The sequence below is a fragment of the Hemibagrus wyckioides genome, linkage group LG17, assembly GCF_019097595.1.
Source record: "Hemibagrus wyckioides isolate EC202008001 linkage group LG17, SWU_Hwy_1.0, whole genome shotgun sequence".
Classification (NCBI taxonomy): domain Eukaryota; kingdom Metazoa; phylum Chordata; class Actinopteri; order Siluriformes; family Bagridae; genus Hemibagrus; species Hemibagrus wyckioides.
In genome coordinates this window covers 11227501-11371679 of record NC_080726.1, presented here as the reverse complement: position 1 = coordinate 11371679, position 144179 = coordinate 11227501, and the positions used below count along the sequence as shown (strand labels likewise).

General features: G+C 36.9%; 7 protein-coding genes and 1 long non-coding RNA gene across 11 annotated transcripts in view; 1 reads left to right on the top strand and 7 right to left on the bottom strand.

Moving 5' to 3' along the window:
- The window catches only part of LOC131367572 (uncharacterized), a 44427-nt gene extending 10478 nt beyond the window's left edge, over window positions 1-33949 (bottom strand). Inside the window, exons 1-4 of the long non-coding RNA XR_009206951.1 lie at window positions 33874-33949; window positions 31367-31422; window positions 31103-31170; window positions 30826-30862 (exon numbers count right to left, since the gene is read on the bottom strand). This is a non-coding gene — a long non-coding RNA (uncharacterized LOC131367572). The remainder of the gene's footprint in view (window positions 1-30825; window positions 30863-31102; window positions 31171-31366; window positions 31423-33873) is intronic.
- A 52840-nt stretch (window positions 33950-86789) lies between these two features.
- Window positions 86790-94893, bottom strand: LOC131367653 (protein FAM181B). 3 transcript variants are annotated; one of them, XM_058413084.1, is made up of 2 exons: window positions 93763-94893; window positions 86790-87470 (listed from the first exon to the last, which is right to left on the bottom strand). In XM_058413084.1, the coding sequence occupies exons 1-2, from the start codon at window positions 94709-94711 to the stop codon at window positions 87466-87468; spliced, it is 954 nt and encodes a 317-aa protein (XP_058269067.1). In that variant the 5' UTR covers window positions 94712-94893; the 3' UTR covers window positions 86790-87465. The 3 variants fall into 3 exon arrangements, with proteins under 3 accessions (XP_058269067.1, XP_058269065.1, XP_058269066.1); XM_058413082.1 differs by lacking the exon at window positions 86790-87470 and adding an exon at window positions 89375-89467; XM_058413083.1 differs by lacking the exon at window positions 86790-87470 and having other exon boundaries at window positions 92249-94893.
- A 4017-nt stretch (window positions 94894-98910) lies between these two features.
- prcp (prolylcarboxypeptidase (angiotensinase C)) lies at window positions 98911-107776 on the bottom strand. The gene is made up of 9 exons (XM_058414225.1): window positions 107204-107776; window positions 103805-103945; window positions 103591-103692; window positions 103332-103513; window positions 102870-103027; window positions 102520-102689; window positions 99848-100015; window positions 99560-99747; window positions 98911-99309 (listed from the first exon to the last, which is right to left on the bottom strand). The coding sequence occupies exons 1-9, from the start codon at window positions 107369-107371 to the stop codon at window positions 99105-99107; spliced, it is 1482 nt and encodes a 493-aa protein (XP_058270208.1). The 5' UTR covers window positions 107372-107776; the 3' UTR covers window positions 98911-99104.
- A 346-nt stretch (window positions 107777-108122) lies between these two features.
- rab30 (RAB30, member RAS oncogene family) lies at window positions 108123-116724 on the bottom strand. 2 transcript variants are annotated; one of them, XM_058414512.1, is made up of 5 exons: window positions 116550-116724; window positions 115017-115115; window positions 114595-114678; window positions 113636-113819; window positions 108123-112557 (listed from the first exon to the last, which is right to left on the bottom strand). In XM_058414512.1, exons 2-5 carry the CDS (start codon window positions 115101-115103, stop codon window positions 112307-112309), a joined length of 606 nt encoding a protein of 201 aa, XP_058270495.1. In that variant the 5' UTR covers window positions 115104-115115; window positions 116550-116724; the 3' UTR covers window positions 108123-112306. The 2 variants fall into 2 exon arrangements, with proteins under 2 accessions (XP_058270495.1, XP_058270496.1); XM_058414513.1 differs by lacking the exon at window positions 116550-116724 and adding an exon at window positions 116391-116533.
- Window positions 116725-117887: 1163 nt separating this feature from the next.
- Window positions 117888-122088, top strand: ndufc2 (NADH:ubiquinone oxidoreductase subunit C2). Its single transcript, XM_058413002.1, has 3 exons — window positions 117888-118135; window positions 121661-121804; window positions 121906-122088. Exons 1-3 carry the CDS (start codon window positions 117997-117999, stop codon window positions 121953-121955), a joined length of 333 nt encoding a protein of 110 aa, XP_058268985.1. The 5' UTR covers window positions 117888-117996; the 3' UTR covers window positions 121956-122088.
- A 941-nt stretch (window positions 122089-123029) lies between these two features.
- thrsp (thyroid hormone responsive) lies at window positions 123030-123693 on the bottom strand. Its single transcript, XM_058413926.1, has one exon. It carries the CDS (start codon window positions 123602-123604, stop codon window positions 123188-123190), a length of 417 nt encoding a protein of 138 aa, XP_058269909.1. The 5' UTR covers window positions 123605-123693; the 3' UTR covers window positions 123030-123187.
- A 3432-nt stretch (window positions 123694-127125) lies between these two features.
- On the bottom strand, window positions 127126-129032 carry guca1c (guanylate cyclase activator 1C). The gene is made up of 3 exons (XM_058414034.1): window positions 128772-129032; window positions 128006-128155; window positions 127126-127305 (listed from the first exon to the last, which is right to left on the bottom strand). Exons 1-3 carry the CDS (start codon window positions 128964-128966, stop codon window positions 127126-127128), a joined length of 525 nt encoding a protein of 174 aa, XP_058270017.1. The 5' UTR covers window positions 128967-129032.
- Window positions 129033-132155: 3123 nt separating this feature from the next.
- On the bottom strand, window positions 132156-143563 carry LOC131368080 (TPA-induced transmembrane protein). The gene is made up of 8 exons (XM_058413931.1): window positions 143230-143563; window positions 142507-142590; window positions 139080-139154; window positions 138331-138466; window positions 137287-137414; window positions 136919-136989; window positions 136372-136547; window positions 132156-134098 (listed from the first exon to the last, which is right to left on the bottom strand). Exons 1-8 carry the CDS (start codon window positions 143296-143298, stop codon window positions 134091-134093), a joined length of 747 nt encoding a protein of 248 aa, XP_058269914.1. The 5' UTR covers window positions 143299-143563; the 3' UTR covers window positions 132156-134090.
- Window positions 143564-144179: the final 616 nt, after the last annotated feature.

The window sequence follows — 144179 nt, the reverse complement described above, 5'->3', positions numbered from 1 at the left end:
TATGCCCATAATAACATTTTAACATTTCCCACCTTCATTTTACAGTAAAACTCATTTGTATGTGTGTGTTGTATGTGTATTTCTACATTCAAATAATAATTCTAAAAAGAAATTTAGTTAACTTTTGTCATTATACCAACGCATGTTTTTTTAAAGTTTTAAAACTTAAAGTTTTTTAAAAATATATGTAGGTCAAAATGTTGTTCAATTGACATCAAATCAATGTCATGTTTTAGATGTGAAATTGATGTCATATTGACATCACATTGACATCAATAATTCAGCTGTTTAGCACTTTTTCTTATAAGGCATTTGGCATCTGAAGCTGGTTTTGTAATGTCAAAAGAGTAATGTTAGTTTTGGGGTCATTTTAATTTCGGTTTTTAAGGTTTGGTCTCCTGGGCAGCACGGTGGCTTAGTGGTTAGCACTGTTGCCTCACAGCAGGAAGGTCCTGGGTTTGAATTCTGGGTTTGACATGTGTGTTAGGTTGGTTGGTCATTCTAAATTAGAATACTCACATAGAAGTAAGTGTGTGGTTGTCTGTCTATATGTGTGATCTTGTGATGGACTGGCAGGGTAGGATAAGCTCTAGCAAACCCCTGTGACCCTAGTTAGGAATAAAGCTGGTATAGAAAATGGATTGGACTAAGAAAGTGTCCAAAAGGGTCTGATAAATAAAATATTTCTTACTTTTGTGTCATTATTTTGGTGTTCAAAATAAGACCTCAATATGTTGACATAAATTTGATTTGCTTTTTTGACTTGTTTTTTGACAATTTTTTGGCGTCAATTAGATGTCATATAATAATAAAGGAAAAATCCGTAAAATTACAGTGTTTTTCTGTAAAATATTTAAGAAAAATGTATGTAAAATGATTGTTTTTGCACTTTATTTGAATGAACGTATTTTACTTTAATTTTATGGTTTTTGTTTGGTGATTTGACCGTTTTTTTACGAGATTTTTTTTTACAGTGTATGTTACATACCTACAGTTTGTAAAACAGTGGACACACACTCTCTCTCTCTCTCTCTCTCTCTCTCTCAGCTGAAAGGTATATAAGAGAAATAATTTTAACCCTGCCTTATTAGTTCATCGATTGGCTAGAGCACAAATATTACAGTAAATAGACATTTTGTTGGAGGTCAAAATGAAAACTCCACAGATTCTTCGATACACTGAATCATCATCATGATTCTATCGAAATTATATGTTCTGTATTAAATCTAATGGAAGGCTTTTAACATCACATGAGCACACCTAAACAGTTCGTTAATACTGTATACTTGCAATATCCGTTAAACAATTGACAGAAAAGCATAGAGATAAACTCATTCTTGCTTTAAAACACTTCTTTAATCAGTATTAACTCAGATTCTTACTAAATGTAACAGAGTACTAATAATTTGTAACAGAGAGCTGCAAAAACATACTTGACTCTAATCACAAGCTGTTCTGAGGGACCACAACACTATTGGCTCACTGGCCAAGACTAAATTCAGGTTACTAATTAAAGAAAATAAATAAATAAAAATAAATAAATAAATAAGTTAATTAAATTAAATTAAATTAAATTAAATTAAATTAAATTAAATTAAATTAAATTAAATTAAATTAAATTAAATGACAGTCTTTGTCAACCGGCTCAATAATGAAACATTTACATTTAAATTTACATTTATGGCCTGTGGCAGATGCCCTTATCCATAACACTAAAGTTAAGTTTAAAGTTTTTTTGTTTTTTTTTTAAACACAAATAAGAGTTTGCTGAAATGATAAACGAGCGCCATACAAATATACTTTAAAATACACACTGAATAAATATGTATTTGGCTAACAACATGTTATAGTGTATTTGTCACTTGCTTTATCAAATAATTACACATTGAGTTTATTAAAAATTCTTTCTGTTTTCTAGCACTGTGCTCCTGGATGGTAAATAAATCATATAAACAAAGTACCTTAATTTTTCATGAACGTGCTGTAAGCAAAGACAAAACAATAACTCCCAAGATAAGTTAAAAAGAGCACAATATTCTTCTGAAAACCATTTGTCATCTCACAGGTTTTGAAAGAAGCATTACGTAAATCCTCCAGCGTTCCCACTTTATGCAATATTTATGGCTGTGCTCTTAAGCCCCAGTGTAGGTAGCCTTTAAATAAAGTGCCAGCGCTAATACTGTTTATGCATGTTTGTGTGTATTGTTTTTTTTTTGCCTGCTTGCAGCAATTAGGATGGTTCTAGTTTTGTATAAACCAGCTGGAGTCTAAGACTCTCTTTTATATACGAGCTCAAAATTTCAGAAGCATCTCTCTTATGGTAAAGAAAAAGAAATCTGTTCAATTATTCACTTTAGAGGTTTATACTGCAGTGAGAAAGATCATGTACGTTTTCATGTTTTTCTTTTACATATCATAGTTACTGTTTATTTCTAAATTGAATAAATAGGAAAGTTAGCTAATGTAACTGACTTTTTTTGTGCACAGGTTTAGGACCATGCTGTTTATTTTGTGGCTGCAGGATATAGAAGCAAGAAAAGCAACCAATGTGTGTGGGCATACCATTATGAAGTCAGGTTTTAATTAGGTTAACCATAATGCATCTCATTTAAATTTGCTCGGGTAGGGGGGAAAAAAACCAGGAGATTCCTTATTACAAAAGCACTAAAAAAGGACCCAAGAGGTACACTGTTAATTTAAAGAACATAACACGTACATGATTAAGGCTTATTTCATTAATTGCTGTTTTGCTATACATTGTCATAATTGTTGCTGGCTTTATATTTTAACACACAGCATGTTGCTGTATGCCTACTACTGAAGTATTACTTTATGGGAAAATGTTATGTTTGTCTAAGAAATTGTAGCCAGTAAATTCTTTCATGATGCTTTCGTACTATCACAGATGTTTCCACTGGATGTTCAGAGACACAGGCGGTAAATAATTCATAGACCATCTTAAAATGTAAAGCTGTAGGAATCTAAATTAGAGAGCTGCATGGAAGCGAGCGCAGCAGTAACACCACACGATTCCAGTTCTTTTCACAGCTATAATGGGAAAATAAAATAAAAATCCCAAAACGAAGATAAAAATACATATTAACTCTGTGGTAATAACAGGATTGTGTATGTGTGTGTTTTTTTTTTTTAAATCAATAGAATCAAAATGTAAGAATTAACCCTGTATATCGATGCTATATTTTACTGCAGAGGGGTGAAGCAGAGTTTACAGTAAGCCTACTTTACTCTTACAGCTCTTTATAATGCTTAAGCTAGACATCAGAATGGCTCTTTCATCAGACCTGCAACCATTTTAATACAGAGCTAGTGCATTAAGTATTCCAAATGTTTGCAAAGGATTTATTTTTAATCAAGGACTAGGAAGATACTGTAAAGATCTTTCTGTTTGCAAATGAAATGTTTTCAAAAGGCCAAATGGATAGTTAATAAAATGTGCAATGACATTTACTGTTTAGATATTTGCATTTTTTTTTTTAATATTGTGAAAACATTGCTTTAAATATTGGTTTACTCATAAGAATGAAAAAATAAATAAATACATATTATTATTATTATTATTATTATTATTATTTACAAGGATACAAATGTCAGAGAAGGGAGAAGGGAACAAAATTGTGTCCCTGTTCAGTTCTTTAATCTTGATGCAAGAGGAAATAAATAAATACTCATCAACTGACTTTGCACTAATAAGCCATTTATTACATGTTCAAGCCAATCTATTACATAACATACAGTGAGGGAAAAAATTATTTGATCCCCTGCTGATTTTGTACGTTTGCCCACTGACAAAGAAATGATCGGTCTGTAATTTTAATGGTAGGTTTATCTGAACAGTAAGAGACAGAATAACAACAAAAAAATCCAGAAACACACATTTCAAAAAAGTTATACATTGATTTGCATTTTATTGAGTGAAATAAGTATTTGATCCCTTTGCAAAACATGACTTAGTACTTGGTGGCAAACCCTTGTTGGCAATCACAGACGTCAGACTTTTCTTGTAGGTGGCCACCAGGTTTGCTCACATCTCAAGGAATTTGGGCCCACTCCTCTTTGCAGATCCTCTCCAAGTCATTAAGGTTTTGTGGCTGACCCTTCAGCTCTCTCCACAGATTTTCTGTGGGATTAAGGTCTGTAGACTGGCTAGGCCACTACAGGACCTTAATGTGCTTCTTTTTGAACCACTCCTTTGTTGCCTTGGCCGTGTGTTTTGGGTCATTGTCAGGCTGGAATATCCATCCATCCATTTTCAATGCCCTGGCTGAGGGAAGGAGGTTATCATCTAAGCTTTAATGGTACATGGCCCTGTCCCTCATCCCTTTGATGCAATGCAGTTGTCCTGTCACCTGGGGATGGTGTACTTGGGGTCATAGGCAGCATTCCTCCTCCTCCAAACACGGCGAGTTGAGTTGATGCCAAAGCGCTGGATTTTGGTCTCCTTTGACCACAACACTTTCACCCAGTTCTCCTCTGAATCATTCAGATGTTCACTGGCAAACTTCAGATGAGCCTGTACTTGTGCTTTCTTTAGCAGGGGGACCTTGCGGGCGCTACTGGATTTCAGTCTTTCACAGCATAGTGTGTTACCAATTGTTTTCTTGGTGACTATGGTCCCAGCTGCCGTGAGATCATTGACAAAATCCTCCAGTGTAATTCTGGGCTGATTCCTCGCCATTCTCATGATCATTGAAACTTGCATGGAGCCCCAGACAGAGGAAGATTGACAGTCCTTTTTGTGTTTCTTCCATTTGGGAATAATCGCACCAACTTTTGTCACCTTCTCACCAAGCTGCTTGGCGATGGTCTTGTACCTCATTCCAGCCTTGTGTAGGTCTGCAATCTTGTCCCTGACATCCATGGACAGCTCTTTGGTCTTGGCCATGATGGAGAGTTTGGAATCTGATTGATTGCTTCCTTCTGTGGACAGGTGTCTTTCATACAGTTAACCTCAGCTCCTTACCTGTATAAAAGACACCTGGGAACCAGAAATCTTTCTGATTGATAGGGGATCAAATACTTATTTCACTCATTAAAATGCAAATCAATGTATAACTTTTCTGAAATGTGTGTTTCTGGATTTTTTTGTTGTTATTCTGTCTCTCACTGTTCAGATAAACCTACCATTAAAATTACAGACTGATCATTTCTTTGTCAGTGGGCAAACGTACAAAATCAGCAGGGGATCAAATAATTTTTTCCCTCACTGTATGTAATCATTTAGATTTCTTCTCTGAAAAGCAATTTTAATCTATTTAATCTTTTATTTATAGACCAAGTGAATGGTTAATCCATGCCAGATTTAGATTAGAGTTTTGGGCCCAATGATAGGGAGTGGTAAACTCTCATGTTAACACTGAAGAGATAATTATATATCCATCCATCAAAAGTAACCACCTGTAACATACCAGTTATGTTGAATCTTATTACTGTTTTCTATCTTCATCCAGTACATCAGACCCAATGATGACTCATCTTAATCACCAGCTTTTGTTCTGCCAGGACATCACATCATTCATGGTGGAGTCTCATTGTTATAATTTTGATGTCAAACCAGAATAATGTTACACTTTGGCCAAGTGCTGTTTGGAACCATGTGGCCACATCTGTATCATTCTGCATAGTTGTTTTGTACTGTATGTGGGGAATCTGGAAAAACCTCCAGATGTCTCTACCTCCAGAAATTTTTTTTAATTATCTTTACTTTCAAACCTTATTGTCTAAAGATCCCACAATTATCAGCTCTGGTGCTTAACACACAAAAAAAAAACACCTATGGGAATGTAACACCCATGGTTGAGATGTCTAGAGCAGCAGTGAAAGGTACAAAGCTAAAAACTGTCTCAGACATACCATGTCACAAAAGGTGTATAAAAGTAGAAGAAACAGTGTATGATAAGAGTTGCAATGAACTCTGCGTGAAACATTTTGCAGGCAAAATAGAGAGTGATTTATAACCACATTGTTTACTCATACATCCTGAAGCAGCAAAGTTCACCGTCTGATCTGTTGGATTTATGAAGACAACTCATTATTACCATAAACACAGCTCTGTGTGAGTGTTCACACTTGATCTCTGACAGTGATTGTAAGTCTGTAGCCACTTCACCTTTAAGGGCAACAAATTTAAAATAATACAAAGCATACCATGTCTCCTAGGTGATGTTGAGGGCCAGCATAAGAGCAAAACAATATAAAAGACAAGATAATTTATGATTACTGCAGACATGGGTAATACAGCCCAGCTGGTCAATCTGCTGATGGGATGCTCTGTGTCTCTAATGAAACACTGACATCACTTGATTATTAACATTAAGCGAGACATTTCAACCGGCTTGTTGCTGCATTTCTTAATGACCTCTCCTGGATCAAAATGTCTGGACCTAGACAACTGCTGATATAGTAGTATGACTAATCAAACAAAATAAAGATACCACTAGATAACGCTAGGTAAAAACCTAAATTGTCAAGCCAATAGTCCTATCTACTTATTTTTAATCAGCTCCATAACTAGTGGAGATTAGATTCAGAATGAAATCAAACACTTATTGATGCAGCCCAGGTTTCTTTTTGATTTGTGATGATAGTTATAGTTTCATTTCAGTAATAAAGCTCAGTGTATTCTACAGCAACTGATAAAATATGATGCCTTTCATAAGCCACCCGATAAGAATGAATTGGATTGCAAATTGAATTTACAGAAAATATGAATAGAAGCATCGTGCTCGGGTATTATTTTTTTTTATCTTTTGGGTGTTTTCCTTTTTGTAAAGAATACAGAAGTATCTGGGGCACGAGTCTATCCAATACTGCCTTTTACAAAACTCTCTGGGCTTAGCCTAGATCTGCATTCTGAATATTGTGTTCACACACATGGGTGCACATCTCCATCTGTGTCTGTGTGCTGTCTACCAGTGCACAAGAAAGCCTCCCCATTGACTGGCTGACAGTCTGCCTATGATGAATGGACTTTTTTTTGAGGGATTTAATTATCTGCATTTTTACCTTGCTGGATTATAATCATAACATTAACAGTGGCTACAGAAGATGCATAATTTACGAATGATAGGAATCAAATAATTGAATCAATTATGCCATCAACACGGGTTAAAATATAGACTCAATTAGCAGTAAATAGTGTATAATATAGTCTGTGAGAGTGAGATGAGTGAGACTGACCTCAAACTATAATGTGTAATTAGAATATATGTATATTGACTAGATATAGTTCTTCATGCACGTATATAAACAGAGATGTGTTACTGGGTGCGATGTTTTTCTCAGGACCAGTCAATATTATAAACATGCATATTTCTTGGTCCACATCCACAACTCCCTCAGTTTTGTTTGGGCAAATGTGAACAGCAGTATTTGTTCAACGTGACCGGCTTTCAAATCCTCAACTTGCTGCATGTGGCTTTCCTATCAGGGGTTTGTCATGACTGAGGATTTGGAGGTGAACTGTAGCCTGTAGCTCAATCAGCTTGACTGTGCTGGTGGAAGGGATGCATTATATCTGGCAGACCCTGTGGCTTATCTACAAGGGACATGTGACCATAGAAGTGGCAGAGCTGTGCACAAGAAATCCTCCCTTTCTGGCTATCTGAAGAGAATCTATGGCCACTATTGTAGCATTGCTTGAGACGCATTCCACTACTCTTTAAGATCGAAAATGTAGGGCGGCTTAGATCTCTGTATGGTGTGTAATTTAGTGTTACTTGATCTGCATGTACTCCTTTTATGAGTGCCTTATTCATTTTAGGACATCATGACAAATCTGCCAGTTGTATGGGGAGACTGTACAGCTGTTTTAACACATACGCATAACATAATGTAAATTATATATTGCTACTTTTATTACGTAGTGTTTATTTTTTCTTTTTCACTGGAAGATATATGGCGTCATATTGTAAAAGCAACTAGATTGCTGATTATCTTATCTTATCTTATCTTATCTTATCTTATCTTATCTTATCTTATCTTATCTTATCTTATCTTATCTTATCTTAAATCTTAAATCTCATCTTATCTTATCTTGGTCTGAAATGTAAAAACTTACCAGGGTATCTACAATTCATTAATTGATTATAAATTATAAGCCAGCAATGGCTGAATTTTGACACACAAAGACCTAGACCACAGACCACATCTACTTTAGGATACCATAAAAATATTTCACCAGAATAACATGGAAATATTTTTATTTAGGTTATTATCTAAGCTTCAATTGGTTCATTTACCAAATGTGTTGATAAACATTCTCAATATATCTAAACATGTCTAAAACCTTGCTAGCCAAGTGCGATTTCTACATATACTGAATCTCGTGCTGTGATCAAGTTTGTTGGAGAGCACCGTGTTGTAGGAAAGCCCAAATGTATTCCGGTTTTAGTTAGAGCTGTCAAAATATCTCTGATGCTCCTGCACCATAGTCGGAATGAAAACTTTAAAAAGCAATTTTCTCCCTTTTCACTCTTGATGGTAGCCATGTTTTAAAATGTTGTAACTTTACTTGTTGTTGAAATACACACAAAATCATTCAGTTTAGGTAAATTTGTCTTTTTCAAAATATATAGTAAAAATAAATGTCAAAATGTTATTGAAATGATTTTCCCAGACTGCCATACATATACTCAAGCCTGACAAACAGATGCTTTAAAGCAATATTTCATCCACAAATAGTTGCATAAGAAATGTGGGAAAAGCCATTTAGTGCAACTCAAACAAGATACAGTTGACTGTTTCCACACTAGCTCTCACTGACTGTAAGCTGCATTGGCACTTTATGGCTGAAGTAGTCCTTTAATGAAAGGATTTAACTAGGTGTGCTTTCTGTCCATGTGTGACTTCGGTCTCCTGTGCTGTAGCCTCCAGAAGAACCAGCAGTAATCACTCCTGGATGGAAGTTTGCATGAGAACTACCGTGAACATGCTAGACATGCTGAAGGTATTGATCTTGTTTCCCTGTGCTGTCAACAGTGAATCACTTTCAATCAATCTAACATGGATAAGTGCCATTTTAGGTTCAGGGCCTTCTGTCTCATCCATTCCTGGCCTAGGATTGGACATAGTCACCCTAGATGCAGCTTAGTTTCTGCTTTAATTTGTGCACTAATTTTCCCTCGTGTGTTTCTAACACCTGTCTACATTTTTAAAATCAGAATGCAGTCATTTTTGTGTGAAAGATCTGTTAGATCTGATAGATAACACGTTCAACATGTCACTGTTTTAATCACATTTGACGCACTTTGCCAGAGTGCGTTCTCACAAAGCACCTTTAAAAGGAGACTTGGCAAAGAAACGGTTAACACGGCACATTTATTAATAATCACGGACCTAATCGATTCCATAGGCTCTGAAATAATTCCACAGTCCCTGTGATAATTCTTCTGATTTTAATATGAAAATTAGCCATCCATTGAGGCAAATGTATTACGTTAGTGCAAAGGGCATTTAGCCACTGAGGTGCTACATCAGCAATACCGTAGCCGCAGTGAAAGCTCATAAATTAAGATCTGTTTCATTGAACAAAGAAAAAAAAATACACTGAACAAAAGTGTTCACATTGATCATTTAGATTTTTAACGGAAATCCATTTATATGGTTGATGTTTGATCATCATTGCAAAAGCAGTGGCTTGATTAAAAATGTGTCTCCAGTGTAATAATGCTTCAAGATCACACAGTCCATGTTATAACATTCAGTCATTATTAGGCTGTCAAAATGAATCTCCTTTTACATCATCAGTTGTGAAATTGTTCAATAAAAACTGTACTTCTGTAGCCTGTGACTCTCTGTCTTTCTGATTTTTGGGCGGGAATTGAATACACCGTCCATTATAATTTCTTTCTTGGCTATATTTATTCTATAATTGCATCTATGTGGACAATCACCTGCACAACGCACTCAAGTGGCATGCCGTGTGATTTGATGAGAATCTAACTGCATATTGGAATTGTACTGCAGCTCCTACCTTCTCTCAAATCATACATACATACATACATACATACATACAATGACAGAAAATGGGTGGAGACAGAAACAAAGCAGAATCAAAGACATGGCAATGATGACAAAAGCACATGATGCCTGTAAAGCTAGGAAGTGCTGAGAAGGGGAATTTTGTGGTACATACATTCATACATTCATGCATACATGCATACATAGATATATACATACATATTGTCATGACAGTAAATAAATGGCACTGCCCAAGCTCTGTTTACATACATCGAACAATTATGTTTAATTTTAGCTACACGTTTTTGTTTTTTTTTTGTTAAAACACAGTTATTATTAGAATGTATGACATAAGAATGACAGATTTTTGACAGTTGTGCTAAAGTGTGATCACAAACACCTTGGTTTGTTTTCTCCTTGTTTTCTCCATCATACTGAGCATTTACGCGTTTGGGGAGCATGTCACTATAGCTGCCAAAATGAAACACACAATTTATTTATGCTGCAACGCATGTTAAAAAAAGCTCTGACACTTGCATGAATGACACTATGTACAGTATAATGTACAGTAATATCTCACTATGAAAACACTGTAATCTAGATGTTGCTATTTCTCACACAGATCAGAGATGGCAGACTGTAGATTTTACGTCTAAATCTAATACATCTAATTTCATTCATTTCATTAATTAATTCAATTCAATTCAATTTATTTTGTATAGCGCCTTTTACAATGAACATTGTCTCAAAGCAGCTTTACAAAAGAAGAGAAACAGAGAAAGGGGAGGGAAATAAAAATGAAAATAAAAATATAAAAAAAACTAAATACCTAGAAATAAGAATAAATTATTAAATTAAATTATTAAACTATTTTATTTTATCCCTAATGAGCAAGCCTGTGGCGACGGTGGCAAGGTCCTAATAATTACACTATTAGGAAAAAACCTTTCATTTGACAAAGAATTGATTGTATAAATTTGTACAAGAGAAGATGGTGGATGTCATCCGATTTTATTAAAGAAATACACAGCACTAATTCTAACCTTAACCTTTGTAAGGTTTCGTCAGAACTGTGCAAATTGCTTGAGACTTTGCTTGATTCAAATATCAACTAGAACAACACAGATTTTGTTATATTTTAAATATTACAGTTGAGTTACTGTGTTTAACTTCATGTTTACGTGACAGGAGACACAATGTTGGCATGGTAGTTCTCAGCAAGCCAATATGATTCTGTATATTGAGTAATTAAACTAAAACTGTCCATTTGCTTTGTTCCTGCTCAGGAGGGTTTATAGAGTTTGTTCACTATTACACTGGGGGCACAGGCCCTCCTTAATTTTTACAAATGTACTTCAGAATGTCAAATGGGGTCCAGGGACATCTGAAAAATGAGATTTCCTCATTGTACTAAATACAAGTCATTAACACAGCAATAAGATTTAGCCTTGTAGTTTCCTCTCTTCGGTCCTGAGCTACAATGTCATATTATGAAATTTCATCCTGCTGCAGGTCAAGGTTTGTGACGGGAAGAGGAGCACAGAATGGTGTATGATTGAAGAGAATGTGCATAATACTTTTGCTTGAGCTAGCATTACATTCAGCTTTCATGTTTAAAATCATTCAAATGATATTCACTGATCAGGCATAACATTATGAGCACTGACAGGTGAAGTGAATAACACAGATTATCTCCTCATCATGGCACCTGTTAGTGGGTGGGATATATTAGGCAGCAAGTGAACATTTTGTCCTCAAAGTTGATGTGTTAGAAGCAGGAAAAATGGGCAAGTGTAAGGATTTGAGCAAGTTTGACAAGGACCAAATTGTGATGGCTAGACGATGGCTAGCATCTCCAAAACTACAGCTCTTGTGGGGTGTTCCCGGTCTGCAGTGGTCAGTATCTATCAAAAGTGGTTCAAGGAAGAAAGCGTGGTGTACCGGCGACAGGGTCATGGGTGGCCAAGACACATTGATGCACATGGGGAGCGAAGGCTGGTCCGTGTGATCCGATCCAACAGACAAGTTACTGTTGCTCAGATTGCTGAAGAAGTTAATGCTGGTTCTGATAGAAAGATGTCAAAATACACAGCGCATCGCAGATTGTTGTGTATGGGGCTGCATAGCCGCAGACCACTCAGGGTGCCCATGCTGACCTTTGTGTACCACAGAAAGCACCAACAATGGGCAGGTGAGCATCAGAACTGGACCACGGAGCAATGGAAAAAGGTGGCCTGGTCTGATGAATCACGTTTTCTTTTACATCACGTGGATGACTGGGTGCGTGTGCATCACTTTCCTGGGTAACACATGGCCAGGACAATGCGGCCTCTTTCACCAGGATAATGCACCGGTGCCACAAAGCAAAAACTGGTTCAGGAATGGTTTGATGAACACAACAGTGAGTTTGAGGTGTTGACTTGGCCTCCAAATTTCCCAGATCTTAATCAAGCATCTGTGATATGTGCTGAAAAAACAAGTCCAAGCCATAAAGGCCCCACCTCGCAACTTACAGGATCTGCTGCTAGCGTTTTGGTGCCAGATACCAGAGCACACCTTCAGGGATCTAGTGGATTCCTCGACGGGTCAGGGCTGTTTTGGCAGCAAAAGGGGGACTAACACAATATTAGGCAGGTGGTCATAAGGTTATGCCTGATCGGTGTCAATGATATCATGCATAATGCGCAATGAATAATAAAGCCGATTTTCAGGCATATCTATTGTAATCTACCTCATCAGATTATGATTTACAAAAGCAACATTTTACTGCATTTTGTTGCATTACGGCAGTGTTGTTGAAGCACACTTCAGAGTTAAGAGAAATCAGTGATGGTGTTTTAAAACAGGATTGGAATGTAGGGCAGGCCTGAATCAGCCATGCACCATTTCTACACATCACTCCTCTTTTCATTTCAAGAGGTGATATGGTAGCATCCCTTTAAATAGAGTTGGCCTGCTTCATGTGGAATGTCACAACCAGAAACTAAATCCCTTTGATCATATATTTAATGCTAGATCTTTTAGCAGCATCCCTATCACAACATAAATAAGATTTAAAGTAGACAGAATGCCGCATGCTTCTCAAAACAAACCTGTATATTCAACCACAGATTTACCGCATTACGGCTTCGGCACTGGCAGAACCATTCTAAACTCATTTCAAAGTGACCCAGTGCTTTTCTCTCTCTCTCTCTCTCTCTCTCTCTCTCTCACACACACACACACACACACACTCTGTTCTATAAATATATTTATTACACCAGTAATAAAAAAAATGCTTAAACTATTTGAAATGGAAAGAGAAAATGCAGATGCACACACACATACACACACACACACACATACAAACTGAAGGTGATATTTGGCACACTTGACCAGTCATCTCGTCTTTGTTTTGAGACGTGATCTGACAGATACTAATGACTGTTTTTCAAAGAGTAATTATATTTCAGTGTATCATAGTCGCAAGAACGTGGTGTGTTGTTTACAGGCAGATTCGCTATTAAGCAGAACTGTAGAAAAGGAGTCTATCTCCTAGCTTGACTCTAATAAATTTCAATACAGAGGCAAACCTGACAATTTGGGAGTACACAATAGCTCCAAATTGGATTTTAGGATGTAATCAAACTTAGTCGTCAGAGTGCTTATGAGATGAAATGAAATATGCAGTCAGTATACAAACGCCCAGCTTTTAGTGTCTCACTCTAGAAACACTGCATTGCCATGTTACATTTTTTATTGCCTTTTCGAAGCAAATAAGCCTTTATGGTGATTATATTCTGCATGTCATAGGCTTATGAAATAAATATAAAAATACATATGCTTAATTGTGTTTCGGCGTTCATTTTACATAGAATTCTACTGAATTTTAATGTTTCCAGCTGTAGAGTACTAAAGCAATAAGAGGCTTTGTATGCTAATGTGCTGTGTGCAGTGCTGTCACCCACAGAAAAAAACAGATTGAGCCTAGAGAGCCTAGCCCACGTTGACTCTGTAAGGTAATTTGTTCGTCCTTGACAAAAGTCATTTCCAGAATTTTTGGCACCCTTGATGAAAAGGAGCATGTGTTAATCTATAAAATGAATAACATGCACTTACTAATATTAATCTAACAATATGAGGCGTCATAAGAATTCTGACATTGGGTGTGCATGATGTGATTGTCTCTGGCTGAATCCCAAATCTATATATATTAATTTATTTTTACTAATTCTGAAGCCACAAATTTGGTTGTAAGTCTAGACAAGTGAGTGCCATGATAAAGAATATCAGTATTGTATAGGTCATGCCAACAAGCCACACACACACACACACACACACAGACTCTCAATTGGTAGGCACATTTTATAAGAAACTGAACACCGAGTATAATAAGCAACGCTAACATTAATGGCTCTGTCTACTTGCTGGATGAGTAAAAATGTAACGTATTCTATTCCTTGAAATGAGATCTTGATTTTAGCTAATTTGCTATTCACCATAATTTGCATTAATGCATAAAACGGAGTCCAATTCCCCCTCTAATGCTCGAAATGTTCTCTGTTTCTCTTCAGAGACTCAGTAAGTCAGTTTTATTCTCAATCAGTCCATCTGAATAATAATTCTTTTGTTTCAGTCGGTGATCATAAACTTGCTTTTTTTTCTTTCTTTCTTTTTGTTGTAAAGGTTAGGCACTCGAAATGACACCATGGTTTGACTGTCCTAGACTGGAAATGCATGATCTGGTCAAGTGCAGCAAAAATAGAAAATGAAGCAGATTGAATCACTGAAGCATTGTCAGTGTTATAGGTCACAGGAGCAAAAAAAAAAAAGAAATAGTAGATATAGAAGTTATGATATATTCACATATACTAGGCTTCTTTAAGAGAATATACACGCCTGAACACAAATCTGGAAAGTTAATTAGACAAATGCAGTAAAGTAAGATTAAGAGAGTATTTGTTATTTTTTTCAAAAAATCATGTAGCATTGGAAATGTGAATAATTGGGCCAGTGTAGATGAACGATGATAAAAGAAGAAGCTTCATCTCTTTTTGCCACTGAACAATGACTCTCATTAAATCAGCTATTCCTCATTTGACACGAGCAGTCATCACTTGTTGGAATGAAACGTGATTTTCACTCTCATTAGAGCCTTTTTGTGATTGCTTTTGCCTGTAGCCTGTGAAAAGGTACAACTTTAACACAGAAAAAAAATTAAGGGGGAAAAAAGTTTCATCATTTTGTTTAAGCCAATAAGGCCGTCTTTTTACACATATATTACAAGCAGATTCATTATCTTGAACCAACAGCCATATCAATGTGCTACCACTGATTAAGCAGCATTCATATCTATCTATCTATCTGTCTATCTATCTATCTATCTATCTATCTATCTCTCTCTCTCTCTCTCTCTCTCTCTCTCTCTCTCTCTATATATATATATATATATATATATATATATGTATATATAAATATATATCTATATATATATATATATATATATATATATATATATATATATATATATATATATATATATATATATATATAGAGAGAGAGAGAGAGAGAGAGAGAGATAGATAGATAGATAGATAGATAGATAGATAGATAGATAGATAGATAGATAGATAGATAGATAGATAGATAGATTTTTTTTTCTTTTTAAAAAAAAAACAACACAAATGGAAAGAATAATGCCCCCAGTGTCAAAAGTGTAATTGAATAATTGTGAAGTGTTCATAAAAGAAAGGCGTGTGTAGTACTTCATAAGGTATTGAAGTTCTTATGTAAGGGAGCTTTAGATTAAGAGCTACCATTTTCTGTTAAGAGCCCAAAGCAAACACAGGGCTCAGCAAAATCAGTGCGAGGCAATAGACAGGTGAAAGTCGAACTGAACCATGCAAGCAATCTCTTATCTTCCTACACATGGCTCACTCATCACTCTCTCCCTCTTACAGAGGATTTTCCAGGGGAAATTTGATGGCTGTATTGTGCCAAGGCTGCTTTTAGGAAAGAGAAGGTGACAACAATCTCGATAAATACTGTAAAACCTTTTTATCTGAGATTAGATCATATCTCAGTGCATTTGGGTGACATCACTCTTTTCATGTGATTTCAAGAGGTTGATGGTCGCTTTTGCCTTGCTGCACTGCTGCCGGTCATGTAATTAGTGCAATTACTCCAACCCACTCATGCTAACTGAATCTACTTACACTCCTCCCATACACCAAGAGCTGTTATGAGAGCAAAAGCAGTCTGATTATAATGCATAGTGGTGTGACAACAAGCTGTTATGAAACAACAGCAATTCACATGCTGTGAATGTCAAAAAGAATCAATCCACTGGGTAAATGTCCTGGGGTCAGAAAAAAAAACAAACATTTATGCTGAGAGAACATTTGGCTGTAGTCAGTAAGTCAGTATTCACAAAAGTACATCATCTCAAACATGATTATAATAATAAATGAATACTAAAAAAAGATAGAAATAATTCTTTCAGCATTTCATTGTCGCTAAATTATCAACTATGTAGTACCTGGATGGATGGAAAAGACAAAAAGCCAATAATTCTGTAGCCATAGAGCTGAGTGTTCTAATGAATGATTTTTTTTCCAGCTTTAAATGTAAGACTGAGCTGCTCCATAGCTGTAGTTTTCACTCATTGATCCACCCGCCATAATGTTGACCTTTAGGAAGATAGAAGCCTGGACCAGCTGCAAAGCTCTCTCATAGACAGAGACTGCTGTCCGTGATGCATGCATCCGAGACAGGTACAGCCTGCTGCAATTTCAAAAGAGAGATATGGGAAGTGTTACAGCCAGTGCTGACTGCAGAGAAGATTTCACTTTAGCATTTCTGCTGTTCTCTACAACCTGCCCCAGACGCTGATGACAGCTGCTGTGGACAACGATTAATGGATAGGAAAAGACTGGCTAAATTAAGAATTTCACTGCCGCATGAATTAAAAGCATATACAAAAAAAATTGCACTGGATCAGCAACAGATGTGTCGAGAAAAGAAACTTTTTGAACCTGTAGAGTTGATCCCTCCTGTGCTGTTGCTTCACTGACCAAATAATGGAAATAGATTTGATAATAATTAGAGGACCAAACACTAAAAATGCATATTTCCCTTTCATTTTTCTTCTTTAATAACCACTATAGCAGCTTACAAAACTATTTGTACACTATTTGAACAAAAAACACTTCTTCTCCTCATCAAATATAAGTCAGATGATTTTGGACTGGATCTTAGATCACGACAATTATCATAAGATTTTTAATATTAACAACAAGTTGACAGCAATGATAGAGAAATGAAGTGAACCTATATCTCAGCAATGCTTTCTGGTGTTGATTGTAAAAGTGGCATGTGGGTTTAAGACCACTTTAAGATTACTAATGAACTAAACTACTCATGAAAGCATTGTTATTACAAAATATTACAAATTTGTCCAACACAAAATCACAGTTTCATTAACTACCCTATAGCAGGGCATAGCTATTTGCCGTCATATTTGTACATTTTCTTGAGTGAAGTGAATTTTCTTTTTTCAGAAAAATAGTGGCCCAGTAGATAAGAATTTGTCCGCCAAGTCATTTGCAGTAATCCTTTTTAATATTTGTTTTTTTTTACCGAACATTTCAGAGAATTATCTGTCTCTAATGTTTTCCTCACTTTGGCTCACAGATAAGAGAAAGAAGTAGAGGGGGGAGGGAAAGGAGGGAAGAAAATCTTCCCAGGGGACTGGCCCTGTTATGGTATTTACAAGTCTGTACTGAGTGATGCAGTTGAGGAGACTGACAGTGACGGACGACTGAGCCTATAGCTCAGTGCAGGCCAAGCACCTGACTGTTTGAATACTGATGCCTTCTTTTATTGCAGAGGTTAAAAGCTGAGCTCTCACTGAGGCCAGCACTTGCTGCCTTGGTTCGTGTTATAATAGTAAGCACTAGAGCAAAGACACTGTCAGCAGATACAAAAAAAGCAGGCTCAATTTGATGCCGAGGACATAAACACACTATGACAGGTGCCAGGCCCAGACAGATCTAGCTAAGGCTCCTCTCCACTTTGAGCCAGTGTGTATTGGCGCATGACAACACCTTTAGCTGGCAATCAACATCAGTTTGGGAGATGAGCTGAAGGGGTCTTATTAGTGGGTGTTTGCATACGGGTGCATGTTCGTGTGTGTGTGTGTGTGTGTGTGCGTGTATGTTTCAGAGACAGAAAGAAGGACAGAAAGATTTTTATAGTGAAGTAGGCCATCAGGTATTTCAGCACCAAGTGAACAATTTGAACTTTGAATGGAGGTCTGATTTGCAGCATGGCTGTACTTAAGGCTTACTGAGACACTTTCTGTACCAGTGACCTTTAGGAAGATTGAAGCTTGCGCCTGCTGCAGAGCCCTTTAGCACCAACATCCTGTTGAGATTCTAACCAACTGAATTAGCATTTATAACAAATATTTCAAATGAACATGAATTCATTTCTCAAAAAAGATGAATACATGTGAATTTATCCGAGCGAATTTATGAATATAGCTTGTATATAAAACTATGAAACAACCAAGTAAATTTTAATAGATTTTCTTCAAAAGATATAGCAAGTGTTTGGTACTATGCAGTACTATACAGTAAAACAAAGCATGTCAGCAAACACAAATGTGTAGCCCACTTTACCAATCGAATGAAAAAATAATTTGTTTGGCTTTCTATAGATTTCTGTGATTTATCAGTGACTGATTCATGCACACACACAGTATATGTGTATTAGATTTACTTTTATTAGAGAATAAAGCAAGAGAATAAAGCAAGTTTACTCACTCACTCACTTTCAGTAACAGCTTTATCACTGTCAGGGTCACAGTGAATCCAGAGCCTATCATGGGAACACATTGCATTAGGCAGAGATACACCCTGGATGGGATGCCAGTCTGGCACAGGCACCAGGTGTAAATGAGTGTATAAATGTGTGTGCATGGTGCCCTGTGATTTATCTTTGACATACTGGCATATTTTTGGGAGGTGGGAGGAGAGCAGTAAACCTGCAGGGAACCTGCATGGACAAAAGATTGAACCTGGGGCCCTGAAGCTGAGAGACAGCAAAGTTACCTACTTTTCAAAATATGGAGTCCTAAAAGGGCAGAAATTACCTGCTTGTTTTAATGTTAGCTGGCTAGATATGATCTATAAGGAGGAAAAACACATTTGCAAGCTAGCACAAGAAATAATTTCAAGCACTTTGTTTAAAGGTACTGTGTAATTTGCATTTGGTCTAAATGTATTGCATTTTGTCCTATGTTAACCATATGTGTTAGCCATGCTTTTGGTGGTTAGCAGATCTTTTTATATGTGTAATGTGGGCAAAATCATCTATCCACACATAGCAGCTAGCATCTAAATAACCAGTAGAAAGCTGATAAATCACAGTGTTTATCTAGTATATCCATTGGCTTCTCTCTGTGATCTTTTAGGTGGAAAAATGCTGTTCCTAACTGTTTCTACCTGCCAACTGAGTAAATTTCTTTTTTACTGTATATTTAGATTGCATTCACCACAAAACTGCACCTGGGGAAGCAAAATATTGATTATATTGAATAAAAAAAAACCTCTTTCCCTGGCACAAAGTGAAAACCTTGTCCTTGGCAATAAATGCATGTACAGTCTGCCCATCCTGCTCACATTTGTATGAATGCATCTGGAGATATTAATTTGTTCATTTTATTAATTTGTCTATCCTTTGTAGCTTGCTTGCTGACACACACCTAGCTTTAATAGAGAGTAGTAATGTAGTAGTAAGGTCTGGTCTAATGTAAAAACATATATACATAGCAGCTATATTGTAGGGACACAAAGAGAGGCCTATGAGTTTACTATGGCTTGTTAAAATAAATTATTATTAGTAGTAGTAGTAGTACTACTATTATTATTAGTATTATTGCAAAAAATGAAAAAAAAATTGAAAAAGCATCTCAGTGGATCTGGATACAGCAGGAGGTGCGGTGGCAGAGCCAACCTGTTGAAGGACGAACTATAAAATAGAGTTAGGTGGTGGTCAGCAGGGGTAGATCCAGGATGCTGGATCTGCAGTCATACCCCCCTCCCCCAGGTGTCACAGGCTCAAATCGATGAAACACCAAGCATGTTGGTGTTTCATCGATTTGACTGTAACTACCAACCCTTGTACAGTTGAGAGATGTAACCAAGCCTTGATCTGGTGATTGAAAGGAGGAGAGAAGGAGAGGAGAAGCGATGTCACTGGCTCACTGTTGGTGCAGGGCCAAGTAACTGTAAAGGTGGGCCAGTTGCAATGTTTCCATCGTATTTTGCATATATTGTTACTATTATTTTTGGAAAACATCCAAAAATGGCAAATGGCAGCAATGTTCTTCTATTCTGTGGTGAAGTATCTGGCAGAGGGAAGTTTAGGGAAAAGTATTGACATTGATTTTCTTTCTATGGTTATCTCTTCGTCTTTGTTAAGATGGTGATTACTGCTGGGCATGTCATTTCCACAGTCTCTGAAGGATCTCTTATGTCATATTTATACTGCAGAAATGTAACAGCCATAAAACTAGATATTGTTCTGTACTGTATATAGCAATACATATACATTAAAGGCTTTATATTAAATCTTTTCTCTAAATATGTTTAAAGTTTGGATATATCTTGAAATGATGTCACTATTGTGTCGTATTGATAAAACTAAATAGCGGTTTTACCCAAATGTCATTTTTTAAACAAATTGGACCTCTCTATTTTGGCCAGAATATTGTTCTTAACATCCTCAGAGGGGACGCATAACAAAGCACACTTATTGATAGCAGGTGCCTGCAGACAATAAGACACTTTGCAGGTCAATATGAGTTGAAATGCCACGTCTATAGTCCTGGATTTAACCTTTTAAGCATTTTGGTTCAGACAGACATTAATAGACATTTATAAAATGAATTGTAGATAGGTTTAAATCTAACATTAATGAGAATTATCAACCTAAACAAATCTAAAACATAATCCCTATCCTTCAAATGACTAAATATAATGTTACAAAAACCAGAGCTAAATAATCGAAAGCTTTTGTGTTCTCATGCTGAACCAGAAATTGCTAAAATTAGTAAGACAAAAGAATATTCCCTTAGTTTAATATTTTGCATGCCCCAGCCTCACATATTGATAAATTACTTCAGGCACTGCACTGCACATTATTAAGCTAAGCATCTGTTCCCTTGACCTATACCAGTTTGTCTGACATTCTTAAAAGTCACTAGAGTCCATATTAAGGAGCCAGTCATTAATGAACTTACATATGCAGTGTGCTAATTAAATCCTTTGGCCTCAGACATGGTTGTATTGCTATTGCTTTTAAAATCAAGCATCATTGCCTATACTGCAGGAGCTGTAAGGGACTAAACAAGATAGGATACAAAACAATATCATTATAACTGTATGTTGACCATTTTAAGGTTTATAATCTAATGGGCACCTAAAAAAAAATATAAACAGATGACAGGCCTTTTTAACAGACATTTTACATACTTCAACAGAATACTCATTTCATGTTACCATATATTTCCTTTGCTATATATACTTTGTTCTGTAAGAATTCATGTATTTTAGTTTTATTTACTACAGTATGTACGATTTTTGTGCATCAAAAATGTGCATACACTTTGATGGTATTTGGTGGCAGTTCCTTTAAAGTGTATAAACAATCTAATACTTGGGGTAAACTTGCACAAGCTTTTCACAATATTTCGACAGAATTTTTACCCATTACTCCTGAGAGAACTGGTGTGACTCAGTCAAGTTTGTGGAACTCCTTCCTTGAACACGCTTTTTCAATTTCACTCCACACATTGTCTGTGGGATTCAGGTCAGGGCTTTGTGATGGCCACTCTTCACTTTGTTGTCTTTAAGCCAAAGTTACAATGGTGGTTCATCCCTGTGAGTTAATTTCTTTCCTGAATAATACAGTGGTCCTAAAATGTTTATATTTGTTTACAGTGGTTTGTACAGATGATTGTGGTACATGCAGTTTGAAAATTTCTTCTATATTTGCTCCTATTGTGTCTCTAAAGTTTTTTTTTTTTTTTTTTTTACAGTCATTGGTGCTGTGCTTCAATTAACTCCTTATTATGACAATTACATCGTTATCTCCAGGTCTCAGTGAACTTATGTAAACTTTTCGCCCACTTGAATTAAAGCTGAAACAATTCAATATACTGGTCTCTAATCAACAGATGTATTAACTCTGATATTAATAAAGCAATTAACAAACAATAAAATGATTACCTGCCAAGAAGAAAAATGTGGTAACAGGAAGTATGTGGAGTTTTGAAAATATTTATAGCATACGTGTATGTAAACTGTTGGCCTCAAATGAAAAATATATAAAGCATACTGTATAAACTGTATGCTGTTTCCTAGATGTTTAAAATTGTACCTCCTGGGTCACAATCAGCACTTTTTTGTTTTACTTGGGAGATGCATATCTACTGAAAGCATCAAAGCCCCTACTGGATAACTGATGACTTTAGAGAACCGAAGTGTTTTCATTCCAGGATGTGAGAGATTTGTGATAGGAACAGTTCAGTCTGTCACTGCAGATAATTGAAGAGCTCAGTGGTTATTGGGCTTTGCCAAATACTTCTCTAGTGACTACTTATGGAAGGTTATGTACAGGTCAGGAGTCTCAGGTCAGGAAATTCAAGGCTGTACAGTCTGGAGACTTTTTCATTAGAGTGAAACAAGAAACATTATATCTGCATAGGAAAACTCAACCATTTGTGGTTATCTAATGTGAGAAGGTACTAGTCTTACTAATCTAATGTTACTCAAGGCTACTCTTATTTCAGTTACACTTCCACTTCGCTTAAGAGTTTTAAATTCCATTCACAAATATCTGTATTCATTTCCATCTCTTAGTTGTTGTCTTTCTAAACTCTGAAAACAGTAATCCTAACCTTTCGGTGTAGGTGAAGTGATTTAACTGTGATACCACACACATTTCTGGGGAGGGGAAAAGAGGGAGAGTGTACCTGCAACAGCATGTTTGGTCCCTCCTGCATCCCCCTAAACACAGAGTGAGCCAGTGTCCTTTGAATTGCATTTAAAAAGCCAAAAATCATATTTTCTAGTCATTCTCCAAGTCTCCCATGATGATAACAAAAAGATTGAACATGGCATGATTGATGTACTTCTTTAGTTGTGCAATTCTAACACACCCATGTTAAAATGGTCTAGAGCCACCACAGCATTGCACACCTCTGCAACATAAAAACTAACGAGAATTTTTATTTATTGAGATTATTTTGAGACTCAGCATCTAATGCCTCCCACTGATATCTTCTGTAAACTTTTCTGGTCACAATTTCCTGAAACACTTCTGTGTGACAGTTTCCAACAGGAAAACAAACATAATGAGCTTCACAGAGCAACATTAAGCAAGCCATTAAGCATGCAGACTTAAAAAAAAAAAGGTATGTGTGCATGGGGGGATGCACAGAAAGCCATCATTTAAAAGTCTTTAGAGTTTTGTTGGAGCAGTTAATTGTGAATAAATGAGATAACGTTGCATGCTTTCCAACAGGCTATGGGAAATTGGTCGGTGGTTCGTCACCTTTCGTTTCAGTGAAATGACCGCTTTCTGTGACAGTAGGTGGTTTTTGACTATGTTTATTGAGATTTCTTGACAAATTCTTGAAGTTTTGCTTGCAAGAGCAACATATTCATGTCAAGTCATGAAAAGAAAAAGATGTAGCAGTAAAATACTTTTATACTGAATATTGCAAGTTAGTTGTTGGATTATAGAGATAATTACATGTGTCTTATTTAGTAACATGGTCAAGTTGGCAGAAATACCTTACAAGTTGTTGCATGCAGGGTATCATAAACAGATAAAGCATCTGAGTTTAGCTACTAACAGAGATCTGGCCTTGAATGAATGTATATCCACTGCTATACAGTATGTCTACATTGTAGTAGCAAAACAGTTGGTAAACCTTCATGTAAAACATGTAGAATGGTTTTAAACTAAATTAAATAGAACTTGATGTTCAAGAAAGAACAGGATATGAACATGTTTCATGTTGACCAGTAAATTTTTAAAACAGTAATAAATGTGATGCTCCTGCATTTATTTGATAACATATAATCTCCATCCTCTTCTCGTAGGTTCAACAACAACATAACTTTGACCCCGGCGACTCTAGTTTTGAGAGATTCACCTCTCTTCATCCCACTATCTGATAACAGAGGTTTTTTTCTTATCCAGTGGCTTATATGACACCAGTGCATTCACTGTTATTTTAGATTCATTTCTAAAGTTAAGAACCATCACTTGGCCTGGTGTTTGTTATAGTGTTCTTTTTTCTATTTTGCTTGAGACTCTAACAGTAACTGCAGAATTTAGTGCAAAGGTTAGCTCTCTTCTGACCCTTCCTCCAAGGCTAAAACTGATATCCTTGAAGGCTTGGCTGAAGAGATCTTAGAGTGCCTACACCAGTGATTCTCAACATGAAGAGGCCACTGAGGTCTTGTTAAACACCCATCCATGCTTGAGAGCATGAGAAACTTGCAACTCATAATATTTAAAAACAAAGAATTGCAATTATTGCAGAAACCCTGAGAAGGATAGGGTCTTTAAACAGAACAAGCATGGTAAAACAATAAAAAAAAAAAGGCAAAATTCCCCTTTTATGCCTCAAATACTCACAGAACGAAAGAGTTGCCCTCTTGGCAGAGGTGAAAAAGGAAAATAGAGAGGCTGTGATCAAGAAGATAAGACAGCAGATCTTCTCCTGCAGGCAAAAGGGATTATTGAAGAGTCCCCAATGATTTTTGAATTCCAAGACAGATGGCCTTCCCTAATTGAAATGAGTGATGTAAATATTGGCAGTATTTTAAAACAGTTAGCTAGGTTTCTTGGAGTTCTTGGCTGTCAGTGAAGTGAAAGTTTATTGAAGGTGGATGGAATTATTTTGGAAGTTGGAAAGGAAGTTAAAGATTCAAGCAATCGAATCCAAAGTGTTTCAGTAAGTAAATACATTAGCAGAACATTAATATGGTTACTTGATGAAGGAATTCCCAACTAAGAGTTCTTTAGTGAAGAAAATCACTACTGAAAGCTTGATATTCTCTTGTATAATCTTCAAAGTTCAAAATCATAACCTGTTCATTGCTGCTTTCCTGCAGACAATTGTCTAGAATGTATTTGTATGCTGTCGATTTAAGATTTCCCTTCACTGAAACTAAGGGACCCAAACCTCTTCTAGTATGACAATGCCCCTGTGCACAAAATAAGTTCTATAAAAACATGGTTTGCCAGGGTTTGTGTACAAGATCAACCCCACTGAACCCCTTTGGAATGAACTGTAACATCAGCAGTGTGCCTTTAGGCATTCTCAGACAACATCACTGCCCAGCCCCACTAACGCTCTTATGGCTGAATGGGCAAAAATTCCCACAGCAACATTCCAAAATCAAGTGGATTGCCTTTTGAAAATGGAACAGGGGACTAACATGGTGATGGGATATTCAGTTAGCACATACTGTATATGTGTGATGGTCAGGTGTCCATAAGCTTTTGGCCAAAATTTGCATATAATTATAAACACTGCCAGCCAAATGAATCATTACTTATTTATTATTTATTATTTACTGCTCAGAAAAATTTATATTTAAGAAAATGTATGATATGTGTTTATAATGTGTTTAGAAGACACTCTATTGGATGTGAAATGGATTGTCAGGTTTTACAAAAATTTGTCTATGCAATTTTCAATCCACAAGGTCATTAAAGAAAAAGTGGGACATGCCAAATACTAAAAAAATATTAAATTCAGAGAGAGTGTGTTTTTTCCCCCCATTAATGAAACAGCCAACATCATCTTATGACAAATAAAGTAGAATGTGTTTTTAAAACGTTTTTATGAACACAGTTCATGGTTTTTTGTTTGAATTGCTCTAATATGCCCTTATAACTATCCATGCGAGCACTTTGTCTACATTACCAAAGAAACAGCCCTTTTCTTTTTTAGCTGGGTCTTGCAATAGTATATTGTGAAATACCCCTATGTTATTTTAAACTTGTCACATATTAAGATGGTATCATGTGCAGGTCTATGTGTGGATGAAACATAGGGGCTATAAATTATGTGCACAGATGCCCTGTTCTCTCAGTTCTCTCAGGATCAGGTCTTCGGTTCTTCAATATACATTTGTTTCTTTCACAGCTGCAGTCATTCAACCCTGATAAATTGACTGGGGTGAATGGCAGAATTTATAGATATGAAACTGTACACTTATTAATGTGCTGAATGGATATTGCTACTACCACCTGCTGCTATCAGTATTACTATGCCCTCATGACCTCTGTGGCAATGGACTAGTCAATACAGAGATACCTATAATTTCACCCGCATCTTCAAGATTGGCAACCGTGAAGAAATGATATCTAGTTTCACCAACTGAGTAATTTTTCTCTCTTCATTTTCTATATGTACACTGCATTATTATTTTTTTAAAGTCAGGAAGTGAGACACTTGACATTTGAGTGATGTTTTTGTCACTCAATGTCAGCAAGACCTGGTCATTGATTTCAGTAATCAAGATCATTTATATTGCCAGTCAAAAGTTTTTGTACAGCTTAGCAATTTTGGTTTAACTTCAAGTAACAGTTCGTTGTATACTCCTGAGTTAGAAAACTTGAGTAAGAAATAGACATAAGCAAAATGACTTTTGTAATGGGGAAAAAATGGCTATAACTGGAAAAGTGTGCTCTGGACACCTCTAATTAGGCACTTGTAGCATACAACCGTGTCTGTTATGAACTCTAGGATAATTATAGGCTTACAGTAACTGGTTCATCAAGCAAATGTCCTTGCCTTTAATATAGCACTAATTTAGTGTCAATTCCTAAGAGACATAGAGATTATTATTACATCCTTAAATACAGTACAAATTAGATTTAGGCATTTGGTGGAACATTTGGGTTCATCTTTTTCTTAATTAATAATATTGTGTAAATTGTAAAAAACATTTTTAGAAATTCTTAATGTCAAAAACTTCAGAATAGCATTCTGTATCTGAGTGAGTGGTGTGAAGAAGGTTAAGAGATTTAGAATCTGAGGGCCACCATTACCAGTGACCTCAATCAGAAATGCAAAACGATACTGGATAATAACCAAAAAGACCCACCAGAGCAATTTCTCATAACAATAAAGGTATGCATGATTCAGTCAGTGCTCTAACTTCCACAAGTGCACCATGTGTCACACTCATGTGTGGCAAATGATCAGCAATAGACCACAGGGCACTGCAGAGGTGACTTGGATAGCCCAATGTATCAGCAGAACTTTTACAATGCAGGGCACATTCAATACGCCCTGTGTCATGAAGGCAACACATCCCATAGAGGACACTAATTACCCTGCACACAATGTTCTGCCTTCTACCATCTGGCAGAAGGTAGAAAGCTATTAATGCTTGGACTACTAGATTGAGAGAATGAAAAAAAATTGCTGTACTGTAATACATATGTGACAAATAAAGGTTTTTTTTTTTTATTATAACATTTACATTTATTCCAGCTGGCAGACACCCTTATCCAAAGTGAATAAGAGAAGTGCTTTAAAGTCTCTGTCTATAAATACATTTTGATACTGGTTCAGTATGTCATGGAATAAGAATACCATGAATACCATCAGTCTAAAAGAAATCACAGTTGGGGAGGGAAAATAAGAAAAAATGCTAAATTAAATACTTCATGAAGATGTAGGCTTTTAGTCATCATTTGAAGACTACTAGTGGGTCAGCTGTACAGAAATCTAGGGAAATTCTTGATACATGCCTTGGGATGTTGGGACCAGTCAAGCAGTGCTAGAGGACTGGAGAGAGCATGGTGCCATACAGGGTCTGATAAGTGGTAGGCAGATGGGTGCTGGTCCATTTTTGGCTTTGTAGGTGAGTAACAATGTTTTAAATCTGGAAGCAACAGGAAGTCACTGGAGGAAACATAGCAATGGAGTGGTGTGAGAGAACTTAGGAAGATTGAAAACAAGTCATGCAGATGGATTTTGAATCATTTGTGCAGGCGATTGGCACTCAGAGGCAAACCGGCTAGGAGCAAGTTGCGGTAGTCCAGTCTTAAAATGACAAGATGCTGAACAAGCACCTGAGTGGCCTGTTTGGGTAGAAATGGACAAATCCTTCTGATCTTGTAAAGGAGAAATTGACATGAGTGTGTCAGATTAACATTGAGAGAGGAAAAGACAGTTGATTGTCTATGGTTACACCAAGTTTGTGAGCAATGACAGAAGGTGAGATCTGAGAGTTATCCAGGGAGATCACAAGATCCTGACATGGGGATAAATTACCTGGGATGAACAGCAGTTCAGTTTACTGCTATTAAGTTTCAGCTGATGAGCTGCTGTCCATGTTGTGATGTCTGCCAGACATGATGAGATCTGAGCAGAAACATGAGTGTCTGAGTGAGGAAAAGAGAGGATGGGTTGAGTGTCATCTGCACATAAGTGGTATGAAAATTCTTGATAGGATATGAGCTCAGCAAGAGACTGAGTATTGAGGGGAAAAAACAGAAGCGGTCCAAGTACTGAGCCTTGTGGGGCACCAGTGGAGAGTGCCCATGTAGCAGATGTGGATTCCCTTCATGTAATCGGATATGACTGAACCTCCATGTAGTATAGGAAGCAAACCATTGCAATGCAATGCAACAAATTTCAAGACTCATGAAGACGGAAAAGAGAGTCTTGTGGTTGACTGTGTCAAATGATGCTGAAAAGTCTTTTTCTTCTAACATATAGATATTAAATGGAACTTTCCAGATTCACTTCTAAGTTTAACAGTCACATATATCACTTCAAGGTAGGGTCAGATAGGCAAACAAATGTTTGCATCATGCAGCTTTATGGCAGACAGGAGTGAAACTCAGTGTGGCCTTTTTGCTATTGTAGCTGATCCAGCAATGTGTGCAAGAGATGCTTTCCTCCTCACCACAGTTATCTGAGTTACTATAGCCTTCCTATCTGCTTAAACTAATGTGGCCCTTCTACTCTGACCCCATCAACAACTTAAAAGACCAGATCAGCAGTTTCTTTAAAATACTCAAAACAGCTCACCTGGCACCAATGACCATGCTATAGTGAAAGGCACAGAGATCACATTTTCCCAATTCAGAAGTTTGACAGATGTATATGTGTAAACAGTGAATATATATATGTATATATATATATATATATATATATATATATATATATGTATATATATATATATATATATATATATATATATATATGCCACAGCCAGGATCCTCACCCTAGGCAGGGCTCAAACCCAGGCCGTCTGTGGTGCGCGTGCCCACGCTAGCACACGGCTGAACGCAGACCCATTCACAGGATTCAGCGAAGTGCTGCTTTTATTCACATGAAGACGAGACATGGCGTGGTTAACGGAAAATAAGAAAGACTAAGACTGACAGGAGCATAGAGGGACTGGAACCACGGAATGAATAACAGTAAACAATCACGGACAAAGACCAGCACAAAAGGATCCCTATTTATAGGGCTAGACATTTGGGTAAACTGGGTACAGGTGTGACAATCAGGGGAGAGAACAATAGGACAGGTAATCACAAGACACACGAACAAGCAGGCTTCTCGAGTTCACCTGCCAGCGCTTTCCTCAGGCCTGGCAGGGAACAGTTCAGCAGTTCCTGACAATATATATATATATATATATATATATATATATATATATATATATATATATATATATATATATATATATATATATGGAATCAAACTAAAGCTTGAGTTCCTTGAGTTCCTGTTAGCAAGAGAAATGAGATTAGTCATGCTACATATATTTTATCTAATGACCTGTAAACTGTTGCTGCCCTTCCTAGTGAAGAAGACATGCTTCACCGCCAGTGAGTGCAGCATTGTAATTTCACCTCAGAGTGGATAAAATCCTCCTATCAAGTCACAATATATGATCCATTCTACAGCAAGTTTTAGCTGAGAGCTCAGGAAATATGATAGGTGGTGTTTATAGCTTCAAAACAGCTTCCCATCATAGCCTATAGGGGGGGATGTCTGTGTGAAAAAAGAAAAGAGGGACATCTGTCATGTCACTTTTGGGATTTGTCTTCATTCGTTCTCCTTTACCTGGCACTCAGTGACAAGCTGACAATGATATTTTGTGGCCCAGAACACCTCTATGAATAATTGGTCCTTGCACCTGTGAGGACTGCAAACTCGGTCGCACCTTAAACACCTAGCCCCAGCCCCTGTCCACTGTCCTAAGCATTGCACATGACAAGAACTGAGATTTCAAGGAAAAATGATTTTATAAGATCAAATGACCACATGTATATTGACCATATATATATATATGGCCATATATATATATATATATAATATATCTATATATATATATACATATATATATATATATACATATAATTTGTAAATGTAGAATTTTCCTTCATTTCCTTTCTTTTCATTTCCTGATCAAGGATTCTGTGTGAGTACTATGACCTAAAGGCAAAGCAATCAATATAGCACACGTACACAATCCAGCTCAGGCATGTTTGATTGGCAGCTCCTGAAAAAAAATGATTGATAAGCACTCCAAACCCCTGTACATAGAGAGGCTCTCCAGCTTGTTGTACTTAAAAGCAAATAAATAGCAGCTCCCAGTAGCAATATACACAGTGGAAGACAGCTGGAGGGGTTTCTGTCCGTCTCTGCCCATAGCTAGTAGATAAAACTGCCTTTTCACTTGTAATTTAGTAAGGCAAACAATATGGCTGCAGATTTTGTAAGACAGCTAGTAAAAAGGGCCATACCTTTTCTTGGATTTATAGGTGGTTAGGATCCATTTTGCTGGGGAACAAAATAACAGATTTTTTATACATGCTGTATTTTCAGAATGTGCTTTTGGCGGTAATGTTGATATAGAATAAAAGCCAAGAGCTTTGACACTAACATTGTTGCGTTGTTTTTGGTTTTTTTGTTTGAGCATTTTGTATATGAGTTTGGGGCTAAAGTTCAGGCTGGCTGGACAAAGAGTAAACTAATTTGTGCCAAGCTGAAAAAGAATGTGTTCTGAGGAGCATAACTTACCTTTGCTGGCTGTGCTGGTGGTGTAGAAAAGGTGCAGAAGACACTCGGGGCTGTTTATGCATGCCACGCTTCAAGTTATCATTGAAAACAACAGGAACAAATATCATGGATGTTTATTAGACCACCTAAGATCTTGATGATCAGTGATAATATATATATACATATTTAAAAGACTTCAGTTAAGCAAGACTGCTGATGTAATGTTAAGTAAATGCAGTACTGTGAAAAAGGTGTATGTCTTCCACTTCACCTTAGGTTCCTCACCCAGGTTTAAGCTCCTTCACAGCTGTTTCTGTTTCAGTTAATGACTGGGTTTCAACCTACATAGAAAATTGGTGATCATTAGCACCTGCTTGGTATAACTGGATAATCATAAACCTGACTCTGATCCTACAAAATCCCTGAATTTGTGCAAGTGTAAGAATTGATGCTGGTTTGAAGCCAAAGGGCAGTCACACCAAATATTGATTTGATTTAGATTTTTCATCTATTTGCACTTTGTAAAGTGATATAAATAAAATATATATTTTTGAAACCATTCTTACTTTACAGCACCTGCCTTAAACTTTTGCACATTATGCTTCATCTACAATTGTATAAATTGACCCTGTCATAACTGTACCTTGTTATTGTCAGTTTATTTTTTTTTTTTACATAAGCCATATACATTAACAGCTTGAGCAATTTAAAGATGGTTAATCATTAGGATAACATATACACTACCAGTCAAAAGTTTGGACACACCTTTTAATTCAATGTTTTCTACATTCTAGAACAATACTGGAGATTTCAAAACTATGAAATAACACACATGGACTTAAGTAATCCATATGTAATGACAACAAAAAGCAACAGTCAGTTGTTATTTTAAGACACGAAGGTCAGGTGTTCTGGAATAGTTCTTGCAAGAACAGTATTTGATAAGCATGAAAATATGGCCAAAATTCAAATTCCTTCAACGTAGTGACTTTTTCCAAAAAAGAATCATTTGCAAATGAAACATATCTACCCTGTACCTCCAGTACATCTGCTTGTGCATTATTATTGTGTTTTTGTTTTGTTATTGCTATTATAATGTTACAAAATTGATGTCCAAATGAATGTCACAATGAATAATACTGTTTATGTGACAGTCAAATTGAAATGTAAAATAATGCATCAAATTCCATCAATCACATATTCCAGATCCGTGAAATGTACACAAAAGGCAATTTCCTTCAAGTCAGGGAGCATCCAATTTATATGCAGTTATTCAGTGTTGCTCATCTGACCATTTGGTTCCTTTGAATGGAGCAGATGGCATTTCCATCTTAGCTTTTTAGATGAGACACATTCCCGGCCTATGACCTTCTTCCTCTGTTCCTACAAGCAACTCTTCAGAAGCTCTCTCTCCCTGTTGAGAACTGGGACACTCCCATCATATCCTAAAATGTCATCTTTGATGAATAGTTACAATAGCACCTTGGAGTCTACAGATTACAACAGTGATAAATAAGGATCAGAGAAATATGGTGGTGTAGTCTTTCACCATGCTGAAGTTCTATCTAAAGCCGTACAAGTTTCTGTCTAAAGTTCTACAACAAAGGGGAACCTGGTTACTAAAAGTTGTCCATTTAACAGGAAATGAGTTTACGTTTGACCTAGATAAAATGGCCTCTTATTAACTCTTTTTAAAGACAGCTGACAATATCTTATTCGTACATATAGTAGGTCTTGTTAAAATAGTCTTAACATAGCAGTTCTAAAAACAAACAGAAATCAATGTAATGTTGTTGCAATACTTGTCATGGGGTCTTTTTCGTATGAAAGCTTCTGGGGCCATAGATCAAAATAGCAAAAAAAAATCCCTTTCAATCTGCTAGCTACAGAAACTATTTAATTATCTCCTCCTCCAGATGATCCCCCAGTCCCTGCTTTATTACTGTGTGGATAAATGCATCCAATTAATGGTCAATTAATTCACAGTTCACTCCTGCAGGTCTTACAAAGGGCAGTTAATCATGTGACTCCATCTGACTGCTGGGGTTGGAGAGTGTGAGTTTGCTGTGCTGGTCTCACTGGGTTTTGCCCACACCTTCTCAAGGGCATTAATGTCAGTTACGGAGTAATTGAAAATGCGCTTGACAGGTAGGAACAGTGTCTTAATTCTATGTCTTTGCTTCTTGACACTGATGGTGCCTGGAGGCAGCGTTTCACTGAGGTGACTGCTAGGTTTAGTGTGGGCAGGAACTGAATGACAGAATGTGGGTTTACACTGAATACGGCAAAAAATATATTCTTGTGTATCCTATAAAGATGCACAATTATGTCAAGGAATTTATCATTTCAGAGAAAGTGTTTTGAATTTTTCTGTATACAAAGATAGATTTGATAAATCATTGCCAGTATACTTTTATATGGGGAAGTGATAGATATGGATCTGACTCCAGTAAATAACTGTGCGTCCATTAGTTGGACAAATTGCAAACATATATATATATATATAGTTTTAAACCAATACATATAAAGATATATAGATATTCTGTTTGTTACTTTGGTTGAATTTATTGGTGTAATTGCTCTTACAGGGAGGTGCATGCTATAAGTCTACTTTAAACCTGCATTACTTTACAGATCTCTCTCTCTCTCTCCTTTTTCTCTCACACACATACACAGATACACACTAACAGCCAGCATTAAGAAGACATATTACCCCCACCAATAATTAATATTCAAAATATACTGAATGACAGATTTGCACTATTAAAGAGGACAAGCAATCAGTCACGAACCAAGGAGTTCTTTTGAAATCTTCAGGATAAGAATTGATCCATCTGGCAACAAGGATTTTTCTTCCCTTCTCCCGGCACTGTAGACCAGAATGTGAATAATGCAATACTCTGCATATGCTGATGAGAGGTTGATGTGCTGATGAGAGGTTGCAAAACACTTAGCTGCTTTCTAAAATCTGAGTCACGCTAGCAGAAAATACAGTCTCGCCTAAAGCCTATGCAAAGTGTCTGATGAATAGGCTGCAACAAAAAGCTGCGGTGACTAAAATGAATGATGTGTGGAACTCGCAGTGAGTTTGGAGCTGGGTGTGATACCATCGCGGACTGAGTCAGCAGTTCTGTGTGTGGCTTTACAGGATGTGAGCAAGTGGTGTTTAGCAATTTTTCTGTGTGTGACAGGTACATTAGTTTTTGTTAGAATATTAAGTGAATGTGTCGTTTTATATACAAATGAGCACACATACAATATGTTAAACTTTTAAACATGTTTTATGTCTCTCTAATCCTCCTAATGCTTCATTCTGTAATATCACTCTCAGACACACTGCAGTCTGGCAACACATTTCCCCTGGTGCTCACACACACACTTGGCTATGGCATCTAAATGACAGCTACCTAGTCTAGCTACTGTCTAGACTTTATTCTAATTTCACTCGTTGTGCTGACCCTGTGCATTATACAGTTGTACTGTAATCTCAGAGCAGCCAGGTTTCAACCTAGACCTATTTAAGTAGTGTATCATAAAGAGAGGCATGAAGGCTTGCTCTCATCCTATTGTGCATGCTGGATGTTGGCCAGAGCATGAGCTCGTTGACTCTTTCAGCTTTTTCAGGCTACATCTCATCCAATCACTGTTAAATGCCTATGTGGAGCTAATGCCTCTTGAGGGCCCAGTAAAATCAGTCAGCCTCAAAAGCCTTGTTAGCATAAAGATCATCGTTATAATGACAGCAAGAGTATCACATTGAACGGTCTCAGATAATAAAGGTTATATAAGCGGAAAGATGCTAGTGTTCCCAATCTAAACCACTGAACCCCGACACCTGTCTTCATTGCGTTATTGGTATCATGTGACAGGTACAGAAACTTTAACTTTAACCCCAGTAACTAAAAGGAAACATTCCATCTCTTTTATTTGTTTTTAATAACAAACAAGATATAGGGGACCAGCCAAATCCCCAAACTGGAAGACATTCTAATTTTTTTGGAAATATTTGGTCCTCACTTATATATAAAAATATAAAATAGAAATATTTGGTCCTCACCTTAACCAGATTTAAAAACATGCCCCTCTATTGCACATGCACACACACTTACTTTCATTAATAACACAGTTTTTAAGATATCTGTCATTATCTGACTTGCAAGCATTCAAATTTGTCTCATAAAAATTACAATGACAGCTACAGATGACACCCCACAGAGCTGTAATGCTATAAAAAAAATAAGTTTAATCTTCGACAAAATGACCACACCCAGTGAGGGGTGTGCTAAGATATAACATTTTATGGCAAGGCACCAAAATAAATTCTTTATTATATGTGCTCTGATACACCCACACAGCATGCTGATGCTGTAAACCAGCATTTATGTGGCCTGTTAATATTTGGCTGACATGACATTTTTATTATTTTTCACATGGTGACTTTAATCATTATTGTGAAGTGCCTGTAAAATGCACAGCTTTATCACTCCTGTCCACTAATTGGGTGCTTACAATTAAAAACATTGCTGTTGCTGGATGACTCCTTGAATTTGACCTTATTTGCAGTGTTTTAGCAGCACCTGTCCTGCTGTGATGTGTGATAAAAATGTGAATTAAAAAAAAAGAGTGTGAGAGAGAGAGAGAGAGAGAGAGCGTGAAAGAGAGAGAAAACCTTCAAAACCTGTGGCCAAAGGCATTTTGTCTCACGTAGCATCCTGCCAGCTCAGTCCCTGTGCCCATTTGTCAACGGATATGTCCAATCGCTCACTGCCAGTCGGGCAAATCAGCACCTTGTCACTTTGGAAATGACAATTTGAGTCCCAGTCAAACTCGGCAGCCCTGTGCAAGTCTTCACTTGACAGGCTCTGTCTCAAAACCAGTGGCAGCTGGAGGAAAAAATGGAAATAATAATAAAGCTCAGGCAATTTGGTCATGCAGGCAGCCTCTGACAGTCTATTAGAGTATAAAATTGTGAAGATTGGCTTTGTGATGGAAAGACGGTGGCTAACATCCTCTAAGTGGAATCAGAGGTGTATTGCACATCTCTGCCCTGTGGTGTGTATGACAGGCCTGTACCCTGGACAATCTTCTGACATCCACACCAGTTCCTAAATTAGTGCAACACTGACAAGTAGACACGGATGTAGGTCTTCAGACTTAGTACCCCATATTTTTTGAATGCATGAGCACTTATGTGCACACACCACCACACATATGCTGATTATATGCATGTGTACACAAAGACATGCACAGATGCTCACACAGACAGATGACTAAAATCTATCTTAGTCAGGAAAACACATTTGATGAAGATCTGCGATTAAGATATCACATCTATCACTTCCAACACCTATTGTTGAACAAACTCATAACAAACTTTCAGTCTTACATCTTTGCTGACACTTTTAACAAGGAATTATTAATACATCAAGCCCATCATTACACTTTATTCTACAAGCAAAATAGGTAATTGGGTGGGTAATTGTTTATTTAATTCTATTTATTTCCTTTTCCCTTAAATTAATGGCTCTGTTATGCTGCAGGGGCATTCTGCTGACATGCTTTAGCTGTATTTATTCATCCGTCCAATTTCTCTACGGTTTATTTTACACAGTGTTGCTGAAAATTTGGAACCTGCTACATGGGACTCAGGGCACAAGACTGGGGGACACTCTGGATGGTGTCGCATACAGACTCACGCACCTATTCACACACTATGGACAATTTAGAGATGACAGTCTCCCTACAATGCATGTCATTAGACTAGGGAGGACCTGGAGAAAATCACTGTAACATAGAGAGAACATCAAACCCCTCCTCCCTGGAGGTGCAACGCAAACCACTAAGCCACTGGAAGAAAGTGGGCACTGCAGGATGACTCCACCCCAACCTCAGGGCACAACAGGGCATTACATATGCCATGGCCTTCACAGTCAAGATTTCAATCCAGTTGAACAATTATGGGAGTTTTTGGAGCAATGTTAAATGGCACTCTCCATCAACAAATCTCATTAGAACACCATTTGAGAAAATATATTTTGGAAGAATATTGTTCATTCTGTCAGTAAAGATCCAGGGAATTTAATATTTACGATGCCGCATGACATTGAAACTGTTCTGGTGACTTCTTGTTGCCCAACACCTTACTAACTTATTTATGTTGTTTATTTATTTAATATTTTCACCTGTTTATTCCTGGCCTGGTTATAATTAATATACAGGGAATTAATAGATAATAATAAAATAATGAATATGATAATGAAATGTAGTAAATAAAAATTGTATGAGTAAAAATAAAGTATTTTGATTATGGTAAATGTGTATTAAAGGTTTATTCTACTGTACTTTTACTGTAAGAATGGTGTCTCAGTTAATTAGTTTAACACTCAGGTATTCCTTATCGATGATAATACATGTAATAACACGTAATAAATCATAATAGCTTGATAGTGAGGATAACTGTAGACTCAGTCATTGAGATGTATATACTTTTAGCAATGATAGTAATCATTCTTTAACAGTTTAATAGTTTAGTAATGGGTTTGGAAGGAACTACTTGTATCGATTTGGCTTGAATTAATAATTGGTTATATTATATATGATCTATTACATGCTAATTTTTATGGTTGAGTTTGAATAGCTATCATCCTGTTGGTCACAAAGACCTGGTGCACACAGCACACAACAGTTTGCATATAGAGTTTATAACTAGATGTACGTTATGTAATAAATTAGAGTCAAAAACTCTGCTTCAGTATCTTACAATTGAAAAGGATTTTTTTTTCTGTTAATAGAGTATTGTAAAGGTGCAGGATCAGTGAGAATGTGTCTTGCATTTGCTCCGAACATAAATGGCTTTACAAATCCCCCAGGCTTTCAACTGGATGAGATAAATGAGCACACTGCTTCTATGAAGAGCATCAAGTTGGCCAGCAATATGCTTACAATAGCTATATCATCAAAATCTTTTATAGCCTCTTTTTTTTTCTGAAGCAATGCCAAAAAATGATAAATGTTTCTTTGCAAGCCACCATTACTGATCAGAGTTATCTCATAAACCTTTGAGACGGGTTATTGATTAGCAGTTAATTAGCATTAGTTATAGTCTTAGGGCTTTCTGTGTCATCGATCCCACTTCATTCTCTTGTTGTTACTGTATTAGGGTAGCATGACCCCCCCTACACACTCTTTAGCTTAATGTAATGCTCTTGATGTCCAAATTAAATGGACACGTACCAAGCGACTATCATTGCAAGGCGATATATTTATGAATAATACCACACTGAATTGATTTTCCTTTTGTGAGGTGCTGGCCAGAGTGTCATCCATTTTAAATCAAATTACCATACAGCACTGGGTGTCCTTGGATATTTGAAGCCTTTTTAACAATAAATAAATTTTGTCATTAATCACCGGGATGAAAGTGACGTAATCTATAGCGAGTAGTTTTTCAAGGACACTAAAGTGAGCAGTAATTAATGCGATGTGGTGAATGAAAACGCTTTAGTGTACTAAGAATTATTCTATATTCTATAGTGAGCCACAATGTTGAATTATTTGTTAAACTGAGATCGTTTTTTTATATTAGTGATGCATGCAATGAAATTTCCCGTAATGGAAATTCTATAATAAAGCCAAACCAAAATGTACTTTTCAATAAAGTGAATAAAGACTAAGATTTAACCATAGCTTTTAACTATAGATCATCACGGCATTACTGTGGGAACTACATTCAGTCATCTTCAACACACACACACTCACAAATAAACACAAAGTAGTAGTAGAAGGAACCTGGAGAACCCACAGAAATCCCTCAGGGGCACAGAGAGATCACATAAAACTCCACACAGTGGTCAGTAACCCAGGCTCAGGATTGAACCAGGAACACTAAAGATGTGACATGGCATGGATACACAACTGTGCCACCTTTGCATGCACTACAGTGAGATTTTATCACTTTAACTTCATCCCCTCTTAAATGTAGTCAACAACAACAACAAAAAAAAATCCCCTGGAAATGCACTAGTGCCTGAAGCCACTCATTCTCTGGGGCAGTGCAAACCACCCAGTACATTTTAACATATTTTCTATCTTTATACATTGCACCAAGTTTTATTTACTGAAATTTGCTGCAGCAAAACCCCAACTGAATAAATGCAAGAAAGCTTGCAGTTTTGTTTAAGGTTGAAGACAGACCCCTGAGATCGCCCTACCTTTCCAACACAAAGACAATAAAAACTAAACTTGTGATGAATGTAAACTTGCTCTCCCGTGGCTCTGCTTATATGTCAAGGGAAAAGCTTTTGCATAGGTTTCTTATGCACGCTAATATTTAGAAGCATGTTTGACCTCCTACAGGAAGATGTATTTACTGTATTAATGAATTCTTATTATTTGACTTTCATTATATGTAAATAGAGCATCTAGCATTGCAAACACAAAATAAATCACACATAAATATTTTACTATGTGCTCGCTGACTGCAGCTCTGGATACTCCTGCTATTGTATCTGCATACTTACAAAAACACCCCCTGCCCGTACAGAACATGGTTTTGAAAGTCAGTTGCCCAAGGCAAGGTTTGCCCAAATCAAGAGAAGGCAAATTTGTAATTCTGTTTCCACTCACTGTCCTGTTATCTGTAAATCCAATTATATCACATTAAAGTGGCAGCAGATTCTCCTCTGTTATTGAACCTGAGACGCCAACTTGTTATTTGTGTCTCACTTTTTTCATGGTAAATTTCATTGTAAATTTTATTTTAAATTAATTGGCAAGTAATAAATAAAACTCTACAATGAAAACAAGACACAAATAACAAGCTGGAATCTCTGCTTCAATAACACAGGAGAATCTACTGCCACTTTAATGTGCTTCGTATATATACAGCATTACACACGGATAAATCCTGCCTGATTCTCAGGAGTTCTTCACTTCACTCTTCAGAAGATTGAGGATCAATAACAGTAAAAGCTACAGAGGTGTGAGCTTTGAGCATTTCATCCAAAATGAAATCTGTAGCAATGCAAAATGGCTGTCAGGGCCTGTTGTTTGTTCATCAGCTAAATTGGTTGTTATAATGAATGATGGGCTAGGCACGTTGACTTGGCGTTGGTTTTCTTCCTGGGATTGATGCCTTCAGTCATTCCTCATTTCATTAACTTTTGACTCCTTTCTCTCTCTCTCTCTCTCTCTCTCTCCTCACTGGAATTTTCCATTAATAAAAGTAGATTTTGCTGAGTTTGATTAAGGTCTATGCGGCACATTTATCATAAAATATTCATTCAAGTGATTTAATCATGCAAAGAGTGAGTATACTAATCACTGATCAGAATAACAACTTACATCATTTGATAGAAATGCTCTTAAATACAATATTAAAACCAAGCCAACCAATATTATTCATGCAAACATTAAATATCAAGAAGCCACCATGCACATTACGTATTATTGGTCTCTGAACATTCATGCCATTATCTAAAATGTTGCATTTTGACAAATTACATTATTATATCCTCACTGAATTGTAATTTGCCACTACTTTGCTAAAATATTCACAAACAACCAATGACACTAAGACGCAAAACGTCCTCCGGATTTAGTCATTTCAACTTCCTCCACTGTTTTACCTGAATATAGTTTTTTTATGAAACACACATAAGCCTGTCCTGACAATAGACTTAAAAGTACATAAACATTAGTCTTATAAAAGAGAGCCTTATATATCCAAATCAAGGCATGCGGATTTTTTTTAAAAAAAGCGTTATGACTTTCTGGGTTGATTTGCATTAGGATAAAGATGTAGACTTTGTAGCTTTGTGTGTTTCTGGTAGGCCATAAAGATATACAATACAGTGTTAAGACTTTGTCCTTGTAAAGGTATTATAAAAGCAAAGTTAAACTGTTTTTTGAGGGTCATAGAAATTAGTGTGTACAGTGAAGGGTATCCAAGCTTGATCACCATGAGCCATTAAAGCTCATTTGTACCTGTAAACACATTTATGATGTTTATTAATGGGTCTCTTTTACATATGAAAAGCAAATGAAATGTGGAGAGTGATTTAGAAATTTTAATTAGTGATGGCCTAAACACAACGACACCTTGTGATTATCAGTGTATACAAATATGACATCAAAAACAAATGATATCAGAGAGCAGGTAATTGAGGTTATTTAATAATAGGTATATTATTAGCAGTCTTCTGTTTGAATGGTAGACTTTTAGGTTATGTAGCTCAGTGTAATTATGGTGTCATGGTATGTGCAAAAATCCTATACAGGACGAAATAAGAACCTCGGATTAATTCATGGAAAGATGAAATAGACATAACATGGTACAGACTGACGGAGTTTTAAAAATCATTGCTATTTAATTGTGTTATTGAGCAGTTCTTCATGTCAGTGTTATTAGCACCAAGAGTCAGGTTCAGGAGCATTTTATGGACGAATCACCTAATGGAAACCTAATGTACAGTTTTCTAATTAACCAGATTGCAAGCTTACACATCAACACTATCATATGACTCTGACAAACTACAAAACTACAAAATCAGTTGGCCTGATATTCTTCTACCAGACGTCATCACAGAAAATGTTACTACACAGCCTTATTACAATAAACATCCATCACTTAAAACAACTGTTACATCAACCCAATGTTAAAATAGATGAGCAGTCTTTATGGCAACTGACACCTAGTGGAATAAGCCCTATACACCTTACCAGCTCAATGAATCTACTGTACAGTATATCGCACATATAGAATGGGTAACTCTGGCTGTTTTTCATAAATAAATCAGAGCCATGAGTGTGTTCATGCAGTTTGCTGTTGTATTTTATATAAGTGCTGATATGATAATGAACTATTTAATTACATTTTAATTTTTTATTTATTTATTTATTTTTTCAAAATAAGCTCACTGATGCAAGCAAAATGTAATACATTAAAATGTCAAAGGCTTAAAAAAAACAACATGAAAATAATGATCAAAGCAGAAAATGCTAAAATGCTACGCTAAACCAGTTCATAAGACACAGAGCAGAACATTTCACCTCCAGGTTTTTTGCATTACTTCATTTTTAACAATTACAGTCAATTTTCTGTCACTTTACCGTGTGACTTAAGAATGTTTCCCTTCAGATGATATTCTAGTAAAAGATATTTGTTGTAAGAAAGAAAGAAATGCAATCATAGGTACGCTTATAAAAAAAATAATAATAATAATAATAATAATAAGCCCTTATCATTACAGAAAAGAAACATTTCGGTGAAATCTCCTTGGTGTTTTCTCAGTGATCATTAAGCCGATAATTGAAAATTACGCAGATGATTTTACACACGCATTAAAGAATACAGTGTAAAATGTATCTACTCATGCAGTGCAATTCAGATAATGACTAAGCATGGATTAAAATGCTTAGTGGAAACCAAAAATAAGTTCATCTCTTTGTCTGTAGTGCTTATCTTAAACAGAGCCTGGAGCGTGTCACCAGGAACTCAGGGCACAAGGCAGAAGACCCCTTGGATGGGGGTGCCAACCCATCACTGGGCACAATCGCTCATAAACTCACACATTATTAATAATTTAGAGATGGCAGCCAGTTTACCATGCATCTTTTTGGACTGGGGAAGGAAACTGAAGTACAGGGAAGAAACCCATAAAGCATAGAGAAAAACATGCAAGCTCCACATGAGGCAGGAATCAAACCCCTTCAACCCCAGATGTTCAAGGCAAACATGTTAACCGCTAAGCAACCATGCCTAGCATTCCAGTGTTTAATAATAGATACAGCATTATGAAAAACATAAGTAATAACGAATAACGGTATAAACACATTTGTCACTGAACATTTTCCAGCTCTCTGTGGTTTCTTTCCAAACATGTTAAATCTTCTTATCACCACATTGTTGTTAACTTCTCTCCTCATTTTCATTTCCTGTTCGGTGGTGTTTGTTTGGCACTCCTCTGTTTGTTTTCTTCATTTACTGCCTTTCCTTTGTCTTGAGCTCTCCCAGTGGGAGGAAGAGACACCATTTGAAAACTCCTCAAAATGGATCATTTTGAGGAATCTCAAAATAAATGTCTTGAATTTTCAGGTTCTGTTGTAAAAAAAAAAAAAAAATGTAGACTGGAATCTGACCTACTTCTAATAGTATCAGTAAGTGAACTACAGTTTCAGCTGATAAGACAATTATGATAAATGCGAGTACCCTTAGGCTTAATTCAATCGAAACATGACAAAAGAGTAGAAAGCAGGGCCAGTGAGTGAGAATTTGCCAACAAAGACTTTGCAGATTTCTGAAACACATGTTCATCGTTTATTCTCCAGCAAAGCAAACACTTTAGAAAAACTTATATCTAATACTGAGCTCATAAATCTACACAAACATGCACAGAGGCGTTTTTAAGCTGCCATAGAGATGTTTTTATCCCTTTATGTTAATTTGAATTTGCTATGTCACCTGTGTCAAGTGGCAGATTATTTCTGACATAAGATTCTGGGCTGACTCGCAATAAAATGTCAAAATGTCATGACAACTGAAGCTCAGTGAACTTCTTGAAGGCGGCATCACATATTGGTGATGATGTGACCTGTGAGCTTGTCAAGTGAGGTTAATTGGAAAATTTAACAATGGTTTTGCTTCCAAAAGATTTACTGCAGTACCTCATGCACTTGGCACTTGGTGGTAATGACTTCATGAAAACCTGCTGTATAACACTCTTATTTAGTGAAGGATTTTGGCAGTGATCATTACACTGTAATAACAGAGTTATGACCTTACATTAAGTGATTAAATCTTCTAAAATATCTAGGTGCCTTGAACGACACTCAGCTATCATAATATTCTAATCCTGGCCAGCCCTGAAAATGGCAAATCACAATATTATTTCAAGAAATGTCTATGTCAACTGAAGTGGCTGTTACTTGAAACTGATATCAGAATGTACAAAAGAAGTCTTTATACAACCCAGTTTCACAGGAGACAGACAGAAAGAAAGAAAGAAAGAAAGAAAGAAAGAAAGAAAGAAAGAAAGAAAGAAAGACATTTGTAACACCTTTTATAAGGTTGAATATCAATGTTCTGTGACAAGCATGCATTGCATATCAACCTACATTCACTCAAAAACATTCACCCAAATGCTCTGTAGGTCACATTCGGTATTTTCAAAAAAGAGGTCAAAATAATTATCACATACTGATCTTATTCAAATGGTATACTGTTAGAAGTGGGTTTGGTTATATTACAGTGGTCGAGGTTATGTTACATGACATATAAAGCGTTTGATATAATGTTTGATAAGTTGTTCTGACTGTGTGAGTTTTTGTAGCCCAGAGAACACAAACGTTAAAAAATAAAATATTACATATATAAGCCGCTGATGAGCACAGTAGTAAAAATAGATCTGGGGAATAGCATTAAACAGCATTATTCACAGCATTAAATATAGTTACTAGTTACGGTCACTTGCTTTCCAGTTTTCTCCAGCTTTCATTGCTTAAAGATCCATTTATTCCATCTCATTTATTTGAGCACATCAGCACTCTGTAGTCAGAAGAACTTCACATTGAAACAGAGCTACTTTAATCAATCCTCTTACCTGGTAGTACCTGTTGTATTGGCAGTCCAGCATGAGCTACACAAATGCTTCTAAAGCTTCTCAACAATTTTGTTACTTGGATGGAGGCATGAAGGCTGAAGGCTGTCCGCTTTCTGCCAAAGATTTCTCCAGTCCTAATGAGGCCCGATGGAAAGACATGAGCCTTCAAAACTAGCAGGCCTCACAGATCTCTTTCTCCAACTTTCCCTCTAATCACCCACACTGCTATCCTGAGATGGGAGAAAGGGAACAGAGGGAACAGAGTGAGCCCTGTGGCCAGTCAGAAACACTACAAAATAAAATCCCAAAGAGAGAATGAGTGTGTATAAGTGGCCTCAGAATAGTCTTTCTGAATTCACTTCAACAGCTATCACTACATAATACACTATATCTAATACATCACTTTTTGTGGTAATTTACTGCCCATGGTATTACAATAGACTGTTGTGAATATATTTAGAGTAAAGTGCTATATTATCTTACATAATATAAAATAAAAAATAATCCAGCGACTTACAGTTGATGCAAGATACATCTGAGCTGAAGGGTCTTGCTCAAGAATCTAAAGGCAGCTGGGATTTAAACCCAGCCCTTCTGATCTGTAACTCAAAGCCTTAACCACTGAGCCAGAAGAACTAAACTAGCTAGCATTGATTCAGCCACTGTTACTACTGAATTAACTCTCAATAAACATTGCATTGACTCAGTGCAGATTAATTGAGCTAGTTGCAGTAGCTTGCAATAATTGGGTGCTGGAGCAAAACCCTTAACATTCAGCTCAGTTTCCTGCCTCAGTTGTAAGTCACTTTGAATGTACTGAATTATGTGTTATTTTATACCATGTAAGACATTACAGTACTGTAAATATTCTATGTTCACAGTCATTTTTACAGTTGCTTATTGATTTATTGGTCATTTTATTCAGTGTACATGCATACTATACTAACCTACTGCATCTAATTGAAATAAATGTTCTGTCTAAAGTAAAAAAAATAATAATAATAATAATTTAAAATGTAGCTCATCTCATCCATTAGTGATACTATTGGAACCGGCTACATGATAATGACATGGCCGCTTCTGAAACTGGGTTATCTATAAATTACTTGACCAGTTTCAGTGATACTGAATACTGTATTTGCCTTAAACTGGCAGCATCAAAGAGAAGTGTTTTATTGCTATTAAGCTGCATTGCTCTAGGCTGTACTGCATTTTAAATTAAAGCTGCCATTTGTAATATTTCAAGTAGGGATCCAAACTGGTTTGTGGAATAAACACAAAAACTGGAACTGAGTGGTATTTTTATTTCATTCATTATTAATCTTTAGCAACCACTGGGTGTGAGCCAGGAATACACACTGCATGGGATGAAGGCTATGAATAGCATTTTTCTGGAGACAAAAACTCAAGATGTAATCATCCTTAACTTGAACAGAAATATTGATTTGAAATTGCTATTATTCTATTATCTCTACTATTAGTAGTATTATAAGAATTAGTGTTATTATAAAATTATTAAACTATATTTTGTTTCTGACTACTAGGTCTTATCTCCATCCATCCATTGTCTATACCCGCTTATTCCTAATTATGGTCACAGGGGTCTGCTGGAGCCTATCCCAGCGCACATAGGGTGAAAGGCAGGGGTACACCCTGGACAGGTCGCCAGTCCATCGCAGGGCCACATATAGACAGACAACCACACACACTCACTCCTATGGGCAATTTAGAATTACCAATCAACTTGATGTACATGTTTTTGGACTGTGGGAGAAAACTGGAGTACCCAAAGTAAACCCACACAGGCACAGGAAGAACATGCAATCTCCACACAGAAAGGCCCCTGCCTGTTCAAACCCAGAACTCAAACCCAGGACCTTCTTGCTGTGAGGCAACAGTGCTAACCACTAAGCCACCGTGCTGCCCAGTCGTATTGCCATAAACATCCAAATACTTAAAATATTCATAAACAAAAATGCATCAAGCATGATTTTATTCAAGTTGTTGTTTAACATCTACGGTGTAGCACAGGATATGATCCTTGATTAATGAAACAAGGTGAATAATTTGATAAATGAACCTGTTCTCAATGTCAAACCTCACTATGATACAGTATGCATTGGACAGATAACCAGGCCTGTTTGTTGTTCTGTACTCACAAGAATCAGAGAAACACAGCTCAGCTAACCCAGATTAGAGCTTGGCATTTAGACAGCTAACACATCAATGCATTTTTAATCTCCAAATTTGCTAACTCTATCGATAATATGTAACATCGCATTTGGACTTTTTATTTGTGATAAGAACAACTTCTGGTGAATGATTATGGGCTATCTCTGAGCTATATGTTAGAGCACAGTAAAATTGAATAATCTAGTGTGTGGACAAATCCTTATCAATACAAATACAGCTGGCGGGTAGCTTTCCAAATCTACTATATTGTATTATATTAATCCTAAACACTGCCTCTGTGCGAGGAAGAGAATTTAACCATTTTCTTGTGGTTGAAACACAAGAAATGAAACGTTAAATTATTTGTTCTGCTCAGAGCAAAACAATTGATTTTCTATTCTGTTTCTCAGCCCTGGGTTTATATGGCTATAATCATCCAGATATCTTGTGTATAAGCAAAAAATAAATAAATAAAAAAGGTCTCACTAGCTTCTTTTTCAGGTTGGATTGTTGGATTTTTTCCAGTTGTAAATTAGTTCTGGTAGTTTAGGAAAGGTGATGATAAAGGGCAAGTTATGTGTTGTCACTGCAATTGTAATTTGCCTCACAGCCAGCAGAGGGCTCTATAAATTACAAACCGCTGCTTTAATATGCACTTCAGCACTTTTGATATGAATTTCACCTTAAAAGTTAATTACAAATCTGGAGGTCCACTTTGCAAATCCTTAAAACAGCAAGCTAGAATATCAGTTTTAAAGATTTATGCTTATTGTCAGCACTAAACTCTTTCGCTCGTGCATGTTTATTACTGTGGACTGCAGCAGAGATGATGAATGTGGCACGGCTGAACTAAGACACATGAGGTGTCTGCCCTCACTGGGTCATTAAGAATGACAGGCTGAGCTGTCTGTCAAAGAAACAGGGGGTCCAATAATATGGAGCAATTAGATTTGCTGAGGTGGTAATACACTGAGTTTTTATTTAATTTTCCCCAACCTCATGGAGAAAATTCCCCATGTGACTAATATGCATCATAACTGATAGAGTTTCATTTCTTGTACCTTCTTGAGAGACTGTACAGTGTTTAATATCCGGTTAATGAATTGTTGCTCGTTTTATGTCATTTTATCATTTAGTAATTATTATTTTGATCAGTCGTGAGTTACATAATAACACAAATTTGGAGTTGCAGGCTTACTCAGGGCTTAGATTTGGTAGGACCATTCAACCATCTTATTTTAATGATCAACATGATCACAACACTAGCTACTCGCTTGCTAGAAACTAGCAAACCCAATGCCATGGCACACTCTAGCATTAGCAACAGGGACATAAATAAAAATGAAACCTTCTTCCTTATTCTCTGCATTTTAACAGGTGTTACACTTTAAAAACCAGCACGCTGCTGGAGAAGGACTTTGCATTCATTCATTTTAAAGAAAAATGTTTTGCGTAAGCATAATCCTGAAAGTCACCAAGTTCAGTTGTGATTATATGATTATGTGTACATCCATCAAAATTTGGCAAATTCATTAACAATCCATGCAACCTATTATTATTCATGACATTATATATTATACTGAAGTATTGTATCATAAAGCAAAATGCTATTACATTAAATTCATTGATATTAACAAGTTTTTTAATGTTTTTATAGCGAGGGTTTACTCTTCCTTATACAGTTTGCTGCTTGATAATGAATCCCTCATTTAAAAATCTACAAACATGCCACTGGAGCTCAAAGGAAGAGATTGTAGACAATTTTTCAATGTAGATTTTACATTTTCTGCATTATACATGAATAGTATTAGTGTATATAGCTATATAATAGTGGTTATCAATCAACTGTTTCAAAGAATCACATAAATTTTACATGAAGTAGGCTACGTTATGGTCACTTTACATCCAATTAGATCTTTTGTGCAGGCATTTTTAATACAGTTTCGAATTCCAGATATGATACACCTAAGATATGATACACCTACACCTTGTTCCTCTGTCAGGCCACTCCCCTTAATTCAATTCTAATCATTTTGTATGGTGATTTTAACAACAGACATTGTAACAAAGCAGCTTTCCAGAAATATATAAATGCCATATACAAGTTTTAAAATTTCTAAAAGAAAACCTAAACTTATAAACTTAACTTATAACCTTAAAATCTTCTGAAGGCTCCAGGGCTCAGAGATCCTGTTTGTTTTATTACTGCCTTCAACCGTCTTGAAGGGTGGCAAATGAAAGGGACATTAATGTAAACAAGCAGATTAAAATGCAAATTAATACAGCTCAATGTTCATGATAAACAGAATGGGTGTGGGCTGAAGGCCAAGAAACAACAGGCTGCAACACCACCATCTTGTCTACTACATTTAAAAGGACACTATTATCACACCCTCTTTTTACTGGCAGCTGATATTAGGGTCTGACTGTGGGAGATTATACAAAACATTGTACATAAATGATATAGAAGAAAAGTTGTTCCAGCAGAAGGTCCAGACTCATATGAGCAGATGGATGTTATGCTTATACAGTTTAAAGATATATAAATGTTCAGTCGTCTTTTCAAATAAAAATACTGTTAGTGTTAGAAGTGGGCATGGGATTACTGATGCCATTCAGTGTTGCCCAAAGGGGACATTTCTGTGCTAATCACTTTTTGGACTCATTTATCTGCAGTTCTACTTATTAGCCTATAACTACAAAATCTTCAGATTTGAACCCTATTGAAAACCTCTGGAATGTCATCAAGAGGAAGATGGATGATCACAAACCATCAAGCAAAGCTGAGCTGTTTGCTTTTTTGCAAAAAGAGTGGTATAAAGTTCCCCAACAGCAATGTGAAAAACTGGTGGAGAGCATGGAGCCAAAACACATGCAAATCAGGGTTATTCCACCAAATACTGATTTCTTAATGTTATTTAGCCAAAGCATTAACACAAATTGTTTACAAATTATTTGCATTTTGTTTTATTTGAGTTATTAAAGCTCTGCAAATACTGCATGATCTTGGGTTATTTTGATGTGTTGTCATTTCCTTTAAATATACACTCTAAATAACAATAGTTAGATTTTGAATTTAGGAGAAATATTGTCAGCAGTTCACAAAAAAATGACCAATCTCACCAATACATGTACCTGTAAGAAAAAAATATAAGAAACAGATTTTTTTGCAGTGGTCTCTTATTTTTTCCAGAGCTGGAGCTATATATATATATATATATATATATATATATATATATATATATATATCAAAAGTTTGGACACATCTTCTAATCCCATGGTCGTTCCCGATGTTTATTTCTTTCTACATTGTAAAACAATGCTGAAGACGGCCGAAATACACAATAATGTCCTTTGAACAGTTGATATTGAGATATGTCTGCTACTGATGCTCTGTAAAGCCTTCATAACGGCTCTAATCTGAGGTGCTGTTAATTGGTGATTTCTGAGGCTGGTAACTCTAAATGAACTTCTCCTCTGCAGCAGAGGTAAGTTTTGGTCTTGCTTTACTGGGATGGTCTTCATGTGAGCCAGTTTCATCATGGTGCTTGATGGGTTTTGCAAATGCACTTGACAATACTGTTCACAAGAACTATTCCAGAACACCTGACCTTCGTGTCTTAAAATAACAATGGACTGTTTTTTGTTGTCATTACATTTGGATTACTTAAGTCCATGTGTGTTATTTCATACTTTTGAAATTTCCAGTATTGTTCTAGAAATCATACAGCCTGGGGTGGCATAATGTGTTACCATCCCAAAATTGGATTATTTTCAATAAGAGATCATGCCAATGTATTTTATTCCTCTTAAACTACAGCAGTGATTTGGCAACAATTACAGATTTGAATTTAATAATGAATGACACATTACATTTAATATTGTCGAACACCCACGAGACGAGGAGTTAATTTCCTGTTATAACTTATGTTACGGCAGCTATACACAGTTTTTCCCTCATCAGGCTCTCTTAATAATTAAAAAAACAGCCATGAAAAAGAGAAATAGTAAAGTGAGGAGTCCTGAAGACATTTCCCTGGCGGAAGACCTTTCCTTGGTGGAAAACATACACTGTCTGGAGTGACAATGGAGATTCTTGCAATAAACATTAAATAATCATCTCCAAACAGAAATCTTGGCAATAGCAATGATTTTCTTTGTAAAAGAAATTTTTTAAATCATTTTCTATTAGCCATAGATTAGGTGGAGGGTCTGCCACACAAGTCCCTGTGACTGAGCTGTTACTATAGAAATGATAATTTATTAGAACAAGTGCATTATTATAACTTGATCATTTAAATTACAGCTGGAACTGCAATTAGAGCTGAGCTGTTATAGAAAATGAACAACACCTTGAAATTCGATAATTAGACAGTGTTGTGGTGTCAATCTGAATAATGAATAAGTATGTATATTCTGGTATTATTTTCCCTCTGTGGCGATTTCTTTCTGGGGTTTTTTTCCTTTCACATAGAATTATGTCTAGTGACATACGGCAAGCAACACCCAGTCATAAAATCCATGCAGAGGTTTTTTCTTGCTTCAAACCAAAGTATAAGGATCTTATAAGGAAAGTATTTGTCCACTAGGGCCACCTTAGAGTTCAGGAGAAGAATAAAAACTTACATCACAATTTGCTTTCATCTCCACCTCATTTCAAACCCTTCAAAACAACCAAGCTAGAAAGTAGCATATGCAATTTAAATTCCCACTTTACCCTTATGTAGGTTATGTAATGAAGGCTATATAACCGCTCTTAACTCTCCTGTTCAGAATGACAAGGCAGAAAATAGGCTTGTCAGGATGAGTGACGCTTTCCATTTGTATGTATAATTCACAGCAAACCAGCAGCCAAAATGGAACCCGGTCCACCTCACTCGAGAGGAAATGAAGACAGAGTACCAACTACCAGAGCGACAAGTACTGAGAAACAGCCTCCTCACTTTTCAAAACGACACCCAATTTGTTTATTTCAAAGAAAACTGCTAGGAAAAGTGAGTGTATATCAGGAGTTACAAAGACAATTGTACCCTTGAGGATTAAACAGTTTAACATCCAGTTCATGCATGTTAGGGGAAGGATTTCAACAACGTCCATCAACTGTTCTGTCCACCGGCTGCGTCGGAGACATTACTACAATCTGTTCCTGTCAGAATGTCAGCAGTGCAACAGTGCCATCTATGGCAGTCTGTTACAGCAGCTTGCTGTTTCTGTGTAATGCTCACATTCCAGTTGGAGAGATTTTACAATCAACAGTTCTCCTTGTGAAGATCCTCACTCTCATCATCACAAAGCAAAGGGGGTTCTGTAAACATGACTTTTATATTTACTGAATCATGGTCCTGGTTTGTTTTGCTTTGCTTCTATTTCTCATTGGGGATGAGTGTTTGTGTGTGTGTGTGTGTGTGTGTAAGTACAACACAAAGCCTCCAGAGAAAAACACCTTAGAAGCCCAGTATCAAGAGGTGAAACCAGCTGATACATAAATAATAAAAGATAGTGTTATAGGAAAATGCTCAAGCACAGGCTGGTACTTAATTGTTTTCCTGTCATAGTGCAACAGCAGTAATGAGTTCAGGCTCTCAGTCAGTGTTCCAATTCTTCCCAAAGGTTGTTCAGAGGGGTTGAGGTCAGGGCTCTGTGAAGGCCATTCGAATTTTCCCAATTCAGTCTTCTAAACCTTGGGAAAACTGGAGCTCACTTGGGTCCTTCATTAGATTGAAGGGAAAGCTTATAGCTACAGCATACAAAGGCATTTTAGACAGTTCTGTACTTCTAATTTGTGTCAACAGTTTGAGGAAAAACCACATATGGGTGTGATGGTCAGATGCGCACATACTTTGTGTCATATAGTGTATATGCAAGGGAATGAAAAGAAGTTAAAATAAAGACAAATTCTTTGAGTTTTCCTGAATGACAATTAGAGCATTAGTGTAGTCAGCAGATTAACCATTCGTTTCATGAAAAGAAATTGAAGTGAATATTAAGATAAATTGCACTTAATGTGGGTTTTATAGTGCGTATAATTTTAAGATCAGGTAGCATTCAGTGTGTCCTTTATCATAGAACAGCTTATACTATATATTATATATCTTAATTAAAATTTAAATCTTAATTATTATTATTATTATTATTATTATTATTATTATTATTATTATTATTATTATTATTATTATTATTATTATTATTATTATTATTATTATTATTCAGGTTTTTCTTGTCTTCTTTTCTCTGTCTTTTCACACCCACACACACACACACACACAATCACAAATGGACAGAATTATTGCATGATCTTATTATCCTTTTTGACATGTTTGAATAATGAAAAGGCAAAAATATTAAATTAATTGCTTCAAGGCTTTGAAACTGGCTTTGGTTAAAAATCTGTGAGTAAATTGACATCTGCATTTAGAAAGACAGCAAATAGGGTCAGCAGCACACACAGAAGGACTGTATGATATGGAATAGAGTTAAAACAGAAGAACTACTGAGAATGTCAACTCAGGATGTGTGTGTGTGTGTGTATATGATAGATACATTGAACTCTTTCTAACATAACTGTAAATTAGTATGGCTGTACAAAAGAGATTATTGGAAATGATCTAGCAAGGCAAGATGATGCTTTTTTGTTGCTCGTGGTCAATTAGTTAGGGTAGGCTGTAATGCCAGTGTCTTCTTTATGTGAAAATACTAATTAAGCTTTTCTTTCATTTGGAGACAAGCAATGAACATATACACTGTATACCTAGAAAATCCAATTTTTTGTTTTAAATAAGAAATTGCATGCTTCCATAACCATTGGTACGGATGAATAATTTTCCACTGTTTACACAAACAACATAGGCCTGAGTTCAGTATAAAATATGAACATATGGAAAAATTGAATTATGACTTTAAGCACCTTTGTGGAAATTTAAAGCTATTTTTTAAAGAAACCAAACCTATCCATTGTATGGTGTAAAGAGAAAATGATATCATGGTTACTGAAACTTAGTGAAACAATGTTAAATAATATTAATATATAATAATATTTCACTTAATGTGTGAATTTTATTCTTATCACAACCTTAGAAATGACTTACCACCATTGTACTTAAATGCTTACTTCCAATGCACATATAAGAGTCACTTGAAGCAGTATGAACATATTACTTTCTTAGGTTCAATTTATAGTTGATTGTGCATGAATGATTTTTTTTACAGAGTTTCCTTTTGTAACAGTATTTTCCATGTATAATTTACTTTGTAAGTAAATGTAGTAAATATATGGAGTAAGTAAACATGCAGTAAAATAAAGGGCAACAAGAATAAAATTAAAACAAATAAAAAAGACAAATACAAATAGATCAAAATGGTTGCAAAGTATAAAAATCTCTTTTTTACCATGCACTAGCCCTTATATGGACAAATAACATTTCCAGAAAATTGCAAGAAGACCAGAGGAGTCAGTGAGTAATCATATTTTTTAGGCACTCGGTTCTCTCAGTGAACAGAAACTGTATTAATAAATCAATTTTTTGCCCAAAATGCTTATTTTTACACTACTACTGCAGTGATTTGCAATATTTCTGTATTTCTTATCATTCCAAGCAGTATTGCCGTACCTATTGTTGGTCAATGGGTTATGTTAATGGAAATTCTCCCTTAAACCATGGCACCTTTAAAGCATCATTTCCAAAATATTTGACCACAACCTTACCGTACCTTGTGTTCCCTTTGAGTTGTGGGTTATTTGTGGGCATATCATAGTTTAATGGCTTGAAGGCAAAGATTTAACAGAAATGTGTTAGCAATAAGGCCTGGAAGATTCTTACAGATTCTTAAGATAGCCATCTCCATTTAATACTACGTAGAACGGCTGTTTGCTGTTGAATATTTGGGCAGTTTTAAATGCATATCAGCGTATTATATCATATCATGCATACTCCACCTGTCATAATTTGCAAATATATTGCATATTTTGCTTGTTTTTCATTTTCACCGCCCCCTCCCCCAAACACACCACAACACCATGTGAGAGATATAATCTAGAGGATGTGCCGTCTGTGATGAAATGGTCTGTCTAGTCACTGTACTTAATCCAAGTGAGTTTCTGCGGGAGAAAATGGAACAGTTTGAGAGATGTGTCCAAGCAACTCATCCACACAAAACCTTTTTTTCAATTATATTTTTTTTGTTGTGTTTGTTTTGATTATTTTCCTGTTTAGCTGCTTCAGTTAGTATTATCGCAACATAGCTAGTTACAATCCAACATGAGCTATGCATACTTACATATCTACAACACCGTAACTGATGTAGTGAAATGCAATTTGTGTAAACAATTTTCAGCTTTTTGTATCTTATATATAATTGATATTTATTGTGTGGGGTAAATACTTAGCTTCATTTTTTTTTTTTTTTTTTACGATTTAACCAAATGAACCGATGCTGCAATGAATTCATTCAGTGCACTAGAGAGACGGGGGAAAATAAAGTAGCTTAATTGTATTAAATAAAAGTGGTTTAAAATGATGTGTGGGGGGGGGATTGCACTTCTTTAGCTGTAAAATAACATTTCTTAAAATGTTAAAATAATTAAACTTTATTATAACAACAAAATAAGCCTACAGCTTACTGCATAAAAAGTGATGCCATAGCAACTCATTTTGATCTTTGTAAAAAATGTCTTGTGTATGTCGGTAGTGTCAGTAGTGGACATTCAGGAGATGTCTAAAAAGACATCACAAAAACTTCTTTTTTTTCTGAATATTGAGTGGACGTCCTTGAAACATCAGACAAAGACGTCTTTCAATGGGCATATGTTAAAAAGCTCAGTAGACTGACTTATGTGTTACTTCACTTTTAAATAAGAAATGTGTCTGATGAAATAAGCTTTCTACTAACCCTTTAAAGCCCTAATTCAGTTCTGCATATTTAAATAATATTCTTCAGCAAATATACATTTCATCATAATAGTGTGGAATTAATAAATTGAGGGTCATCTGAATTCATCCAAATCCCTCATCTTCCACACTCAAGGCTGAAAGTATTCACAGCCGGTGAGAGCTCCTGTCCTGTTTATGTTCTGCTTTAGCAGACAGCAAGAATGCCTTTATATCTGTACTTGTGCTGACTGTATAAAACAAATGACAAGCTAACATTTCCTTGGGTTTCAAACGTCAGACTATGCAAAACCATCGTCAGACTGTGCACACACAGTGAGAAAACCGTCTAGCTAGTGATGCTAAAAGCAGAATTGCTTTGCCTAGTCTGTTACTTCTGGGACTGCACTGTACATTTCAAATTATCCTTTAAAATGTCAGACCTCCACAAACACCTGAAAAAGTTAATAGGAAGACAAGGGATGGCACCTGTAACTACTTTCCTAGCAAGAAAGAATCATTTCCTGTTGCCTGTGACATTTCGTTTGCAGTAACACATGCACAAATTAAGTTGGGGTTTTTTTTTATTATTCCTTCTGTTGCCACAAATAGAAATTGATTCAGAGAAGAGAAACGTTTCTTGTGAATGTATGAACTTCGAAACGTTAGTCCAGCCTTATTCAAGTGAACAGATCAGCGATGCTTCCATCCTAGCTTATCTCCAAGGACATCTTTTTCTGGGCCATAATATGTTTGTGTGCTGAACATAAAGAATATGACGCATCATAAAATCTGTCCTTTAATGAGGAAGGAGAAGTAGTCTCTCAAACTGCTGAGGACGAAGGCCATATAAAGAGTAAATGATGGAGAGACCCATTAAACATTCCCATTAGACAAAATGATCTGTCTTGCAAGCATCTCTCTCTCTCTCTCTCTCTCACACACACACACACACACACACTCCCTGAGTGCTCTTTCTATTAGTAGTCTCTCTCTCTCTGCATCTTTCTGTTTGAAGAGCATCTACGACATACTGCATCTCAGTTAAAGGGCAGATCAGGTAATTGTTTAGCCTCAAATGCCAGATTTTTCTTTTCCTGGGAATCACTGCATGAATGGTGCTATAACTTGAAATGGAAAAGGGCAACTTTCTATTTAGCATGAATAATCATTAAATCAATATTATTATATGACTAAGATTTGCCTTTCCACTGCTCCAGTCAACAGTATTTTAAATTCAATATCACAACATTTCAGTACACCTTATTTAAAGCCGTCCTCTCCATGAATAAATAAACGCTTTCTCATTTCTATAATAAATACAGTTTAGCACTGAGGTTCAAATACTCTCCGGACCAAATGAAGATATTTATTTTATAGCAACAAAACATTTATGCGTTTGCTTTGACAGGTAGTCTTTCATTATAATCACGAAAGACACATATGATGTCAGTATTACGACCCTGAACATCCGCTTGAGCCAGTGGGCCATCCTCACCCCATCTCTCCAGCATTCCGATAGCCTTCCCACCTCAGTACTCCTCATCATGAATTATTCACATTATCAGTCTTTTAGAAAGTGCACCAATCTTTCAAGCGCTTTGTATCACATAAAAATAATACTGTAAATATTATTTGTCATTATGTACCTAAGTATCATCTATACATCTGTATTAATGTCTACAGAAATGCAACACTAATCAGTTTAATATTGTCACATTACAAAACAGAGAAAGAAGTTGATCTTATTAAAGTTAAAAGGCTGACATAAGTTGCATTGGCTTTTGCCAATTATATACCTTAAATCTTCAATAAGGAGCTGAAAGAAAGGCAGTAAGCAGCAAGTGAATCATTTATTTCAGTTTTTTGCATCGAGTTATGATGATGTACTACCATTGTATATGATTAAATAAAGTTTAAATCGGTGAGATTTTCACTCCTAAGCTCAGTTGCATCTTCAGCTTTATTTTTTTAATTGAGGTGAGAACATGACCTGCATGCAAAATGACTACAGAATGAAATAAAGACTGTGAAGTACTACTTAGATTATGGGCATACACTGCACTATTGAAAACTTCTGTAAACTCTGCACATATAGTGTCTCCTAATCAGAAATTGTGCATGAGATATTATAAGTATAATTCATGCAGAAAAGTGGTTTATGTGTACACTTAGTATAAAAGCCTACCGTGATTAAAAATGAGGCACAATTAGACACGGATCTACTACTGAAGCGTTTACTGCGTCTAGTATAAAAATGTGCCGTACTGACTGTTCATTATTTCACTACCTTTACCGTGGTGTTAGCATTCATCTCATTATCATCCCCATGAGAATGCCCGAAAGTTCATCCCTGTTTCTGGATTTTTAAAGGGTTTATGCAGATATTTCCATGCAGTAAATGAGAGCTCTATAAGATGCGTCCTCAAATACTAATTTGGAATATATTGCACAACATTTCTGAACCTCTTTATCCTCTGAGCAGCTTTTGGATTCTCTTTATTTGCCTCCCACTCTTCCTAACATATCTGTTAGAGCTCCAGGAGAAGTCATACTGTATACTGTCTGCTTTAAATTAGGTCTGGTGCCTCAAAGGGTTTTGTACCATTATCTGTAGATCACAACTTATTTTTCATGTGGTCTTAAGATAACATAAATTTGTTTTTGTTTTGTTTTTTCATAAAAACTTATTTTTTGTGATGTTGTGACAGCAAAAGTTCTTTTCTGAACAGTAGCAGTAGTAGTAGCAGTAGCATACTAGCATTATAGAATTGTGGCCACTGTCAACTATTGGTGTTATTAATTCTGCAGTAATTGCATTCTATTACTGAGGATTATACCACCTTGTCAAGGTGGTAATTGTCTTGTACTGGCAAACATACTGCTATTTCCTCGTCTTAGTCCCTGAAAAGCAAAAACAGATACACTCATCTATGATGTACAGTGTGTAAGCCAAATTGCGCAATCATGCAAAGCTTAAAAAGCTTTTTCTTTTTATCTTGAGATCATGAGAAAAAGTTTTTTATTTAACATCTTTTTTTATCTCAACAATAGAATGACATTATATCACAGAAAAGGGTAAATAATTCATGTAATTTCTCGACTTTCACACTTAAAATGAGTAAAATGTCTAAAGGCTGAATAATATTTGGGGGTTTTTTTGTTGCTGTTTTTGTTTCTTATAATGGAAAATACCAGATATATTTGACTATAATGAAGATAGTTTCACTTGCTAAAATATTCAAATTTTTGATAAAGAGTATATGAAATAATTAAGTTAAATTTTAGATAATATTCACATAGTTAATTAATACAGCCAGTAATTTTTAGTGTGTGATATAATCAAGCTCTTACTTTAACAGCCAACTGAGTCATATTTAAAAATCTATCAATAATGGTAATAGCTACTGTAAGTGTACCGGCATTGCTTACTGTTAATAAAGAACATGCACATTATAAGACTTTTTGTACACGTTAACGGTGAACCCACAATTTGAGTTCATCTATTATAACTTAAAACATATCATAGTGATACTAAATGTCACAATATTAATTAACAGAATGAGGTAACATGGAATAAATACTTAAATATTACCATTGCTATTTTATTTATGTGTTATTTGGCTGTTAATATAAATGCTTGATTATTTCCTGGATCTAATAAAATATGGTTTAGAGCATATGTTCATCATTATCAACTTAAATATTCAAATACGTTTATTTGTGGATCTGATAGTGAAGTTTTACAAAACGTTATATGAAATTGACTAGATAAGTGAGAAAGTACATTCAGTTGAATGTGTCAAAATCTTTTAGATCATATAAAATATATGCAGTTATTTTTTTTGTAATTTTTTATAAACTCTTTTGACATTTTTGACATGAAGCTAATTTAAGTGTAATTGTTGGTACAATGATGGCTATAGGTATAGTTAGTGTATGTATAAACACTGTCAAAAAATTCATTTAAGACATAAACATCCTTAAAGTTCACACAAGGTGCCTGATGTTCAGTCATTCAGTGTGTAACAAGGACAGCAAGAAGCAAAGCAGCGTTTACTAGTTTGAGAACTAGTACTACTTTTAGAAAAGAGCACAAAAATTCAGTGTAAATATTTTCTGTGGTATGTTCAACTGTATGCACCACATGTTCAATGGACTCTGATGAAACCTATGCAATTTCCCTCTGAACTTTGGGTCAATAAATAGTTCCAGCCTCTTCACTCTTAGTAATTGCTTTCCTCAGGTCATCATGTCTGACTTAACCCAAAGTTATCTTTAGACAATGACCACAAAGCTGCAAACTCCACTGCCTCTGTGCAGATGACTCTGGTGATGAACGACGGAACACAGGGTCCAGCGAAGTGGGCAGACCCTCGAACCCAGCGGCCAAAGAAAGGGTGACCACATGCTACCCGGATCATTACACCACCTGAGCCTAGATCTCTGCTGCCACTCTGATTGATGGCCTCAGCTAACCCAAACCGCCCAACGGAGGCCATCTTATCCTGCCCACACCACGGCCCATCCATCTTGGCTCTGGTGCTCGAGCTGCTCTGCAGCACTGTACATCTCGTCGAGGGGTGCCAGGTTCCTCAGTCCTAATAATGGCACCATGATTTAATGGCCACATTAACGACAAAACTCGATACGTCATAGTAAATTACTGCAAGCCTGCCAGGCAGATGCAATTAATACAACAGCAGATCTGGAAGTTCAATTCAGATCATCGCACGGCTCATGGTAAGTCATTACCATAGTAATGTCTGCATTATGCTACATGTTTATGAAAGAACAAGTACTGGGTGATCTGTAATACAGCAGACTCAGATGTTTTGCTTTTTTCTATATTTTATGAAATGAAACACACATTCTGGAGTTCATCTCTGCTAATAATGGTTAGTACAAGCTGCAAAATAGCATTAGTATCATTTTTCCCGGCTTAGACAAGTGTCTCTGCAAAAGAACATAACATAGAAGCTACAGATTCAATCAAGCTAGAAAATCTCATTTGTAAGCAACATCTGCTTATAACTGCAGAATTAGCAGACCTGTCTCTTTGCAGACCTGCAGAACACTCTGAGATCTCTGATATTAATTCGCTCTGAGGAACCTCCACCCAGTTCTCCCCAGAAGTGATCTTTTGGCTAGTGCTCTCATCCTGACTTGATTTTTCTGCATGAAAGATTTCTGGCAAGGTAAACAGAGAACCTTTTGAATTCATTTATGTAAAATAAAATCAGTTACAATATGTTACAATTAGCTAACATCAAGCAAGTATAATGTTAATTAAGACCATTATATTATTAGAGATGCAATGAAATTTCAAAGATTTTTGTATTAAGGACAGTTTAGCTTTTTAAGCTCTATACTGACAAATGTAAAGTCTCCTTAATAACTGATATGTCTTTAATAAAGTTTGTTGATCTTCATAAGCTCTATATTCAGCAAGTCTTGCTAGGATCAGACCTAGTTGGTCCCTACAGAAGTAATACATTTGTTCCGTGTTTGCTCCACCACCTGTTTATATAAAGCACATGTGCAACATAAAGAGCTGCGAATGGGATGGTATGTGTGAATGTTAATGAAATTAGCTGTAATTACCAAGTTTTCTCTTGAAATCACAGGTTGAGGTGATGAGCACAAGCTGTGCGCTCTCAGATCTGTTGTGTGTTAGAGTTGGCCTAATAAAATCTGACAAGATGGAAACAGCGGAGTTTTATCTAGCACGGATTTGTTTTGAACACGCAGAGCCGGTGAAGTAAATTACACTGTTAGGTATGAAGATGCTCATATGTTAGTCATGTGATGATTTCGTTTTTTTCAGGAACTTAATTGGTGCTTCGACTTCAGTGATTACTAACTACAATTCATTGTAATTTATTGCATTGCCTGTAGCATTTACATTGATGTAAATGTACCGGTGTCTCCTGAACCTTAAAGTCTTGCTTAAGTTATACATATCTATCCCCTTTATTATTCTTGGACATCATTAAACTACACATTTTTTTTGTGTTAAAGTTGTTTATTATTGGCTTATGCTCTGTTCTGGTTCATCTTTTGAGTTAGCATCATTGTGTTTGCTTTGAAATGGCCCATGCCTTTGTCTAATTCTATCAGGCTCATCTTAATACAAGTAATTTAACCAGAAACAAAATGCTGTCATGCGAATAATTCAATGAAGCCTGGCACACACCCTAGGTGTATTAAACTATCCTCAGATGGGGAGCACAACAAGCATGCCAAACCATAATTTCAAAAAAAAAAAAAAAAAAAAAAAACAAAACAATACAAGGTACAGTTCATCAGCCTTTGAGATCATTTCCAATCTGTATGGGTGCCAACATGTCTCCGCCCTCATCCCCTGCTTTTGTAACCGAGAGAAAAATAAAATGAATGCCATCTCCCTCCCACCTTGAACACCTCTGCAGCCAGCTGTATAATCCAGATGTACCCAGCTTCCCTGCCACCTTTTGATGCTCCAATAATTTTCATTACGGTAATTATTGCTTAATGTTTCTATAATCTGCTGCATAGAGGAAACAGTTTTAATTCCAATCCAGGTTTTAAACATCATTGTCTGTTTTCTGTGGCCAGCCTTCGCAATGTTTGCCATGCATATTTATTTCCTGTTTCCTTTGTTTTATCCATAATGAATGCTGGCTGCATTCCCTGATCAGGAATGACCCAGCAAAGGGATGCCAAGGTTCACTAAAGATCGAAAGGCATCAACCAATGAACCCATAGCTTGCCTCTTAATGAAGTGGTCACGTGCATGCATGTTTGGCAAGCAAAGCTGGCATCTGGTGCCCGAGTGCTCAGGCATGCTTGCGGAGTTTACTTACATTTCACCTGCACAATTACTCAGAATGAGTGATTAGCTACTTAGTCACACTCTTCTGGGCCTTTTATTCTGTCTAAAGAGAGCCATAGACATCCATGCATGCTATAATGGACTAATTACCCAAACACAAAATAAGACCAAGCTACCGGTGTCTTTAATGCAGCCTCATCAGACATAGTTAGATAGTAACACTGCATCCCATTTCTCCATAAAGAGAAAAAAATGACTTGCGTTCTTGCCGTTGCACTTTTATTGAACCTGTGAGCCTATAACTTGTTGAAATTCAGAATTCATAGGCTGCAGTCTTTGCTTATACCCCTGGCTTGTGTCACTTTTATGGTTTTAATTCTCAAAGGATTCTTGGCTGTATTGTTTCTTGCCTTTAAATTTTATCACTTTATTGATTCAAAAGCCACACAAACACACACACACACACACACACACACACAGAATTATAGATGCTAACAGCTCCTGGTCATGGCACAAAGCCCTGTGTCAGGGTCTCCTACAGAGGCAGGTAGATTACTTCTATCTATGATTTCGCACTACTCACTGCTCACTAGAAGAGACTCTCCTTAAAGATACAGATAGACATCATTTAAGCACACAGCATTATCATACATGTCCACCCCAGATACAGGCAACTATATAAATATATTATATTATAAGAATATTATACAGACGCCATAGTTTTGGGAAAATAATAATAATAATAATAATAATAATAATAATAATAATAATAATAATAATAATAATAATATAAGGTCATTTGGATATTCGTCCATGCAAAAAAATAGCCACCTCCTTTCTAATTTTAGATTTATACAAGCAGACTGCCTTTAATTCAGATCAAACATTTTCATCATTTTCTACTAAGTTTCACCCACAACTAATTCTGAGCAAAAATATTTGATTTTGGTCCTATCTGACCAGAATGTACCTTTCCAAATGCAGTTCCAATAAAGCATTCAAACACTGCTTTTTGTTTGGTTTAGGGCTGTCAGTCATTTGCCTACTTATGAAAATACTAAATTAAGAAAAGTTCTTAGAGAAAATGACTTTTTGTCCGTAAAAAATGTAAATGCTTTCTTAAATTCTTCAAGTGGAAAATTTGAATCACTGTTGCCCATTCTTTTGAAACAAATCGTTCTGAAATTCACTGAATGTGACAGCGACTACAAATTTTAATGGGCTTTTCAAAAACACACCAAGTGACCAAAGTCAATCAACATGTTAAATAAGATACTAGACTTAAAAAACAGACCTAAAGCATGGCCTCACATTTGGAAGATGGACTGCAAATTTACGAGTCCCCTGATGTCAGTTTATTGATAGTGGAGTGTTTACTACAGAAAGACTCTACTGACCTCACCATCTGTGGAATGAAAGTCATTCTAGTTTTTCTAATTATCTTAGGTAGGCTTTCATAAAGCCCTTGACTAATGCTAAGAGCTTATGCAGGACATCAGTGCAAGAGTTGAGATGCCATAGGGTGATAAGACTGTTTGATCCTCATCAACAAATTCTCATTTTCTCACTCACTCTTTTTCTTTTCATTCAGAAGGCACAATTTAAAATAAATAAATAAATAAATAAAGTAAATGTAAAGGGCTACCAGTGAAGGTGAAACTTTAAGGACATCACTGGCTTAAACCTGTTTCAGACAGAGTCTAGGGCTTCCGGTTCTGTTTAGCAATTATCTCTTCCTTTATGCCCTGCTGTGGCTTGCAGGAAAGAAGAGAGGTGCATAAAGATTGATATGTTAATGGCCTATCAGGCTGGATTGAATAATTAACACTAAATGGTAATGACATGTCCTTCATACTTATATCTTGTACCCAAATTAATGTCGGTGTCAATGATTTTAATTCATATTGGCGTATATTAGCAATTTACTGCATAATATGTAAGAATTTAAGGCAGGGGTCCTTTAAGATTGGGTGACAAACTGCTGGGTAGAACACATAATAAAATGGAAAATGATGGCAAAATATGAATCCCATAGGATTAGGTTTAAGGTTAGGGTGTTGTTTTAGCCAGTAACAAATTCAGTCATTGGCTAGTGCATCCAATTAAATTCCACCGAATTTGGTGCTAATTCATCTATAAACACGAATAAATGACTGAATTTTCCTCTTCATATAAAAGACTGGGAAAAAATAACTATGGTATGGAAGGTAAATGAAAATAAGACCCAGATTATACAACATATGGCGTTACCTGCACAGAACACAAGTGTGGTTTGTGCAGCCCACAACGTTTTTTGGTATTTACACATACACAACACTTAAACCATAAACATAAGCGTGTTCAGTTTCAATATCCTCTCAGTTCAAAAATGTGTGCACTCTTCAGGAACAAGCACTTTATGTATCATACAAACTCGCTCATCGCATTGCCAAATGCAAAAAGGCCCACACGAATACAGAGGATATTGCATTACCGTCTGCAATCGACATGACCAAAAAGCTCCTCTGTGCAAATCCGCCACAAATCAGTTGAAATAAACCCCAATGTCCAATGACACCATACAGAGGAGTATATAGTATTAAACAGCTACTTATACGCAGCACACAGTATTAAGCCAAGTGACTATTACACAAATCAGCAGATTGTACTATCCTAATTTTGAGACACTTATTAAAATATAATACACCCCCAGGATTCCCTTTGATTTGCCCAGACTATGAATTCAGCTCTGATCTTGTTAGCTGCACTTAAATCTCACTGTTATGTTTATGCAATTAATAGTTTTTATATCGCACAAACAATTTGTAATTCAATATTTGGCTTAGTCGATTGTTATATTTGTAAGGCTAGGTAAATTGCACTTACTCAGGATTATGTGTATACATTTATATAGTGGCCCATTTTAATATGAATGCTGTGAATAATTCATTTTGCACTTTATTAAGCAATTATAAGATATTTTCCATTGTAAATGGTTATGCTGTGAGGTACAACCATAACAACTCAACACATAAAGTGCATTATTTCCCGTTATCTTCAGTTATAAATGATGATTATCCAGCTTTACTAGTCCAAAGCAATGAATAATTGTTAGTATTAATAATAACATTATTATGCTAAATTCTTGTGAGTTTCTTCATTTAATTCTATTTGATAGACAACTTTAGAGCAGTGTTGGGTCGTGACTTGATGTGCAACATAATTTGTGAGTACTGAACCAAAACCAGTTGATTTAAGGATTTATTGATGCTTTTTAAAGCTCACAGTGCTGTGTGGAATGGTGACAATTACTTAAAAATATCCATCATACAAATCCACGTCACAGAACTCTATAATTTTGACATATGAGAATCCAAGTCAGATGAAGTGTGTGGATTTCACTTTGTTGCATGATTCATGACAGGGAGCGGCAAACTTTCATGAAATGACAGTCAGTGAAAAGATGACTGATGTTATGCTGAGCTTATCACCAGCGTCTATTGGCTTTATGACAAAATCCTAAAGGACATTACAGCCTGATATTGTTATTCCAAACCAAGCACAACCAAGACCAAGACCAAAAACCAAGAGTCTGAACATGAAGAATGTCTTTTTAGAGGCTCAACAATATAAAGTAAAGACCGCATGTGTAAAAACAGGTACAAACGTACAAGCTGGTTAACAGCTCTATGATTATCTTATTATTATTATTTTTATCAGCCACTCTATTCTGATCAGACTCACGACTAGCCTGGTGTCTTTCCCAAAAACGCTGGATGTTAGGTGTGAATACCCTCTGGATCTGCTGCCAGGCTTTTAAAGGGCAAGGCCTATATCAACCAAATGAGCAAAATATCTTTTTTTTTTTGTCTTTTCAGAAACAATTCACAACAATGCACATGTGCTAGTCATCTCCAGAAGATAAAAACGAAAAAGACTACCAGGTTTGAATTATGAGAAGGTTGATCAGGATGACACCTTATTGATCAGAAAGCTTCTAAAAAGGATAAACATTACTGTGGCAAAGTACTGTAGATTTCATGTTCCCCACATGTTCATATTCTGCACTCTTATTTTGAATTCTTATTGTATTATGAGGAGTTTCTGAACACATCTCACTCTCTTTAACTGTCATTGTACTGGACATCCAGTTCTGTGTGTTTGGCAAGGTTTAGTTTCAGTTTGACATTTCTGACATTTCTGATTTTCTTTTAGAGCCTTGACCTTGCCATCTATCAAGAACAAAGTGGCACATGCAAAAACTTCATTTCCATATCGATTTCTTCCGTTACTTTGTACATGATGCAATTCCTGTAATTATTACGAGTCATTCCCAACATGCTCAGGTTTTGTTTGGGCATTCTTTCCTCGTACATATGCAAATTTGGGATGTTATTCAATTAGGACCTAGAAGACAAAGACATCAAATATGTTTTCTATAATATTAAGTTTGTAGGGTTGTTCTTCCCTCAAAAACTTATTCTCGAAACGTATTTTATAGTAAGTTTCATTATTGGTGTGATCATGCAGGGCAAGTCCTTGGCAATGTTATCCAATAGCAGAGATGATTGTGTAGATGCCTTTTCACTGTAGGATGTTCGCTTGTGTAATGACTGTGGCACATAATTAGCTGGCTTAGTTGTCTTTGATTTATATAACCTTCCAATCACTCCTTAATCAGCAGTAACCAATGATCTGTGAAGAAGCCCGGCCTATTTAATTAGCAGGCATAAGAGCATTATACCAACCCTAGTTACCAGGAAGGGTTTTTAAACATTAGATAAAGTTGTCACATTCCCTACACTGATGATTTAAATTGCTAATTTATAATTATGAGGCAAACTGTTGGGATAGCAAATCAGGAGGACAGCAACATAAATAAAGAAGCATATAATTGCTTCTCTTTCTTTCTTTTTTTATACTTTCCCAACTCTGTGCATCAAAGTACTGTATAGAAATGTTCTATAGCCGCATAGGATGATGCCGAACACTACACTAAAATACAACCAGCTCCAAAGACAGCAAGTACACCATAAACGTGGTGGAGTGGAGCAAGAGGAAGGGGAGAAATTATTCAGTATCAGTATCTATTGTGCAGTAAACTACACACCATCATGGCACAATAGATACTGTGCAGTAGATTTGCAGTAGATCGTAATGTAGCCCAAAGTAAAACATTTTGTTTTTCTAAAATGTTTTGGAAGGAAGAGTGAGAGAGCACTATCACTGCTACATCAGAATAAGATATCGCCTAGAACTAAGCAAGAAACTAAGAAAGTGGAGAGGTTATTTGAGATTCTTCCAACTTCCTCATCAGCATTACTGTTTTATCATTTTATCAGTTTATGGCTGCAGAGTCAGTACAGAATTATTGCTGTTTCACTGCACCACTTTCAATTCCTCCTTTGCAACAACGCAAAAACATGTACAATGGCATGCTGCAAGCGCTCACTGATGTGCATAACTGAAAAATAACGATCATTAAAACATTATGATAGAAATTCATTGTATGGGAAGCTACAGCCAAGTAAAATAGAAGCGACACATCATGTGCTGTCTCCTGTAAGAGGAGCTCTGTGAAGTGGCACTAATGCTACATTAGCTTGCCTTTATGTTAATCAGTATAAGACTTCTCTGCCATCATTACCCCTTAGACCTCCATCGACGGTCGCAACATTTTATTCTCGATCCACTGTTGTAATGGTCTCCAGAGGGGCATGGCTTTGGCCTCAAGCACAAATAGACAGATTATCCTTCCTAAGTAGCAAAAGCTATTAGCTGTAACACATGGGTACTCAAGTCAGAATCTACTCATAGACTTTAGTTGGGTTTTCCCATGAATTCAACAGCTTATTAAGCACACTCACCTGCACCTCATTTACTAATCACCTCTTCAGCCTTTAAATACTTCGCAGTTTAATTTGTTCGTTCCATCAGCCTACAATTCAAAGCCCATTTTCCTAGACTTCATCTAGTATATGTGACTTTCTCTGGTTTTTGTCCACTGTATTTGGGATGGCAGTTTTGGTTTAGGAGTTCTGCCCTGTTCATTTGGCTTTAATTTTTGCCTGATGTTATAGATTATAAAAGGCCATCTAATAAAAACCCATCATCCATTTTATCCTCCATCATCATTTCCAAGAAATATTATCTTACACTACATTTAAAGAATTGAGTAAATGGTTTTCTTTCTTAAAAGATACTCAAATTAACACTGTTAAAACAGCAAATGCCAATACAAGCACATTCATTTTATACAATATGGTATGTTTGCTCACTTTGCTTCATAATCCTATTTGATTGTAAGGGATATTCATGTGATTATTATAACACAGAGATTTTAGAAGTTGTTGTTGCCCGGAAGATCGGGGTTTAAGATCCAGCACTGCCTAGCTGCCACAGTTGGGCCATTGAGCAAGGCCCCCAACCTACCCTGCTACAGGGGTGCTGCATCATGGCTGACCCTGGTCTCTAACCCAAACCCCCAAGGATGGGATACTCTGTAAGTAGTGTTCAAGTGGTTAAAGCTCTTGGTTGTTCGGATAGAAAAGTTGGGATTCAAGCCTCAGTACTGCCAGGCTGCAACTGTTGGGTCCTTGAACAAGGCCCTTAACCCTTTCTGCTCCAGGGGTGCTGCATCATGGCTGACCCTGCACTCTGACCCCAACCCTCAAGGATGGCATATATGAAGAAACAATTTCACTGTAATGTATATGTGACAAATAAAGACAACTTAACTTTACACAACAAAATGCTGAAATGACAGGAAACCCTATGATAGAATCCAGCATTAGACTTTGCAGGGAATCTATATATAAAGCGGGGTATACATGAACAGACTAACAATCCAAATAAGACCAGTACAATACAGTAAGTGCAGTTGGATGAAAACCTGTATATTTTTAACATGTTTCACGCATCGAAAGCTATTATCATTTATTTTTCAACAGAATTCCTTGAAAATTAGGCTTAAAATATAAGCACTGCTTGCTGTTGTGAATTGATGTGCAGAATTTACATTATGCTTATACATTTGTGCTTTTATCCAGAACAAAAATAATTAAATTTAAGCAAGAAGTACAGTAAGTATTTACCATGTGACCAGAAACAAGTGCAAAATAGCTGAAGGAAGAATAGAAAGGAGTCACAACAATCTTAGTATCTAACAAACACTAGTCAATCTTTTACAGTATATAATTGCAAGTATTTTACCAATAGCATTCATAATAAGCTCCTTAATCCTATTTTCTGCTACTAAAACCCACTGATTTGATTTTAACCCCGCTTAGAGCAGTGCACTGTGTTCAAAACAAATTTAACAAAATTAGTGAAGCACCATGGACAGCTTCAGCTTCCTGATTATGCCAAACTGCCTGTAAGCAAAGTCTGCCATGTCAAACATATAGAATTTTCATTAATAAACGTAAAGACTTGCAACAAAGTCTTTCAGGCCATGGACCATCTTAATGGTGGATGTTCATACTTTGGTACGTTTCCTCGACCTCTTTTCCAAGTTTCTTTGTTGTTGTACTGGGGTTCAGATTCTACCCAAAGTTCATCCCTGGGTGTTAATTTGTGTTTCGTTCGAATGATGCAGTGTCTGTGTGGTACTTTAGATTTTTATATAAAATTGTTTGTTGGAAATTGCTCCTAAGGATAAACTGGACTTCATGGACTGGGCCACCTTTTTTTTCTGAGGTCTTGGCTGAGTTGCTTGAATTTTTATGAAATTAAAGCCTAAAAGCATGGTCTCTAAAGGTTAACATCCACAGCTGAACTCCTATCTCCCATCACTGATTATTTAAAAAGCCTCTTAAAAAGTCAATATTTTCATTTCTGACATCTAGGCTGTTTAAAGAGACTGTCAACTTGACCTACTGGAAATCTTAAATAGTGAATTAAATCTAATGAAGCTGGTTAAAGTTGTTGCTAATGTTTTAAAATAAAAAATGTTGATCTGATGCACTAATTGCCAAAAGAAATGTATGGTAACGTGAAATGTGTGGAGAAAAAAAATGAGATTGTCTATTTTCTAGCCTATGTGTAATTTTCTTAGCTGTAAAGCCAGAGAAGTACTTGGAAATTCTAAAATTCAGATAAAGATTGTACTTTTCACTCAAATTATTATGCTAATGATATACTGTACTGTATTTCCTGATATCCTGTGGTGAAATATTTTTATCTTCATGGGAGTGGTCTCTTGAAGAATGACTCCACCCCATCCAGAAGGCACATGGATTAATGAGAATAAAAATGATGTTAATCATATGCTGTGGCCTTCACAGTCACCATATCCAAAACGAATCGAACGCTTATTAGAGATTTTGGACTAATGTGATAGACAGCTCTTACCATCACCAAGTGAAAGAATGCTTATGACTGGCCCAAAAGTAAGGCACTTCAATGTTTTCTTCTTTTAATTTGTATACACACCTGCATATTTTTATAGTGAGTTTTAAATGGTAATTTAATGTCTTTTTCATACTAGCACATTTTCCATGAACTCCCAAGTAATACCATGTTTAAACCTAGCTTGTGCAATTTTATCATTATGCTTAGTACTGTTCTACTAACCAATGGGACCTATTTTCATGTAAACCCCCAAAATAAGCTTCTAGTTGTGGCATGACAGTTTGTGATTACAGGTGCAGGCAATAACCTGGCATTGAGCACTGAAATTGTAAGCAATAGATGGGGTTACAATAATTGCGTTATCAAGAGAAGTGGTTGGGCTTGTTTCTATGAGATCCTCTCAAATCAGCTTCTCTCATTTCCTTTAAAACCCAGTGTGTGCCATTTTTCACAATGATGTATGATTAGATTTGACTCCTTAATCCCACATCAGTAAGACCTGTAGGTATGGAAATCAGAGAATATTTTTTCTTGTGATTAGTAGTTCATGTTTGTAGCTTATTTCTGTTTAAACTAGGATGACATTAATACTTAACACCCACAAACCCTTGCATGTTAAGATATGAGGCAGGACTTTTAAGCAGAAATGGGCGCGGAGGGTTAAGGGGGGGCAAAAAAATTATGGCTACATGCACCAATTACACCACTCGATATAATAATAAGCACCTGAGTGAAATTGCACCGTGTTTGTTAATAGAAATCAGTTCATCTGTTCACAATAAGATTTTTGTTAACAAAAGCTTATTATAGCATTGGGCATTGATGTTATCTAAATCTTAATGGAAATCCAATAGCCACTTGCTGCACACAGTTAACTTTAATTTGTGTAAACAGTCTTGCTCTTCATGATTTGGACAGATCTCTCAGACAGACAAGCAAGACATACAATAAGATTAAGACATTGGGAAACACAATGGAATGTTATCCATTTATCCGTTTTCTCATCTGCTTATCCTACACAGTCCTATGGGTCGTGGGAGACTGGAGCCTATCCCAGGGGACTTGGGGCACAACCCGGATCACAGGGCACAAATGCACACACACTCACACACCCATTCACACACAATGGACAAATTAGAGATGCAAATCAGCCTACCACACATGGAGGAGGCCCCCAAAGCACAGGGAAAATTTCTCACCACTAAGCCACTGTACCTTCCCTAATGTCATTTGATCATTTTTATATGTATTTAAATCAATGGTAAATGATTGACCTATTGATGTTTAATATTTATGTCATCTAAAAATCCGTATTATTAGTATTTCTCTTGTTATTCCTTCCTAATATTTTTTATAATAATGTAGGAAAAACAAGCAAGCTTTATCAACTAAACTAGTAAATATTTTTTCTTTCCATAGGCATGTGTACATATCTTTAACTTTACATATCTTTTACTTCTACTTACATATGTTTTATTAATATAAAGTCCTTATAGTGTTCTTCTGGTCCTGATTTTAAGTAAGAACTGTTTAAGGCTTTTTTTAATTAAGTAAATGACCTATAAATGGTAATACATAATAGATAAGGTTTGGTTGATAACTATTGTCAAAGAAACTTATGAACAATGTTGTGACAATGGATGAAAAACAGTTACACAGTTACACAGCTGTTCACATACGGATTGTTCATTAAAGACCAATAGTCATAAATGGCTTTAAGCCATAATTAAAGGTTAATGCATCATCTGTTAATGAGTTTTGAACATGTTATAACATCATCTTATTAAAAATCCATATTAATAATTCAGACTATGTGCTTCCTTTCTAGTAGTGTACATTAATTTGTCACCAGGTTTTAATAATTAATACATTTATTTAAATTAACAGATCATGTGTTAATGACTTCGGAACATATTATAATGTGAGGTTATCTAAAAGCAGTACCTCAATAGGATGTTTTAATATGAATAATATTATTCATTTAACAATGTCTTAATCAATAAAGTGCTCAATGTCAGGAGTTTGGATCCTTAAAGTCACCATACACTGCAAACATTTTAGAGAACACTGGTGTATTTTTCTCAGTGGTTTTGTTAATCATATAGACATTGGTTTAGTTCAAATCTAATTTTACATTAGCTGAAGACTACCTGCTACAACTATCTGTGTAAGACCATGAAGGTTATTCATTTATTATTTTCTCTCATATAAATTTGTCAGTCAACAACTTTGGATTTTTTTTTTATTTTTCCTCTATCAATCTCCAAATTATTGCACTGGAGTTCAGTGAAGCCTCGTGTTCTTGCAACTCCCTAATATCCTTTCAGCAATCTCATCAGAATTCAGACTGGGGTTTGTTAGAGAGATGATGTGCTCTATCTTTGTCAAATCTCTACTCACTCTATTTATTAGCAACAGCTGGGTAGTTGATCAATGCTGTGTTAATTTTATAGTGTTCTTTCCAAAAAAACTCAAAACGACATGACAGTCAGAATCAGACATTTGGCAGGATGAAAACTTGGGCGTATGTATGGCGAGCACAGGGACGAGGAACTCAAGGTCTCAAGCTTATACTGTATGTGGGACTTAACAAAGGAGGACTTCACATTGTATAAAGATTTCTAATATGGAATATTAGTATTAATATTAGAAATATTGGAATATTTCTAATGTGGAATCCTAGGTTGTTTTCATCTTTCATTCATTTTTGTGGCAGGTTCGGGACAATGATGAAGTCTGAAGTCTGAAAACAGCAGCTTTTGAGTCTGGAAGCAGTTCAAAGAACTAAACCCTGGTCTTTAGGAAAACCATGGTGCAGTCCACATCAGGTGTGTAATCTCTATGCTCTATGCAGACCAAGTAACTGACTGGTTTGACTTCACGTTATATTTCTTCCTGTTTCAAATGTCATGATGGTGAAACAATGTTCAGTGTCAACGAATACATGCCTTATTTATTGATTAAAATCTTTACAAACAACCTACCAAATATCAGCAGGTAAAAGTCAACAGCATTTTTTCCAACAGATGTAGGGATTTTTGAAAAACTGTCAAGCTTAATGTTTTGCATTTAATGAGTGACTAGGAATCATATGTGAGTTGTTATTTTATTTAATTGGAGGGATCTTTAGAAATGTCAGAGGTACTTTATATCAGCTTTGTTTGGAGAACATTTTGTATTATCAGGTATATAAACCTAGAAAATAGCATTTGAACTCCTCAAGCATTTAAACTCCTCACCTTGGCCACATCCTAAAACACCCTGATGCTCTTCATCATGGACACCTCAGCAACAGGGGCAGGGGCCATCCTCTCTGCATTTTGGAGAAATGCTCCACCCATGGCATTTTTCTACAGAAAGTTGTCCACTGCCAAGAGCATTATTCTTCTCCATGTTCAAGCTCACCTTTTTGAGATTTTTCTTTTCATTGCAGTGAATAAGGTAAATTAAGTTGATTATTGGTTATTTCATTATGGTGTATTGTGTCACTATTATGGTGACACTCTTATACACACTCACTCGCACACACACACACACACACACACAAAGAGCGCTGGGCTACTCTCTCTCTTTCTCTCTCTCTCTCTCTCTCTCTCTCTCTCTCTCTCTCCTCCCTTGGCCTTTAGCACACCCCTGCCTCGACAAATATATTTAATGGCACTTTAGCAAGTTGCTTTTTCAAATGATTGTTTATGAGAAGAAAATACTTTTCCAGGTTTTGTCAGTATTTCACAGTAAAGTGGCTGTAGTTCTAGAAAAATGCTGATATAGAATTAAGCAATATTGTTCTTTTTAACAGGTTTTTATACTTATAATCGAAGGAAACTTTCTTACAATATATAAACAATATATAAAATTTACAGTATAAACAGAAATGAAATCTGTCTATCTCTCTCATATCCTTTTCCTCCATACTCAGAGTTGATGCTATTTTGATGTTTTTCTTCCACACATTGCATTAGTTCCTGGGTCTCATCAGTAAACTCATCAATAGTCCCACAGTCTTTCCAATAGTCCAAGTCACTTGTGAGATTAACCTATTATCAGTTTGTTAGGCATTACAGCAACACCAGATTATTAATAATACAGATTTAACATGTTCAGACTGTTGGCTTGAATGTATTTGCTTGTGAGAGAAAACACCAAGGTTTCAACTGAAGGTTTATTTCTGCACTGTAATTATATTTGAAACCAATGGGAAATGCTTATAGTGTGTTATAAGCTAGACACTTGACACATGATTGGTGAAGACGTGTATTATTTTAAGGTTTCAGTACTATTATTTTATTATTATTTTACTGTACTGTATTTTACTGTATGAAGGTTAATATTAATGTTAAGGTTTTAACTGAAGGTTTATTTCTGCATTGTAATTATATGTGAAACCAACGAGAATTGCTTATAGTGTCTTATAAGAAAGATACTTGACACATGAGTGTTGAACAAAAGTAAAGAAAATTGATTGACTATGTTAAAGCAAGCATAAATTATCATAAACTGTTCATTACTAATATTTTATACCACAATGAATGCTTGAATTGTGCATTATGTGTGTATTACTGTAAAAAAAAATTTTTAATGGAAATATTTGACCATTCCTCTAGAAGCGCATTTGTGAGGTTAGGCACTGATGTTGGATGAGACGGCCTGGCTCACAGTCTCCACTCTAATTTATCTCAAAGGTGATCTATCAGGGTTGAGGTCAGGAAGTTCCTCCACATCAAACTCGCTCATCCATGTCTTTATGGACCTTGCTTTGTGCACTGGTGCGCAGTCATGTTGGAACAGGAAGGGGCCAGGACGGCAGAAATTGGAAAGTATTACCCAAATCTTGCAACCTTCCAACCCAAAATACTTTTGAATTTGAAAATAAACATTCCTAGAATTTTCGAAGTTCCAGCAAAGGCCCGTGACACTCCGACAAGAGTCTAATCTTATATATATATTTGCAACTTCAGAAAATGAAAAGTGTATAAGTTCTAGACTCACTATATGTAAATTAAAATACTGTAAGATTGATAATTGTGGCCTACAGCTCAAAAACATTAGAATATTTCATTTCCACTTTGAGCAAATCACTTTTTATGAAGTATAAATACCACGAATCTTCCACTCAGGTTCAGTACACACTACCACAATCGTGGGGAAGACTGCTAACACAGTTGTCCAGAAAACACTCAGTGACACCATCCATAAGGATGAGAAGCAAGAAGAAGATCATTGCTGAAAGAGCTGGCTGGTCACAGCATATTCATGGAAAGTTGACTAAGGGCAAAGTGTGGTAGGAAAAGGAGAAGATTATCAAGCAAAGCCAATTCAAGGACGGAGTGGACTGAGGCTGGAGTCAGTGCATCGAGAGCCAACACACAAAGACATGTCCAGGAAATGGGCTACAAGTCTTGCATTCCTAGTGTCAAGCTGCTCCTGAACCAGAGACAACGTCAGAAGTGTCTTAACTGGGCTAAAGAGAAGACAAACTGGAGCATTACTCAGTGGTCCTCTTTTCAGATGAAAATAAATTTTGCATTTTATTTGGAAATCAAGGTCCCAGAGCCTGAAGAGAGAGAGGAGAGGCACAGAATCCAAGCTGCTTGAAGTCCAGTGTGAAGTGTCCACAGTCAGTGATGATTTGGGCTGCCATGTCATCTGCCAAAGCTACTCAGAACTGGTTTGCTGATCGTGGTATTAGTGTGCTTGACTGGCCGGCAAACTCAGCTGACTTGAACCCAACAGTGAATCTATGGGGTATTGTCAAGAGGAAGATGACAGACACCAGACCCCACAATACAGATGAACAGAAGGTGGCTATCAAAGCAACATGGGCTTCCATTACACTGCAGCAGTGCCACAGGCTGATCGCCTCCATGCCATGCAGCAGTGACTCAGTAATTTGTGCAAAAGGAGCCCCAACCTAATATTAAGTGGATAAATTAATAAATAAATAAATACTTTCTCAGACATAACCTAAATTAAAAGAATAAAGGCTTGAAATATTTCAGTCCATGTGTAATAAATCTAAAATATATGAAAGTTTCAATGTTTTAATTAAATTGTAGGAAAAAAAGTAATGTTTCCTTGAAGTTTAGGTTATGAAAAACTGAAAAATTATGTATATTTCATATTTACACAAAAAGGCGTTTTTCAGGGAAGAAGTATTTGGTTAACAAATAACTAGCTGTTCTGCAGCAATGGAAGTAAAATAAGCCTTAAAGGTTGATGAGTTCAAACCCTCTATCTTTATAAAAGCAGTGTTGTATTAGACTGTGTTACTACACTATCTTATGCAATATTGGACAGTATTGTACTTCAAGAAATAGTTCACTGCTCTTATAATTGCGAGAAAAAAGGCTATTTACAAAGAAAGACAGACAGATGATTATAACCCTTACAAGTGTCGATATTTCCTTTAAAGAAATTGGTGTCAATGAGTACAGTTTCTTACACCATTAAAAGGATTTTGGAAACTGGAAGAAACCCTGACAGAAAGAGGTCTGGCAGACCCAAAACCCCAACAGAATCAGAAGACAAGAGTCAACAGCTTGCATGATAAACAGACAGGCATGATAGGCATGTCCAATTGTTTATCTGTTCTAAGTTTTAATTTCAGAGAACACTGAGACATTAATCAACGTAATATATAGAACTGTGCAAAGGTTTTAGGCGGGTGTTAAAAATGCTATAAAGTAAGAATGCTTTCAAAAATATAAGTGTTAGTTTCTTTTCATCAATTAACAAAATGGAATTAAACACAACAGAAGAGAAATCCAAATAAATTGAATATTTGGTGTAACCAACCTTTACCTGCAAAACAGCATCACTTCTTCTAGGTACACTTGCACACAGTTTTTGAAAGAACTTGGCAGGTAAGTTGTTTGGAACATCTTGGAGAACTAATGTAGGCTCCCTCTAATCTTTCTGTCTCTTTATATAATCCCGGACACCCTAAATAATGTTGAGATTAGGGCTCTGTGGGGGCCGAACCATCACTTCCAGGACTCTTTGTTCTTCTCTACACTGAAGATAGTTCTTAATGACATTAGCTGTATGTTTTGGGTCATTGTCCTGCTGCAGAATAAATTTGGGGCCAATCAGATGCCTCTCTGATGGTATTGCATGATGGAGAAGTATCTGCCTGTATTTCTCAGCATTGAGGACATCTTAATTCTGACCAAATCTCCAACTCCATTTGCAGAAATGCAGTCCCAAACTTACAAGGAACCTCTACCATGCTTCACTGTTGCCTGCAGACACTCATTATTGCAATGCTCTCCAGCCCTTCGGCAAACTACCTGCCTCCTGCTACAGCCAGATATTTCATATTTTGACTCATCAGTCCAGAGCACCTGCTGCCATTTTTCTGCACCCCAGTTCCTATGTTTTCGTGCATGGTTGAGTCTCTTAGCATTCTTTCCATGACGGACCTATAGCTTTTTGGCTGAATTCTTCCATGAAGACCACTTTTTGGCCAGACTTCTCCAGACAGTAGATGTGTGGACAAGATTAAAGGTCTTGTTCGAAAACAGCAGTGTCAGCTTGGCACCAGGTTCAGATTCTGAACCACTCAATAGCCCACAGCCTTGACTCCTATAATAGACAACTATTACACAATCTAGTCATAACTTTTTCATGACGGCCCTTCTGAAACTCAGTTAAAATATATTTGTGTTTACAAACCAAGCCTCACCCCATGTGAACATGTTTCAGCTGTAAAAAATAAAAAATAGATTGCCTATGCATTTTGACATGATTAGCTGAAGGTGCACTGCAACACAAATCAGGATGTAGCACACCATTACCATAAATAACATCAAGTAAATGGCTCAGCTTAATAGGAATGATGATGCTTTGATCTACAATCGGTTGTCTCCTGTCCATGAAGCTGTATTCATTATCTTATGACAGGCACTTAAAACTGAGGAAAAATATGCCAACCTCTGTGGGAGTGCATTTGTGTGGATAGATCCTCCTTAAACAAGTGCTACAGGCATTGCTCCAAGGCTTTTTGTGGGTTCTTCAACTAACATGCAGTGGATATAATTTATGTACCATCACACCTACATGTCAAGTTCTAGTTTGTGAGTATTTATTTCTTTTAGTTAATGGCTAATTTAGCACTTCTTTGTAGAAGAGTGTTGATTTTTTCAATAATTGCAGCATTATTATGTAAATATATGGGCATATAAATGGAGGCTTCGAGTGAGTGGTAATAGCCTCCAGTATTCAAACTATGCAATGCTTGCGTAATTACTTAAACACCATATAACGCCAATTTCTCTGTTCTCTGTCTAATTCAATAAATATTAAATATATTCATTTTGATATTCTCTATTTAAGCTCTTTAAAATATAATAACCACAACTGTGGGGCAGAATGTGCTATTTAAACATTTTCATAAAGACTTTAATATTCAACCATTATTCCTTATTATTACTTATGAGTAAGCTTAATTTTTTTTCTGCATATAGCACAGTCATCTGTATCAATTCTAGATGAATGCAGAAGTCCATCCGCCTTAGATGGAAAGCTCACCAGTCTTGGTTGAGACCCATCACCTTGCCAAGGGATTTGCTGAATGATGGTGCGAAGAAACCCAGCTCTTTCTGAGACTTGACTGCAGTGGAGCAACCAGCTGTTAGCCATTTGTCTTTGTATGGTCAATGAACCAGTATTCAACATACAGCTGCTCCTGAGTATCCTACTTATTAAGCACATCTGTTACACATTGGACTCTGGGTAGCACTTATCAAGCTAATGGAACTTTTTGGCAAAAAGAAAAAAAAAGTTGTTAAAGTATTTTTTCTCTTTTCTGGGTGTTGCATTTCTCAAAACAGAATATTGTTGTGTTTTATTGCTACCACTTCTCCAATAAGAGTGTTTTATCAGATGTTATGAAACATGGCAGGCATCCACAAAAGACACATCCTTGAAATTTCTCCTGACAGGAAAATTTCCACAAATGAGGCCAGGAGCTCACTACTCACTCTTGTTTCTTTCCACCTTCCAATAAATCATGTCAGGTACATAATGAATCGTCCTTTCTGTCCTTGCATCAATTCTGGCCCCTTGATGAAGCCTGTGGAGTCTTACCTCTCTCCTTGGTGTCCGTCTGCTATAGTGCCTGCACTGAATACAAGGATTTGTTTCTATTTGATTAATACCTGTCCCACTTCATTGTCAATATTGTCTCTCTGGGTCTTACTGTTCCTGTAGGATTCACATAGCCAGGTGTAAATCCAGCAAACACATTCATACCATTTAGATGTCCTTTGTATGTGAATACATTTTGAGATTAAACTGAGAACTATTAAGTTATATTTATCAGATTAGATTTAAACACAAGATGACTCAAATCAGACAAAGATTAAGATCTGAATTATGCATATACAGTACATTGCACATATAAACAGATTCACAGAGATAAGCATGCAAATGGAAAAGCAATTGTGACTAAATTTACATTTCTAAAGAACTTTGGTGGACACGAAAAGGTAGCGGGTCTTGCAATCCCAATGCAGCACATGCAGGAGCAAAAATTAGCTAGAAATAACCTTGTTTCTGAAATGCTGTTATACAGCAATACCTTTGAGGACACAATGCTACAGCTCAATGTGATTCAATATTCTACCTACAATAATAGAAGAAGAGAAGCATAATAATATTGGTCTGTATATAATTTACATTTTTGAATCCTGTATAATAAAACTACTCTGTTTTAGCCCTGAGTCTTGTGTGTGATCGTGAATGTGGGTGAAAACTGAGTTCAGTATATGTGTCCATTTCATTTCAAACTTTGAACCGTCTTCATTTGCTCTCTGCTTTGCTTTACAGGCCTCCATGGTGTCTACCCTGATTAGATTAAACTCTAAATGCCAATCCGGGGATAATTTTCTACTCCGGCATTGCTCGTCCCACGAGAATAAATCTCATTTTAATGTCACTGCTTATTAACATGGACTATTTATAAGTGTGAGTTATTAAGAAACATTACAAGCACACCTTCATGTGCCATGAGAAGTGGCATGAAATATTGAAGAGGAATTTTTAGTATCCTGTAGAAAGCTTTTTCTCCGCTCACAGAATCCATCACTGTCATCCTGTCATATATTTCCATATCTGTCCTAGCTCTTGTTTTGTATTGTCTGTGTTTACTGTTTTGCTTGTCCTCTTGGTTTCTCATTATGGTTCTGCCTTTGTTGCTAACCTTGTTTGCTTGCTTGTTTAAACTTACTATGAACTCTCACACTAATTCTTGAAAAAACGCTGTTAACGGATCCGCAGCACTCTCCAGCGTCTTCCTTATTACACAAACGGAAACGCATATCTGAATTAAGAGTCATTTTATTAATAAATATTCTATTTTACTAACCTCAAGAGTGAAACTATGTGTTTTAGTGTTTCAACTATAATTTTGGAATAATAACAGTTTCATAATAAAACGCAGGGCAGACCTTTATCACACTCTCTGTTAATATGTTAATATACTCAAAGATGAACTTGTGTTGTGTGTGTGTGTGTATGTGTGTGTGTGTATACCTAGCCTATCCTAAGAAGCATTGGAGTTTCATGTCACTATTACGAAAATAATTTAAAAATAATTTAAATTATTAAAATAAATAATTGCCCAATGTTTTAGTTTTATTGCTAAGAACAATTGTTAAAATTGACCTTTACCACATCCTTCAACAACTGAGTGCCTTGCAAAGTATTCAACCCTTCTAAAACCTCCACAGTACTGTTGATGCAGCGGCACTCACTGAAATGTCCAATCTCTTGGATGTAATTTCACACCCTATTCCTAAATTATGAAATTATATTACCTAATGTTTTTTTTTCCTTCGAAAGCTACTTGGACTTCATTTTCAGTACTCTCCTTGAGACTGACAGTCTCATCAATTGCAGTTCAACTGTTAGTCCAAAAGAAAATGCCAACTGTTTGAATATTTCACAGGTAAAGGGAAATTATAAGATATTGCCCTTGTTAAGACAATATCTTTCATCTGGATTTTCTGTAACTTGGGAAATTGGATATATAAGAAAGCAGCATTTTTCTGTTTTGGATTTTCATTTATCAAATAGCTGACCAAAAATTAGTACTAACTTCTAAACTTCACTTTTAGAGAAGTGTTTGCAGTAAACTAATAAAATAAAATAAAGGCAGGACCAATATGTGTGTTATCATTTGTTATTCAGATCTGATAAATTCCAGGAGGGACAATTCTAATCATAATCACTGATCAGTTACAGATATAGACAAGTATCTTAGTCTCATATGCTTAGTGACCCCTTATACAGTCCCTATTGCTCTGTTTTAGAAAATATAATATTTCTATTATTTTTAGTGTCTTTTCTTTAACATTCATCCCGCACCCAAGCCAATAAAGTGACTGATCAGTTGCGAAGTCACGGCTTTGCCATGTTCATATGCATCTGTTCTTATTTCATGGCAGAAACCATGGCAATGGCTGCACTAATGAGGAAGGATTACACTATGCACTATCAGAGTCTTAGACGGATTACTCTGAAAAAGCATTGTGGCATGCAGAGGCTGTACTGGGGCAGTAATCTACTTCAACACAATGTGCAAAGGAAGTATTGGGGTTCATTCTTATATCTAAAAAAGAGTGTAGGAGCAAAGGAAAAGCCTCCTGAATGCAGCCTCAATATAGCTTGCAAAGTGGCAAGGCTCATGAGGCTTACAGTATCGACAGATTCATGCAGCCTAAATTTATGCCGCTGCATAAAAAGGGAGGATTTCTCCTCAGTGGGTCTGTGATGGAAATGAAATAGGGCTCAGGAGCCAGTATGAGTCAGAGTGCAGGTGATCTAAACCTTTATAGATGGGAAACCAGTGCCTTCAAAGGTTTTTGAAAGGCATCAAAATATCATATTGATGCATGTTGTCTAAAAAACAAAAAAACACTGTTATCTAGTGCAGGTAAAGTGAAGCAAATTCTAAACATATAAAAGAAACGTGTATGAAATAATACGTTACGTATTATCAATTGTGAGCAAGCAGCTTACTCGGTAGAGTGAAGATATCTGGGTTTGAGGACAAAATATGAATATGAAATGACACCTTTCGTAATACTTACATCTAGATGTGTTAAACAGCTTAGAACATGGCACCTTTAGTGGCAGAACACTCAGTTTAGGTGGGGAATTATATTGGAACAGATAGACTTCAAGAAAATTAAAGTGATATTTTCTTACATATGACTTTCTTGCAATAACTCCTTCAAACTGATGACCCACTGACCACAAAACTGTTGCATTCTTCTTTTGTGATGCTTTCCCATGCTTGTAAAAGTGCTAATTTTTTGTTTATTTGGGAGGGTTTATCCCTTCAGTCCTCTGCCTCTTCCTCTTCAGGAAGTGAAATGCTGCTCAATTGAGTCTGGTAATTGATTTGGCCTGTCTAAAACCTTTTACTTTTTTCCCCTGAAGAAGTCCTTCATTGTGTTGAGATTGCATTGAGGGTCATTGTTTTGCTGAATGATAAATTTCCACCTAATTGCATTGCCAGAAGGTTTTTGGCCAATCTGTAGACTGAGTTACATCATCAATAAAGATTGGTGATCCTGTTCAGTCAAGGTACAACACAAGCACACATTTTCCTCCAAATAGCTTCCAAAGGATAGCAGCTTGACCCACTTGCTTTATATATCTACATACGTCACATGATCATGGTCAAGTTTAGAGAAGCATTCTCTGTTTAGGGAACTATAGTGTCTAAGTTACTGAAAAGATATTTTAATGCCAACTCAGTAAAAGGGTTTAGCCAGTAGCCTTTCAAAAAATTCCTACTGGAAGGATGTTTTCAGCAAAGGATAAGAAGTTCATCTTAAGCAGTCTTCATCTGTCAAGCAAGAGATTTTCTATTGGACTGCTGGGAAGGTTTCTGATTTAAGTCAATAAATAACAAGCACAAGGAAGAGAAGGAGAAGTCTATTCATCTTGAATGCAGTCTAGTTTTAGTCTGTTTATTTAGTCTATTCTGATTTTCATCCAGAACTCCAACTTTTTTAATCTGATCCAGGGCTCGGACATGCAGCAGCTACCTACTCAGCTCAAGGTCAGGGTCCTTCAGTCATAGAGCCAAGATGGGTTTCTAGAGAGTTACAGGGATCTATACATGCTGGCTCCTTAGTTTTGTGCCAGCTCTTCCGATTTGGTTTCAGCTTCCACTCCCTTCAAGCTTTTACCTGAGAGATCTGCTGCTTTATTAGCTCTGTCTAAAGCTGGCTCTTTATCTTCCACTCTAGGGCAGCAAAAAAAAACTGCTAAATGACTGCTAACGTTGCTGTTGTGTAAAGCAGGGGAAAGGCCAGTTAAAGTAGTGGATCTAGGTCAGATTATTTCTGAAGGAGAAAAATCATTTGGGGAAATATCTAGGCCAAAATAATAAACAAAACACTGTTAAACAGCCTAATGTTAAGGTGTAATATGTACATTTTAAATACAAGCTGAACTTATTTTAAACATACAGGATCATTTCAAAGATCTAGTTGCTATTTCTCTTTTCTTTCTCTTTCTTTAACAGGCATGTGTAGTTTCAACAGAATGGGTAGGGATGTTAGGAAGAAGGGAAGGAGAAAATCTTATCAATTACTCTATTAATTGCATTTCGAGGTTTTATTCACCACCAGAGGGGGATCTAAAAACCGCAAACTGCTCCTTCAAGTAAACAAATAAAATGTATATGAAATAAAAGGCATTGGATAACCAAATGGTAATGTCTGTCCCCCGGCTATAACATTACACTTTTTATTAAAGCAAGGACCCAACCAATTATGGACATATAGAGGTAGGTTGCTGACATCGTTAGATAGGACATGGAAACTGAGAAAAGATACATTATGAGGATTGAACACGTAATGCATTCCAAATGGGTGCAATTACAGATACTCTTAGGAGCTTTACTATTTATTTCTGTTCATTTGGACAACAAAATGCCAGGCTTAATACTAATGATAATAATAATAATAATAATAATAATAATAATAATAATAATAATAATAATAATAATAATAATAATAATAAAACAAGCTTACCCAATTCTGGTTTAAATCTCAGTACAGATGCAGATATGAATATTTGGAGCACTAAACAGATACAGACACAGATCATATGTACACAGAAATTTAGAATGGAGATTGCAGTAATGTATTACTGCATGCTGAAAGACCTGAAATAACATTCACTTTAAAAATAAATTTTAGAAAATACAAATTTCATTAAACAATTAATTGAATGTGAAGGTCACCACTTGTTCAAAAAGTAAGTGATCTCAATAAGCTGAACATGGCTATTTTGAAAACAATAAGACACGGCAAACAAAGAAACTCCCAGTTGATTTTTGTTCTATCATTTCTTAAACATCCAGTGAAACACTCCATCAGTAAAACAGATGCTGCATCAAAACCATGAAAAAAACAAATATTACAACGCACATATTCACAGGCATGAATAACTAGATACAATTTGCATGCCAACATGTCCATGTAAACGTTTTTGTCTTTCCTCTGTTAATGGATAATTTTGCAGCTGAAAAATATCCGTGAATGAGTCAGTTGATGGGAAGTTGTTTAAGACATAAGGCAGTTTCGTACATGGTTTCCCACCTGAGATTAAATTGTCCCACATCTTGGAGTGCGCAGGAGAGAGAGTCCTTCACCTTTGAGAAGAGGTGGCTCTGGTAATTATGTGAGAGAAGTCTATGATGGCAAATGGGATTTTCTGCATTCTTATGGGTTATTATTCCTCTCAGAGGACTCGTCTGGGTTATTGCACTGGTCTTTTTCCTGGGGACATGGGGACATCATTTGCAAGTTAGGTTTTCATTTTGGTTTTAGTACTACGGGTATGGAAGAAAGTCATAAATCAGACTAAGATGTGATGGAGAATATATGCCACTTTGAAGGAAATATGTAGTGCAAAACTTAAAAAGACACAGTGAAGTAATAAACATGTCATTCAGAGCATTGTATACTTACTATTGTTGCTGTTGTTGTTCTTTCGGCTGATCCCGGATCAGGGTCACCACAGTGGATCATTTAGTTCATGTTTTTTGATTTGCCACACGTTTTATGCTGGATGCCTTTCCTGATGCAACCCTCCCCTTTTATCCGGGCTTGAGACTGGCACTGAGAGTTAACTTTTCAGTGGCTGAGTTAGCTCCTTGCCCAGGAATCAAACCCGAGCCATGGCAATGAGAGCATGGGATCCTGCCGCTGGAAGGTGGGAGGCGTATGCAGAGCATTGTATATGCTGAGTGCTAGATTTGGTTGTTTTCCATTTTTAATCTACATAATTCTACTGTAAATGTCTTGATTATGGTTTCAGAACTGTAGCAAAGCTCATCTACATTATGAACATACTTTACTTCTCATTACAGCCTGCTCCACATAATGATGTTCACGATGTTTAGTTGACCTTCAAGCCCCAGAGCAGAGGATGCCTGCGATTACAGTAATTGCAGTATTTCTGCATTTAACGAGTGTCACCAGATTCCATGACAGAAGACTCATATTGCTTATTATTCCTGTTTTTCTGTCTACCAAGTGTGTAATCTGTCATGTTTTCAGTATTGCTAATGTCATTTGGCAAAGGAATGCAAATATGAGCTATTATCTCTACTTTGTGAGATGAAGAAACCTTGAACTGTACAAATAGCTCAGTGTTGTAACTATAGAAGTAGCTTTGATTCAGCCATTTGTCCAATTTCCATATGCACAACTGTATTGTACTGAGAGTTTAGACTGTACAAAAGTTACTAATATGCAGATATTCATATATCAGGCTGGTAGGAACAACAGTCACATGATTGGCTGTAGTACCAAACCTTCATCATTACTGCCCCCTAGAATAAGCGTGACCTGTTAGACAAACAGGACGACTCAAGCTATACTGAATGATGCCAGCCAGTTTACAAGGAGTTTGAAATTCTCCCCTCTGGCTGTTGACTGCCTGTAGCCAAAAGCTCTACAAAAGATTATTTTGAAAATAAGAAGAAGAAGAAGAAGAAGAAGAAGCAGAAGAAGAAGTAAACAGGATGACAACATTTGTATATTTGTATCTACTAAAAGAAGAGAAATGTGAGGTATCTTAAAGTTGGTCACCAAGGTGCTTTAGATTTTATTCACTGCTATGTGAATGTAGGAGATCTGATTACAACAGGAAAAAAAAACAACCATCTATCCAGTCATAACTGAACACAGTATAATATTTAACAGCTATTCATTTTACAGCAATGAAAACCAAACACAACACCAAGCATATTTTCAAAATTGTGCTTTAGACTCACTTGTACCTCAGTAATGAAAATTGGTCACATCGTAGCAATAATACCTGTAGCAATGTCACACAGTACATCTGGGTATAACCCTTCTACCATCACTTGTGTTTCAGTGAAGATTTGCTTCTTGAAAGAAAACAGTTTCTGAATTGTTTCTACCAATGTTACACTGTAGATGTACAGAACACAACACAGCAGAAAGGTAGATAAATGTCAAATACTTGTTGATAATAAGGAAGATGGAAAAGCTGTCAGAAATGCTCTAGCAGGATGTGTTTTGGCAGCTGATGGAAGACCCAGCTGGATCTTTGTCAGGCTGCAAAAAACATATAAATGAGAAACAATGATTAGCTTAATATGTTAAGTAATTGTTCATATCAGTGTACATAAATATGATATTAAAAAAAACAAATGATAAGAGTAAGGAACATTAAATCGTATAATAATAAAACACTTAAATGACCAGTCTTCTGTTCAAATGACCAACCTTTGAGTGTATATACTATACACTACCAGTCAAAAGTTTGGACACATCTTCTAATCCCATGGTCTTTCCTGATGTTTATTTCTTTCTACATTGTAAAACAATGCTGAAGACGGCCGAAATACACAATAATGTCCTTTGAACAGTTGATATTGAGGTATGTCTGCTACTGATGCTCTGTAAAGCCTTCATAACGGCTCTAATCTGAGGTGCTGTTAATTGGTGATTTCTGAGGCTGGTAACTCTAAATGAACTTCTCCTCTGCAGCAGAGGTAAGTTTTGGTCTTGCTTTACTGGGATGGTCTTCATGTGAGCTAGTTTCATCATGGAGCTTGATGGCTTTTGAAAATGCACTTGACAATACTGTTCTCACAAGAACTATTCCAGAACACCTGACCTTCGTGTCTTAAAATAACAACGGACTGTTTTTTGTTGTCATTACATTTGGATTACTTAAGTCCATGTGTGTTATTTCATAGTTTTGAAATCTCCAGTATTGTTCTAGAATGTAGAAAATAAATCCCTAAACAAAAAACATTGAATTAAAAGGTGTGTCCAAACTTTTGACTGGTAGTGTCTGTGGGATGTGGTAGCTTAGTGGTTAAGGTGTTGGACTACTGATTGGAAGGATGTGAGGATGAATCCCAGGTCCACCAAACTACCACTGCTGGGCCCTTGTGCAATTGCTCAGTTGAATAAAATGAGATAAAATGTTAGTCCCTCTGGATAAGGGCAAATGCCAGAAATGTAAATGTAAAGAGGTCTGTCTGCAAACAACTGCATAATCAGTCACACAATTCTAAATTCATATCAGATCCAAGCAGTTTGACAACTGACTTTTTAATAAATACTTACAATAATATAGCAAATACAGTCAACTGTATTTACTATATATTTAGAATACAAAAAGCTAATATATATATTATATATATATATTTTTTTAAATATATATATTTATATATATATATATATATATATATATAAATGTCAACAGGTTCCCTGTTTGGCTCATTATTCCCTTTTCCACATAAGGATGTTCTTGATGTTTAGCTGACCTTCAATTTCAGGAGCAGAGCGTGTAGACATGTGCCATAATTCCCATAATTCTGCTCTCATTATGTCACCTCATCACTGTCATCATAAGTATCATCATCATCATCATCATCACAGCACAACACAGCACAGCACAGGTTTTTAACATTAAAAGATTTCTCATTGAGCTTTATGTTTTGATTGGATCGGAAAAAGTATAGCTGAACTCCATGCACTATTTTCTTGTCAGTTATTTAGTGGATTCTAAAAACAGAGTAGCTATGTATATACATACGGTGTGGGTGTGAATAAGTGTAGTGTGACACTGTCAGGGAGAAAATGGCTTTAAGGGAAAAGATTTATAATATTTGCATAAATGCTTTTTGTGTCAGTCAATTTCAGAGGCAATGTATCCTTTTGACAAAAGAACTATTTATACCAACAGGACAGCTGGATATTGGTTTAGCATACATATAAACCACTATACTGAAATCTGTGTTTTGGAATACATATTAGATCACACACTGATTCCAACACAGAGGCTTTACACTTTATCTAGCAGGCAGTGATAGGAAGGAGATGGAGAAGGTTGTGTGAGTGTGGAGGAGAGTCATGTTGCACTGTACACCATAGCCACAATGACACCGTGAACAAATGTCTGAGTCGACAGGAGGTCAAGTGTGGTATATTTTATTGTCACTTACGGTTTAGTGCGATGTGAAGAATTGTAAAACTGCAACACGGATCTCAACCCTAGCTTCATCTTAAATTCTCTGCTTTTGTACTGCATCTGGTATCTTATGAAGAAAAACAATATCAGTAAATCAGTAAGAAAAGAAAATTACTGCAGTGTAAAGAGGACTGGGACTGTTGCAGGCATGTTTTATTAGTCAAAGCAGGCCATCCTAACAGAAAACACTGAAGAATAAAATACGCTGAATGTATTAGTCTTTAGTATTGCATACGTATTACAAACTAATATATCTTATTTCTACTATAATTACCAATGTCTGATTCAGGATTTTGTTTTATGTTGAGTATAGTAAACACCTATTTCTGAAATGTGTAAATGTGGCATGGCCTGTGCACATATCATGTGTTTTGATTCAAATAGATGTGCATCAAACTAATAGAGAGGAACATGATAATTTAATGCGCAAACAGGAGTGAGGCCAAAACTACAATACTGTCATCTTGTGTAAAAGAAAGGTACTGCAGCATGTTGTCAAAAATAGTGACGTGAAATAAATATACTGTAATGCATATATATGATCATTTAAAGGTTGCACTGTAAACCCTTACAAAAACAAGCACCTGATCTCCATAACCTCCCTCAGCTTATTCTGCTCATCCTAGTTCTCTATAACAGCCCATCAATTTTAGTCCAATTATATATTTAGTCCAATTTCCTAATTAGCCAATCATGTGGTACAATGCATAAAATCATGCCTATCAAGCATAATGTATACCATTATGGTGACAAAATCTTAGTCATTTTTACTTTGGCATGATTGTTGGTGCCAGACGGGCTGGTTTAAGCATTTCTACTGCTGATCTCCTGGGACTTTCATACTCAACAGTCTCTAGAGTTTACTCAGAATAGTACAATAAAGAAAAAAATTATCCTGTGAGTAACAGTTCTGGGGACAAAAATGCCTTGTTGATGAGACAGGTCAGCTGAGAATAGCCAGATCATCATCATCATCATCTTCTTCATCAGACTTATTTAAGCATTGTTGCTGATCATGTGCATCTCTTCATGGCCACAAATTGCCCATCTTCTAATGGTTACTTCTGGCATGAGCATGTCACAAAGCAAGCTGGTTTCATGAACATGACAATGAGTTCAAAGCTCTCACCCCTTTTGTGCACTGCAAGGGCTCACTCTCTTCCTGTTCCAGGAGAACCTTTTTCACTTCTGTTTCAGTTACAACTCAACAAGGAAACATGGCTTTTTATTTTTAGAGGGCTTCGTAGCCCATGTCTTTCATTTTCTTCATTCACTACTTTGACGATTATTCAAATAACCGACCAGCATCAAATGCTTATAATAAAAATAACATTTTAAATATATACAATGTGCACCAATATTTTCCTGTAACTTAAACTCATGGCCTTTTATTCAGTTTTTCATCTTGTCTCATTAATACTCTACAGTATTTAAATGGTATTCAAAAACACATTAATAAAAAGTGTTCTTGAATTTTTTTGGAGTAGTTTTCATATTTGTAAAGCAACTCCCTGACAGGGAAGCACTCTTTTCTATGTATCTCTTTTCTAACAGTGTAGGTAGTTACGAGTGATTGATGAATGTTTGGACCTTTTGACGATTTAAGGGGTTAATAAATATATTCAAGGTGATAAAAAAAAAAAATGGCGTGACATTAAATTAGGTCAAATCAGATATAACTGCTATGGAAATAGGGCTTGAATCAGGCAAACAGCACCTCTGTGTTGCCTTATATATAGTATAATAATTCCTGCATTGAGTAAAGAGTGAGACACTGGGAGAATAGAGGTGATTTAAAGCTTAATCTGGCCACTTAGACCTGCAGGCTATCCAACACATCTATTACTCACTCTCTCTCTCTCTCTCTCTCTCTCTGTGTGTGTGTGTGTTATAATGTGCAGCGTTATTTGTGGCTGCTGACCACACAATTGCATTTACATGATTTAACGTAAGTGTTGAAATGGAAGTTAATTGTTTCCATTACTCATATGTACAGTAATAGATACATTGGGTTTTTTTTTTTTTTACATCCTTCTTTTTCCATTTACTTCCTGCACTGTATTGTCTAAATCCAAATGTGTAAAAGGCAGCATGATGGTGCAGTGAGGAGCATTGATGTGCTTCAGTTTCTCACAGTGTTTCTACAGGTTTCCTCGAGGTTCTATTGGTCCGTCAAACCTCCCAAAAATTGTAGCTAGGTTGATTGGGTACACTAAACGTGTGAGTGTTTGAAAATGTGTGTTCATGGCCCCCAGCAATGACTGGGCTCCCATCAGCTCTATTTGCTCCCACTTTGCCACAGTGCAATCTGCAATCCTGACAGAATAAAAAAGTCAATGAATGAATGAATGAATGTACGAATGAATGAATGAATGAATGAATGAATGAAACATGTTAAATTTACCACAACAATCAAAACCACTTTCTTTATCATTAGCATTAAAAGGTGTGCTAGCTTTGGCAGACAGGTTCTACATCTAAAGGTATCCTGTCACCAAATCAGGTATTATGTATTCTTCTTCTTCTTCTTCTTCTTCTTAATAAAAGAATATTTAGAGTTTTTATGTTTAAATAGACTTATTTACAGTACTTCTGTTAGTCACTCTGGATATGGGCATCTGCAAAATGCTATTAAATTCTATTAAAACACACCATCTGTTCAATATGGAATTTTTTTTAGGCCATATGTGTTTTATAAAGAATGAATGTTTTTCTGATCTGTCCTGTTGATACAGCAAAAAAAAAATATCAAAAATAAATATTAAATGTTTAATCTTTAATGACCAGGACTAGGTAAGGAATAAAAAAAATACTAGAGGTTATATTAATCGTTGTTCGTCATTTTTAACTATGCCTGTAAATAATCTAATTTCTCATTTTTAATGATCTACATTCATTCACTTTTAAAACATAGAAGACAGAATTATACATTGCAAGTGTGGTGAACACTAAACCGGACAAGCAGTGAGTGAAATACTATGCAATGATATAAACTTTAACTTGGAGCCTGTAGAGGGAGCTATATGTTCATGAACGTTATATACAGCAATCCAGTTTAAAAAGTGCAGTTCCTACTTTCCTACATATTCCTAATACTGTAGAATATTCACCAGTAGCCACAAAGTAAATCCAGAGGAAAATGGGATTATGGGAGAAATAAAGACCAGCTTTATTGTGCCTTATTACATTCTGAACAAGCAGAATTTTTACACTTTCTTCACTTTACTGTCAGTTCTGCAATCATATTGCTCCTACTGCTCATATCAGGTGAAGTGAAATAGAGCAAGAGAGCAGTCAAGTGTAAGAACCTAACACACAATCTTTTAGTTGCTTTCTTTTGACAGTTTGAGGTTATTTACAATAAAGCAAGTTGTCAGTGCTTTCAACAATTTATAAGTTCCGAATACATTCTGCCATATAAAGAACTATATCACTATATTTCACTACTCATTAAAATGTGTTATATTTTGGACTCAGATTTGTACTCGAGTTTGAAATATCCGATATCTACTCTCATATTCTATCCTAAACCAAAGTTAGACTGTAGTGATAATCCAAGATCCACTTTGTAGTCCCCGTCTAAGAAGCTTTACTTCCAGTCTTTTAGATTTGCTTTTATTCCAAATTTAAAGGAATATATATATACTTAATAATAATAACATGAACTCAGTACTGCAGAGAGCCAAGAGAACAAGCTACTAAGCAAGAATTTTATATAAAACCTACTACTGACAGATTTTTATGAGGAAAGCATGAGGATGCCAAGCATCTTTCTGAATATGAAAGCGGCAAATTGCTCTATAAAATATGACTTTATTTCCATATTTCAATTTGAAAAACATAATTCTCTAATCACAGTTCCTGTAGCTTTTATTTCTAAGAAATTGTAACAGTTAAAAGTGATTACTTTGCTTTAATGGGCTTTTTTTCTTTTCTTTTCAGACTACATGATTATAGTTATTTTTTCAATATATGGAAACAAGCAAAATAACACCCTGAGATAATGTTCTAAAAAAAAATCCCTCACCCTATCCATGGTGACTTCATCTGAATGAACAAGCATATGAAAACACTTTTAAAAATTATTAATCAATTCCTGTAACAATTTCATATATACGGTGTGATAGAACTTCCACTTTTTAGAGATTGTTGTAAAAGTCCCTGACATCAAGTAAGCAGCAAGATTATCCCTCTGCACAGGCTGAGCCAATCATTTCACCAGATAAATTGGTCCAAAATTTTTCCTTCTGATTATTCATCATATAGATGCATAGTTAAACATTGCTTCAATGCAGCTTTTTGTTGCAAAAAGTTCTTTCTAAAAGCGAAAAAGCTGCTTCACTTAAAGAGATGGAAAACTACCTCGGCTGTATCCGCTCGCCAGATCGTACGAGACCTGGGACACAGAGCAGTCTGAAAAGTAGTTTGGGAAGGTCAGTGAACATGTCGAATTCTGTTCCATAGACACTGGGCAAGATGAGTCCGTGTTCCCATATATCGATGACTGCCCTTGAACTGTCTTTATGTCCCCTGTTTTTTTGGACAGCCCAGCACTTGTGGTCCATGGTTCTGCATATAGAAAACCACCTGTCACAAAATTGTGGGAGTCAAAAGAGATTGGTTCTGGTCCTGTGGTTCCCTGCTCATGAGCCCTGTTCGGCATGGTGTGAAAGAGTTCCTGCTCAGAGACCATGTTGCTGTAGTCAGGCCCCAGGAGCTCAAAAAATTCTGTTGCATCTGGATTTCCCCGCTCAAGATCTTTGAGGGACATGCCGGAAGTGGATGTAACTCTGGCATTGTTGGCTGGTTCTGTGAAGAAGGATGGCGGCAGGTTTCGGTGTCGCAGTGGAGGCTTTTTTGTTTTCTCTCCCCGCAAATCCTTGGCATGGTTGAAGAGAGCAGCCAGACTTTTGCTCTGCAGGTTGGCCTGAGTTCCGTCCCGCTTGGGAGTTTTGTTCTGGATGATGCTAGTTGGAGTTGGGGTGGAGTCATGACTTTTGCAAGCCTCCTGAGGTGCTCCATTCCCCAGTCCCATGATTCCTGTGCATCTTTTGATCTGTTTCTGTAGATACTTGCGGTGGTTGACTTTCCTCTTAGACTTGACTGGCTTATCCAGGGCCAGTTTGATGTTACTGGAAGCAGAGTCAATGAAGCTGAGCAAGTCACTGGTCGCCTCCCTGAAGTCACCCTCACAGTCCACTTCACCCAGGAATGTCCCATCCAGACCCTTCTCCACCTCGTACTCCATAACCGAACCAGGGAAACAGAAATTTAGGAACTGCGAGTTCATGATAGCAGCCTGAACAGCCATCTCCTGCTGAACCGCATACAACACCCAAGATGTCCACTCTTAATCCCAAAAGTTCCTTAGATTATCATTAAAACATCGTTTTTTTAGATCCAGAGCACCTAATTATCTCCTAACTCTTGGTCTTTACACTGGGTGCACACAGTGTTTCTTTCTGACTCTAATGAAAGCAGGACTGGAAAACTTACTTTGGGGGAAAGCAAGGAGATTTTTGGAGGCAGGGCCAATGATGTCAGGACATTAGGAGGGAGGGACAGAGGGACCCCAGGACTTAACTCTTTGCTCACGCCTGACCACCTGCAACTAAGAGGGATTTGTCCAAGGCATCCCACTGAGCATTAAGACAATAGCTACTTGTTCAACTATCCCAAAATGTTTTTCTTGTGTATGTGATCAGTACAATGTCATGACATTAAAGGCAGTGAAGGTTCAATAATACTTTTAAATGTATCTAGACTTATATAGTACAATAATAGTTACTAAGGTCTCTGTAATTTTCTAGGTGTAAAGAAACAAAATACATTCTACAAGTTACAGTGATTATAATGTTTGTACAATGGTTATTGTATATTATGTGTATTAACTGTGTAGTATACAGTTATTTAGCCATTCACCTATGTTTTTCTATTCTGTTTTCACATCACATTCTGGAGATTTCTTTTTTTATTATTATTATTCCAGTCTATAAGACACCATAGTAAATTTACCGTGTTGGTAAATGTTTGGTTTTGATTCTTTTTACCTGTAAAAATTCCTCTAATGGGTCCCTCCAAAATGAAAAACTACAAAATAACCAAAAGCAAATGTATGATACTCTGAGCTCATTTCACTCGTGTGACTGTATTATATGTGGTACAGAAAACGACAATATGAACTTAATCATTATAGGGCAAACACCGAAAACTATGCGGTTTCCAGCTGGTTATACCACATTCATGTATTCCCAAACTTCCTACTTGTGTCTTAATCAGTTAGTGGTAAAAGTTGATTCCCGCACCAGTGGGAATTTTAGCCTCTGCCTGACAACTATTATGGGCTGCCTTTGACATACAACCCTACAGGGCCTAAATAGCTTCTATTCTTCCTTCTGCAGTGAAAGGGATCTTTGTGCCAGAGATTCATTAAACTGCACCTCACAGCCCCTTCGTAAAATGGGGCTCAATAATGAACAGTCGATTTAACTAGAAAAGCTGCCGGAGCTGTTAAATTAAAGGGGACCAAAGTGCAGTTCGAGCCCAGTGTGCCAAAAGTAATGTTGACCTTAAGAAATCCTGGGTATGACTATAACGACTGCTGTAAATAATCCAGTATTTACAGGAAGTTTCTTGGCTAACAGTGAATGCAGGAATACAAGATGAACTAACAGCGAAATGTCTATAGGGGCCCAAAGCCCGGTTCTGGTTTAAGAAAAAAAGGGACATGAGTGCTGTGGTAATTTATATATATTTATATTATATATATATATATATATATATATATACATACATGTACATACACATATATACATATATATACACATATATACACACACATATATACATATATGTACATTATATATATATATATAGATAGATAGATAGATAGATAGATAGATAGATAGATAGATAGATAGATAGAGAGAGAGAGAGAGAGAGAGAGAGAGAGAGACCCTAATCCTAGCATTTGATAAAAATAAAGCATTATTGGACACAATCATTCAGTTATTAAGATGGGGAGAACACAGTTATTTTTATGCATGCATTTATAAGCCTCCTGTGATGCTTCAACACAATTACTCATGAAACTGTGTGCAGTCACATACCTTTGTTCATCTTTTTATCTTTTTTTTTTTTTTTTTGGAATTTTCCCAGGCATTACTACCCCCCTGGCCCCCCACCTTCCTCCACAAGTGCATTTTAAGGTGATGCACTGAATCATTTGGATGTTTAAAGAGAGGGGAGTAAAAAAAGAAGAAGAAAAAAAAGAAGCCTAAGCACTTTTGAGAAAGAGGGACCGTCAAGAGAGTGTTATTATCATGTAAATTCAAATAAAGAAAAGGAACAGTGAAACTGATAGCACTGATCTAATTATCTGTAGCCCAGCTCAAGCTACAGGCCTGAAAGGGAGTGCAATCGCCTTACAATTAACAGCTGCACAACAGTGGATAAATAGCAACAGTCTGTTCTTTTTTTCTTTCTTTGGCTGTTTTCCTTCTTTCCCATTACGTGGTAAAATACGTTCAAATAAATATTTTGCCCCTTGTATGTGTTTTTTTAAGGATACATTTAGACAAGTGTTTTAGAAGTATAATTTCCATTAAAATCTAGCGCTAAACATCAAGGCCTTGGCATTGCACTTAGCCTATTCATTCCTTTTAAAACTAGTTTCCACATCCTCCTCTTTCTTTCAAGGCCTAATTTTGGCACAATGACATCACCAAACTGATGGCTGATATTTTCTCCTCTTCCTGCACAAAGCTTTTGTACATGCTAGTCATTCAGATTTGAGGGCCTGACGCACTGATTCCGGAAACAAGTTTCTATGGCCACAAAAAGGATGAGGGGATCAGAGGGGGTGGGGAGCTGAATACTGACAAGAGACAAGGGAAAAGAGAATTGCATTACATTAAAGAAAACACACAAGAAGGAATTTGTAACCACTTGAACTTCCCAAAAAACTTCCCAGACTGTTTTGTCTGGAACTAACGCTTGTTGGGAAAGCAAACAAAAAACATGCCTACGTTTTTTTTTTGACACACAGCTGTTTTACAAAATGACAAATGTTCATTTTATCATTTTATCTAGGGACATAAAACTAATTGTTTTGAAAGAACCCAAACAGTAACAAAGGTCAAACTGAGGTGAACAAGTGTTGTAGTGGGGGACCAAGCTGAGGAACAACCATTCATCTTTCTGCCTTCGATTCAGGTCCCTGGAAAGCCGCTTCAGCAAACAGATTGCATATTGTTTGCTTATCGTTACACACTGTGTACCCCGCCCTCTGTCTGGGGAATTTACAAACTCAGCACCCACTGTGAGTTTTCCCCATTTCCCTCTTTTACCCCTAGGACACCCTCTTCAGCCACATCAAACACACACACACACACGCCTAATCTCTCCTCACTAGTGTGTGGTCTGCATTAGCAGTGACACAGCCAATGCTCCAAGGGTCAGCAGAATACAAATAACAAATTTGATTGATGGATGTGTCAGATGAGAAGAAAGAATGCTGAAATTAATGTCAGGTCTGTGAAATGTGAGATATTGACCACATTATTGGTTGTTTCACCACCCATGTTCGGTTTTTTTCCACGTCCATGGGGGAAAAGGGAAAGATCGTGCTCCGTTGTGTCCGGGTAGAAAAACATTTTGTTGATCTCAGTCATTGAAATCTCTATAAGTGCTGAAGCAAAGTATGAAACAATGCATGAAATAGCAGAGGCATTAGCTAGGCCACAATCCTGCATTGAGGATGTGGGCACATGAGTGTCTATGGATAGTTATCAGAAACGTGCTCCCATTTTTGTTCACCAAACTAGTTAAATCAGTGTTGACAATATTCTAATTACTCAATGATGCCAGTAAAGCCTTATTTTACTGAACTGAATCAAATCAAATGTTGTGATGTATAATTACAAAATAATACCTGTAGAGCCCAGAGCCCTGCTAGTGATTTTACTAGATTCCTACAAGGAGCTACGAACATTTAACGATGCCTGATTATCATTCATCACTTCGTCCCATTCAAATGTCACTTGTCTCCGAGGCATCACCCCTCAACCCTAGCTCACCATCAAGCCCAAACACTCCTCTGCACTCTGGCTGTAGTATTAATAATCCGACTAGCAGGGGGCAGATGAAGGGATGTCAAGGTACAGCAATTCAGAGGGGTTTGTGTTGCCAGTGAATGAATCGGAGTCTGAGGGAGTCCCGTGGCTCAGACTGCATGGGGCATGGTCTCCTTGCTTTCCACTACTAGCCTCCCACTAGCCACTTTATTGCTCGACGTCTGTTGCGGCATTTTCATTAAATCACACAAGAGCAGCTGAGGAAGGGCAGGAAATTAGACATTTTGTTTGGACTCTCTCTCTCTCTTTCAGTTTTGGTTTTCTCTAAATTAATGTTCTGATCTTTCCTTCTACACAAGGATGGGGGTTTTTTTACACAGAAAATAAATGTGTACAATACTTATAATCACACTGTTAAAACAAGAGTTATAAACGGTTCACGGAATTATTTTTTATTTATTTTAACCGGCTTAGCTAATTTACACTTTAAAAAGTCTAATTACATAAAAACCTTCTTTGGTCAGGTTTAGTAAAAAATAATCTTTGGTGGACAGCACAACCTGTTGATATCCTTAAGGTAGTGATTAATTAAGTCCATGACTTAATCAGTCTCTATATACTGTCCTGTGGTTATTGTGGCCTTGTATTCTGTTTGATCCATTGCTTGAAGTACTTCACTTCCAGGTCCCGGGTAAGGAGAACCGACTGTGGGTCATACTCATTGTTGAAGCGTAAGTCGAGGTGATGAGCTCCATCAGGAATCAATATGGCAACCAGGGAGTCAGAAAGACTCTTAGTTACTCCACCACTCATCCAGGGATCAAGGCCTCCATTACTGGCATAAAAATAAAAAAACAAAATACATTAACATTACTACACTGACATATCAACGTCACTGATTCATACATGTCCAATTACATTATATTTCAGACATCAACTAAAAGCTTTAAGAGGTACTAAGGTGTTATTTGATACAAACAGCATATATGAACTAATTTGAGGTTTACAAGTGTAGGTAAAAAACTACAAATAAACCAATAAGCCCAAAGACAAAAGTAGTAAACCATAGATAGTACAGTAATTACCTGAAGATGATGTTGCTGTGAGAGCTTATGTTCTTCCCTCCATATACAGTATCAGCCCAGTCCTCCTGTGGCCGTACCCCGAACAGAGCATAGCACTCATCAGAAAAAGCTTGGAAGTTCCATGCCATAGGCTCAAACATGTCTTGAACACCATCTGTACACATGGGCATCACCATCTCTGTGCAAGACTGACAAATAGAACAAGTCAATGTATTGTATTCACATCAAAAAATCAATTTGTATTAGAAATATATACTGATCATATATATGTTAAGTTGAAATTCCTACCTGGTAAAACCAACCCCTAATTCCTAGATTTCCAGTAGCAGTTTCAGACACATTAAGACAAACAGCACTGCCCGTGTAGTTATAGTATACTCTTACTGCCTGCGAGATGCCATGTAAAAGCTGCTTGTCTGACACATCAGTATCAAACTGAAGGTGTGTGCAGACAACCTGAAAAAATCCAAATTACATTACATTAGGGGAAAGAAAGAAAGAAAGAAAGAAAGAAAGAAAGAAAGAAAGAAAGAAAGAAAGAAAGAAAGAAAGCTTACTGTTATGCATTTCAAAATAGCACTACACTTCATTGTAGCTTATCTCATGAGACATATGCGTGAACTTTAATTAAGTCTCAACCATTAAACATAACAATGTTTTATACAAAGTAAGCCCTGTAATAGTGGGAACTGAAAATTTGTACTGAAATGAAAAATACTACACAATTCAGTATGGCCAATGGTATGTGGACAACTGACCATCATATCCGTATGTGTTCGTTCAACATCACATTAAATCCACAGGTCACAGCAAACCATGTCTTCATGGAGCTCGCTTTGTGCACAAGGGCATTGGATCTCTTTGTTCCAGTAAAGGGAAAATGTAAAGCTACAGCATCCAAAGGCATGCCATATAATTGTATATAACTTTAAGGAACAGTCTGAGGAAGAACCACGTATGGGTGTGATGGACATGTGTCCACAAACATTTGGCCATATAGAAAACAAATACCAAATTCAAAAAGTAAGACTTCACAAATATGCCTTTAACTGAGTAAAACTATTATAATATGGATTAAATTGAATTTTCTTTTATCAGTTCTGACGTTTTTGCAATCAATTATTTTATTATATCTCTATGTGCTTATTCAATATTCTGTCAACAAACCAATAGCTTCACATTCCAAGGTAGAAAATAATTTTCACAAGCCTTAAATTGACTTAAAATTGTAAAGAATATATTCCGTCTTGATGACAGCAAGCTTTCGGAAAGCAATAAACTTCCCTTTCCTCGAACAGAAAACAATCCATATACTTTTATTCTATTTGTTATGGAAGCATGGTCTGATTTGCAGTTAAAAATGCGTGCAATGAAATTTAGCTTCAGACGAATTTGTTGTTTTTCAGGTCAAAGAATCACAAGCTGTTTCATACTGACAAGGAGCCTGAAAGAAAAAAAAAGCTAATTATTTCCCTGATCTCTTGAAAGCATGCAGCATAATAATCATGCTGCATGCTGTCAATGAAGGGGTTTGATAGGTATTTGAAGGCTCCAGGATTCTGCTGCCATCCCGATGTGCCAGTGCCTGGGTGTTCACTGACCAAACAGTTCAAACAGACTGGACTTAGCATGGAGTTTGTTGCTAAGGCTTTTGTTAGACACCTAAAAGGGGAGGTGGTCTGTGCACAAGGTAGGCTACAGACATGTCTAAGCTAAGGCTTATACCATGACAAAAAATGCAGTAGTTCTCTAAAGCATCCTCTCTCTACTTTTCAGATGGGATTAGGCTTATACATTCATCTCCGCTAACAGATTTCCCTCCTCTAAGCCCTCAATGGGCCTTTCTCACAGTCGTTCACATAATCACATTAGCTTTGTCATTAAAAGGGGCCATCTCAGCTACCACTGTCTAAACCACTTTAAACACCCATAGGGGTTGCATACATTATCAGATTTGGGTAGGACTGTTCAACAATTACCACCTTCTCTTTGGCAGACCAACAAGTGCTTCAATTTCTTATTGGAAATAGTCTGTTTATTCCATAATGTAAATTGTAGTGGTATTTCAATAATGCATGCTTAATTTAAATGTTACTCAGAGAATACTCCTCTATTCTAATCCAAATATACAAAATAGTCTTCGTTGCAAATTATCATCGCTGTTTAATGTTTAATATGATCAGCATGATGCAATTCACTAAGCTAATACATTCATAAGCCAATAACATAACAGAAAGCCACTGATAAGTGGCCAATGTTTGCTGAGGTCATGAATGGCATAGAGAGGTGTAGATCACATAAAAGATGGTAACGGGTTTGTCAATAGGAAGCTTAGTGGAGAAAGAGAAGTAAACATGACCGCAATTCATCCCCAGCATCTTCTGAATATTGATGATGCTTCTGTGTTAGAAAGCAGTCACCAAAGTCTTGTGCTTTATCAGCAGAAATTCTTTCTTTGGGTCAGCATTAATGAGGGTCTACCCTGAGATGCTTTACAACAAAGATTATTTCTTATGTGTTACTTAGCATTATGAAGGGACAGTTTAATCTGTGATACGTATTCTTCAAAGATTTCTACATAAAATTCCAGTATATTTTAAATAAAACTTCATTTCTTCTGCTGGCCTGATTCCTCATGAAATGCAAAATTTCAGATTTTTATTTGATCAAATTCAATATCTAAAAATGCCCTACTTAATAAACATCTAATAATTTATCATGCGAAGTACATATGATAACTGTGTTGTCATGCGATAAGAGCCACAAGATTTATCTCCTTTTTTCACTTTAGTAAGTCAGCCACTTAAAAAATGGCAAAGCGATTTGTCTGCATTGACCTCTGTCCACCTCTGTGGATTTAATTTCATTTGGTTGCAAATAGCACCACATGATCCTATTAAAAAGCAAAGGTCTTGTTTTTATAAAGGGCAAATTGTTCGAATAAGTTCAATGTACAGTACCTTAATAGGCCAGCGTGGAAGGTGCTGGAGGAAGTTGGCCTCGTAAGGGTAATCAACCATCGCCAAGTTCACCCAGGTCTCCTGGAGCCAGCCCTTGAAGTCATTTATATCCTCTTCCTTCAATGGAGAACACAGGCCAAACTCCTGAGACAGCCACTGCAGACCTTCAGCTGTGATCGATCAGTGAGAGTAATACATAGTTTTACTCTGAAGTGTGCAACTTCAAGGCCTAAAAGACTAGAAAGTGACTAAACAGTCAATGTCCCTAGTAGTGCTTTATTTTATGAGTCTTACATGAAAGTTGACTGATAAAGTTGTTTAATCCTCAGGAGTTTAATGCTAATACAAACCTGTTGAGGACACATTGTTGATCGCCGTCCATGACCTCCTGATGTTTTTGCTGCAGGTGACTCCACTATTGGCAAAGTCTTGGGTGACTATTTTATAGAAATCACCACAAGGGACCATGCCAGGGAACTGCCAGATTGGAGCAGATGCAGCTAAAGCACTGGAAAGAAAACAATAGCAAGATTTAATGTTTTCTTGTTCCAGATCTTAGCATTAATCTTGCATTTCCCTACAGCTACTCCCTTTCCCATTTGTCCTGTGCTCACACACTCGCAGAAGCTTAGACACCTCTACACGCAATGAATGTAGCATGAGAACATGACAGATTCTCTTTTGCAATTCCAGTAACTGTGTATTGCTTACAATCAGCTATACAATCAGCTAGAAAATGTCATTTTCAAGTGTAAATCTCTCTCTGCAGTTTGAACACCATTTGAAACAAGAAGCATTCGTTTATGTCTCACCCTATAACTACATTGGGGTATTTCATCCTCAGCCAAGCAGCCAGCATTCCACCGTAGGAGCCTCCGATGGCAATGACGGGGCTGTTCTGGGCTCCTGGCAGCTTCTTCTTTAGTGACTTAATCAACACTGCAAAGTCAGCTAGAGCCTGTTCTGATGTCAGGTAGTTCAAGTACTTAGCATTCTGAAAGAAAGGGACATGTCAAGATCCTCAACAAACCAAACTGTTAGACACGACACTATTAGAGGAACTTTGCTTACGCTGTAAGACTCGTTTCCAAATGGCATTGATTCTCCATAATAGCGATGTTCTGCAAAAACAAGCATGGCACCTAGTTCCTCTGCTATGTCCCACATGAAGCCCTGTGGCAAATCAGATAATATGAACATGCACTCAACATTAGTGATGATAATCTAGTATTTGGAAATTCCTGCCAGGCTATACATGAACAAAGTAATTAAATGTTGTTATTACAGTGTTGTTACAGAACCACGTGATGTCTCCTTCATTGCCGGTGTAAAACAGAATTGGGCCGTCGTTGTTGTGCCAGTGCTGTTCGTTGACAAGGTACCTCTGCTTGAACGTGCCATTCTCCAAAAACCCAAAGTGATCGATCTGTAAAACAACAGAAATCAGAATAGCAAATATAGGCCTAACAATACCTCTATACATAATGTGTTAATGGATCTTTACACTGCCATTGCCTTTATATAATATTGATCGCAAAATTGAGAATACAGCCTGTACTCATAATATCTATGCACTTGAAACATTTACACTGTAGAAATTCAGTGTAGTTATTCCTGGGTGTTCTCACTGATGATGCTGCACTAAGCCATCTGTGTACTGTAGAAATTCTCAGGAGGAGAACGGAGAGATAATTAGCTTCAATTTGTATTAAAATCCAATGCCAGGCCTAAGAGATGCCACATTAGTTCCGGCTTCACCATCCCTGTGACATCCTTTCTTTCAATGCCACAACTTGTCCTCTGTCATCCCTTTTTATTCCCTCTCTCTGCATTTAGTGAAAAAAAGATGGAGGGGTGGTGGTGTGGGGGGCGGTTGAAGTACATTCCAAGTGCTGCAATGCTGTGCCACTGTGTTTCTCAACTGTCGTCCCCTCCTTCTTGAATCCCACCCAATAAACAAAGAATGTTCTCTTTTGTGTTGTTGTCCCCCTAACACTTTCTGTCCCTCCCTTTGGATAAAAAAGAGGCAGAGATTTTATGAGCCAATGAGTCAAAGGACTCCCAGAATCAACATTTTTATTCACCTGAAACTTAAATTATGGGTTTTGGTCATGTGTTCATCAGTAGTTTCATGCACAGTAAAGAAAATGTGTTGTGATATATGTGATAGACAGACAGACAGACAGACAGACAGACAGACAGACAGACAGACAGACAGACAGACAGACAGACAGATAGATAGATAGATAGATAGATAGATAGATAGATAGATAGATAGAATAAATTATATATAGTGTATAAAATCTTATTTCATGTGTCGTACTGGAAGCCAAATATACTGAATATTTCCTCTGACAGGGTTACAAAAAATAAATCACTTGCTTTGGCGCCACCTTGTGGTCATTGTTTGAAGCAGTCAAGATGTCAAAACATTTTCAAGAACAGGACACTAAGAATGAATTTTAAAATATAATGGTTGAAAAGAAAAGTGAATATAAAATAAGAATTTTCCGTTCCCAATATTTACATTTATGGTATTTGGTGGACGCCCTTATACAGAGCAACTTACATTTATCTCAATTTATACAGCTGAGCAGTTGAGGGTTAAGGGCCTTGCTCAAGGGCCCAACAGTGGCAGCGTGGTAGACTTGGGATCTTATGATCAGTAGCCCAAAGCCTTCTCCACAGAGCCACCACTTCCCCGATATAGAATCAGGCAAAGCATTTTCATCACTGCTTCTTCTTTTCTGTTTCTATCTAAAAACAGGAAGAATTTAAATAAAAACCTGAAGGTTGTTCATGACGAACTCGCTTGGAAATCCCCTCCATTAAAACAACACAGCAGAAAAATGAGAACAACCTGTTAGCATTAAAAGAGAATATTCTGGAAGACTGAAAAAGAAAGAAAGAAATGTTTTAAACTAAACCATGTGTTTAGATTAGTTTAGTTGTTGGCTTTGCACGGAGGCGTTGATGTAATGTGTCATGTGCTTATTGTCCTACATGTAATGTAATAATGTAATAAACACTGTCACCAGTTCACTTCAGTAAGAACATTTAAGCACAAATCCCTTGAGGTTCAAATAGTTCAGTTTAGTTGGTCCAGATGTGCCATGACATCATCATGAAAACAGAGTAGAGTGTTTACACACACTGTGGAAAAACAGAAAATTTAAAAATTTTACAATAAAGATTTTTAGCAAGGCAGCCGGTCAAATTGAAGAGACCTCGAGGCTTGTGTTTAAACACTGCGAGTAACTTTTACCTCAGAGGATGAGAGAGGAAGCGATGTGGATAATGCTGATCGAAGGAATTGAAGTAATAGTAAATGTGGCATATATCCTATAATGTGCCATGAACCTACAAACCTAATTAGGTTAAAAATTGAAACATAGCTTTCTGACATTTTACATAACCAGACTCTAAAATGCTACAAATAAATTTCTGGTTCACCAACGCAAAAGAAGAACCTTTAGTTTAGTTTATCATATAGTAGAAAATGTCAAAATTTGATTTAAAATGCATTTTAAGGGGTTGTCTCAGGCCATCACACGTTTTCCTACATAGACCCATTATTCACTTTGAACCTTTGAAGCCTATCTGAAGCCAGCACAACTGCAGGTTACTGATTGCATCCATTTAAGTGCTGACGAAGGGGGAAAACAACAGGACAATAAGAAGTAAGAAGGTCAGGAAATGGGCTCAGTCTTTGGCGGATAAATCTGGCACAGTGAGACTGCAGAAGAAGAACATATGCTGTTAAAGGCCATAAGGTAATGATGTTCACAGTCCAGTCCAACTACTTGCTTTTGTCTTCCAGAGGATGATCTTTTCCTGTCTCTCTCACGCAAAATATGGGAGTAACAGAACAGCTATAAAATCTTATAAAAGCCAAATAATTATAAGCCATTTCTGGTACTGCTATTAAAATCAATAAAACATAGTGTGTCACATTATGTATTCAGTTTCATCAGAAACGTCAAAGAAATGCAGCCTCATCGGGATGCCAGCTAGGCATATAGAAGGACAGGCTGCGGTCATAACAATTCAGCAAAAAATAAATAAATAAAAAAAGTATAGGTGTGGGAGCTGTCAGATGTTACACAGGATAAGTGGATTTGCTATTCTACTTAAGAGACCAACAGGAAAACATGATTGTCTGTAGACACAATATGAAGCAGCGGCGCAGAGATTATTTACACAGAAAATTAAGGAAATCCGTAGAGGAAACCCAGTAGTAGGCTGTGAGTAAACCATCAACATAAACCGCTGGAACCTGCATAATAATGTCCTATGAGTCACAAATAGATTATTATAGCTGACTCAAGTGATATGTGTAAATACACACAGTGACAGATATTAATATTCTAACACATGCACAAATCCCATTAGGTCTTAGACCTTTAAATATTACCAAGTAATATTTGTTTACGTGTAACAATGCATGCACGTTTATACAATTACAGATTATATGAGCAGTCCAGGGTTTCTTTCTCTTTTTTTTTTGGTAAGCTGTCATGGATGGACTGGTCAGTACAGCTTTATTTCATGACAATATTTATAAGAGAACAGACAAACAGGCCCCCATCTATAAACACTCTACACTTCTATAAATGTATTATTATCGTAAAATTTATCCATTACAAACTCCAATGCGTTTCTAACAGGTCACGTGATAACTTACCTGCTGATCAAAATAAAAAGTTTTGTAAAGCACAGTTCTCTGCTGGGAGAAATTTCTGGTCACGCTGCGTCTGCTTAAAAGGTGAGGTTTAAGCGCTTCCACGTGAAAAATAATGAGGAATATTAGAAGAACCCATGGGAGAGAGACGGTTTTGACCGGTGCTCGCATGCTTGATGGACAGGCAGAAAGAAAAGCCAAGACAATGTGCCTGATGATTCTCCAGCCTTGTTAGTCTTCCCACCGCATCTCCGGTCTGGACACGCCCTTGGCCGGCCCCTACAGGGGGCGTGGCTGTGCCTGAGAAGCGGTGAAGAAAAAAATACTGCAGTTTGACAGGAGCTGGAGGAAGAAGGAAGTCAGCTGACAGATGACTCGAGAAAAGTGGCCAAATAAACTGTCTTTTACAGCAACTATCAGAGGAAATGCTGAAAGATTACTCTCTGCTAGATTCAATGAATCTTATTTTTTTAGAAGATTTTGATCAAGAAAACGGTTAAAGTCCAAAATTACAGCGTCTTTTATGCGTATTCCCCAAAGAGGACAAAGCTCACTTCCTCAATACTCCACATGCCCGACAATAACAAAAGCGCTACACTTTACGTCTTGTCGTAAAGAAGACGTGCGCGTCCGTTTCGAGCGCAATGCTTAATGGGAGTTGAAGTTCTCATCAGTGTTTAGTCTTCCAGTAATGAGCTTCTGTATAATATAGATTTAATCTATTTATAAAATATAGAAATTAATATAATATAATGTAATAAACTAATATAATAAACTAATAAATATAAATTCACACACACACTAATTATATTATATAAATAAAATATAAAATATATAAAATTATATATCTCTATCTCTATATAAAATATAGAGACAAAATACAAAAAAAATAAATAAATCTAAAAAAATATAAAAACAAATGTAATGTCACAACTTTATATTTAATCAGGGAAAGTTTTTATATTTACCTGCAGTGTGAGAAGTAACAAAAAGATGTGTTACCAAAATTGTACAAAGCTAAATATCTTAAACATAAATTTAACTCAACTGAAGAAGATTCGGGTCTTTTTCTATAATTAATAAATGACAACAGGTTTTCTATCTTTCTTACTTATTAATCACTAAACATGAACGACTCAACATTGTGACGATCCTCTCGAAGAATACTACCATTATGTATATTTTAAGCAATGAAATATCCCATAAAAAGATGATCATTAGAATAAGAAAACTGTAAAATACTAATAATACTAATAATGGAGCTTAGTGCTTAAACAGAGTCCCAGTCATACACAATGCAAAATATTACAACATGGCACTTTTCTGTCAAATAAAGCTGGACAAAAAGTATAATGTACATGACACAACGAAAAAGAACAAAAAAAAAAAAAAAAACTTAAAAAATAGTGTATATACAAAATTAGAAAAGGTTAGCATTTTAAAAGTGTCTTAATAGAAAATATAGCAAGAAGAGGTAAACAGCTAAAAGGGAATGGATATAGGCTAAACTAATATAAACACAAAACTAAGAGCTAAGATGCTGACATGGAAATAAACATGATCATTAGATCACATATAAAAAGATCCTTTAAGCGGATCACATGTCATTTGTGGATTTGGGAGATAGTGTGGACTTAATAAACAAAATGTATCAATCAGTAACACAGGACAAAAGTATAAAGGCTTTCTTTAAGGAAGGAAGGAAGGAAGGAAGGAGTGTGTGTGTGTGTGTGAGAGAGAGAGAGAGAGAGAGAGAGAGAGAAAAAGAAACTCCTAAGCATTTCACTAAAATGGATCAAATTGAAGGCAGTAAAATGAACATGTTTTTAGCAGCCAGGTAAAACACTGAAATTCTGTAAAATATAAGATTCACAGTTATAATAAAGATGATAACAAAAAACATCAAGACGTCAGGACGACAACAACATGGAGGTACACTTCTTAACGGCTTCAAACTCAAGTAAAGATGCACAAACACTTAAAAAAAAAAAAAAAGAAAAGAAAAGAAAAGAAAAAAGAAAACACTGGGAACAAGTCACACTGTATAACACAGATCACATATTATTGTGGACATAAAAATCTCCTTAATCCTGCAGTATCATGTGGTGAAATATCAAGACTGATTGTGCAGACACTTCTAATACATGTGCTGAAAATAACTAAATGTAACACACGCTCCCATGTCAAAAGCTTCAAAACATTACTGAGTAGGTTACAGCACCAAAGCTTCACTGAATAAACAAAAAGTTTCCCATTCGAGTATATAGTAACGTATACATGTGTATAACTGCTGTATGTTTATATGTCGGAAATAAGTACGAGGACATACCGAGGAGGTTCCACAAGACAAAAATGCTAATGTGTTATTAATAAAAGTATTGTAGCGAGAAACTTGTGCATACCATTATAATATAGTACAGTTTTTCTTCTGTTACAGACACCGGCCAAAATGATCTGTATAGTGTCATTGCAGTCCAGCAAATTGGATTTGAAATGAATGAAACAATTACTACGATCTTCACAATATTGCAGTTTAGACCAAGAGGTTTGCTCAATTCTCTAAGCTGATTGGTTAAAAGGTGATCATTATTTTTAACATTACAACTCTGAAAAGAAGCGCATCTACAGAAAAAAAAACCCCAAAAGTACATATTAATGCATTAATGAACTTAATTTTTCTAATAACTATTTGATCTGCTGTGTGTCCACATTTAATGTAGGTGAACAATAGACAAATTTATAATCATTATATTGGTCAGAATGTAAGAGTCAATGTATTTTTTTCTTGCTTTTGCTATCAGGACATGAAATAGGAGATGAGAGCGAGAGATCAGCTGTTTCCAGTCAGGACCAACTTGTTTCTTGGACATTACATAACATTGAAGATTGTGTATTAAACAAAACACTGTGTAATTATGGGCAGATCACTGTGATAGAAGCTGAACAAATGACTTTGTCATTATGGATCTTACAATACTTAGTCTCTCCAAACAAAGTACCACAATAAGTTGGGGAAATTACCATGATGAATAGAACTGTCACTTGGAAATCCTCCAGGCAATGACTGACTGAAGTACAATGAAGAAGAAAAGCAGACAAAGCATCAGCAGAAAATATAAACAACGTCTAGTTGTTTCCTACTAATGCTCTGCTAGGTCTGCATTACAGCCATTTTCACTTCCTGCTTGTGAATAGGATGTTCTGTAAAATAAATATAGTTTAAAGCTGGGTTATTAATTGACATTTCACTTTCTGGGCCTGAAACGGTTCATATTTGCATTAACAGTACATTAGGAACTGGAAGAGGAACAGCATTCTGTAATTTGTTGGGATCTGAGTAGGCAAATGCTGTTAAAACAGCATTTAATGCAGATAAACAGGACGGTTCCACCACTAACAGCCATGACACTACCACCAACACCATGTTTCATACATGATGCCTAGCATTTTTAATCCATCCCACCCACCTTGCTTTCTAACCAGATAGATCTAGACTCTTCTTAACAAACCAGAAATATTATTCTTGTTTATAAACCTAACAATACAGCAGCACGCAGCTTACCAAATACCAACTGAGCTGACTGTTCAGTTATTTTTGCCCCCCTTGGGGAAGTAATGCCAAGGAATAGGAACATGTTATTAACATTATTGTTTCATTTCACATCCAAAGTACTGCAGTATAGGGCTCAACAGTTTAATAAGGTAATTACACCGATCAGGCATAACATTATGACCTCAGGTGAAGTGAACAACACTGATGATCTCCTCATCATGGTACCTGTTAGTGGGCGGGATATATTAGGCAGCAAGTGAACATTTTGTATTCAAAGTGCTAGAAGCAGGAAAAATGGGCAAGCGTAAGGATTTGAGCGAGTTCGACAAGGACCAAATTGTGATGGTTAGACGACTGGATCAGAGCATCTACAAAACTGCAGCTCTTCTGGGGTGTTCCCGGTCTGCAGTGGTCAGTATCTATCAAAAATATCCTCTAAGTCATGTAAGTTGTGAGGTGGAGCCTCCATGGGCTTACATCTTAATGCCAGATATCACAGCACATCTTCAGGGATCTAGTGGAGTCCATGCCTTGACGGGTCAGGGTTGTTTTAGCAGAAAAAAGGGGGACCAACACAATATTAGGCAGGTGGTCATAATCTTATGCCTGATCGGTGTATATATGGACTGCAATGTGTTGGGGGGGGTGTTTAATGATGAGGTATATGTCCTCATTCAGTGTTTACAGTTTTTAAGTGCATTATATTTGTAATATACATTGAATTACAAAAAAAAGAAACCTAAAGCTGAAATGTGCAGAGTTGTGAATGTAAAATGTACAGAGTTAAACAATGTCTTGCTCACACGTGCCTGTAGAAGTTACCTGATGTCTGCTAAAATGTATTGGAGATGCATTTTAAGCTGTGCAGATGTCTTTATAGAATGCACGCAAAGTCAAAACAAGCTGAAAAACGCACAAAGGAGATTATGTTTCTAAGCGAATAATTAGGGAATTCCCTTAGGAAAAACATCGCATAATCTATAATAAACTTCTCTCCCACTATTGTTTAAGACTCTCTAAGACTTTCTAAAATTTTCCGCCACACAATAGTCTTCCTACATTTAAATTCTTATCAGCAACTTTGTAGAAGTGCGTTTTGAACATGAATCCGGGACATAACAATGCTCTACAATGCACTTTTTCATATCTGTTATTACGTGCAATGCACATTTTCTACAATTTAAACAGCAAGATTGCTGCTGGTGAAGATGTGTGTTTTTGCTCATATCATTCATATAGTAGGCAAATTGGCCTATGCATCTTTAAATGTTGTACTGAAATGTAGAAAAATCATTGTCTGGCCTTTAAATATACCAGGTAGCTGGTACCCTGGAGCTTGGGTTCTCCTCAGTGGCAGCAGCACACGTCTCCTCTTGATTTTCTAGTGGTACAGTCAGTAGCTTTTAAAAAGTTTCACTTATGCGTTAAAAAGCATCCAAGACCTCAATAGTGGTGGCAGAGAGGAATCTAATCAGGGGATGTCAACATTAAGCACAGTTTTTGCACTCCATTGGGCAGGAAAGTACCCATTGCCAGATTAGCAGCCAAGATCCCTAGTTAATGTTGCAGCAGCTTAGGTAATTGATGTTCTTGCCTTCCCCAGGCATAGGCGCAGAATCGTTGTTGTCCAACGTGTTTTGCTTGGCTTCGCGGATCAGTACGCAGGCCAAATCCAGGAAGAGTTTTTCCACATTGTCAGATTCTTTGGCGGACGTCTCCAAGTAGAGCATGCTCTGGGCCTCAGCAAATTCCTCCGCTCTCTGTCTGTGGACCTCCCGCTTTTCAGCCAGATCAATCTTATTTCCTGTTCAAGACAAAAGACAAGTCGCTAAAAATCTACAAGGGACAGATCTTCAAGATGACCCTCTGATTATAGCCGATCTGATCATTTGGGCAAATAACATTTTAATTGAAAAAAACATTTAAAAAGCATTAAAATAAAGCAGCATAAAATACATCAGCGGATTTACTGTGGCTGAATATCAAATAGTGTTCTCAAGGACATGAATTTTTATTAGAGCATCAGTGTCAGAACTGAGTTAACTAAGCATAGATATATTTATCTAATACAACAATAAACATCTCTTAAATCCAAAACTTAACATAAACAAAAATATAAATGCTGAGTTTATCTTGGATGGCTGATTAGGAGTAAACCGAATGCCTCACCGCATTTGTCACCAAATTATTAAAGAATGACGTGACAGATACTATCATATGTAGAACCTGATTGCTATGCTAGGCTTGATAATGGTAGTGATTAACAAGATATTTTGCCTACTGTGGTAACTTTTGATAGAGTGGACTACATTTAAATAATCTGTAGCGAACATTAGAATGAAAATCAAAACTCAGATACTGAAATCCCATTCAGGTCTACCTGCGACAAAGCTAGTTTTTTGCTCAATCAATCAACACACTAGCTAGCTTTGCTAATGTTAGTAATTACCAAAACCACACATCATATCACATACTGTTAAACGCTGCTATTATGGTACATGTTAAATTAATTACCAAGAGTGGGAATACAGCAGGGTTAAGATTAGAAATTGATATATGCATGTGAGCTAGTTTGCTAGCAGTTAGCCAGCCAGCTAGTTATTTGGAATGAAGAAGCTAAAGGAGCTAATGGATAATTATACATTGATTGATAAGGGAGGGCACATTAATAAAGGTGTCATAGAGTGCTGTCCTCATGTCTTTTCAGAATTTGAACAATCCACATTTATTCTGTATAATAGATCATCTTATATAATGTATTGTTTATATTGTGGGAAACAATATAACAGTTCTCCAATGCACAGAAATAGTTTTTTTTAATGTAGCATCAAATGAAAAGACACAATAAACAATTTAATCAGTTAAATAGTTTGAATGCTCACCTACTAAGATGGTCACCACTTGATTGTTGGCATACTGCTCGATCTCCCGCAGCCACTCCGGGAGGCAGCGGAACGAGTCCTCACAGGTGATGTCATAGGTGAGGATGAGTGCATTGGCACTACGGTAGTAACTCTGTGTGATGGAGCGAAATCTCTCCTGTCCTGCTGTGTCCCAGATCTGGAGCTGAACAAATCAGAAAATCAGTCATATAGCAGCTGAATCAGGACTTCATCAGCCCTGAAACCAGAATGCATATGGCATCTCTTTCAGCTTCCAATGAAAGATAAGATCATCTTTCATGGGGAAAATTAAAGTATTACAAAAAAACCAAAATAGTAGTGTGGGTTATCAGAAGATTATCTGTGTGAAAATGTGTGGCAAAAACATTATTTTAAAAAATGGGGGTAAAAAATGCTGAAACTGAAACATATATACACCGATCAGGCTTAACATTATGAGCAGTGAGAGGTGAAGTGAATAACACAGATTATCTCCTCATCATGGCACCTGTTAGCGGGTGGGATATATTAGGCAGCAAGTGAACATTTTGTCCTCAAAGTTGATGTGTTAGAAGCAGGAAAAATGGGCAAGCGTAAGGATTTGAGTGAGTTTGACAAGGGCCAAATTGTGATGGCTAGACGACTGGATCAGAGCATCTCCAAAACTGCAGCTCTTGTGGGGTGTTCCCGGTCTGTAGTGGTCAGTATCTATGTAGTGGTCATTATCATAATGTTATGCCTGATCGGTGTACATAATGAATGTAATAATCTGATACCAGATCTAATACCAGTTAAGTGGTTTGCAAATAAAGAAAAACACTACAATGAAGGTTTGTAGAAAATGGCTAAAATGTAAGGTATACCTTACTTATAATACCTTACTTATAACATGTCTCTGAAACTTTAATATATTCATGAATGTAATGTTTAAGGTTGTGTATCAGTGCCTTAAAAAGTACCTTTACTTTCACCCCTTTTATTTCCACAGTTTTAATCATGAAATCAACCCCGATAGTGGCACCTTGACCAGGTGGGAACAGACCCTAGAACCAAAAAGAAGGGGTAGAGTATATAAAAGTACAACATAATAGAGAAAAGTCTATATATTTACATACATAGTATTTCACTTGATATATTGTATACTATACTCTTTAAACAACATTAGAATTCGCAAGACAATGTTCTAAACAGAATCTAGATGTGTTAGGAGTATAAATATCAGCCATGTCATTTGACTAAACCATATAATAGCAAGAAATCAGCATGACTAATACGCAGAATGTTAACTGGACTCACTCACTTTCATCCATTATAAGCCTCGTTAGCATTTATGAGTGGTCAGTTGATTGAGGAAAACACATGCAAATATAATTGGACAGACCTGAGTGAAGCGCCGGACGAGGCAGGTTTTGCCCACTCCTGCATTTCCTATCAGCACTATTTTGAAGAGGTAATCGTAATCCTCCATGGTCACAATTATCTGAGAAATACAGAGTGTCAAGTGTACATTAGAGCCACTCAGTTCAATGTGATATATAATATACCAAAAATCACAGCTTTAACAAAATTGTGCAAGGAAAGCATCATGTGAGCCGAGTCCATCTCCTGTGATTTGTGACTGACTTAAATATTTAATGCAATCACCCTAAAGGTTGCACTTTCCAAGAACAAATTATGCCCAAAGCGCACCATTTTCTTCAGTGGATTCTTCAGTGGACTGCTTTGTATGTGCTACTGTAATAATAAAACACTGTCTTGTGCTAATGCCAGGACTTACATTCACAATCTGCTTATACTGGACATCCTTCCACCGCATTATGTACAGTGTCGAAGTACGAATCCAACGTGTCACCCAGAATAGGGTGTGTTCGTTTTTATTGCGTGTCACCCAGAAGAGGATGTGTTCACGGTTTCTTTCTCATGTTGTTCAGTGGCACCTTTAGGTTGCTCATTATCAGTTTAAACCCGAGACGGCTCGTCATCCCTTTCAGGTCACACCTAGCTTTCTGACCAGAGAACAGCAGTTACAGGCAAGAACATGGGCATTTGGATTTTGGTAAAGCTGCTTAGTGAAATTGATTACTGTTAAAATCATTACACAAACAATATTAAATTGACTTGATCCATTTCCGTCTATTAAGCCATCAGCTACAAAGGGACGGACAAGGCCTTGAACCCCTGCAGGGTTTAATTAAACAGCATTATTTCATTTCCAGAGAAGCCGCCTGTTTCTTCTTTTTAAGACAGAATGATAGCCCCATTTTCTTTTCTTTTTTTCCCCCCACTGTCCTATGTTGCTACGAGCTGAGGCTCCTGTGCATGTGTGTTAATGGTGTCGTTGCCAAGGCATGTAGAAAGATGCTGGGAGGACTGCAATAATGAAACAAGGAATATAAAGAAGAAGGGGCCTAGCATGGTTTGCCAAGCCAACATACACACACACACACACACACACCCCTGTGCAGAAGTGCACTGTAGAAGTAAATCTAGAAGAAGCAGTATTTATGGGAAGAATTTTAAAATCTGAATATGCATATGGATAGAGGAAGAGAATAAATCCATGAAAAAAAATTCATTGGCACGTGAACACCATGGATCAATAGTGTTCTTGCATCAGTGTAGCAACAGTAGACGCACTTCTGATCTCGAGACTGATCAACATGATAAACAAGCCCTGATCTTCATCATACTGCGATTGACTGAAATTGCACACGGAAAGCTGCTATTCCGGAGTGAAGCTGCTCGTGATCCTTACCTTGCAAGCAGAATGATCTCTCTTCAGCTTTGCAGTGAGGAAAAAAAAAAATACACAGCAGGCAAATCCGCGATTCAGCTAGCCAGCTAGCATCTTCATATCAGATGAGCTAGGTGATGATTCGGCTCACAAAAATGCGAAAAATAGATCTCCACTTACCGAATACAGGGGCTTCACCCCGGACAATGTGTTACTGCACGCGCATCCAGTTTGTCCTGAGGGCTCGTGCAAACGGGAGCTCAAATTTGGTCCTTCCCTCAGCCTCGGTATCTGCTCCCTCTGATTGCAGAGTTTCCTTCGTTTTTTACAATGACATCATTGCCTCTACGGTGCAAACCAAAAGCCGACAAAAAAAGAAAAAAGAAAAAAAACGGGGAAAGGGTGCGCGTTGAACTCTGGGAAATGTAGTGCAGCTAGAGGGCTCTCTAAGCTAAGTGTTGTTACATATCGGAGCGTGCAATACCTGTGTGCATTAGCAGCATTCCAGGAAACCATTTTATAACCTTCTGGAAACACTCTAATTCCAATTATAAATTTGATATATTGGCCTGAAGGTCCACTATATTGCAAAAAGTTTTGGGACACCCTTTCAAATCATTCAGGTGTTGTTTTTCAGGGCTTTGGCTTGGCCCCTTAGTTCCAGTGAAAGGAACTCTTAATGCTTCAGCATACCAAGACATTGTGGACAATTTCATGCTCCCAACTTTGTGGGAACAATTTAGCGATGGTCACCTTCCTGTTCCACCATGACCGGGCAGTAGTCCTGACCTTAACCTGATAGAACACCTCTGGGATGAATTAGAGCGGAGACTGTGAGCCAGGCCAAAACTGGGACGTCTGCCTTTACATGCACATGAATTTAATATGGAGTTGGCCCGCCCTTTGCAGCTATAACAGCTTTAACTCTATTGGGAAGGCTTTCCACAGGGTTTAGGAGTGTGTTTATGGCAATTTTTGACCATTCCTCTAGAAGCGCATTTGTGAGGTCAGGCAATAATGTTGAACCAGAAGGCATGGCTCAGAGTCTCCGCTCTAATTCATCCTAAAGGTGTTACAGTAACCAAAAATAACCACTCTGTACAATTGTCATGAGCAGAAAAGAATCTCATAATGCAAAACATGTCAAACTTGAGGTGGATGGGCTACAACAACAGAAGACTCCACTTTCTGGCCCAGAAACCCTTTTATTTCTGAATTAAAATATACATTTTGTACTTGTTTTCAAAAATGTTAAGCTTTAAATTAATCTCTAGTAATAATAATAATAATAATAATAATAATAATATTTATCAAAATTATCAACTTGGATAATAGCTGCTTGTGATCTTCACCCCTGTAAGATTATATGATAAAAACAACAACAACAAAATTGTTATATAGAAGAAGAAGAATTAATCTGAAATGGGTTTCTTATGATTACAAAAGGACCATTAACCAATATAGAACACTGAAAGCCGGAACCTTTACAGAGCACCGTGTTTTCCCGGACGGACCGCATATGTTGCGCCACCGCCTAAACATTGCCCTTGGTTCGCTTTGAGAGGTGATGTACTAAAGGGCTAACGCTGTGCACCACTTTGAGGGACCCGTGCATTAATCCTCGGAAATGGGGCTTCTCCCCGATGAGGCAAAAGTTCTCCCTCCACCGGGAATCGTTAACAGAAACTCGGTATGGCTCGGGCTTACCGGCTGGGTCACAGCGATGATACATAACTCGCTTAAACGAAGGCCTGCCATCAAAGCGGGTGAGTGACGGGCAGGCTAACAAGCTAACGTTAGCTATGCTAATAACCCGTTGGAATAACTAAGCACATTTACACGAATGCCTTTCATATCTATGATAGATCATGATCTGGAATAATTTATATACTCTCAGGCCAGGGACATCTATCTGTGCTTCTTTTACCGTATATAGTTTAGTGCAAATGTTTGCATCCCCCTTGATCGGTGTGACAAATGTTCATTTTCTACTGTTTTTTTATTGACAGCCCAGTATAACAACATTGAGTAATCTAGTCCAGTTATTTCTGTTATCTCCGTCATCTAGCCTAAAATTACTCATAAATAAATCTTTTTGTACTGCCCTCTAGAATTGCTGACATTCTTCATAGAAGTTAAAGCAAAACCTAATCTGCAGAATAATAATAATAATAATAATAATGAAATCAATAAGCGATTTTGAGTTGAAACTACAGGGACATTGTATAATAGATTTGATCTAAAACATGATCAGAATTGCAATGAAAATGTTGTCCTACCTGCACTGGAGTGAATGAACAGTCTTTCCTTTAAGGTCTAACGAGGTTGGAGTTTTTGGTCCACTCTACTGTGCAGAATATTTCCAACTCCTTTATATTCTTAGGTTTGTGCATGTTGACTTGTGTGGCTTCAGACCATGGCATTCAAATCAGGAGACTGCAAAAACAATGATCATGTGTTTCTTTCACCATTTCTGTGCTGAAGTATGCTTGGCACATGATCTTGCTGAAAGTTCTGTCTATGGTCAGGTCTAAAGTTCTGCCTATGGCCAGGTATAAACCTCTGTCTGTGGTCAGATCTCAACCTTTGTCTATGGCCAGATCTAAACCTCTGTCTATGGCCAGGTATAAACCTCTGTCTATGGCCAGGTATAAACCTCTGTCTATGGCCAGGTATAAACCTCTGTCTATGGCCAGGTATAAACCTCTGTCTATGGCCAGGTATAAACCTCTGTCTATGGCCAGGTATAAACCTCTGTCTATGGCCAGGTATAAACCTCTGTCTATGACTGAATCTAAACCTCTGTCTATGGCCAGATCTAAACCTCTGTCTATGGCCAGGTATAAACCTCTGTCTATGACTGAATCTAAACCTCTGTCTATGGCCAGATCTAAACCTCTGTCTATGGCCAGATCTAAACCTCTGTCTATGGCCAGATCTAAACCTCTGTCTGGCCAGATCTAAACCTCTGTCTATGGCCAGATCTAAACCTCTGTCTATGGCCAGATCTAAACCTCTGTCTATGGCCAGATCTAAACCTCTGTCTATGGCCAGGTATAAACCTCTGTCTATGGCCAGGTATAAACCTCTGTCTATGGCCAGGTATAAACCTCTGTCTATGGCCAGGTATAAACCTCTGTCTATGGCCAGGTATAAACCTCTGTCTATGGCCAGGTATAAACCTCTGTCTATGACTGAATCTAAACCTCGGTCTATGGCCAGGTCTAAACCTTTGTCTGTGATCAGATCTAAACCTCTGTCTATGGCCAGATCTAAACCTCTGTCTATGGCCAGATCTAAACCTCTGTCTATGGCCAGGTCTAAACCTCTGTCTATGGCCAGGTCTAAACCTCTGTCTATGGCCAGGTCTAAACCTCTGTCTATGGCCAGGTCTAAACCTCTGTCTATGAATGAATCTAAACCTCGGTCTATGGCCAGGTCTAAACCTCGGTCTATGGCCAGGTCTAAACCTCGGTCTATGGCCAGGTCTAAACCTTTGTCTGTGATCAGATCTAAACCTCTGTCTGTGGCCAGATCTAAACCTCTGTCTGTGGTCAGATCTAAACCTCTGTCTGTGGTCAGATCTAAACCTCTGTCTGTGGTCAGATCTAAACGTTTAGACAGAGACACCCAGGTTTTTGTGCTGAAATGTGATAGAGTGTAGCAGAATTCATGATGCCGTAAAATGTCACAAAAGTCCCTAATCCACTAGCTACAAAAGCATCCTTTTCCTTTTCTATCACCCTTTTTTGTCATGGGTATGAGGAGCAGTTCCTAATATGCAGCCCAGATTGTCATTAACATTCTGATGGTGTTCCTGCCCAAAAAGTCTGACCAGCATTTAATTATTAATATTTCTGGCAAAGTTTAGTTGCTGCATTTTGAGAATGAAATTTTATGAAATGTTATAAAACTGGTGTTAAACTGCGGAGTTCGAAATGTGAAAACCACATATGTCAACAAAATTGTGCTATGTAGTTTAAGGTTAGTATATGAAGGTTTACATGTGGGTATCCTCATTATTTTTAGTGAATTATTTTGATTACACAAGGTCTGTATGGTGTTTTAGTTCGCTACTGAGTACATCTCACCATTGAACTAAAACACTGGCTTTGATTTGATCTGAATTTGTCTGTCGTCATCACACTGAACAGCATTTTGCATAACAGAACCTTATGAGGCTCGGTCAGTTGGTATAAGATTAATGTCAGAAGGGTTTGAGGAAAAAGTGCTAAATGAAATCAGTGTGATTCGTACAGTTAAAGTGTGGATTTGCATTTTGGTGGATGCCAGACACTAGTTGGCGTGAGGATGGTATACAGAATATGTCACTGAATTATTTAAAACACCATTTACTGTCAGCTAACCTTGTCATATTATTATGATTAATAAAATACATTTGACTCTTCCACAGAAAATAAGTGAAAGTAGCAATAGAGGATAAAACCAGATCTGTCCTCCTTATTTTTACTCCAGCTACCATCATGTACCTGAACTCAGACAGCCTGATATGTCAGATTTTGGCACTGGGCTGTGCCAGATTTCTACCACAGCGATGTTTTACATTTACACTATATGGCCAGCAGTTTGTGTGGCCACATCGTTTTGTGCCAAAAGAGCATTGGTAAGTTAAGGGCTGGTGTCAGGAGTGAAGGCCTAGGGTTCAATCAGCAAATCAGTTTATTACTAAGGTGTTCAGTGTGGTTAAGGTCAAGGCTCAGGATAGGACAGTTCAGTTCTCAAACATTGCACAATGGGCATTATCAGGCTTGAACAGGTTTGGGTGGTGTGTTTACTGGTGTACCATACAAAGACATGCCGGACATGCTGTATAATTGTGAGCTTTACACTTACTTAAGGCCACATACTGGTCAGTTGTCCAGATATTTTGGTAATACAGTGTACATAATCAGCTGCTCTATAACCAGTTATCTGCTATAAAGCTCAAATTCAAAAAAATACTGTGAGGTTTTCTTAATCAGGTATCTGACAATGCTCCAAGTTTTGATATTGGAGAATGCATGTTATAGTATTTTTCTATCCTTAATTTGGTTTGACCTGGCCTGTCACTTATTAGAGGAGGGGTAGCTTATTGGTTAGGATGTTGGACTACTGATCAGAAGGTCGTGTGTTAAACTCCCACCACTGCTGGACCCCTAAGCAAGACCCATAACCCTTACTGCTCAGTTGTATAAATGAGATGTATGTTAGTTGCTATAAATGTAATTAATGGGAACATTGAGGTTCTTGTGTCTAAAACACTGGTGTCTGTCTATTGTGTGTTTTTGTAGGTGTTCACCGACAAGCATTGTTCTTAACCATTGGCTGGTTCCTCGGCTACCATTTAACAAAGATCGAAAATTACAAATATGCCAAGCTGGACAGAGAGATGAACGAATACATCCGAGTGCACCCTGCAGAGTTTCCAGAGAAAGGTAATGACAAGAAAATTGCACATATTTAAAGGTGTTCTGGTTTCACAACACATACATAGTGACGAGTACATGCGAGTGACTGTGAAAAAATATTTCTTCAGAAAAGAAGACGTTTGCAGAGATCGTAGAGCCGTTTCACCCTATCCGCTGAGTGGAGTTGCTTTCCACAGATGTGAAGTACATTTCTGGAAGTCTTCTTCTCTCTACCATGTATAAGTGTATGACAATGTTTGTTGAATATTTTGTTTCTAATATTTGATTAAACAGTTTAAAAGGCACAATTATACATTTGTCTCTTTTTTCCCACATTTGCTGTGTAGATAAAGCGCTTGAAGTAATCATAAATTCAGAAAAAGTTTTGATAGAATGAAAATACTGTTTTTAAGGGAAACTTATGAGACAAGTTCTAAATCTGTCTACAGACATTAGAGCACGTCCCAGTGTTTTAACTCCTTTTTTACTTAATGACCTTTAACATTTAGCATGAACTAAACAAAAATTTTAAGCCGGAAATCTTTTTGGAATTCAAGAGGGCAAGAACTGGGTATAAATAAAGATTATCATCATAAATGCTAACTTTCTTGCATGCATATAATTTTTTTTTGTAATTCATGTCATTGTTAGCTGTGCAAAAGTTTTATTTTAATTTAATTGAAGTAGAGTTTTTTTATGCTTTGGCTTTCAGTTAGGGTTTCCTACTTTACCCACAATACCATTACTGGTCCTACAGGGATTTAACTCTCACTTTATCTCTACCTAAAGGCCTCTGCAGCAGTGATGTAGTCTGTCCAGCTCTCTCATCCTCATTTGTTCACTTCACTCAAACAGATCAGCTTCAAGAGCTACAGCTGTCTGAGTCTCTGCTATAACTGTGTAGCTGTCTTGTATACACTTCATTTCACTGCATTCTCAGACTGCACTGCTGCTTTGCTGTATGATGTAATATGATGTAAAACGTTGCTGGAAAATGGTGAGTCGGAAAAGCAAGTTTAAGAAGCTTGGAGCAAAATCTGACTGTTATTCCTCGACTTTCCAGTAGACCTGCTGATGGTTTATTTCATTAGATTTTAGTAGATAATGATGGTGGTTTAAACTGAAAGCTAGGACATGCTGTTAAGGATGCTCATTGCTACTACCACCTTTGCACCATTTTTTTGTTTGACTAAATCGGTCATGTTAAAATTTTTCCTCTGTGCTGTGAACACAATGAAGAAATGACTTGAAGTGAAGACAACAATGATTTTATTGCACTCAACACTACTCTCTAAACAGATGTTCAAGAAAAGATATAGTGAAATTTTCATTTTCCTTTTACAGTGTGGTATGTTCCAGCTTTGATAATGTTGCCAAAAGATGGTTGCCGAACTGTTGCAGTTCAGTGATCTAATTTCCGATGCCCACAATGTCCAGGTATTTATCTGTAAGATGCTGTGATTTCTTCGTGAGTGTAGCCATGACTGAGAACAGGCCTCTCAGGTGAAAGTAGAAGAACGCCTCCGGGTCAGCCTCCAGCAGCGGCTCCAGGCTTTTATACAGAGCTGCGCGAGTCTTTCTTTGACCATCGTCAGAGGGGACCAGTCCGCTCTCCACCGTGTTCCTGATCACCTTCAGCATGTGATAGTACTCGTACAGGTCCTTGCTGTTCTCTGCAGCCTCACAGTCCACGTCGTCTTCAGACTGGACGTCTCGCAGCAGGCTGGGCAGCAGGATGGTCTGTTCCATGTTATTGACTGCAGTGCTGTAGCGCTTCAGCGCAAGCAGCAGGGATTTTTTGTTCAGCCTGGTCTCTTCACACTGCATGGTTGATCGGGAAAATTCAGGCAGCTCCTGTGATGTTGCAAAGGCGGTGTTGAGGCACGAGGGGCCTGAGTGCAGTGATAGTGCATCAGAACTCGGTGTTCATAAATAGTGTGTGTGTGTTAGGGTGAGGGAGGGGCAGCGATGTTGTTGTGTAAAGCTGATTAGATTGGAACATTTGGGGTTGTCCAAGGATGTAGCAACAAGCTTTTTTTATTTGATTTTTTTTTTTTCCCAGGTTTACTTTTTGATTTCGAGGCCATCAGATTGGTTAATGCCATCAAGGACATGAAGGCCTTTTGTAGGCCATTGACCCTAATGTAATGCTCAACATCAGACCATGCTCTTCAGCAAATCATATACAGAATTCAGCCTCAGCTGAAATGTTTACCTTGTCATAGTATAGCACAATATTCACCTGGACTGAGCATGCATTCTATACAAGTTTACAGTGGTCAGTGTTAAATTTAGGTTCAACAACAATTTATGTTACAGAATCAGGTGTCTGACGACAACAACATCAGCTGAAGTAGTTCATTTAAGATAACACATGGACACCCTTAGAGACCAGAAAGGGATACTGTGGCCTTCTATTTACACAATAATAGTTTTTTTGTTTTGTTTTTTCCAAAATTACAAACCATGAAACAGATTAGCCAATGTGTCTGTGAATGTTATAGATTACAGACTGACACATATAGACACAAGAAAGGCACCAAATACCCTCAAGGATATACTAGTGACCTTTAACAATACAAACATGATACTGAAATGTATCTGGGTGTCAGAAGAGTTAATACCATAAATCAGGGGTGTCGAAGCTTATCCGCAAAGGGCCGGTGTAGGTTTTTATTCCAATTAAGCCGGAGTCACGCCTGATTCCACTTGTATAATCAACGGATCCTGACTTTCAGTAGACTCAGGTATGGCTTCTGCTCGGTTGGAATGAAAACCTGCACCCACACCGGCCCTTTGTGGATAAAGTTTAATACCCCTGCTATAAATATTCTTTTATTATGCTGTAAATATTCTTTTATTATTCTTTTAAGTGAGAATTCTAAGGCTCATTAGACTTTCACTTAACATCTACACTAACAGAACTAACAGACTGTTTTCTTTCCTTTTTATGATACCGTTAATTACTTAAATGATTTGCAAGAAAAGTTTTCAGGAAATTTACAGGAAAAAGGTCTGAAATGCATTTGAGTGACATGTTAGATAACAGTGCAGCCTCACAGCTGTGGTGCTTGATCCACTTCTCGGTTTGATCCTGACTTGGATTTGAAGTTCTGCAGTATTAGTTATGTCTGCATGGGTTTCGTCAAAGTTCTCCCGCCTCCCAAAAATGACAGGATAGAAGGATAGACATTAGATCCATTTATGACCCTGCCCAGAATACTATAGTTACTGAATAAATAAATGAACAATACATTTTCTTAATATTAGTAAACCTATTTGTTGCAATGACTGAACTTGTGTAAAGGTTCTGTGAAGAGGCACAAATTAGGTCTTCGAAGTTAGAAGTATTAATGCAAAGCAAATGCTATATAATTGTTTTGTGTGGCCTAGAATCATCTATTCTCATTGATTTAGCTTGTCCCTTTACAGTGTTGTTAGTCCCTTACTTTTAAACAATGCTAGAAATGTCTTATGAAATTAGGTTTAATTACAAAGTATATTTAAACATTAACAGTGTTCCCAAGAAGTCTCAGAGAAATGCCTGGAACACTTTCTTTATTATATAACTTCCTAAACACTAATTGGCCTTTTAAACAGTCCTTTGATTAAGTCCACAGTAACTGGATATTTACATTTCTGCAGACACCTTTATTTAGAACAACTTTTAATTTATATACAGGTTAAGGTCCTTGCTCAATGGCCCAATAGTGGCAGCTTGATGGACTTGGGCTTTGAACTCGCACCTTTTGAGCAATGGTCCAACACGTTAACCTCTAAGCTACAACATCCCTGAAACATACAGGTGAAAAAACACAATTGACAAGATAGTTGCTATGTTGCTATGCACAATGTGGTCATTTTAAAGTTAGCATGTGAGTTTAATGATATAACGTGCGAGGATGTGATTTGGCAGAAATTTGCAGCTCCATACTGACTGGTAGATTTCACTCTGTCCTGCAATAACTGCTGGCATTACTAATATTGCATGTCCTGATAAAATATTTGCTTTTTGGTATTCTGAAATATTACTGTTTGATTTACAGAATTGCCAGCATCCAAATTGGCACCCATGTGAAATAGCAGCTTCAGACAGACAGTCAGATAATGTGAAATGTGTGGCAATTCAGTTTCAAAGCTCAGTGACTTCATATGGTGAGTGAACACAAACCGATCGTCTTGTTGACATACAGGGCTTTGCATAGGATGTACAAGTTATTATACCCCATGTACTGAAACTTACAATGACTCTTAAGACTTTCTTAATATGCCTTTTAAGACTCATCTTAATATTTTAATCTTTAGTTAAGAGTAAGCATGCTGCTTTTAGACACTCTAAAAGGTATTTGTATTTACAGATTTATTTCTAGAGCAGTTTAAAACTACTGTGATGAACTTTAGAAGGCGAACAAACAGGTCACAGGTTGGTTAATAAAATAGTACTGGGTTTTGCAAATTCAAATTTAATTAAGGCAACAATTAGAGACATTATATAGCATTACAAAAGGATACTGGAATTACTCTTCAGCCAGCACATTCTCGTAAAGTTATCCAGAATTTTGACTAGCTCACATAAAATAAACATCAAGAACATATTCACAAAGTACGCAATGAAGTGGCGGTCTATATGTTAACGAGAAGAAAAATTAAATACTGAGGAGAAATGCTGCAGAAAAATATTCAGCCGGCTTAGCAGGGTTAAGATGTTTGGATATCCAGTGTTGCTACTGGTTTATGCTAGTTTCAACACAATTCAGTTGGACTGTTCCAATTTAGGAGCCAAGCCACTCCTTGCAGACCTTTATCTATCCTGGTAAACTATTTAACATGTAGATACAAACAGAGACACATATCATATGTCTGTGAAATCCTTTACATTTACCTCCCGCTATCACCTACACACATTTTATTCGATTACAACAAATTGATTTTTAAGGTTGCACATTGTGATGGAAATAAGGCTTGTGCCTATGACTTGGCATTGCACACAGTGTCTTTAACCAACTTCTTCTGTCCATTGACTATAATCTCCAACACACGAGTCAGGTCCATCATCCTGGTGAGCATCTCCATGATGTCAGGTTGCTCCTTAACACCAGTGATGAACTCTTCTAAAGTCAGCTCACCTAAAACAAAAGGCATCATAAACTAGTGTTACAACTCAGAGTCAGTATCCTAAGCTAGGGCTGTCAGAGTAAAGTCCATTAGTGCCATAGGAGATTTGTGTTTTTCCATTTCCGGCATATTAAAATCAGCACAAAATGGTCTTGATGTTTAGATAATAAGTTGACTTAGGTGTATTTAACACTTAGCAATTTTAAGACATAATCTGGATTAATAGTGTACCTTCAAAACCAAATGTCTTCTTTGGTAAACTTAATCAGTTTCTGAGAAATGTGTACGTTTCTTACAGCATATAACATTTTGAACTGGGTCATACCTTCATTATTAACATCAATCCTTTTATAAATGAGTGTCACAATCTCCTCCGGAGGGTCATCATAGATCCGGGTGATATCCTGAATAGCCTGTGTGAAAATGATATCAAGTCAATTTTGGCTCTTAGATTACACTTTGCTACCCAACTCTAAAAATCTAACTCATGTCTGTTGCCAACTTTATTCTAAATCAAGTTTTAACAAAAGCCGTAGAGAAAAACCTGAAGGGAAACCTGAACAATTTGGGAATCCAAACAGTTGGGCATGCAGTTATAAACGTCATGCTCTAAAACAATCTAGAGATCTTTAGTTGTCCCACTGGAGGAATGCTATATAGCCCATGTTTTCCTCTACGAAAGGCATTTTATTAAGCAATGCCAAATATCCAAAAGAACCTTTGACCTAAGCTGTAGAAGTGTAGAATAACCTATTAATCATGAATCAAGGAACGTTAATTACAGGACTGTGATCAGCATGTAGGAGAGCAGCAAAGCATTGCACTACAATGATGAAGTGAGCAATATGCCAGTTGGATTTAGGTTAGGATTAAGTTTTATGGGTTCAAAGATTAAGAGCACTCGGAAACACAGGATCAGACTTGTTAACCCTCTCCATGGTTAATCTCTGCCACAGAAGTCTGTTTGTTTTTCAGTAAGAGAAATCTTTGTACATACAAAAATGTCATTTTCCAGTGCCTCTCCATTGGAAGCGTCACTAATCCCAGTGATATTAAAAAGAGTTTAGAATTATACTGAACACCAAGACACATGTAGAAGGATGGTTTGTATACCTTGAATATGGTCTCCATCTCGTCTTTGTCAATTTTTCCATTTCCATCTTGATCAAAAAGTTTGAAGTACCACTTCAGTTTCTGGTTGATCTCTCCTTTGAGTAGCAAACTTACGGCTGCTATATATTCAACGAAATCGATATACCCATCCTAAACAGAAAAGAGATGCTTAAGGTTATAACTGGGAGAAAATCTGTTGAAGAAAATGATGAAAATGTCTTAATGTCATCGATTAGAAAAAAATTTTCACTGCCATTTTTTGGTGATCTTTAAATACAAGCATTTGCACTAATAATACTTTTAACGGTCTGGATATTTTTGTGTGTTCTTTCTATCTATCTATCTATCTATCTATCTATCTATCTATCTATCTATCTATCTATCTATCTATCTATCTATCTATCTATCTATCTATCTATCTATCTATCTATCTATCTATCTATCTATCTATCTATCTACACAAACCATCAATTGTTGGCTGTTAGGCTGTCAAGGTTGAACAGGTTGTGATTCTTCGGAAAAAAAATATTAGAATAGTTTAGGGTGGCTTTTTTGTACAAGCCTTTTAGTTGAATGATCATAAAATACCGTTCCCCTTTTCTTTTAAATGTATAAAACTTTATCAAATATAAAAAAGATCACTTCATTTGTCACAAAATTTTTACACCACAGTGTGGTGTATTATTGATGATGAATTCACAATTACAATTATTTCGATTCTCCACTATTCACTTTTTTTGATTGGATGCAGTATGGATACTCTTACCCCATCCATGTCAAAAGTGTAGAAGACCTGGTCAACATAGCTGCTGGCCTCCTCGGTCATACCCTGCATCTGTAGCATGTTCTTCAGTTCAAACAGGGTGATGAGCCCAGATGGAGACTCCCTCATGAACTTATTGTACCAATGGTGCATGTCCTCAGCTAGGATTTCATCCAAGTTGGATCCATGAGCACCCATAACTCCAAAAGTGAAATTATTTTACTTTGATGTGAATAATAGTGCTGTATGTCTCCTTCCTTTGACTCAGTGCTCCAGAAGCAAAAGCAGCAAATAGTCCTCAAGTCAGCGGTGATGGAGATGTTGTTGATTCCTGGCTGGACTTGGGAAATGCCAGACCTGAGCAAGTATTATCTAAAGCCCTTAAGCCTTTTGGCAACTAAAAGGAGAGCTAACTCCTTAACAAGATAAGTGTTGAACTCTTCTCCAAAAAAAGGACGTAGAATTCTTACACAAGTCAACTCTTTAAATAATGCCGCACTAATAATAAACTCACCACCCAAGCTGGATTAAGGCATCCGAAGATATTAACCTCTCTGTTTCCAATAAGAGATCAGGAATGAGCCAATGAGCTTTCACATATTCCTGAGCTTCCTGATATTTCTGCCCATTGCATTTAGAGTCAGCAGAATGATTTCCCTGTATAAGTGTTGTGGTTTGGGGAAACACTTAAGAGATAGCAAAAATACATGTCTCATAAGGAGTTACTATATACGTAAGGTGGTAAAATCCATTAATCCATCAACCACTTTATCCTGGTCACTGTTGTGGTGGCTATCCCAGGAACACTTGGTGTGAGGCCAGAATACACCCTGGAGAGGACACCAATCTATCGCAAGACACTCACACCCCAGCACACACACACACACACTTTAGTGTAACCAATCAACCTACCATCATGTTTTGGGGGAAGTTATTTTGGGAGAACTCAGCATAAACTTGCACACACATTGGAAGAACATGTATTTAACTGCCATTTAACATCTTTATGAACATATACACTTTATTGCCAAAAGTTTTGGGACACCCCTCCAGTTCATTGAATTCAGGTGTTGTTTTTCAGGAGTTGGGCTCGGCCTCCAGTGAAAGGAACTCTTAATGCTTCAGCATACCAAGACATTTTGGACAATTTCATGCTCCCAACTTTGTGGGAACAGTTTAGGGATGGCCACCTTCCTGTTCCAACATGACTGCACACCAGTGCACAAAGCAAGGTCCATAAAGACATGGATGAGGGAGTTTCAACCCCTGAAAAACAACACCTGAATTCGGGGGGTGTCCCAAAACTTTTGGCAATATAGTGTATGTCAGTGGTTTCCAACCCTGTCCCTGGAATACCCCTACATTGTACATTTTCTGCTATATCAGCCAGATACTGATTTAGAAAGAGCATGATAATTAGCTAATTTGTTGAAGAAGGTGCAGTAGATGAGTAGAAGCGACTAAATGTGCAGGGTACAAGTACTCCAGACTCAGCACAAATGTCCCAGGCAAGAGTTTTCAATTAATCAAACTGCCAAAGATCAGCGCTCCAATTTTAGTAAAGCTGGTATTAGACAATTAACATCCTCTACAACTGATTAAATGAATGGCAGATTGTTTCTGTTCACCTGTTTTCTAGAATGTACAGCAAAACTGCTCCTTAATGCACCAGGAAAATTAACAAAACTATTGGAAAGATATATTTTGATATGAATGAGTATATTTGGAATAAAAAGACTAATAAAATAACTAGACATGATTATTATTATTTATTTATTTTATTTTATTTTTTACAAAAGATTCTAGTAGACTTCTACTGTTTTAGAAACACTGTGTCAATGAAGATTTCCACAAATAATATTATTTAGAAATTTTTTAGATTTAATTAATTAATATTTTTAGAAATAAATAATATTTCTGTAGTAAACACACCAATAAATTAAATGCCCTAAATGTAGCAACACTGCTCCTGATTTGATTTAAAGTACTTTAAGCTGATTGAAGAATTCTCCATCTATCTATCTATCTATCTATCTATCTATCTATCTATCTATCTATCTATCTATCTATCTATCTATCTATCTATCTATCTCTCATCTCTCTCTCTCTCTCTCTCTCTCTCTCTCTCTCTCTCTCTCTCTCTATATATATATATATATATATATATATATATATATATATTCAGACTTATTTCGTCCAAACAATCCAATTTTTAACTGGTCAATTTAATAGAAACAACTGTTTGATTATACGTAGATCATATATGGGTAAATCGTATATAAAATCAGTGATGTGGTGGAGACACAATACATAAAATCATGTCGATACCGGCCAATTGTTTCAGTCAACACTGACATTAAACAGAACTGGGGAAACATCTGATCTCTGTGACTCTCAGAAACTGCTGATCTGGGATTTTCTCACTCAGCAAGCTCTCAGCAAGAGTTTACACAGTGTGGTGCAAACAAACAAACAAAAACCCCATCCAGTAAACAGCAGTCCTGTGTGTGGGAATGCCTTGTTGATGAGACAGATCACAGAAGTCTGGCCACAGTGGTTCGAGCTGAGGGTTACGGTAACTCAAATAACCATGTTTTACACTTCTGGTCAGCAGAAAAGCATCTCAGAAAGCAGAATAAGGCATACTGAGACGCACATGGCCTAGATCAGTGGATGACCTCCTCAGATCAGAAACAGAAATCTGAGGCTACAACAGGAACAAGTTCACCTAAACATGACAGATGAAGACTAGAAAAAAAGTCTTGTTATTTCAAGAATTGTTATTTCACTATTTAATTCAATGACACATTTTTTATCAAAAACTGAAACAGAAGAGTAGACCTTTAAAGTTTATAGGGTATTCATGTATAAGAATAGATACCTTACTCAGTTGTTTTCCACATAGTGCTTATAATGCAAGCCTCTAGTGAGGCATTAAAGTTCACTAAGAGATGGGTTGATTAATGACTGACTGACCTAACTTTTCTCAGAAGGATTTGGTCATGCTGACACACTGTGTGTAGGACATTAACAATTAACCTGCTAAATATATGCTAATATAATTAGAGATGTTTTTTTAAACAGTATTCAGTGTGTGTGTGTGTGTGTGTGTGTGTGTAATGGGAGTGTGTGTTATGGGAGGTTATGATGTTATATTATGGAGGTCCTGTCAAAGTTTGAGCTTGCCAAAAAATTTGCAGGATTTCCTTTTGGTTATCGAGGTTATGGTTGGGGTTAGTGTGTATGTGTGTGTGTGTGTGTGTGAGAGAGAGAGAGAGACAGAGACAGAGACAGATGGAGACAGTGAGAGAGAGACAGAGAGAGAAAGAAAGAAAATCATTAAACATCAAGTTTTAAATATCAGTGAAAGTAATAAAATAAACAGGCTTTCTTGTGCAAACGTTGTTTTTTTTATTTCATCAATTTATAAAAAAACAATATGGACAACCACTAAATAAAATAACACCAAAAAATTCAAATTAAACTCAACATATAATAAATAAAGCAACTACATCTAAATTCCTTTTTTTACAATGCTCCAAATGTAGTCACTGCTGTATGATGAAAGTAACAGCTTGAGTTTAGTGGTGATCTTGTTAAGAGCTTTATTAGAAACTAGATTTACTCTGCCTTGAACAAGACTAAACACTTTGCTAGCCTAGACAGAGAATACAGATATATAATTCAGTGCTGGGAGTTTCTAGGAGCAGGGTTCGGAAACGCTGCACCAGGGTCATGAAGCTTTAGCAGATGAAAAATGAGAAAAATGAACTGTGTACAGTGTTTTCCTTCTCTCAGAACTATTCACTTAGCCCGGACATGTTAGGGGAAGCTCTAAGTAGCATAACGTCTAATGAAAAAAATAAAAATAAAAATAAATACATCCAGTGTACCTGAATCATTACACACTTGGCATCAAAAGACAATACCATTAAGTAATACCATTTGTACACAAAGGAACAATAATCTGTAAAACTGGAATTACAATCACTTCTAATACATTCAAACGAAATACTACAGACATGATGCTTGTGCCAAATTACACAATATTTGCACAACATTATAACCACCTGCCTAATATTGTGTTGGTCCCCCTTTTATTCTGCCAAAACAGCCGTGTCTGGTCGAGGCATGGACTCCACTAGATCCCTAAAGGTGTGCTGTGGTATCTGGCACTAAGATGTTAGCAGCAGATCCTTTAAGTCCTGTAAAGTTGCGAGGTGGGACATCCATGACCCTTTCCACCTCGCAACTTACAGGACTTAAAGTGACATGTATGAGTGACATGGGATTTTCAACTAGCAATGTAAAAGCAATGGCAAATTTAGAATTTCTGCATAGTTTTATGCAGCAGATCCAAAAAAATCTGATTAAAATGATCTCTGTAGTGTACAATTATAAATGTATAATTTTGGGAAGCAATATGCACTGTAATATTTTTGTTGACCATCATTACAACGTCATTTCACAGCTCACTTCGAATTAACAGAGGCTATAATCTTTGGGGGGTTTTGGGGGAGGGGGGTGAAAAGTTATAAGATACAGTATAGATAAAATATCTACTTATATTTACTTGATCAAAGATACAAATTCATCAAAAATAAACAATTTGCACAAGGTATTACAAAGGAAAAACAAAATTGGTAGTTTAAAAAAATATCTAGTCTAAACACACTGGCCAAATGATTATAATATATAATAAATAATTAATGCATTCACAGGGGCACCTCGAAATGGCTAAAGTGTTGAAAGTAACATGGTGTCATATGAAGAAACAGCGCCGCCTTGTGGCACCTTCAATCACTGTTAAAATACAGATATCCTCAGTATAAACATAGATTGAGTTAATTAATATTTTGCATTCATACTGATACCAGTATAATACATTAAAGCATCATTTTCTACTATACAATTCAAATATAAGAGATACAAAAGGGTCTCAATATGGACCCCTCGAAACATTCTCATGGAACAAAACAGGATGGAAAATATCCAGAGTTCCACTCCCAAAAGATAATCACAAAATGTGCCTGATAAAGCTCCTGAAGCAGGAAAATGAATAAAAGGTTAATATAAACCTTGAACAGGCTTCCTATTGTAAAACCGGAAAAGAAGCAGTTATACGAATCCAACCTGCTTGAGAAAAATGTTCTCATTTACAGTAAGTGTTGCTGTCAACGTCATAAAAATAATCTTTAAAACAGTGGATCCAATGTAAGGAAAGGCACACGCAGAATCTCATGATCGTAATGAGGTTGTCATGTGGTCATCATATACAGCAGAATGTAGAAATTTGCACCATCACTGTGGCTATATTGCAGCTCATTTAACTGTAAAGAGAAAGAAAACATTTTCGGTCAAACACACAAGGTTATACAGACTGGCCATGGTTTGAAAAACTGTTGGGGTCAATCTAATTGTGTTTTTCAAATCATTTTATACTAATATCTTATTGTACAGTAAGTAGTAATGCACACACATCCATAAAAAGACTGTAAAGCCAAACTGACTCGCCCTTTTTTTCGTAGACAACTTTCCACAACTCCACATTAGAATGGTGTAAAATCTGTGCAAGGTTTAAAGGACCATAAAGAGCTGCTGAAATGTAAAACTACATATAGGCAACTCTGTGTGTTTTTCTCATTAGTGTCTCATTTCCTATTTTGTACTAATGTATTAAATCTATCTATATTAGCTAACATTCCATTAATTAATATTGTGTTATGTTGCAAAACCTTGTTAGAAATAGTTCACTGATAAAAGCCAGAGGATAATGATTAAAACATTTACGGCACAGGGGCAGTGATAGCTCAAGTGGTTAGAGTCAGGATTAGAATATCTGGACTCGAGCCCTAGTACTAACCCTAACCCATTGCTGAGCAACTGAGCAAGGCTCTTAACCCACTCTACTCCAAGGGCGGTGCATTATAGCTGCCCCTGCGCTCTGACCACAACTTCCTTAACTGGGATATGTGAAGAAAAGAATTCCACTGTGCTGTAATGTATGTGTGGCGATAATAATAGCTTCGTCTTGATTATTATATTACTTAACTAATTTAGCGCAAGTGTTAACAAAAACACGTACTGCATGAGAGACCGATGGAAATACATGCTTGAGGATGATCAAGTCAAACAGATCTGATTAGATGATTATGTAATAATTGTGACAGACCTCATCCAGACTTCATCCTCAAGCATTTAGAGTTTATTGGACACTATCCTTAGTCTTTATGAGGTCTTACATTCAGTTGAGCATTAACTTCATAGCTGTTACTTTCTTCTGAAAAATCTAACTAATAAACAAAAAAAATAAAGCATGACAACTCATGTCAGATCTTTTCCTACCTTTAATTTCCTACAGCAAGGTAAAAAATGTTTTAAAGGAAGCAATAACTTACACAATATCTATACAACTGTCCACACACCCAAGTGTCATCAGTGAAGTGATTCTGATTAACCCCAATTAAAAGGTTCCTTGTTTCTGTAAGTTTCTTCCTGGTTTAAACTGACTGCTGAAGCCAAAGTACTTACTAAGCATGTTATTGTTGAAAGGTGAGAAGAGGGGAATATTCATGGAAGCCATAATCAACAAGTGGAAACAATGAGGCACCATGGTGAAAAGAACAGGATTTCCATCTAAAATTAACAAAAGAACTAGAAGAAGCGAGAGTGCCAAAAGATCTGCGTCAACATTATAGGAGGAGCAGGAATAACTGACGAAATACTGGTTCCTCTCTGCATGACAACAATCTCTTGTATTGTTCATGTGTGACTAGATAGAAGGGTTTTCCACATAAAAAAAAACACAAAAAATGTGACCCAAAATGTGTTAGGGTCTGATGAAACCAAGACAGAATGTTATGGCCATTAGTCTGAAAGATATAAGAATTTCATCCAAAGAAAACACCGTACCTATTGTGAAGCATATGGTGGTGGAAACATTATGCTATGGAGCTGATTTGCTTCAGTTGGGACTTAGATAGATCCAAAGACCAACCCATTCTGACCCAGAAACCTACAGTCCTCTCACAGCTAAAGGGGAAGGACCTTTCAGCATGATAACAACCAAAGCACTACAAAGGAATGGCTTTGAAAACCTGTGTAATGACATGAAGAGGAATAAATCTGCCTAATCAAGACACACTCAAAGTACTAACTTTGTAGACTCTTGCCAAAAAGAGTGAGCACAGTAATACAAGAGAATTTCTTGATATTATTAAAAAATAAATTAATTAATTAAAAAATAAAATAAAATAAAATAAAATAAAAAGATTTATTAGTGATGGGTTGTGCACACTTATGCAACCAGGTTAATGCAATGATTTTTTTTCTATTTCCTCTAAAACTTTTTTTAATCTACTTCATTTTTATTGGTTGTTATAACCAATTGAAGATTGTGAGATGTGATAATGTGACACGAGTTTTACTGCACAGGAGACTGCATTTTATTTGCGAGGTCTCCCTCACTCTATAGATCTGATATTCTTAGAAAACTCTATCAATTTTTGCTGCCAGGTATTGTGTTAAATATAATAAACAAAAGTGGTGAAGACAAAACTCAGCATTAATAGTAACAGGCACATACTGAGAGCTTTAGTTATACCTTCCATCGTGAGTGAAGATGGCTCGATATAAAGTGGGTCACCAGGCTCCTCGTCGAGTAGCTGCTGCAGGAGCACACTGTACACCATCTCTTTGCTCAGAGTGTATTGTATAATCTGCTGGTGCTCTTTAGGCATCATAAATTCCAGCTGATACTCAAAACTAAAACTGCTGTTTCTGAAACAGAGTGAAGAGACAAAGATTTCTATTGCATGTTCACTAAAGGTGTGTACTGAAACGTTGAAAAGATCTTTTCTGTAGACTTTATGTAAACACTGAGCTATTTTCTCGGTCTGCCTTCTGCAAGTTCCTGTGAATTAAGTGTAAACAGGCTTTTGCAAACACACCCTCTGGCTCTTAGAGTTACGCACGATAAAACAGAGGAGACTTCAAAGACAGCTGCACTCAAACAAAGCTGAAATACTTTTATACATTAGAGAATGGTACAACAATTGCTCTGAACTTGCTCTGAACTGAACCCATCTGTGACCTACAATTTCAGACTATGTGGCTGTGTACTGAAAGGTTACAAAAGGGCAAGGGTTTACCTCTGTGGTTGAACTGCAGCATGGTTGAAATATCGGCTCAGGGCAAATGAGGAATCGTAGACATGAGTCAGCTTCAGAGGAAGAGAAAGAAAAAGTAAAGGCAACTTGAACAATTACTTGACCTGAAATGGAAATACCCCAAGTTTCCCAAAAACATTCTTTTCAATAAATGCAGCTTTAGAATGAATCCAGCTTGCTGGGAGGAGTTAGCTTTTCATTTAGGATATTGGGGAATATAAGATTGTATGTTTGTGTTTGCAATATTGTTTAATAGGATGTGTATAAAGCAAGAGGAAATGAAACTGGTCAGCAATGCTGTAGAAGGCAAAGCCAATTCTAAATTGGGTAGCACATTACAGTTCTCTCACCTTTTGTGTAAGACTGGACTGTAATCCTTCATCTAGTGTTAAGTTGAGAAGTGTGAAATTCCCACTAAAGACGCGCGGAACGACAAACTCTTCTACGTTGTACACGTCATCCACATCCTTTCGATGAACTGTGAAACGAAGAGGCACGTATGGTCAGATGTCATGAGAGAAATTTGTCTGCACTTAGATGTATGTGGATGTAAAATATTTAATTATGTACTACATGTATGGTAATCTAGGAAAAAACAATTAGACCAATTATTCGCTTTATTATAGAATTATTTTTTCTACCTACACCATATTCTGGCACCTCACCTTTAAGACACAATAAATATATTACAGGAAAATGTTGCTTTTATATTTTTGCAAAAATCGAGTTGGGTAACCAGAGTTTAAAATGCTAGATCTTTACTTGGAGTTGCAAAAGCAAAAGAGGAACACACTGCAGGAAATCCTGTATGGTTTACACTATGAAGTATACACAGTATATATAAGTCTGGATTTCACTGTGTGAAGTGTTTTCCCAAGCCGTCACACATGTATGTATGGCAGCTTACATTAAATAAGATCCAGGAATATACTGTGATCTGGACAAAATAATTCTCACAAAAATGACGGTACCATCAATAATAATAATGATAATAATAATAATAGTAATAATAATAATAATAATAATAAGGAGAACTGAAGATAATGATCTTGTCAAACGTTGTTTCATTATGGAGCCACGTTGAATCAATTATAAGCATTAGGACCACATAGAAAAATTTCCTCTGCCTGAAACAGGCAACTGTGAAAACGACACTGTGCCTCTTTACATATTTGTTCTGAGACAGTCTATAATTAGCTCCGAGTCTACTGCTAAATAAAATAAACAGGAAGTGGCTGTGTTTTTCTGTTTTGCTTTGAGTACCTCAAACTGGAATTTCCATCATTCTATGCATGTTTAAGTATATCTTTTGGAATAATGCATAACAATGTATAACAAGGCATTTAACGGACTAGAGATATATACGCTCTGTGCAGTGTGTGGTAACAGTATACCTGAGCAGAGATACATAGACAGAAAGATGACAAGGATGATTACAGTGAAGATGATAAGAATGAGCATCCACACTTTGAGCTTCCAACAGACTGATTCATTCAGCTCATTTTTCAGTCTGCCAAGATTTCCCAGGGGCTGCAAATAAATTAAATTGTAAAAATATATATATATATATAACGCTCTCAGACAAGATTAAACACTTCATAAATAGGGAGACTACATAATACTGATCATCTCTAGTATTTTCATTATGTCTTTGCACAGATTGTACTGCTACAGTAATCAAACTCTCTCGTCAAGTGAATAAACAGATATAGCAAATTTAAAAAATAAAAATAAACTTTACTGAGGCCACACGCTTTCCTTTACGGTTATGCATCACGCAGATAATGCAATTCCCGAAGGAAACGATCCTCCATGTACCCACATACAAATAAAACACTGTTTATTAAAATGTTAACACATATGAGGATAACACTAAGCTAGCATTTTCCTTAAAAACATTTAAATATACTTATAATGCATTACAGGCTTTAAAGGTTTCCCCAAGCAGTGCTACATTTACTGTTTTATTAAAGATCTCCCAAAACACTACAAGCAAGTAATCAGTGCTCTACAGCCCAAAATTACCAGGGTTCCTGGGTGTATTAAGCTGGAACAGACCAGAAAACTAGAATAGCCAAGATGTCCTAAAGTCCTTGGTTGTAATCGAGTACACAACAACTTCAAGAAAAAAAAAACACACTACCTTATTAGAAGATTGCCCTGATGAATCATCTAAGAGATCTCCCACAATTAGGTGAGCTCCATTGCTCTCAGCATTCTGAGTATGCAAACAACACAGCATTACACACATACAGTATATCATCATGAATCTAATTACATTCTGAATACCAATCCATAGAGGAAAAAACCTGACTGATATAAAACTGAGATGATATCTGTTAGTATAAAATATATTCTGGCAGATGACACAGTTCAGTGCTTGGTATTTTTAATTTAGGATGTCACGCTGGCATTCCGCACTGTTTTCTGCCACACAGGGTCAGGTTTCTGTTTCACCCACATAAAGACTCCAGCTAAAAGCAAGTTGGACCTGCTTTGCTTCTAGTGAGAATTGGGTGTTGCCATGGAAAAGACACCAGAGGCTATGAATGTGATTTTGTTATATGAATGAAGGTTATATGAAAGGTCATACGAATTAAGTCAGATTGTAATGGTATAATGTGGTTACTATGATACAGATACACTCATTAGCCACTCTATCGGGTAAATGTACAATAAAGGTCACGTTGTGACAATATTTTTGACTGTATACCGATCAGGCATTATGACCACCTGCCTAATATTGTGTTGGTCCCCCTTTTCCTGCCAAAACAGCCCTGACCCATCATGCACTTTCTATCAGAACTTTTCTGTTAGAACCAGCATTAACTTCTTCAGCAATTTAAGCAACAGTAGCTCGTCTGTTGGATCGGATCACACGGTCCAGCTTTCGCTCCCCACGGGCATCAGTGAGCCTTGGCCGCCCATGAACCTGTCGCCGGTTCATCACTGTTCCTTCCTTGGACCACTTTTGATAGATACTGACCACTGCAGACCGGGAACACCCCACAAGAGCTGCAGTTTTGGAGATGCTCTGATCCAGTCGTCTAGCCATCACAATTTGGTCCTTGTCAAACTCACTCAAATCCTTACACTTGCCCATTTTTCCTGCTTCTAACACATCAACTTTGAGGACAAAATGTTCACTTGCTGCCTAATATATCCCACCCACTAACAGGTGCCATGATGAGGAGATAATCAGTGTTACTCACTTCACCTCTCACTGCTCATAATGTTATGACTGATCGGTGTATGTTCCTATGTAGAGCGATATGTGTTTGTCAACCCAGGATTACACAGACATACACACTTAAACAATACCCTATATGACCAAAAGTATGTGGATTCAGACCATCACACCCATACAGTATGTACCTTTTCCCAAACTGTTGCTAGCGGTCTCAGATGTCTTTATATGATGCATCATTAGGATTTTCTTCCACTAAAAGCAAGGGGCCTAAACGTGTTCCAGCATGACAGTGTACCAGTGCACTATGGTCAGACATAGTTGGGCAAGGTTGCTGTTGAAGGTTTCTAGTGGCCAGCACCTTTGAATTCAACGCCATGTAACAGTTTTGGAACTGTGCTCCAGGGTTTCTCTCCCAAAAATCAGTGCTCAACTTCACTAAAGGTCTTGTGGTTGAAATCCCCACAGCCACATTCCAAGAATAACAGCTGCAAGAGGGTGGGGTGGAGGACATCGGTTTGGAATGGGATGGTCAGTAATTGTTTTGACCTATACTACTCACAAAAAGTTAAGGATATTTGGCTTTTGGGTGAAATTTATGGAAAATGTAAAAAGTTCATGCTACAGTGATATTATATCATGAAAGTAGGGCATTTAAGTAGAAGCATGCGATGGTGATTTCCTCATCTCAAACAATTTATTGAAACAAAAGCCAACAACAGTGGTGGGTATACCACAACAAAAAATGTCAATGTCTCAATAATTTGTCATGTGCCCTTGACCATCAATTACAGCTTGACAACGACGTGTCATGTTGTTCATGAGTCGACTTCTTGTCTGCTGAGGCATGGCATTCCACTCTTCTTGAAGGGCGGCCCTCAGGTCATTGAGGTTCTGGGGTGCAGGGTTATGAGCCTCTACATGGCGACTCAGCTGATCCTATAGGTTTTCTATGGGATTCAGGTCTGGAGAAAGTGCAGGCCACTCCATTTGAGGTACCCCAGCCTCCAGCAGCCATTCCCTAATGATGTGACCTCAATGAGCTGGAGCATTGTCGTCCATGAAGATGAAATTAGGCCTGTGTTGTTCATGCAGGGGCACAATGACTGGATTAATGATGTTATTCAGATAGTATTAGCTTGTCACTGTACCATTTACAAGATGTAGGGCAGTTCTGTATTGAGTAGACACACCTGCCCAGACTGTAACACCACCACAACAGTATCTGATCCAGTGTCTCTCCTTAACGTCTCCAACATCGTTGGCGGCCATCATTTCTGCTCAACATGAATCGACTTTCATCAGAGAAAAGCACTGAGGCCCACTGGTCCCTCTGCTCCCTGGGCCATGCAAGACGATGACGCTTGTGCCTGGTGGTGTGGTCAGGTGCCCTTGCAGGTCGTCTAGCATGCAGACCATGCTGATGTAAACGGTTTTGAGTGGTCTGACGTGACACTTGGGTGCCTCTCACCTCACTTAAATGTGCCTGGAGTTGAGTGGCATTCATCATCTGGTTCTGCAGGGCACTGTTCACAATGAAGCGGTCATCAACGTCAACAATCTCTGTATCTCTGTCGCAACCTGCTGATGACATTCTAAGCTCGGTGGCCACTTCCCTCTGAACATCCTGTTTGAAGCCTCATAGTGGTGAGGTACTGTTGATCAATTGTTATGTGTGGTCTTGGTCTCATGATGTCAAAATGTGAACAGCATGATGAAGAGGACTGTTTAAATACCAATTCTAACTGAACCAGAAAATGGACTGGTCGATTCATGGATCAAACACCAGTTGTGAATTTTGCCGTTAATCATCTTGTTAGAGAACAGCAAGTTATACAAAAAGTACTGAAACACTGAACAGTTGGACATGTGCATTCAAAAGAGTAGAGAAGGTCAAATTAAGTTCACCTGGAAAGGTTACAGTGCATTTTAGGTGCATCCTGAAATTTCACCCGAAAACTGAATATCCTTAACTTTTTGTGAGTAGTGTATATGGAAAATATACCTGATAAAACCAAAAATATAGTATTTCTAGATTTTAAACCTGCCAACTTCGTCCCCTAACTAAAGTGTTTAGAATTATTCTTAGTTGTATATCTAAAAGGTGTTGAAGATAAGACAACTAAGAACTTGTGAACAATTGTCTATCTAAAAAGTTTTGAAGATAAGACAAGTTCTTAGTTGTCATCTTCGACACTTTTTTTTTAGCTAGACAAGAAAAGCTGAGACACCAATAGATTTTTCTTCATATAAACTGAGACACCAATAGATTTTTCTTCATATAAACTGAGACACTAATAGATGTTTCTTCATTCAGACTGAGGCACAGAGATTTTTCTTCATTCTTTTTCACACACAGAGAGAGAGAGGTTTACAGACTCACCTGTGCGCCTGAGAGTAACCTGCTGTCTTCAGTGGCATTCGGCGTGTTGTGTAGATCCGAGTAGTTTCCATTACCTGGACACACCTGTAATTAAAAGCAATGATCTTTAGTTTCGTGAAAATCACCTGTAAATAAAAGCAAGCAATCTTTGGTTTCCTGATTAAAGTGCAGCAGCATAAAATGGCAGTCAGGGTCATATCTGCACTAACACTGTACCTGTATTTGTGTAAACAGTGGGAGCGGCAGTCCTTACCTGTGCGCCAACTTATAATAGGCTAGGCACGATAAATAAATAATATTTGTGCGAATAGGTGTAGAAACAACAACTTTGACAGATTGTAATACATATTAGAGCTACATAGTATGCTTAGAAAGGGGAACTTTGAACTACTTAAGGTACAAAAACTCCATTGAAATGCACCTCAACTCCAGGCTAAATGCGCGTTTGCACTTGCCCACAACACACACATACAGTCCCCCCCCCCCCCCCTCTCTCTCTCTCTCTCTCTCTCTCTCTCTCTCTCTCTCTCTAGCATTTTTTCCTTTAAGAAATATTTCCCTCTTGAATTATATTATTCCAGCACGATTAATATTTTGTTTCGGACAGGTTTCAATCCCATTTGTGCCATCATATGACGCGCAATCGAGTTTTACAATGAGTCAAAGTTTCTTCTTCATAGCTAGACGAAAACCAGACGAAACCTTGGAGCCTTGAAAACTCACCTCAACACTTATGTCGTTTTCCTCGTTATTGTTGCCGGATTGTTTAAGAACGCTTAATTCCACGTCCATGCTTTCAAATCATATCATAGCAAGTCCTTCAGACCCGGAAATCGCCGATTTCAATGGTGAGGTTACGCAAGAAGAGTCTTGAGTGACTTGTAAGGATATAACAGGTGAACACTGGACACGGCTTCTATGTTGGTTCCTCTCCAGGTTAGGAAGCTGTAATGCGGTAAACACTTCTTCTGCCTGATCTCATGGGAAAAGCGTCTGGACCACAGTGAGTAAGACTGAGCTGTCGGGTTTGCTTCTTACGACACAGTAATCATGTAAAAAAACACAAATCTCCTCCCACTACTGAACAGACCTGAATGGAGAATGCAGCTTACGGTAGAGTAACAACAATAACAATAAATATACACAATAATAAACAGTGAATAGAGTCACTATGTTGATAAAAGTTTTGGGACACCCCTCCAAATCATTGAATTCAGGTGTTGTTTTTCAGGGGTTGGGCTCGGCCCCTTAGTTCCAGTGAAAGGAACTCTTAACGCTTCAGCATACCAAGACATTTTGCACAATTTCATGCTCCCAACTTTGTTGGCAACAGTTTGGGGATGACTCCTTCTTATTCCAACATGACTGTACACCAGTGCACAAAGCAAGGTCTATAAAGACATGGATGAGTGAGTTTGGTGTGGAGGAACTGGACTGGCCTGCAAAGAGTCCTGACCTAAACCCAATAGAACACCTTTGCGATGAATTATAGCGGAGACTGTGAGCCAGACCTTCTCGTCCAACATCAGTACCTGACCTCACAAATGCACTTCTAGTGGAATGGTCAAAAATTCCCATAAACACACACCTAAATATTGTGGGAAGCCTTCCCAGAAGAGTTATAGCTGCACACCTACGGATTAAGAATGGGATGTCATTAAGGTTCATGTGCA

Coding starts and splice junctions, on each gene's coding strand:
- LOC131367653 (XM_058413082.1), bottom strand. CDS start 94,711: ATGGCTGTTCAGGCTGCTATCATGAACTCGCAGTTCCTAAATTTCTGT. Junction 89,468..93,762: donor GGCGAGCGGATACAGCCGAG/GTAGTTTTCCAT, acceptor TTTCTTCATAAG/ATACCAGATGCAGTACAAAA.
- prcp (XM_058414225.1), bottom strand. CDS start 107,371: ATGCGAGCACCGGTCAAAACCGTCTCTCTCCCATGGGTTCTTCTAATA. Junction 103,946..107,203: donor CTTTTTATTTTGATCAGCAG/GTAAGTTATCAC, acceptor GTTGTTTTACAG/ATCGATCACTTTGGGTTTTT. Junction 99,748..99,847: donor TTAGGGGTTGGTTTTACCAG/GTAGGAATTTCA, acceptor TCTATTTGTCAG/TCTTGCACAGAGATGGTGAT.
- rab30 (XM_058414512.1), bottom strand. CDS start 115,103: ATGGAGGATTACGATTACCTCTTCAAAATAGTGCTGATAGGAAATGCA. Junction 114,679..115,016: donor TCGTCCGGCGCTTCACTCAG/GTCTGTCCAATT, acceptor TTTTGGTTCTAG/GGTCTGTTCCCACCTGGTCA. Junction 112,558..113,635: donor AGTGGTGACCATCTTAGTAG/GTGAGCATTCAA, acceptor TGTCTTGAACAG/GAAATAAGATTGATCTGGCT.
- ndufc2 (XM_058413002.1), top strand. CDS start 117,997: ATGGGGCTTCTCCCCGATGAGGCAAAAGTTCTCCCTCCACCGGGAATC. Junction 118,136..121,660: donor AAGGCCTGCCATCAAAGCGG/GTGAGTGACGGG, acceptor GTGTTTTTGTAG/GTGTTCACCGACAAGCATTG. Junction 121,805..121,905: donor TGCAGAGTTTCCAGAGAAAG/GTAATGACAAGA, acceptor ATATTTCTTCAG/AAAAGAAGACGTTTGCAGAG.
- thrsp (XM_058413926.1), bottom strand. CDS start 123,604: ATGCAGTGTGAAGAGACCAGGCTGAACAAAAAATCCCTGCTGCTTGCG.
- guca1c (XM_058414034.1), bottom strand. CDS start 128,966: ATGGGTGCTCATGGATCCAACTTGGATGAAATCCTAGCTGAGGACATG. Junction 128,156..128,771: donor ACACTTTTGACATGGATGGG/GTAAGAGTATCC, acceptor TTTTCTGTTTAG/GATGGGTATATCGATTTCGT. Junction 127,306..128,005: donor AGATGGAGACCATATTCAAG/GTATACAAACCA, acceptor ATTTTCACACAG/GCTATTCAGGATATCACCCG.
- LOC131368080 (XM_058413931.1), bottom strand. CDS start 143,298: ATGGACGTGGAATTAAGCGTTCTTAAACAATCCGGCAACAATAACGAG. Junction 142,591..143,229: donor AAAACGACATAAGTGTTGAG/GTGAGTTTTCAA, acceptor TTTTAATTACAG/GTGTGTCCAGGTAATGGAAA. Junction 136,990..137,286: donor AGTCCAGTCTTACACAAAAG/GTGAGAGAACTG, acceptor CTTCCTCTGAAG/CTGACTCATGTCTACGATTC.